The sequence below is a fragment of the Coturnix japonica genome, chromosome 6, assembly GCF_001577835.2.
Source record: "Coturnix japonica isolate 7356 chromosome 6, Coturnix japonica 2.1, whole genome shotgun sequence".
In the NCBI taxonomy this organism is placed as follows: domain Eukaryota; kingdom Metazoa; phylum Chordata; class Aves; order Galliformes; family Phasianidae; genus Coturnix; species Coturnix japonica.
In genome coordinates, this window is record NC_029521.1 from 10,906,127 (window position 1) to 11,050,305 (window position 144,179).

At 37.3% G+C, this 144,179-nt stretch overlaps 1 protein-coding gene and 1 long non-coding RNA gene across 4 annotated transcripts; both read left to right on the forward strand.

Annotated features, from left to right (window-relative positions):
• The first annotated feature begins 1,765 nt into the window (after positions 1–1,765).
• Positions 1,766–91,740, forward strand: DLG5 (discs large MAGUK scaffold protein 5). Of its 2 annotated transcripts, XM_015866802.2 has the most exons (34): positions 1,766–2,630; positions 34,951–35,019; positions 46,309–46,474; positions 49,947–50,090; positions 50,532–50,715; positions 54,232–54,491; positions 57,556–57,868; positions 61,537–61,767; positions 62,316–62,500; positions 63,108–63,233; positions 64,107–64,239; positions 66,042–66,169; positions 66,473–66,648; positions 67,105–67,208; positions 67,567–67,659; positions 68,535–69,554; positions 71,259–71,397; positions 72,169–72,313; positions 72,776–72,894; positions 73,930–74,019; positions 74,821–74,989; positions 78,134–78,211; positions 78,858–79,020; positions 79,821–79,954; positions 80,313–80,477; positions 81,420–81,603; positions 82,525–82,673; positions 82,834–83,004; positions 83,532–83,728; positions 84,456–84,599; positions 84,780–84,907; positions 85,650–85,759; positions 87,577–87,686; positions 89,908–91,740. In XM_015866802.2, exons 1-34 carry the CDS (start codon positions 2,327–2,329, stop codon positions 90,009–90,011), a joined length of 6,135 nt encoding a protein of 2,044 aa, XP_015722288.1. In that variant the 5' UTR covers positions 1,766–2,326; the 3' UTR covers positions 90,012–91,740. The 2 variants fall into 2 exon arrangements, with proteins under 2 accessions (XP_015722288.1, XP_015722291.1); XM_015866805.2 differs by lacking the exon at positions 78,134–78,211 and having other exon boundaries at positions 1,767–2,630.
• Positions 91,741–107,058: 15,318 nt separating this feature from the next.
• On the forward strand, positions 107,059–119,101 carry LOC107315926. Of its 2 annotated transcripts, none has more exons than XR_001556117.2 (3): positions 107,059–108,434; positions 115,464–115,581; positions 117,210–119,101. It is a non-coding gene; the product is annotated as an uncharacterized LOC107315926 (long non-coding RNA). The 2 variants fall into 2 exon arrangements; XR_001556116.2 differs by lacking the exon at positions 107,059–108,434 and adding an exon at positions 113,864–114,120.
• Positions 119,102–144,179: the final 25,078 nt, after the last annotated feature.

Genomic DNA, 144,179 nt, shown 5'->3' on the forward strand with positions numbered 1-144,179 from the left:
TTTAGCTGTATCCTTTGTGATAGGACAAGGGGAAATCTTTTTAATCTAAAAAGGGGGAGATTTAGAATGGAGATAACACGTTTTTTACAATAATCATAGAATGCCTAGGGCTGGAAGGGACCTCAGAGATAACCTAGTGCCAAGACCCGTGTGCTGCATGCAGGGTTGCTGACTGCTAGAATACAAGACCTGTGCCTGCACTGGCCTCAGCCACGCACTGCATTCACCTCCCCAGTGGCTCCATTCTGGATGGCTTCTGTTTCTTTCTGCAGAGCTGAAAACAAGCTGTGTACACCAGCATTAACTAGTATTTCTGGAATGTACTATTGCTTTCTTGACTAAAGTCTGCCCAGTTTCTTTGAGAGAAGTAGGCATGTTTTCAGATAAAATCAAATGGTCCCTGAATAATGAGGTTTGCAGGCATTACAACACCAACTGGTAGCCAGCGATCCGGATCTCTGCATGTGTTGCCCATAAAAGACTCACTAAGAAAACCATTGATGCAGAATTAGAAGAAAGCAATCCACAAAAGCATAAGCAACATGGGATAAAATGTGGAAAACAAAACAAAACAAAACAAACAAACAAAAAAACTTGTTTCAAACCCATAGCATACTAGCAAACATTGTTAGGCTTTTCTTTGAATAATGACCTCCTAAACAGGAAAAAATCCCCAACTGCCTTCACATTGTATTCCCACTAAGAATTGTGCTGGATTTGGTATCATGATTATGCACACAAACCAAGGCTGTTTACACATAAGAGAGAGATCATCATCACCTGTTGAACTTCATAATACAACAGGATATACAGCATGGAACTTCAGTGCTCCCAGTCAGCGAGCTCACAGAAAACAACAGCACCCAGGTGTTGGCCTAGAGCATCTTCAGGTCACCCAACTGCTACTGGATGTGATGGAGATGATACAACCACTGGTTGCACAGCTGCTACGTCGTGAGTACTGCTGTTATCTTTACATGCTTATCCAGTGAGGGTCTTTCAGATAAAATAAGAATCTCAGATTTAAGTGGCTGTGGTGACTCTACAGCCTGTGCCCTGGTTGTCTGGGATTTAGTTGCTGTTCAGGATGGGAATGTGGGCAGGCTGTTTGCAATTCAGCCACACATTGTTACTCTTTTTTATTTGCCAAACTATTACACCCTGCAGCTGCTGAGAACAGGGCCATTTGCGTTCCACTGGTAAGTTACTAGTTGTTCACTGACCAGCCAAAATCACATTTAGGAGAAGATGAGCCAGCACCCTTTTCTAATACGTATATCTTTAATTTGATACTTTCATTTCTGTAACTCCTACTGGACAAAACTGCCAGTGGTCTGCCCGTATTGAGGCGTTTCTATCAGATCAGACGAGTTTCGGTGTATCTATTGGCACACCGCCCCTCGGAACGGTGCCACCCCGGAGCCCGTCAGCCCTGCCCGATTCGTGCCGCGCCGCCTCCAGGCCCCGCTCCCAGGGCCGCGCCTCCGGGAGATGGCGGTGCTCCCCCCGCCGCCGAGCACCACGGCCCCGCGGGGCCTTTGTCTCGTCGCTGCCGCCGCTTAGGGGCCCGGGCTCGGTGCGGGACGAGCAGAGCTGGCGGGATGCCGGCCCCTAAAGCGATCTGATCTCCCCCACTCTTTGAACACTGTCCACGACGGGCCACCCCCACCGGCGCCCACCCCGTGCCGGGATTCGGGTCCTTCTCGGGGCCGCCCCGCCCGCGCCCCGCCTCCTTACAGCCCCCCCCGGCGGCAGGCGGGAGCCGCTGAGCGACGGGCGGAGCGCGGCCGGGGCAGAGGCCGTCGTGTTTCGCTGCCGGCGACGGGAGGCGCGGAGCGGGCGGGTCGGGCCATGCGCCGCCGCTGCACCGTCTGGGCGCGGGCAGCCGCCGTGTGCGACCAATATGGCTGCGCGCTGCCGCGAATGAAAGGAGGCGCCCGGAGCTGAGGCCGTCTCCCCCCACCCCTCCTCCTCGCCCCGCGGCCTGCAGTGAGCGCAGGAGAGAAGTTGGCTGAGCCGCCCCGCGGGGTGGGGGGCGCCGGCTGTCGGCGAAGGAGGCGGCGGTAGAGGAGGAGGAGGAGGAAGAGAAGTTGTTTGGCTGCCGGGAAGGCGGAGAGCGTGGCGCCGGCTGGAGGAGGACGAGGAGCAGCCCCGTAGCGGGCTTTCTCCCCCGAGCGCCCAAGGGGAGGAGGAAGAAGAAGGCGGCCCGGCCCCCGCTCGGTAGTCGCAGGGCGGCCGGCGGCGGCGCCTCCCCCTGGACCCGCGCCTCCCCGCGGGCGGCGGTCGAACGGTGGGGCCGGGGGCCGAAGTTTAGCCGTCGGCGACCATGGAGCCGAAGCACAAGGAGCTGCTCGCTCAGTGCCGGCAGAGCCTCGCGCAGGCCATGACCGAGGTGGACAAGGTGGTGGAGCTGCTGGAGGCCGCCGGAGCCCTCGGTCCCCGCGACCTGCGCGACCTGGAGGCGGCGGGCGACGGCAAGGCCGAGCTGCTGATCGCTCTGCTGCTGGCCAAGGAGCGGGACCACTTCCAGGACCTGCGGGTGGCCCTGGAGAAGACGCAGCCCCATCTGCTCTCCATCCTCTACCTGAACGGTGTGGCGGGGGCGCCGGCCGCGGCGGAGGAGACGGCCGGTGAGCGGAGCGGGGAGCGCGGGGCGGCGGCGGGGGAAGGGCGGAGGGGAGCGACTGCAGCCGCCCAACCCCTTCGGGCAGGGAGCGGCCGCGCGGCGCGGGCCCCCCGGGCCGCCTTCCTAGGAGCGGGGCGGAGCGGGACAAGCGTGGGGGTCCTGGCTGCGCCGCAGCCCGACGGCTTTTCCGGGGGAAACGAAGCCGCCGTGTTCACATTCGGTCTCTCGATGTTTGTTATCTGCTCCCTTCTTTTCTCTTCTGAGCAGCTCGCTGCTGCTTATTCCCCGAAATACGGCGGATGCTATTCTTCCAGCAGCTCTACCCGAGCAGCGTCTCGGTCCGCGCCAGACCGTGGTAGACGCCGCCGTTGGGACGGGCCGGAGCAGAGCATTGGCACCCGCCCGGGCTGCCGCTTCGCCGGCCCCGCGACCGTGCTCCTGCGGGAGAGCTCAGGGAGGCTCGTGCTTAGCCCTCGGATAAGTGTTTTAACTGCTTTTCTTCCCATGAATGTGGGCTTGTTTGGGGCCGCGGTGTTGTAGTAGTCGGCTGCAGTTAGAACAGAAAAACAATTGATGGAGCTGCAAGTCACGATGAGAATTGCAATGCAGACCTTCTGAAGTTTGTCTTTGGCCCAGAGGTGTTCCCTTCTCCCTCCTCTCTAAGTCAGAATTTACTTCAAAAAGAAATAAAAGGATTTAGTGGTAATCCTCGAGGCCTTGGAAGTGCAGCTGTGTTTCTAGATAAGAAATACTTCAGTTGGAATAAATGTAGGTAAAGAACATTCAGTTGTGAGATTGGTATGTAAGCATTCTCTTCTTGCCTACATCAAGCTGACTGATAAAGAATGTGTTGTTGTTATAGGGTTTGGGAAATGCAGGATAAGTACCTATTAAATAGCTTCCTGACTCTTATGCACTATACCTCTTTTTCAGGAGAATCATAGAATGGTTTAGTTTTGAAGGGACCTTAAAGATCATCTAGCTCCAACCCCCTTGTTGTGGGCAAGGCTGCCCGCTACTGGATCAGGCTGCCCAGGATTCTATCCAGCCTGGCCTTGAATGCCTCCAGAGGTAGGGCACTCACAGCCTCTCTTGGGGCGTCTTGTTCCAGTGCCTCACCACTCTAAGTAAAAAAAATGTCTTCCTAACATATAACCTAATGCTTTTAGCTTAAAGTCCTTTCCTTGTGTACTAACAGACCTTGTAAGCACCCTTCAAGTACTAGAGAGCCCCAGTGAGGCCTCCCCAGAGCATTCTTTTCTCCAAGCTAAGCACACCAAACTCCCTCAGTTTTTCTTCGTAGGAGAGGTCCTTTGATCATCCTTGTGGCCGTACTCTGGACCTGCTTCAACAACTGTGCATCCTTCTTGTGCTGGAGGCCCCAGGATTGGACATAGTACTTTGGATGGGGCAGAACAGAGGGAAGCAGTTCCCTTCCTCTCTCTGCTAGCACCCATCTTTTGTTACAGCCCAAGGATACTGTTGGCTTTCTGGGCTGCAAGAGCATGCTGCTGGCTTATGTCCAGCTTTTCATCCATCAGGACCCCAAGTTCTTCTCCGCAAGGCTATTCTTAATGAGTTCCTTTCCCAGTCTTGTATGTAGGATTTCATCAACCCATGTGCAATACCTTGCACTTGGCCTTGTTAAATCTCAATAGCTTCTTGCGTGCCCACTTTCTGAGCGTGTCCTGGTCCCTCTGGATTATATTCCTTCCTTTTTTTGCATCAACTACGCTCAGCTTAGTCTCATCAACAAACTTGCTGAGGGTACACTCAATCCCACTGACTATGTTACTGATAAAGGTGTTGAAAAGCACCAGTCTCAAGGTGGACCCCAGAGGGGAGACTATGTGTGGCCTGCCTTCACCTGGATATAGAGCCATAGAAAGCAACCTTCTGGGTAGGACCATCTAATCAATTATTTATCCACTTAATAGTCCAGCCTTCATATCATTCTCTCTCCTGTTTAGAGATAAGGATGTAGTATGGGACCATGTCAAAGGCCTTGCACAAGTCCAGGTAGATTACATTAGTTGCCCTTCCTTTGTCAGTTGATGTCATCACTCCACCATAGAAGGCCACTAGATTGTTTCTGGTACATGATCTGCCCTTGGTGAGGGCATGCAGGCTGTCTCTGATCACCACCTTGTCTCACTTGTGCCTTAATGTAGCTTTGAGGAAGATCTGCTTCCCAAGACCTGAGCTCACTGGCCTGCTGTTCCCTGTATCTTCCTTTCTCCCTTTCTTGAGTGTGGAAATGATATTTCCCTTTTTCCAGTCTTTGGGGATGACTTCTGACTGCTACAATTTTTATGGAATAAAAGAATTATGCTCTGAAGAGCTGCTTCTGCCTGGGAAGCAGTGCTTGCATATGCACTGTTTGCTTTGCTCTTGCTGGAGTGGTACTGCTGATGCTAATACTTTGTGAAACACCAAAATGTGTGTGTGAGGGGTCTTACATTTTGTTGCATATCCCTTTATTATGGTGTACAGTTGTTTCTAATGAGTATATGACAGGACTTCACAGGACAGGAGAAAATGGATGGAACGATAAATCTCAGCACTTCAAGCGTTATGTGGTCTGACATCAGTGGGCGTTGGGCATGGTGCTGGCTTTCAGAAATGGGATTAATGATGTTTCTGTATGATTAGATTAATACTTGGCCTTGTCTTGTTGGGAACATATACTAATGACACTGGACTACCAGTATTCCTCAGCCTTAAAAGCAAAGTTGTAAAACATGAATGGCATGAAAAATGCAACACATGTTGTGTGTAATAATGCTTAGTTCTAAAATGAAAGAATTACAGAATATCTCACAACTCTGAGTACACAAAAAAAATGTAAGTGGACTGTATCCTCTTTGTCTGAACCCAGTCTTGGGGATCATCTGTGTTCCATTAACATCCGTGTGGGGAAGGATGTTCCCCTGATGTGGTGGTTTTCATTACTACTGGTAGATGAAAGCAAAAAAAGCTGACTTGAAGTGTTAAGTTTTTGTTTGCCTTGTGATGGACATGTCTACAAATGAGTGTGTGAGAGGCTGCAAGTAGTGAACTGCCCCCACGTGTAGAGGTGGGGGACCTGAGCCCTCTGAGGCTCTTCTGAATGCTCCAGCTGGACTGTTCTGAGCAGGTCTCATGGTAACAGGTCACAGAAACTACTCATACCTGCTGAACGCCTCCAGAAAAACTCAGCTTTTGCTGAGTTTGTTCTGAGTGTGTTATGGAAAAGGTTAATGTGTGAGGGTAGCTGTGGTGGAAAGGTTCCTGTTGGAACCTGCATGCAGGTGTAACCTGACCTATCCTCCGTTTTCCAAGTCTGACTGCCGAGCTGCCTTTTGCTGACCACATGGGGTTTTCACTCCCTATCACTGTGGATGCTGAAGGTGGATGAGCCCAGCTGCTTTTTAGTTGTAGTAGCAAGCTGTTTGCATGGAAGCAGGGATTCTGTATCTAAAATACTTAAGAGAAATGATCTTCAGCATTGCATGTTACCTGTGAGGAGAGGGGAAAAAAAAAAAGGAAACCACCAAAGAAACCCTTCAGGTATCCCCTTTAATTTAACCTATCCAACTTTTAGAATTACTATTTGTATCTGAAAAATGCCAAGTTATAGGGGCACACCAAGGCAGGCTCATGTTCTCATACAAATGATGTCTCCTGAATGTTTGTTGTAGGTGAAAATTAGCAGTGATCAATAACTCATTGCACAGTTAATCGTCAATTTCTTCTTCCAGTCTAATGTTGGGAGGGAAGTGGGAAGGCAGTCAGCAGCGTCCTTTTTTTTGAGGTCCTAGAGTTCACAGACAGACAGACTGCTTATGATCATGGTGAAAGAGTGGTTCTCCCCCCTTTTCAGTATGCAGCTTCTTCACTTGTGTTTTCCCTGGATTTTTCATTTGCAGAGTAGCTTTGTATTTTCTTCTGTCTCATTTTAAATATAACCTTTTGAATTTCAGTGGTAATACGTAAGCTGTACTGGCAATGCAGGCTGTTGTTTACACCAGCAGTTCTTGTGGCTGACTGGACAATGTAGTACTGACACTTTTATAGGTATTTATCTGCACAACAGAGAGGAAGTCAGCAGCTGCTCAGATTGCTACAGGGGCAGAACTGGAGTCCTAGTAGCTGCTGTGAGCCTTCTAGCGTGGGTAACTGTGTTTATGCTTCAAGGAGCTTGGTAGAATTTTCCCTGGGATGGTCTCTGTTTAGATACATTTGTTCTTCAGAATAGTTCCTCTATGCTTCTGTTAAATGTATCTTTCCAAACTTGTTTTGTTTCTGATTCAAGAATACTCTACTTAGCAGTGTTTGTAAACAAAATGGATGAGGAAGCTGCCTTCTGTCAAAACAAAAAGAACAGAAGGCACCATTTGCTCTGTTCTCCTTAGTCATGTCTGGAGGTGGCATTCAGTCCTTCCTTGAGTGATACCTTTGGTTTTAACCATGCGTTCCTGCATAAATGTTTTGCTGAGAAATTGTCTCGATCTGTGTGTAAGTGAATGTTTTCCTGACTTAAAATCTCCAAATGCTTTGCATGGGGACTAGTTCTTTCTTTTATGTAGGGTGCCAATTGTTTTTTCTTGTTTATTTTGGTTTACTAGTGGATTATTATTAAATACCTGATTGGGTGAATTACCTCTATCCCATGTGGCAAGCCCTGTATTTTCATAGTCAAATATATCCTTCCTGATGAGGAGTTTAAAGACTTCCGTAAGTTGCTTGCATCGTAAATCTCGTACAAGACCAGTTTTCTTTGACACGGATGTGAAGAATGTTTTGTAACTTAAAACACATTTAAGGATATAGTGGAAGGTATTTCTTTATGATGAGTACTATTAAAAGGTCAAAACAAAAATCTGGTCAGGCTATGTGGACTTCATGCTACTAAAAATAATTGTCAGGGCTTTGCACTTGAATTTTTTGTGATATTAAAAAATTGAAAGAACAAGTTGTTTCAGTGACCAAGGTTATGCTTCCATCTTGAGATGAGCTTGAGGAGTGGCTGCAAAGTTGCTCCCAGCTACGTCTCAGCTGGGCACGTTGTTGAACTGAAAAAGCTTTGCTTTACCATTTTTCAGAGACATTTCAAAACTTGTAGATTTATCATCTCCTCTGTCACCCACTTTTCTGTAACCATCCAGTTGCAGTCATTGTACGTATCCATAAGTTTTATAAAAACAGCACATTCATTTTACTCTAAATGTTCAGCACTACTTTAGGTTTCAAAAGCAGACTGCACCAGTCTTTTGAGGTGCTTTATATATCTATTTCAATATAAGAATTTAAGGTGTAAAATTTCCAAATTTAAAATTCCAAGGGGATTGCTTTTTATTTTTATTTTATTTATTTTTTATTTTTAAGAAAGGTTCTGAATGTGACATAAAGGAAGAAAGGAAGATGATTGGAATTGAATAGTTTCCTTCTATTGTTTTATGATGGCTTTTATGTTTTTTTTCCTAACTCTGGTTGGGATTGAATGTTAATTTCTAGTCCAGAAAACAAATGTGTGGGCTTTTTATTAGAATAGGAAAAAGTAGGAGTAGGAAAAAGGCCAAGAACTGCTTCTCCTATGTGTTTTTTCTATATATTTTTTTTTTCTTTAGCGTATTGCTTCAGACAGAATTAATTTGAAGTCACAGATGACTTTTAAATATTGCAGTATTGCAGCAGTCCTTGAGTACATGTAAAAAGAAAAGGCTATCTGCCTCTGTCAGCAGTTAGGAGATGTAAGGGTGAGACCCAATTCTCGTAATGGCAGCTCGGAGGCAAGAAGTGAATAAGAAATGAGACTGTGCCCAAGATGCTGGGAGCAGGACAGCTGGTGGTTGGTTCTGGGCTCTCTGCATTTTGCCCCTTCCCTAATCCCACAAAATGTCGCCCTGTGACAGAGGACCCAGTGAGTGGCTGAGAGGCTGTGTGGAGGAAGGCTGTGAAGTATGGAGACAGGTGGTGTTGTACTGTAGGAGTGAGTGAGAAGAGGGAAGCTTGGAAGGGTAGGGGCTGGGGTAGAGGAGCATGATTGTAGAAGTGTTTGGAAAAGATGAAAAGTAGTGTTGGAAGTGTATGTTCTCTGGGAAAAGGGGAAATGAGAATGAGGAGAAATTGTAGAAGTGTAATTTTCTGATTCAAGGACTGAACAGGCAATTTTGCAATTAAGCTCAATTTATACTCTCTTCCAGTGCTGCAAATTGAAGAGTGGGAGAAGTAGAGCATACAGTATGCCTGGTTATGTCAGACCTGTTATTAGTTCTTATGGTTGCCTCTCAAGCCCTGTTACAGGACTTATTTGTTAAAAATGGTGCAGATAAAAAGCGGGTGGTGTTCAGAAGTCACTTACATTAGGAGAAGTACAGGTCTCTGACAGCGATAAGCAGTAATTAAACTTGCAGAAATATCCAGTGCTTGTTTCACAGTACATGTGTCTTCTGATGACCTCAATTACACAGTATCCCTTCCAAGTATCAGGCTAACAAATGCAAGAAGCTTCCAGTGAGTGTTCAGGGGGGTAATTCCCAGCGAAAAACAGTGGGCGGATGTGATTTTCTACTCCCAAAGAAGGAATTGTGTATTTAGTAGTTCACAACTCCCAAGAGTGATGGTTCTCAATTATATTTTTGCTGTTTTCAGAGGAGAAGGAAAACTAGTCACAGTAAACTCATGTGGCCACTGTTTTCAGCTATGTAAAATGAATAATAATTTGGGGGGTATCGATGCCTGCAGTAATTGAGCTGTTTGGGACATAAACAGGACTTACTGTTTTACTGTTGCTGTGAGGTTTATTTTAAACCTCTGGTCTAGATAGCGAAGACCACAGCCACCATATGGTAGTGACTGGGCTTCTCAAATTTAAACAGTCTGCAATTTGAGTTTTCTCTTTTCCCCTATTTTGTATGCTTTCACTACTTTCTATTTTTTCCCCTCTCTTCCTACTCCACCTTTATTTCCTTCAGTTTGCTTCTTCACTTTCCTTACTCCTGTTAACTCTTACTCCATTCAGTCCTGATTTCAATTTCCATTATTATTTGATAACACAATTATTCAAAAGTTTGGACATCTGAGTGTGAGGCAATCTGTTTTTTGTTTATTTTAATATATGTGCAATCTTGAAATGCTGTATATATAATAGAAGCAATCTAGATAACAAAACATGTCAGCGCAAATGGCTTTGTATGAATAGAGCTGTAATAGTAAAGTTGAGGCTTTACGTATATATGTAGGCTTCACTGACTTTCTGCATTATATTGTGTAATTGCTGCTGAAACATTATTTATGACCCTCAAGATACAGATCATTAGCTGTCTTTTACTAAGAAGTATTGATTTAGAATTGAATCATCCTGGAAACATCGTGCTGAGCTTCGTCTTGAGGTTATCCAACACATCTCTCATGGAAACTTAAAATGCTACTGTCCCATGGAGAGCCTGAAGCTTTTACTGCATCCTCTACTTTAGATCCCTGCTATACCACAAAGGACGTGCTTGGAGATTTCCAGTGTGTTTTCAACATACTACTAATTCTTGTCTGTGTGTGGCAGAGTTGATAGTCTGTTGAAGGAGGCCCACATCGCTACAGCTCAGAAACCAGTTCAAAATACCCAACGTCCAGTGTTTGCTGTGCTGTGGGTGTGTTTGTATACTTACCATGGGTTGTGTTGCATCAGCAGTTGTCCTGATGGTAACAGGTGGTACAGCAGCTTCTACTGTTGTAACTAACACGGAAGATAAAGTTTCAGATCTCCTTCTGTAAGCTGCTGTGCAAATGGAATTCAGTCTGTACAGGACAACATTTGCAGACTTGAGAAACATGCATATACGTAAGGATATTTTTCTTGATGATGAGTGGCTGTTGGGTAATAAAGAATAACTCACTGCAACTCAAAGACCCTTCTTACCCAGCTGATGTTGGAGGAAGTTAAGAGTTGGTAGTCACCTTCTCCATCAGCTTTTGAATTCTCCAGTTTCACAGTTTCTGGGCTGAATTGTTCACAGCATTAATTATCTTGTTCTGGATTGCTGCTGTTTGTATTTTAGAAGAATCCTTTTTTCTTTCCAGTTGTTGTCTGAAAAGTTAGTTTTAATTGTATGCATTATGACCTAGTTCAGGAGCTTTCCATGCACGCAGATGGGTTTGTAGCTGGACAAACAAGTCAGGAGGGAATGTGAAGCCTTATAAGTATTTTAGCTGGTGAAGCTGGGTGGGAGAAGGGTTGAGGAAAGGACAGATGATATAGGCTGGTATGACACAGGCGAAGGGTTGCTTTTTTGTAGACTTCTTGTATAAATGATAATGTGTGTGTTCAGAAATGTGCAGAAAAATATCTTGGTAATAAACACAAACTCTTCTAATGAATGTTCACAGTCATCATGATCACTTTCTTACCTCATTTCCCCTTTTGCCTTAGCTTTTTATTGTAATCGAAATTCTGGAGTTGCTCTGTGCAGACAAGCTACGTCCTGTTGATGTCAGTGCACCAAAACCTTGTCTTTGTGAGTGTATTCTTTCACTTTGAGGCTAGCAGGTGTGTGTGTACAGTTTTTTTCTAAAAGCTTTGGAACTTACGGAATGAGGGAAACAAAACTGATGCACTAAACATCAAACTTACCAAATAGAGCTGCTAAGTTGTTCATGTGTTATTCTAATAAGCATGAAGTTATATTTATTTCCTTTTTTTTTTTTTTTTTATGGGTAGCTTTCTCCTGTTGCATGCTTTCATGAAAAAATAAATTTGAGAAGAGATTTGAGGTTCTTTGAGATCTTGCTCTTTTCAAGCACTTAATTTTAGATCTTCCTTGTGATCCTCTTGATGAAGGCAGTGTTGCTTGAGATGTCAATAGCTCTTCAACCAAAAGTCAGCAGGAGATGGAGGTGGTTTTAGTGACTCCTTTCTTTGAGGAATGTTTTATTTGTGCAGTTTAAGTACTCTTTAATGATTCATAAATGATCTTGTGAGTGCTTGGAATGATTTTTAAGGTTGTCTTCCTATTCACAATAATCTGGCTTTCAAGTGGTATAGGAATAAGCACAGTGAAATCAGACTATCTAAAGGTTTTCTTTGAGTTTTTGTAACACCACAATGAATACATTTGGATACTGCCTTCATTTCTTAATATTTAAAATCATCATAAGTAATTTTGTGTTATTTGTTTTTTTTTTCCTCTTTTGAATGCATTTATAAGAAAGCAGTAGTATTTGAGAGCTTGTTTAAACTGTACTTGAAGATGGGGCCTTATCTGTTTTTAACAGAACTGCTTTTTCAGTTTCTTTTTAAGGACATTTGGCTTATGTATGTGTGCTTGAAAAAGAAAATAAAATGCTTAAGTGTTAACCAAAAATGAACAAGTCTTATTTGTAGGCTTCTACTTGTAATTGATTAACTGGCTTACTGTTGTCTTTTGCTTCATGAGCTGTTTCATCGCATAGTTCTTCCATTATGCTAGGCTCTCAGTGAGCACTGTAGGTGCAGCCTCTTTTGGAAATCGTTTTTTAATATAAAACTCTAAATCTACACTGAATTAAGGAAATTCTCTCATCAGAAGAAGTATTCTTAATTCTCAATGGCTTTACCTTAAAATGTTGTTTAGTAGGTTTTCTTTCTAACAGAAATCAGTATTAAAAAAACCAAAACAAACAAACAAACAAAAAAAACCCCAAAAACCATAATACTGATTTATTGTTCAGAACTTCATGCCCCTCTGGTAGTGGTCTTTGGGTTGCTCAGCCAGCCTGTTTTGTTCCTTGTTTGTTTAGATGTGCTGCAGCAGCTTTCCTTTGCTGCTTTGTCAGTGCACATGCAGATTTTGCATTTTTTTCTTTGCTGGAGGAATGTTTCAGAGGCTTCTGGTTGACGGTAGGAGAGCGTACTTTCTCTAAGGTGTGCTGACTACTTCTTTAGGTTAAAGGTCAGATTAGTCAGACTTAATGGGGAAAAAATCCACAAGCGTGTTGAGCATCACGAGGCTGGCTTAGGTATAGAGTGCAAAAAATGACCTTTGAGATACTTAGTGAGCTATTTTTCTAAAACACTGGTCTTGAAAAGTGTAGGCCAGCATTTTGGTATATGCAACATGTGCTCGCTATACAAATGTATTCATCTATTGTTATGGTGGGTTAACAGCCTCTTTTTTTTTCTGGTACTTTTACTGTGTAGTCTGGAGAAGGCAGTGGGCTGTGTGGCTGTATGTGGCAGAGCAGCAGTTTGGCTGAGTGGGATGCTCCTTGGTAACGCTGAGAAGTAGTTTCAGATGCTTTTAGAGATACTTCTTGCCTCCAGTTTTTGGATCCTGGTAGAATATCAAGAGTATTGGTATTAACATGAAAATGAGCCTGGCAAGTCTGACAGCCCTGTTAGGCCAAAACCTATGTGCAATTTGTACCAGAACTGGGAGAAAACCTTGTGTAAAGTTGAGGCCATTTTTCTGTCTCTGGCTGGGTTGACCTTTGGTTGTGCAAACATGACTTGTATTTCTCAGGGAGTGTTCCATCAGTACATTATAGGACAGGATCTCAGAAAGAAATTTGAAAACGGGTGATGTTTTTATTGGCCAAGCATAGGGGAGGCAGAAAGAATTTCTTTATGTATCCTGTCTGTATTTGCTTATACAAGAACACATACATTTTGTTTCCATTGTTTCTCTTGCGGACTTCTTAGTTCAGAATCAGAGATAATCATGTATCCTGTACATGTATCAGTATCCTGGCTTATGATGACATATTTCATAAACTCTTACATTCTTTTCAGCTGTGCATGTGGTAAGATTGTGTCATGTTCAACTGTTTTGCTTTGGTTGTTGATAGCTAGTTAACAAAAGAGAGCTCGAAGGAGGGGTTGGGCGAAATACTTATGTATGGATGAAGTTACTATTTGTGAGAGAATAAGCTTACCATGGTTAGGGCTTAATTTTGGGAAATAATTACCTACTCTTTACTTTAGTCAGAGAGAGGGTGACTTTGGATCACAAGTGCTTTAAGATTCCTAACTCTGTAGATAAGGTTTGTGGCCTTTAGATTTAATTTTTATTAATATCAAATGTTGAATAATATTAGCACTCAGTGTAAAACTATTGTTCTGAGCATTTGTAAATGTGAAAAATATGTGGCACTTTAGGAAGATAGAGCAAAACATTTGTCTTTTGCTGCTGAATTGCAAGATATGCTAGTGACCAGGCTTTCCTGGGAAGGATTTTTGAAAGTTTTTGTAAAAATGAACTTGTTCTGATTTTAATTATTATTATTTTATTATTAAATTTTGTTTTATTTATTTACTTTTGTTATGTGGGACAGAAATGATGTATGGAACTTAGTTTTTCTGCTCCAACACTTTCTTTCTTAGTATATGAGTATATATCTGCAGCCTTTGGGACATTAATACTCTGGCTTGCTGAAAAACCTGTTAGTAATACAGGTCTTCCTTTGGAAAACTTTTTTAGTTTTTTAAGCTCATTTCAAAGGAAGAGCTTTGTATGTTTTAATTTATTTGTTATTAATCTTTGTTCTATATCAGGTTGAAGAAATTTGCATGATTCTTTGTATGTAGGAATTATCCATGACTAGTTTTTGTTAAGCATGGATTAATCTGCATGATGACAGTAATTAAATACGTATATAATTTTTCTAATATTTTTCGCAGATCGAGAAGAGAGTTTAAATAAATTAACTTTGTGTCCTTGACTGTTTCATTCTTTTTCCATCATATGCAGTGGATATCTGCACTGTATGTGCAAAGGCAGTGCCTTCTGTTGTGCTCAGATGCTATTTGCAAACAAAGTGGAAATGTTAAAATTTTAAATGTTGTCTCTTTTCAAACACCAATCAGAAGGTGCACATGGTCTTGCAGTTAATGGAAAAAGTCAAATTCAGTGCCATGTCTCTTGCTATTAGATATTGCTGTTCAATGTTAGTACTGTAAGAAAATAGGAAATTGCATAATTCCAATTACAGTTGCTGTATTGTGTGTAGACATTAGATTACAAATATACTGCTTGAGATTGAGCATAACAATGTCATTTCACTTTCGTGAGAAAAGTTTATTCTTAGATCAAAACCAACAAAAATGTCCTTTACATATGCCTGCTTGAAAATCAGATTTTGGAGAGGATTTCTGTCATTCAGAGGATATTAATATTTGGATATGAAGCTCTGTGACAGAGCAGATCGTGCCTTAAAAAGACACCAATGAACTGTCAAGTTGCACTGTATTTTTCTTAGAATTGTATTTTTCAACACCTTATCTCAGTTCACAGGTTCAGATTTGTGGTAAAATGTGGTTTTATGGTTGAGGAGGCAGCAAAAGGAGGTCGACCCTGAAGGACATAAGCAAGGCTAGAAGATCTGCTCCAGTGCTCTATTAGAGGGTGCAGCCTGCAGAAATATGACTCTATTTTCAAAACTGCTGCCTTAAAATAAGTGTTGTAAACCAAAGCTGATATTTAAGTGCTGTGACTGTATCAAAGCATCTGAATCTTCCTAGTACATTTCCACAGAAACAGCCACCTCCCCAGTACAAAGAAGAAATAGAGGAAAGCCCGCAGCCTCTCCCACTGGCTTACTGCTGATGGACTTTGTAATTACATGAGTAACTTCATCTGCAGCCTGCTTTGCTAGAGTTTGGATTTAAGATTAATTGTGTGACGGAGGATCCTGGCTTACAGCTATATCTTAATTAGAATTCAGAATCCACTTTACATTAAAAAAAAAAAAAAACCTTAAAATTCTTTCCTGAAATAATGCTGATTATAGGGCAAATGAAAATGTTTTGATCTTTCTTTTCTCATAATTTGGGAATATCTTAAATAAATATATAAAAATATGTTTGCATGCCATCGGGTTATTTTTTTTTTATTTCTTTTGATCTTATTCTTTCCTACTATCATCTTGCTCGCTCTTCTTTGCCCGTATAATTGGAAGGAGAAAGCAAATAGAACTGACTGATTTGACTGTCTTCACAGTAACATTTCAAAGATTACTGAGTGCTATGAAAAAATACTGCTTTTCTTAGTTTTGAAATTAACTGCTGTTGAATATGATAGTGCTATTGATTTGAATATACTGGATGCCTTGGAATTGAGTGCAAAACAGATTGTTGGTAACCAACGCTTTTCTGGAAAGTATCCCATTTTTTCAGAAATAAGAAGTTTGAAGGCTTAGCTGTGATTGTAAGATTGCTCTTTCAAGTTTCAGATTCCGGTGGTGTCCTGGCTGAAATTAGTCAGTTTTTAAAAGCTAGGATTTAGAAGTATTTAGATAATGTGTGGGAATTATTACTTACTACATTGTGAGAACTCTTAGGGTACAGTCTTGCTAAGAATGAGAAGGGTGTGATAGAGAAATTCTGTCTGTTCTGATGATTTAATTAAGAGGAAAATAAAAGGGAAATACACTTTCTTTTTTTATTGTGTTTAGTTTAATCTGAAGTGCTACAATGCAACTTCCAAACTGTTTTGTTCTTTATGCTGGAATAAAGTAATTGGGACCCCAGAAGTTTTCTTCAGGAGAAGTACATTTGAGTAAGATAACCTTAAAAAGTAGGAGGGAGTAAGTCCTAAAGCCCTTCCTTAAATGTCAGCATATTAAAGGTTCAGTGTGGTACAAAGTGCATAAGCTCATAAGAAAGAGAGTGCTTTCCCTTTTGGGTTTTATAATGATTTTACTGCATACTTGAGTTAGCGTTGGGGTCCTACTTAATAATCTTGTCAAATCAGGGCCTGAGTTAATCATATGATGATTTGCAAATAAAATTTGCTTTCTTATGTTGTTGCTTTCATTCTGTTTTTTCTAGCAACATTTGGAAATGCCCTGATTTCATCACTCTATCTCATATAGGAGAATGCTTTTAATGTCAAAGCAAGTGCTGCACTAAAGGAAGAACACCAAAAAACCTTTTCAGATCTCTGTATGTTTATTTGAACCTTTGCATTAATTAAGTGAATCAGGGCATAATATGTCTTCCTAAAGCTCCCTGAAAAATTAAGTTTATTTTTATCCATGACAAAATATACATTTTTTAAAATGATGCAACTTATATATGGATTTAAACATTAACAGCTTTGTTTTCCAGTCTATTTTTTTTTTTGAATTTATTCATCACAACAAGATCTCATGCATTTATTCTCTTGGCAGTGATCTACCTGAAGTCTGTTGTCTTCCACAAAAGGAAAATAAAGACAAGTAATTCCATGTTTATGGAGCTGGCCAGAGGTAGTCTCTGGATCTTCCAGTACAGGATTGCCGGCCATAAAACTCTCTTGAATATATGACTGTTCAGAGTAGCTGACTTGAATTAACCTTCCCTTAGTGATTGATCTTCAGCTTTATTGGAGCCATGTGTCGTCAGTGAAGTAAGAAATTGGGGCTGTTTTACTACTGGATCATCTAAGAACTAAAACCTGTTTTTCCTCTATATTTGATTGAAAGACTGGTGTGGTATCGAGATGCCTTGATATATTGGTCATCCTTTTGTTTGTGTCTTTCTTTAGTATAGTTTCACACGTTACCTTAGGCAGAGATGATTAAAATGGTAAATCTTGTCTTTTGGAGTGTTGTTACTAAGAAAGTAAGTTATCCTCCTGGGCCTGCACCACGGGGGTCCAAGCTAATGAGGAGATCAGTGCTGTGTGGTAGGATAGATGGACGCTAACAGTGACTTGGATGGAGAAGAAGGCTCAGTTAGTGTTCATCCTAAGGAGGTGTACCTTGATTTGGTTTCTATAGTGTAGGTACAAAACTGAAAAGCTTTTCTCAAGTTGTCTCTCTTTTTTGTTGTTTTTTTTTTTTTTTTCTCCTCTTTGGAGAAGTTTGTGCTGATTAATGGTTCTGAAGGAAATACTGTTCTTTAATGTAACAGCTTTTGTGTCTTTGGCAGTAGGGTGCTTTTTTGTCTACTAGTTTCTCCATGGCTGCTTATCCTCTTCCTCATCAGTTTCTGAATTAACGTGTTGGATGGGATTTATAAGAGAAAGAAATTAAACTAAAATCAATATCTGCTTGCTAAAGCTACTTAGCTCATCAGTGGAATAGGGCTTGAATATTTTAGTATCATACAGAGAGCAGTGTAGTAGTTAGTTTTCTAGGTTTGGGAACAATCTTAAAGCTAGCTTTTGAAAGCAAACAAATGAACCAATAATGCTGCTTTTGAAAAGGGTTAGTAATTCTGCAGTAGTAAAATCTGCCAGCAAATGACCTCCCAGAACTGTGCAACTCTATACCAACACACACTAATTGTCTGTCAAGGTTGCAGCAAGTCCTACTGAGCCACAGCCCAGCACTTTACTGGGCCAACTGGTCAGGCTTCTGCTCCAGCGCTGGCTGACAACAAGCAGCCTTTGTTGAGGCCCTGTTGCCTCAGCAGCAGGTTGCTCAGCCTGCAGGCCACAGACCTGCCAGCCAGCCTAATGGTGGCTTGCGTGCTAGTAAATCATGCCAGTGGCAGCACAAAGTCCAGAGGCTATCAGAGTGTAGCTGGGTTCTGGCTGTGAGGAGTTGTTTTGCTTCATTTTGTGTTTCCTGTCTGTGCTGTAGCACAGCTTGCAGTGCCCTACATGTGATGAGATTTTCTGGGTGGGTTAGCAGTGTTGGCTTGGACTCTTCCATCTGCCTTTTCACAAGTAGTCTAGTTACAATTTAGCTCATAAAAAGTGAAGCTACTTCTAAAAGTGTACTAGGAGGGTGAGTTGTGTAGTGGGTTTATCTTCAACTGCTTTTTTCACTTTAGCAACTATGAGACAAAAACTTCTATTTATTTATTTAGTGTTAAAATTTACTTTAAATTGCTTTCTCTGGAGCTGTGTAGATAGATGCTCTGGTTTTGAAAGAGCTTTAAAAAGTTTGAGTGTTAATACATTGAAACTGGCTTAATTTGGAAACACAGTTAATCTGCTTTCTCTTCTCTCAGCATCCCTGAGTTGTTGCTTTATATGCTATCTGGCATGGCAGTTTTCCTGCAAGTTTTCCAAAAATGTTTCTAAACTGATTTGCATGTAGTTCTTATAAATTCGTGTCACATTTATTCAGGCATTGCTCCTAGGAGTGTTAGATCTGTTTTTTTCTATCTTCTTGCTATTTTAATGCAAACACATTCTGCAGCTTGACTAATGGAATACTGGTAATACATGGTTGTTGAATGTACACAACTATAATTTCTGCTGTTTCCCCCCCCCCAGCGTTATCTTACATTTTTTAATCACAAGGACTAAGCTGAATAGGGTTTTTTTCCTTCTTACCTCAAAACATGTGCGTACTTCCCTTATGCTTTTTTGTTCGTGTTTTATTCTGGTGGTTGTTTTTTGTTTTTTGTTTTTTTCCAAGCTTGCATTAACTCAGGTATCAATTTAATTTAAAATCTGTTAGTACATATTTGATGATCTCATTCATCCCAGGAGCAATGCTGAAGATTATAGCATGCTATGACATAGTAAAAATAATGAAAATAAAGTGTTACGTGGAGAGCATCTGAATCTAGGAGAGCATCTGAATCTAGGTGATAATTACTATGATTATTAAGCAACTTGCCTGGCTTTAATCAAAGACTTTTTGGGGAACACAGGCATGATGAGGAACTCAACAGTGAAGTGATAATAACAAAGCTTTGTAGTGTTGGGAGGACTTGAAGAGCAATATATGCTATCCCATCTGTTCCATTAACTTCAAATCTTAGGACTCGAGGTGGAGGGCGAGTTGGAAGAGAACAGAAGCCAAAATGTCTTACCATAAAGCTTCTCTAAAAGGTACTGGGAAATCAAGTAGTTATATCTGTGTATAGTGGCTGGGTGGGCTCTTTGTTGGCTACTGTTTCGCCTTTCTACTTTGTTTGGAAAGGAAATGAAGACAAGATACAAAGATTTCTGGGTTAAGGTTTCTATTCTCACTCTTTTGCTTCTCTTTTTTTTGTTGGATTTGATTATGGCACAGCTCTGCATCATGATCAGGGTATTTATCTGCTTTGGCTGTTCTTTGCGGTAGTATAGAATGTTGCCATTTACAAAAAAAAAAAAAAAAAAAAATTGCCAAAATTCCTTTATAGAAGGAAAAATGTTTTTATTGACAAACCAAGTAATCTGATGTTTGATGCAGACATTATTTTATGTGATTCTTAAAAGATCTACTATGTAAAGATGTGAAACATTCTGAGACTAAAATCAAACTTCTCATGTGGTTTAGTTTTGATAAGGACACAACCCACTTCCCTTCTACTGTGCTCAGTAGTATATGAAGTTCTTCAGCTGAAGTCCCAACTGCCTTCCTGTGGTTGTTTTGAGACTGATTAAAAACCGCACATGAGGGAAGATTATAGTTTTTTATTTTTTTTCCTCTTAAAATATTTTTACCCCCACATAGAATATTGCATGTGCTATTGCTGTATGTGCCCTGGAATTTCTTTGTGATCTGTATTACCCCTTTAGCTTTATACAGAGCCTGCAGCAAGTTCCTACATTGTCAGCTTTTTATGGATGAGCTGTTCAATGATTTCTAGATTGGCAAAGTGTCTTTTTGAAAAAATATCAATACTATTGGACCACCTACTACTGGTCTGCATGTATCTCTTTCTGAAAACATAGTTCAGTAGAAAGGAAATAATCCTATATATGATGTTGAAGTTGTGAACACTCAAATGCAATGCCTGAATTTATGCTTCACAACTAACCTTCCTCTGTCTCTTAACTATGTGTGGAGGAAATTGTCTCACTAGCAGCTGAGACTGTAAAACCAAGGCATTACAAACCTGGGTTTTGACAGCCAGGACTTTCTACAGTGAAAGTGTAGTGAGCATCAGACATAATTTCTGTAACTCTCCACCCCCTTGCACATGTTTTTGTTTTTCAGATCTCTCTGAGCAGAGCTTGTCCTGGAAATTCCGTGGGAGAGTTTGTATTGGCAGTGTTGTTTATAATGAAGTTGTGAGTTTGCAGCTGTAGTGCGCTTTTTAGCCCAAAGTGGGAAGTGAATGGAAACTGTGGAAATTGTTGTATGTTATGTATGCCACAGTCTATATTTTGGATGGAGGTAGGGACTTTAATGTGTAGCTTTTCTGCAAGAAGTTTATTAATTCTCATGTTAGTTTTGCACAGTGTGTGTTGAATGGGTCATGGATGAAAGTATTTCAGGTTTGGCAAAGGGAGCAGGAATGCGTTCCCATTGAAGCTGCTGCTTCATAAGTGAACACTCCATATCGTACCACTTAATTTTCTCCTGGCCTGTTGCTGTTGTTATTTAGCGTACTGTGTTGTAAATAGTCTGTTCCCTGTTCTTCTGTACCTACTTCTTCTATGCCTGCTTCATCGAGTAAGGCAGTATTTTGTAAATGTTTCTGGTCTTTCAAAGCTTTACTATTGGAGAACAGACTCCTAACCACTGTGAGTGGTATTACTCTGCTGGCAGCTTCCCAGAAAGCCTTCTGCTTCCCATTAACACTGAGGAAAATGCTCAGTAATCTAAAAATTCTGAAGGCTTATATTATTTTCATACTGAATATTTCTGTCTAAAAACATCAATTATCTTTATTTTCATTGTTTTTGGGAAGAACAATAGATGTATGGTGTGCATTCAGTGGATATATATTGTGTTCTAAAAGATACTTATTTTAAAAATCTAAATCTAAAATTTCAAAAATAGTAATAACACTTTCAGTTGTCAATAGACACATTCATCTTTTTCTTATAAATGCAGACTACTGCATTTGGCTTAAAATATTGTTGATCTCACCACCATGGAGGTTGGGAGTAGGGTGATAATTGTATGAGTTTAGATTTGGAGAAGTCAAAATGATCTTGCTTCTATATGCCAGCAGTGATGCTTGATTTTTATTTTTCTTTCAAAGAAGTGAGCTCATCCACTGCTACTGTTCTGTATGAAGATTTGCAACAGAAAAATATATTTTGAACAAATGCTATCTGTTGGTCTAATTATGACAGAAAATTCATCTCGTTAAATGAGATCAAAGTAGCAGCTCATTGTGTTGTCGTTTAAGTCTTCAGTTTTTCTACTTTGTGAACATACATTCTCTGGATACAGAATTATGCTTAAATAAAAACAACAACAAAACTAAAAATACACAAGATGTGTTTTCCCAGAGTATTTACTTAAGTGAGAAACCATCATTGGTTTAATAAAGAAGTAGACATTTTAAAGCAGAACAAGTGTTTTCAGGTTATTAACAAGTTGTTTTGTTGCTATTTAGTGAGACAGTTTTAGTGCTGCTTCAGGTTAAGATGTCTGTAACCTCTAGTTACTCCTGAACCTAATTAATTTTTTTCTTTCCTCCCTGATCCTCACCCCTCTTCCAACCTTTCTTGACAAGTGGAAGATACAGGTATGGTCTCTAGTTTTGGCAATGGAATATTAGCTTATGAGTAGGAGAAAAATTATGCAATGGTGCATGTTCTAAGAAATTGTCATGTATTTGTTTGGACTCAAACATCATGGTAAGGAGTTTTCAGTCCTATAAAAACTGAGCTGTTTTGCTTTCAGACAACAGCTTTTCTTCTTCAGAAATACTAGTCATAAGAATATCCCTTTCCCTGGGTGATAAATTCAATATCTTTTTCTGGCTAAGACAGACAAAAAGAAGGAAAAGTGAAGAGATTTACTGAAGTAAGAGGATAAGCAGTGTCTCAAAGCCAGGTAGAAGACTATGATAAAGAGCCAGTACTTCATCTCTTTCTACAGTGGGAATTAAGTAGGAGAAATGAGCCACCTCCACTTATGAGAAATAGAGCTGGAGTAATGCAGGGCTGTCCGATTTCCTCTTGTGAGGAAAAGGAGTATAATCACCATGATGGATTTCCTTATCCTGTTTCTACTAGTTATACTAGTTGGTTTTCTGCTGTATCTGATGGGAGGGAGATGATTAGTAAGATCCCCACTGTACTTTAGAAAACACAATGCAAATTTTACTGCCTGTCTTTTTGTTCCAGTAAAACTTGGTGAACTAGTTGTTTGATCTGGAGTTTTTGTTTGAGTATTAATCTTAAGTATTTCTTTAAATTACTGTGTCTTCAGTCCTCTTCAGCTGCCATGATCACTGATACCCTTCTGTTGAATGTTGCTTTTATTTTTATTTACTACTAATTCTGTGTAGGTGATAAAAATGCATGGAGGAAGAGAAATCTTCTTTCCAGGTCTGCTTCTGCCAGTATGTTCTTTTTGGTGGATTCTGGACCTTTCTGGCCAGAAGAAGCATATATACCACAAGTGCAGGTATTGGAAGCTGATTGGCTAATCTCTGGAAATATTCTTGGGTACAGTGAGCTGAGGAATCAGGGAGGTTACTTTTTAGAAGTATGTAAATTGTAACTACAAGCCTGTCATCTTGAGAAACAGGTCATCCGTGCTGTGTAATTGTCTCTGCAGAATTTAGTATAATTATGCATATCTACTGTGCCCAAACATGAGAGGATTAATAGCTGTGGCTAGTATTTGTACTTCCCAGAATGCTCACAAAGGCTCAGTGTAGACACAGATAGCAGGGGAGGTAAGTGCTGTAACCAGGCAATATGCATCTCTGTTTAATTAAAACATATTTGTCTAGTATGGATTTCCAGGAAAAGGATATTGCTCACCTATCTGAATCACTACAGTAGCTCATATACAGAGTTTAATTTTTCAGAGCTTTCCTGCTGGCTCCCCTTTCCATGCTGTAGTTGCTTCTGGACAGCGTCACCAAAAAGCACCCAAGGCAGTACTTTCTTTTTTTTTTCTTTTTTTTTTTTTCCCCTTAATATTGAAACTTCCAATGTTTTTTAAAACCAGTCAGGTCCAAATCTTGTGACTTGTCCTGGCTTTTGGATTGTAAAGCTTCTGCTGTATGCCTTGGAGAAGATGCTTCTGCTCAGTTGTGGAGATGGAACAATCAGCTCCTGTGTTTCATACATCAAGCTGGGGGCAAGTCATCAGCTTAGCTTTCTTGTCAAGTGTTTTGCATAGGTGGGACAGGTACTTCAGCATCTCTCCCTCTCCTTAAGCCCTTCTTTTCCATTTTTCTCATTTGAATTACATTTGTAAGTTGAGTCCCATAATACTGATTATTTGCCCAGGGAATAGAGAAAAACATGCTGTATGAAACTGAAAAATAAATGACTATGGCCAGCCCCCAAGCTCACATCTGTCAGGACTCATTACTAAATGCATTCAGAGGATGCTCTGAAAAACAAGAGTGCTTTCAGGTTAAATCTCACTGCTTTATCCCATTATCCTCATTGCGAGGATAGTAGCATGTAGGTTGTCTGACTTTGTCCTTGATTGGGGGGAAAAAAAAACACCCCGGACTCATCTGGAAGACTATAAAGATTTTAATTTTTCTCTGGCTGGGGACAAGTTTGGTTGTTTTGTTTTTTGTTTTTTTGCTTTTTGTTTTCTTTTTTTTTTGCCTTCAAAGATATGTACTTGGATTTTTTTTTTCCCCTCCTTCTTCCTCCCCCACCCTTCCATACTATGCCTTATATTGCTGATTTAAAAAATAAAATAAATTACATCTTTCTGGAAGGTTTTCTGAGTCTCGTTTGAAGTAGAACAGAATCAGAATAACCATCACTAAATATACATCAAGTTACTCCTTTCAAATGACAAATTTCAGTATTAGTTGTCTCTGTAGGAGAAGATGTAGCATGGGAAGGGATAACAATGATTTTTCATAAAGCTACTTACAATCAGCCTGTTCAGTGGAGGAATTTAAGTTGTTGCAAAGTTTTCTCTGGTTTTCCACTGATCTTAGCTTTGGAGAGAAAAAAAGATAGTTGTGTGTTTAATACATATTAAACACTTGAAATTGGTTTTGTTGTGGATTCTGAAATGTGACTGACTTCCTAATGGATCAGAGCTAATATTCACATTTGTATCTGACAAACACTACAGTGTACTTGAAATGCCATTTTATGGATGGTGTTATCCAGAAGAAAGGAGATTAGAGTATTTCTCTTGGGAAACTTCGGTTTTATTTATTTTAATGCCAGTACCATTAATGAAGTGTAACAGTTGATCTGAGATCAGTTCATCTGTTTCTTTTCCTATAGTTCACTTTCTAGAATTAAACTTTGAATTTTATTTTCTTTTTCAACCATGTACTCCTAATGTTAAATCCCTGAGCCAACATAAAAGCAGATGGCTGTAAAAGTATTGAATGTAACCTTGTTATCTGTAGTTTAAGCATCTTGAATATTCTTTGGTTTTGTAATGGAGACTATGACTGAAATAATTTCTATAACAACAGGAAATTATGCCATAATATGCAAGATTAAGATGTTTTAAGATGGTTTTTTTTGTGGTTTTTTTTGTTTGTTTGTTTTGTTTTCTTTTTTTTTCTTTTTTTTTTTTTCCTCCAAAGTGAAAATGCCTTACATGAAGGACCTGCTGTATGACAGCAGTAAATCTCAATGGGATAGAGTTTAATCCTGCACTTCTAAACAGTGATCCATCTCAACTAGTGTTTATATGGTAATTTCCTAAGCACCTTTTCACATTAGATTGGTTGAATTTGGTCTTCATCATTACGTGTTTCAAACATTTTTGTTATTTTGATGATTAGCATGTTAATGCATCTGTATTTGTTTTCTTCTGGAGAATAGCAGAGCCTTTTCTTACTGCATTAGGAAGATGTGTATTTCTGGTTATAATGTAATCAGAGCTTATGTGTTTCATACTGCAAGCACTTTGTACATGAGGAAAACAGTGGATGCAATGGATACTTTTTTTTTAATAATTTTTTTCTTTAAACCCACTGGCATTCTCTTCCTGCTGTTTCTGCTCCTCTATATGTTATGCCTCACTGCCGCTCTCACTGCTGTGGGGAAGTGGGACGCAAAATGTAACAACTGAGTCTGCTGGCAGCTGCTCTGACACAGTCTTTGTTAGAAACATCCCCAGGATCTGCAGGGTCTGTTAAGGGAGGTAGATGTAAAGAAAGCTGTCTTACTGGAGATTTAAAGTGGAGCAGAAATCGTTTCAAGTCTGCCTCTGGAGGCACAATTTTTAACGTCTTTTCTGTTGTTGGTATGGGAACTATAAAATGTATCCATGTATGTTTATATGGTTAAATGAAGGTGCAACAAAGTGTTATGTACAGTGTTACTCCAGACCACCTAGTGTGCTCATTTAAGACATATCTGCTGGCAACAGCAGTCCCAGCATGCCATAAACCTCAGCATGAATGTGAAAGCTGTCCTCAGTCAGCCTTCATGCCTGACAAGTGGTGCTGTGCTGATGGGGAGGCAGCATCTTCCTTTATTCCTCCACTGAGAGTGGTGCAGGTGAAATGAGGCTGAGGGCACCATAGCTGTGCTGCAGGGAGGCAGCTGACATTACAAGCAGGTTGGCTTCTGGCCCTCTGGCTGGCTAGGTGGGAGGCTACTCTTTCTGTCCTCAGCAGCTCTGACTTGTGCTGTCAGTATGCCATGTTCCACTTCATCAGTGTTGTGATCTCGTTTTCTTTTGTCATCTTGTGTGTTGCTGTCTTGGGGTTGGACTGAGGCCATGATTGTATATGCCTTTGGAGTTACATTCTGGTGAATGCAGTTCTGTAGCCTCTTCCAGGGAGGCCTGTTTCACTCCATTAAGCTCAGTGTGCTCCATCATGTGATGTTGACGGTGATTCTACTTCCTGCTCAGAGTGTAATTTCATCCTTTTGTAGATGTGTAGTTTACACACTAAGCTTTAAAACATTTTCTGGAATTGATGAAGTGGGTAGCACTTAACTGCCAGTATTGAAGACTTTTTTTTTTCTCCTTGTAATTGATCTAGTGGCAAATATTAGCCTCAAAAATCCTCCCATCACTGAAGTCTGTCACTGGTGTCTCAAGTTCTCAGTTATTCTTTGTATGTGTGCTGCAGGTGATTCCTTGGTTACCCAGATTTACTAGCTTAAAAAGCCAGTATTTTCAAGTTACCAACTACTCTCTTGCTTGATGGAGTTGTGACAGTTCTATCCACTTTTTCCCTCCAGAAATCTCAGGCTAATATGCCCAGCTGGTATGTTGATAGCCTTGCTACATATGAAAATTGCTCTCTAGACCCTACAACTGATTTAGTCTTTGAATAGAATCTGTCACTAAGGAATTACAGAAACTGTTGAGGCAGGAATAGGCAGCCCAGAGAAGCTGTGGATGCCCCATCCCTGGAGGTGTTTGAGACTAGGTTGGATGGGGCCTTGGGCAATGTGATATGGTGAGTGGCAACCATGCCCATGGCAGGAAGTTGGAACTAGATAAACTTTAAGGTCCCTTCCAACATAAGCTATTCTGTGAATCTGGATGAGGGAGCTCCTGTTATACTGATATTGAAGCCAGCAGACTCCCAGCCTAGCAGGAAGGGCCTGGGGCAGGCTGTGCTCTTTCCTCTGGGCTGGGCTCAGCCCTGGCAGCACCTAAGGACAGCATCTCAGCTGCCGTGACTATGATAGTTGGATCAGTAGGAGCACAGATATCCTGCAGAGAAGATCCTAGAAGAGGGAGAGGAACATGTGCCATAATTGCATTGTGTTTCCAGCATTCTCTGCTCATAGCTGCAGGTAGGAGAGAGTGAGCATTTCTGTTCTTGGGCACCATGGCAATATATTGCAAAGCTATGTGTATATCTGTGCAAACTAAATGAAGTTTGAATTTCTTAATTTTTAACATTGCCAATTTTGTAAACTTACTGTAATAGAGAGCACATTTCTGTAGGAATCTGGTATTTGCCACCTTTGTTTCACAACTATTTTCTTCCTTTTGACTGTGTAAGCATATGGGTAAGCATTTTGAGTATATGGATTTCCCATTTGTTCTGAATCTTTTAGGGTTGGTTGTGAAGGGAAGACTGCATCATCCTTAAGAAATCTTAGCCAGGTTACTTGTGGAGCTTTTGGAATATAACTTGATGTAAAATAAATAAATAAAAAACATTGCCTTCTGAGATGGAAATAACTGTGCATAATAAACTAGGCAAGCAACAAGTCTTCGAGACACAAGGTTTAGTTAGCATACTAAGAAAAGTAGGTGTGACTGTACTGCTGTCTGGATTTAAAGTGAGCAAGGAGATCTGAAGGTACTCAGAAATACTGTTTCTGCCAAAGCTTAATGACAGGAAAGGATGTTCTATGAGTTGTCTGTTCCCAGCCCAAAATAATGATGTGTTATGTGAGTTGATGCATCTTTCATCTGTCCCTTTTTTTCCTCCAAAATAAAAATGAATAAAAATGAATGTATCCTCTCCTTATTGTTTAAGAATTGTTGCCAGGTTCTCATCAGCTATACTACCACAGCATTTAGGACGTTGGGAAGAACAACTATGCAGTGCGAGTTGGAAGGTACTGTGAAGCAGTGACCAGGTGTTTTCTCCATGTCCAGTCTTTCTGTTTTCCAAGTGAAATTTGAGGGTGTATATATATATATATATAAACTGTTACACATTTGTTTTCCAGAGCCTCAGTTGCTGTGCTCATTAAAAAAAACTTAGTTTGTGGCACTGCACAGTAGGACAGATTGTGCTCACCGCTGCTACTACACTCATTTCCTTCTTTGATTTATTACTTCTTCTTCTTTATCATCTCTCACAGTTTTTGCTTTGTCTGTTTTTTCGTTTGAGCAGCTCTAATTATCATAGTCTGCTTCTTTTGTCAGACTGCTTGTTGCTACAGCAGTTATAAAATGTTTCAGGTTCTTGCAGAGCGTAAACTCTTTTTGGAAGTTCCTTAAACTTATTCCAAGGACAGAGGAGTCCCATGCTATGTTGTCCATAGGCAGTGCTGAACTTGGATATTTATAACAGTCATTTGGTCACTGCCATTGGGCTTAGAAGTTAACCTTGAATGAGGCAAGCCAAAATATTTATTTCCAAATCTATGAAGTAAAAATATGATAAAATAAACCTTTCATTACTTTATATGTGGGAAGTGTGCTCAGACTATGGTAGCTGAAGAGTTGATTTTGTTTTGATATATGTCAAGCTTCAGGTTGTAGGTGCTGCCTGGAGACTTGTTGCAGCTTGTGTGCATGCATGTGTTTTTTGTTTGTTTGGTTTTATATAAAGCATTTATACTACGTATAGGTTTGTTAGTCTTCAGAAGTGGTATTACCTGTGGATTTGTTGGCAGTCCTGTATTTACAATGCCCTATGTCCTCTGACCATAAGAAGCCAGTGAAAACTTTTGTAAAGAAATGTAGTTATTTATCCACTGAAAGTGACAGATCATTTGGATTTTCTCTTAGATTAACACCAAGTAACATAAAGATAAGGAAACTGACCATAGCTTAACGGCTAGCTTTACAATGTGCATGTGTTAAAATACGTACAATTTGTTTCACCTGCCTACATTGCAGTTTTACTAAGACTTTAAATGCAACTTTTTCCTGTCTGTACAGAGGATACAGAATTCTGTCTAGCACATGTTAAATAATTTGCAGTTAGTTGTTAATTCTTCCCCATTTTGCATGTGTAACTATAAAAATTGGTATTTCTTTTTTAAGAAGCTTTCTGTTGAAGGCTGTGCCTGCAGTTCTACAAATATGAAATTGTTCTTTTGCCAGGATCTCAATGTAATATAAATTTGCACATTTTATAGTAGCTAGATACGTAGCTGTTAGTCTTAAAAGAACTGCTAAAAAATTATCACCAATCTGATGCATTACCTAATGGGTATCTAGGACTGTAAGAGGGGCATAGTCCCTGGCTGTGTGCTGTTGAAGGTCATCTGATGCTGTGTTGGAGATGACCAACTTGTCAAGAAAAGATACACCAACTGAAGCAGAGTTAAAAGCCATCTCAGTCAAAAAGCAGAAGACAGAGGTCAAAGCTGTTGTTTCTCATTCAGGACCTGAATTGCTAGTGGACATTTTGAATAAGTAACAGCATTAAAAGATGTATCTGCCGGACCAAAGGTCCAATTACAGTATTACTGTTCTAGAATAGTGTTTTTAAAGTGCAAAAAATTAAATTAGTCATTCTTAAAATTATGAAGAAATAAATAGATGGTATCAAGGATCGTATTATTTCCAGTTCAGGTGATATACTTGGATGTCTTTTTTGTTGTTGCTGTGTCTAGTTTTAAAGCAGTCAAATTTTTGTATGCCTTTGCTTACAGTTACCAGTGATTAAAATATCATGGTAATTTGGCTCTTAAAAATTGTTTTTGTTGAAACTTTCTAAGGCATTATTAGTTTGTGGCAAAGCAGCTTGAATGCTGTCAGCAGAAGCACTGTATATTTTTGTGACAGAACTATGCAAATATAGGCTTGTAAAGCTGTTTAATCTTTTCTCTCTGTCTTTTTGTGTAAAGAGGATGGTTTGACCCAGTGTTCACAGTGGAGCACAGAAGAGCAAATAATGCTAATGGAGTGAGTGGATAGCAGCAAGTGTATACTCATGATAAAACTGTAACAGATAAAAGCAAATAATCTTAGCTCTGCCTTCATTTTGCCATTCACTTTTTTTTTTTTTTCTATTTTAAATTAAAAATGCAACTTTGGCTTTCTTCCATAATTCATATTGTTGTAGGATGCCCAACAATTGTTCAGTGATTTAGATTTCTTAAAGATACATTATGAATTCTTTTAGGTATAACTCACTGCACTGCTTGCTGGCTAGCAAGAAATTATCCATGGCAATGAATGTATTCATTACAAGGGAGGACATTTTTAAGAATGTGTATTTAGATAAACATGCATGGCTTTGATCTACTGTGGAGTGTTTTGAAAAGAATGCAGCTATGAAAATCGGAATTTTCCAGATACCAATGTCTAGTATTGTTTTTAACACCTGAAGATCAGATGTTGTACTTAATTATAAGACTGATAGCTTGGAACTTGAGCATCTGAACTCAGGACAGTTTTACTGATGTTTCTGGCCTGAGGCATGTTACTTAACCTTCCTGATTCTAAAGCTGCACAAAAATTGTCATATTACATTACAATCAGCCTGATCTGTTACTCTGTCACCAGTGATGATTTTTACTTGTCTGAACTGTTCTGTCCTCAAGAGGAGTTTATTCTTAATCTCTTCTAATTGAAGGGCGGCTTAAGCTCTGAAATGTGTCTTTTCCAAAACCATGCTTTTAATATTTATGTCATCTTAAATATGTTGTTTTAAAATGTCTTCTCAATTGTAAAAGGAAAATAAATATTTTAATCCTCATTGTCTTTATAAAATTCTGTGATGTATCTGGAAAATCAAAATAGGTTTTTGGATGCTTTTGGAAAGCATTGTTTCATGTTCATGCAGTTTTCACGTTGTCCTGACAACAAAAGAGCATTGTATGCTTCAGGGTATAATATTAAGGAACTGTAGGTATGGCAAATAAGTGATAAAACTGCTTCTGAAAGGAGGTGGGTGAAGAGAGCAAGGTTTTGCTGACATGACCTCTGCTACTGCTCCGATGCATCTGTTTTCAGTTGCTTGTATCCTTAAAGACAAATGATTGTCACATGTCAAAAATGAAGATGACATAGACAGGAGCAAATGTCCAATTGAACGTATTTTGCAAGGTCAGGATTAAAGGTCTGAATGTCATACATCTGGCAAGACATGACTGTGTTTTATGTTTTCTGACAAACCTGACTGTCCAGGCTTCTAAGAAAGGAATAGCCTTGGAGATGGAGCATGGCAGATCCATGTGGTCTTCAGCTCCTTGGGCATTTCTGGTTGTTGTGATGTGAAAGGCAATGGAAACACTGTAATCTGGGTCATTTCCGGTTTTAATCAAAGTTGTTTGCTCCCCCACGGCAAGTAGGAGTCCTGCCAAAGGCAATTTGGTTTGGTGTGCTCAGGCATGGATCAGCAACTGTTTGTCACACTGTTTGTCCAGTGCTCTGGGTCTCCCTCAGGATGGACCTCTGCTGTCCAGGAGCCAGATTGGCTGTGGCTGCAGCACAGGAAGGAGTTGGGAGTAGAAATCAGAGTTTAATTAACAGTGGAAATTCACAGCAGGGGAGCATGGTGAGTTGTTTAACGTCATATGTAAGCTGAGGTATAACAGAGGAAATTTGTGTGGGGAAAGCACTCTTCCTAGGCTCAGTCCTGCAGTGCTGTGTCCTAGTTAGGAAATGTGCTTAATTTAGTGTCAGCAGTACTGCAGATCTGAAATACAGCCCTTCATAAATGGGTGATGTGCCATAGGCTGTGTAGGCCAACATGCTCGCTGTCTTGTATGATGAAGCACTTTATATTCTGTAAATTGCACCCTGGTTCTTCACACACTGAGGTGCGTTTGGTAGACCAGTCACTTGTTCTTAAGGTATTTATTTGGAGGAGTGATTATTCTTATTCCTGCATAGTTATTTAGTTTAGCAAGTTTTGGAAAATAAAATAGCCTTCAGACTTGCCAAGTACTCTTTTGCAGCTGGATCACATTTTTAACTTTGTAAGTATTTGTGAGAAAAACACATGATCTGAGGAGGAAAAAAAAAAGTGTATTCAAAACACACAGATAATCAATTTTGAAAACCTGAGTCGCATATATCTTATTTTGCCACTGCATCCCCCCCTCTGTACAGTGTTCTTTTGGGTCATGAGCAGAGACGATGTTTTGTCTGTGTATCTTTCTGGAGATGTTCAGGTTATGTCATATAATGAAGTCTAAAGATACTTCTTATTTTCTTAGAATTCATGCAATAATTTAACATTTAGTGATGAAAGAAATTTTATTTGATCCTTAATACTGCTTTCTTCAAGAAGGCACAAATGCTATTTTATTTTATTTTATTTTATTTTATTTTATTTTATTTTATTTTATTTTATTTTATTTTATTTTATTTTATTTTATTTTTTGAAGCTCTATTTTGGGATAGTTGGTTTGTCTTTTTTAGATTCTCCTTAAAGTATAGATGATGCCGAGTCTTATGTGGTATTTCGTAGTTCACTGGTTAGGAAGGATGGAGAAATGTTCTCTTCTAGTTCAGAACTGGTAATTTAATCCCATCAACCTAGTAATCCCATCAGACTAGACTTGTCACCACTATTGAGGAATTGCTATGATTAGACAGCTCGTGTCTTCCCAGGATATGCAACGTATTTTCCTGCACCATTTTTATTATTTTTTTTTAAATGTGGTTAAAGGTATGTCACTGCATAAACCATGTGTTGAGAAATGATGAAGAAACAGGTTCCAATTTCCCTTGTCTTCAGAGGTCATTTGGACAGCTGAGCAAGTAATTCTTAGTTTTCTTCCTGAATTTGAAAGTTTCTAAGTGGCCTTCCTGCCATCAGACTAATAAGGACAGTAGTAACATGAGGGAAGTTGACTTGCCTTAATTGTTTAAATTCCTAAAATTCTGAAGTATAAATGGTAGCTGCTTCTAAATCTCTCAGTCCTGCCAAAGCTGTTTAGTATAGCATGGAACTGATCTGAAGTTTGAATTCAGATGAGCAAAGATGTGCCCCAAAGCAAATCTGCTGTGCAGAGAGAGCATGCTTATGTTTTTCTTCTTATCTCTACAAACGTGGGTCTGTGAATGTCAGGTCATCAGTCTGTGAATTAAAATAAGACTAGTCGAATGTAATTTATGACATATCTATTAAAATCTGGTCATCAGCTGAACATCACCTGAAAGCATACATGTGAAAAAGAATGTTGACATAAATTAAAACTGAGAAGAAAGTAGTATTATATTCTGGAAAAAATTATTGTCGACCCAAGAACTCTGGAAATTTAAATCTTGGTTTTATTAATATTGACAGCTATGAAATGTGACCTTGCTCATTTTTCCTTCAGCCTCTGTGTGTTTGTTTTTAAGTCTTTCATTCTGTGGTTGCTGTAAAGATTGCACAGAAAGACTGGAAGAACTTGAAGCAAGATACAGGTCATACAAGCTTGATATACTCTAATTAAAAGAGTGTCCTGTGTATCTATTTGGATACCTAAGGATACCCTGATCATTCTCAAAATAGTAAATTAGTTCTTTGTAAATTGGGATTCGCAAAGCTTCTATGTCTTCCATCATTATTATGATTGTTGCTATTGGATCTTTTTCAACAGTTCTGTGAAAGGGGGGGAAAAACTCATTCAGTGTTTCTGTGATGAAAACCTTTTAGTTTTCTGCTTAAAAAAAGAAACTGCAGCAGTTTAAGATCACCTAAACTTTGTTTCTGTGTGGGACTAGAATGTTAGCTTCTAGAAGAAGTGGGTGCTTTTACATTATTAAGTGTCACTTCTTGGCATGCAGATTTGGTTGAGCTGGAGTCTCATGCAGTTTGTCATCTTGATATAAATTGTCTGTCAAAAAGATATTCTAATTCGTTTAGCATATTGAACTGCTTTTTTCAACTTTTCATTTATTTCTAATCCGTATATTTCAGTCTGGCTGGAGATTGTGCCTTCTTATTATTTTCTTTCATTTCACTTCAGTGTTACTGCTTGTGTTGTCAGCCAAATTCTCTTACTTCGTCACGTCTTTCTTTCGTCTGGTACTACGATAACAGGTGTTACTCCTTTTCCTAAGGAAGAGCAGGAGATGAGCAAAAATTAGTATTTCTTTAATCCATTTGGAAAGTACATCTTTGCGTTTAATCTCGTACTTCTTAGCTTTCATTTCTTAATTTCAAAGAGCTTGGTAGAAACACTTAGCAAAATGTAGAGGGGAAGATCATAGGAGAAAGGCAGCTCCTGAGAATACTGAATTTATCTTTGAGCTCATGTTCTGGTTGCTGCTGAGAATGAATCAGTTTTCAAATCACTTGCCCACATAATCTCTCCCTTTCTTTGCTGTGGGATGCTGATCTTGTTTGTTGAGGGATGGTGGAGCTGATTAGTTCATAAGCTTTTGAATCAGGGCCTGTTTTTCTAGTTCTTCTGGTGCATTTCTAAATAAACTGAAATAAAAGGCTCCCCATCTGTTTATATGTATGGAAAAACCTACTGTCAGTACTGTCAGTGACAGCAAATAGCTCATTAAAAAGGTCAGATACTGAAAGTTGAAATGAATGCAAGCAAAATCTGTTTACTGGTAATATTATGTTTTGAAATCTGAAAAGTTTGAGGAAAGAAATACAAATCAGTAAAACAAATGGAGCAGAAGCTGGTACATCTAAGAAGACAAGAAACCAAAGTAGCTTCTGACAGATATTGCAGTCGTAACTCAGTCTTCATACTTGAAGAAGAAACTGAGTGTTTTCAATGCATCAGAATTAACAGTTGTATTTTTTCTGCATTCATTTTTTATCATTTAAGCGGGAATGATTTCGTACTCAGTGTGTAGTGTTACATTCATTTACATGTTATCCATTTCCTACTTGTTATTTAAGCTTTGATAATATTTGTGCACTTTAATAGCATTCAGTGGGTTTGGCTTTTGCAGAGTCAAGAAAACAAACTGTTAGCTTGATTTTTGTGAGGGGAAATAAAACAATACTGTCTTTTTTCTAATTCTAGGATCTACCTACAGTGTGCTGTCCATAATGCCTTCAGACTCTGAAAGCAGCAGTTCTTTGAGTAGCATTGGTGAGTAAACTTCATTTAAAAACTTGATGAATAAATCTTTTGTGTGCTGGGATAATGTGGTTTTGAAGTTGTCTTTGAGTCTTATGTATCTACATGTACACATATGTATACACAAATATATGTATATATTTATGTAAATATTAAAATTATAGTCAGTTTAAAGCACTGTGGAAATTAAAAGGCTGTGAACTTGGCTAATAATATTTTTAAAACTTTTGGAAGTTGGTGCAAGCTTTAGCTCTTTCCCCCACCCCTTCCCTGAGTGTAATTTTCTGTAGTTTTAAAGGTATGGGGAAACAAAATATCTGGTGAGGGGAAAAAAAGAAAAGACTAAAGGAAAAAAGAATGTGGACAGTAGCCCTGTAACATCAAGATGATCTCAGAATAGTTGTGATCACTTTTGGTTTTCCTTTTCTTACAGAAATACTTTTATTGTGAAATCCATATAAAAATAATCTGCTGTGGATAAGGAGTATAGGCTTTCACATAAAAAAAGCTCCAATTTTGTGTCAGGCATCACTCTCTACAGAGTTCCTTGACAGCATCAGACAAGTCAGTCATCTGTTTAAGGATGTGTGTAGACATCTGTTGGAGTCATCAAGATGAGATTTTTAACTCCAACATGCAGAAACAAGGTTTTAAGGGTTGACTGAATGTATAGGAAGCTGTGACATTTTAGTCATATTTTTATCCAGTTCAGGATTGTATGTTATTATGTGAAAGAAGGGTGGAATTTGTTTTGTTCTGAAGAAATGGGAGCTGAAGATAGGAAGGAGAAATTTTTGGATAACCAGAGTTGCAAGAAGACTTCCAAAGAAGGAGGTTCTTCTAATGTCACATGCAGTAATTTGGTGGAATAATTAGGTGAAGTGGTGCTTGAGATATGAGAGGGTGCAGATGGTTCTTTCTGGTCCCATATTCCTAATTTTAACAAAGTACACTTATTTGTTTGTTTTTTTTTTTCAACTTTTATAACTTTGTGAGTGCATGTACTTCATTCTTTGTAACTGATAAATTTACTTCCAAAATCATAAAATAACAAATGGTATTTAGCAGGGTTAGAAACTATTGTTTGCCATCACTGAGAGAACTTTTGCTTTAACAGTTACCACTTAGAGGCCGTACACATGTGGTGCATACACACACACCCCTATATATTTGTGTAATGGTCTCTTTTACAAGTGTGGGATTCCTTTTTCTGAACACTTATTTTGAATTTGGTATTTTGCTTCTGAGGCATCCTTTATTCCCATGTATCAGTCAGAACTGAACTCTTTTCAATCTGTTTTGTTTACCTGGTGTTTTAAAATATTAAAATTTATACTAAATACTGTACTGTATGATTTCCTTTAAGAGTTATCCTTAGAATATATATTGTGTATGCAATGATCCAAGTTATTTATAACCTAAAAATAAAATCACCATTATTAAATAAATTCTGTGTTCCTAGCATCCTCCGTAGTTGTGGGTGTGTTTTTCTTCTTTCTGTTTTGGTTTTATTTTTTTTTTATTTTATTTTTTTTTCAGATGGTCAAAATGAATTGAGTTTTTAACATTAACAGTCAAGAGAGTTCCTTGATTGAAGCTGATGTTTGCTTTACAGTCTGGTTACAGACTTGTAATTCATGAATATCTTTTCTTTTTTTTTTTTTCTTTTTTTTCCCTTCAAATCATTTTCTTTCTCACACATCTTGTTCTACAAGGTAAAATATTTTAAATGTGATCTAATATCAGTAGCAAATTCTCTCTACTTAATAGTTGGCATGTCCTAACAGACATGTTTGCAAGTCACTTCAAAGCCACCGTGAGGTTATTTTAATACTGTTGAGTGACAAGCCATCGTAACGGAAGGTGTTGCATGCCAATTCTCTGAAGGCTTCTTATGACTTACTTGAATGCAATCTCAACAAAACCTGATTTTCTTCAGTGTTTCACTATTTAGAAGCATCTTCCTTCCACCGCTGATCTCCACTACCAATGGCTCACTGGAGTTTATTTTTAAGGGTTGTGTAGGGCAGTGGAATACATTTTTTCCTGTGAAATGAATGCGTCACTGGAAAAAGGTGAATAGATCATAGTTTGGAGACAGTGTAAGCTTTGGAATATAATGTGCACAACTGTCAATGCTAAACATGAATATAAAGGAATATTTTATTTTCTCCAGTCACATGTATTTTCTTTATGGGGCAGAGAAGGACTATATTTTTATGTTTCCCGAGTTCAGAACAATTAACGTTAATATTAAATACGTTTTTGTTTCTGTTGTGCTTTGCTTCTGTTTGTCAAACATCATGGAGACACTTTCAGAGAAAAATGAAGAGGGAGACTAATTAAGCCCAGTTAAATGAGCTGTTAATACATCTTAGTGTCTTCCAACTAGGAGATATAATAAAAACTTCCATTCATTGTCTTTATATTCCACAGTTCATAAAGTAACTAGAGAAGAGGATGTCTCTGTGTTTTATCTTGTTTCCAATCTTAATCTTCCTAGCCATTGTTTGAGTTAGTTTCTGTTGCTAGCATTCTTAATTAAATTATCTTTTTCTGAAATAGTTCCAGGTAAGCCAGCATATTGTACAGTTGAGGTGATTGTATTAACAATTCATGCTAGAAAATATTCCAGGTATTTAAATTAGATACAGGCCTGACAAACAAGTGAACACATTCAAAGAAATTAAACCTCTGGCTCAGGTAACTTCCTGAGCTGACAGTCATGAGGTAATGGTAGACAGTTTGGGGCAATAGTTTTTGTTGTTGTTTTGTTAGAAGTCTTTTTTTAGTGATTGGTGGGAATCCTTGTAGGAAGTTTGTTCTGTAAAATTGTTACATCTACTTTATCGCTGATATCGTTGTTGGAATTTGTTTGCCCTCCACAAATTATCCGACAAGACTTGACCTTTTGTGTGTATTTACTAGAGTAAGTAGCTGGGAATCTTGATCCCTGGAAATTATGAATATTTATAATTAGTTATAGTAATGTGACATAAATGACCTGTTGTGTTTATACATGAACATGCTTGATTAGCAGATAGAATTTTGTGTGAGATTGGCAAACCTGATGCTGAACTACAAAATTATTTTTTGTAGTTTAATCTGTGAGCTTTGTGATCTGTTCTGGTGCCACAGGAGGCCTTTCTCCATTGTTTTATGAATGCAGGGGTAAATTGTTGCTGATTTTTTTAAAATTTTTTTTTATTATTATTAATTTTGTTTAATGGTACTTGAAAAAGAAAGTCATAATAAGATAAACACATTGTTTATCTGCACTTGCTTCATGTTAATTTAATTTTGTCTCAGATGCTTCCATATTGAATTTTTTTCTCCTGTAACTGTATTGTTTCTATTTTTTTTTTTTTAGTACTTTTTAGCTAGTTATCTATTATTTACTTGTATCTTTCAGTGAGGAGAAAGACTGTGTCTTGAGAGTTTTGTTAATGGAGGGCAACAGATGAATGTAGGAAGGGCATTCAGTGTGTGGTGTAATGCAGCACAGCAGATTCTTCACAGTTGTTTTCACCTGCTCCAGTTTGTGTGTTGGACTGTTTCTCTTTTTCCTGTTACACACTCTGTGTCTGTGGGTTCTTGGCAGCCAGGCAGGAACTTGGACCCTCTGTGGTAGGACAAGCCTATGATAACATTCATAGAGAAGTGACAGTTCCTAGAGAAATATAAGAAAATGACCTCATCTGTCCTTTGATACCCAAATGCAGAACTAGTCGTGAAAGAGGAAAAACATGTGTCTGGGGGACAAAGTCCCTCTATTAGAGAAAAACATGAGTGTCTGGCAGTTAGCTTCAAGGTGAGAAAGATGAATAGTAAAGATACAGCTGTAAATACACAGAGTGACTTTTCTAATTTTACCAAATAATTGTCTTGATCAATGAGCTTTTCTATTACCATAATAGCCTTGTTGTTGTGACCATGAAACGCGTATGTCCTATAGGTAGGCAGGGGAGTTCTGACACTTGTAAAATAAATCTTGTAAAAGGGCTTTCTAGTGTTTTGTTGTTTTTTTTTTTGGTTGTTTGTTTTTAAATAAATGGTTAACTCTTTTTATTCCTTTCTTTCTACAGTTAGTCAGGTGGCAATAATTAGTCCCTTTGCATTCATTTCCCTATGCAAAGCTAAGGTACAGAGTGACTTACATAACACTGATGTTACTGGGGTTTTTGTGTTTAGGGTGGGAGGAAATAAAATTTTCCTGTCACGGATGCCATACAGTAGCAATATGATTACATGATGAGGTAATAGGTAGGATTCTTGAAACTAAGGCTGTTTTCCTTTTGTTGACCAAAGCAATTATTTGTATGTTTCATGCACTTTTCACTGTCCAGAAATAGGTAACCACAGAGGTAGATAGGATTTGTCATCAGCTTGTGAAATTGCTCTCCTTTCATGTCTGTCCCATGCAGTCCCATGGGCCTGCAGGGAATGAGGGATGCAGGGAAGAATGAAATTCCAGCCACCTCTGGACGTACTGTATGTATGTGGTAGAAGAAGGCACTGAGTAGAAGTTAGGGTGGTGGTCCTGGAGAAGGAACTTCATAGATGGATCTGCCAAATTTTTTTTCTTTTGCCTGTGTATAAATAAAAATTCAGAGAAACAGTTCCTTATGCTATACAAGTTCTTCCTTATCTATCTTCCTTACCAGTCAAAACTTCTTTAGATGATTGTGTTTTCTTTGTTCCCTTAGATTTCCCTCCTTTTCTTTTTGCCTGTATGAATCAAGTTCATGCTGTTTTTTGAAATAGATAGTAGGGATAGGTAGAGTACTGAGGGGAGGAAAAAGAAATAAGCCTTGATTCACTAAAGAGATATAAACTTTCACAATCCCTGCATCCCACTGCTGTGCTTCAGCCCCACCTTCTTTCCCCCCAAACAATGAAAAATACTCATTAGCTTGTCATACTCTCTGTATTTTGTTTCTCATCTCTCTCTGTTAGTCACAAAGATATTTGTGTGTAAACAGAAGCATCCTTCATCTGCCCACTCTTTGTGCCTAGCATACTCTCTCAATGGAGCTACAATCCTGCATCTCTGACATCAGAATAATTATTTATGGAGTGCCTAATGTGCCAAGCACAAACCAAGCGTCACTTAGGAATGAGACAGAGCCCAGCAACAGCACTGTATGTGACAGGCACTGACTGATCTGCCATTTTACCAGTAATGGTAGTGTAGGAGAAAACAGCACAGAATAAAGGCTTTTTTTTTTTTTTTTAATAGTATGTTGATTTGTATAGTGCACTCAGTCACTTAACATTTATAATTTTTGGCAACAAATATTCACCGTGCACTATAGTGAACTTGTATAACAGAGTTCTGGACACTAAGTACCTAATGTCCTCTTGGAGCAGGGCAGCAGCCCAGATGTCCTCTCCTGGAGGAGGGGATGTACTACTCCATGACAGAGAAGAGCTGGGAGACACTGTCACTTTATGAAGCAGCAGTGAGTAAACTTCAGATTTGTTCCAGAGGAATTCTGGAGGGCTCATCCAAAAAAGGTAACCCTGTGTGTAGCCCACCTCAACACCAAGGAACATAAGCATGAGAAATAAGAAGGAAGAGTTAGAAGTTATTTTGCGATTAGAAAACTATGGCCTGATTGCTATCACAGAAACACGATGGGACAAATCACAAAGCTGGAAAACTATAATTAAAGGCAGGGCAGGAGGGGTAGGGAAGTTGCCTTTTATGTTAAGAAGTGGGTGGATTGCAAAGAGCTGCCTTTAAAAAAACAGCTGCGATCAGGTTGAGAGTTTGTGTATTGAAATTAGGGAACATCAGGTGGTTACCTGATCAGGAGGGCCATGAAGGCACTTAGGGATCTGGAGCACATCTCCTGAGGATTATGGAGGGGACTGGGCTTCTTCAGTCAGATTGGAGAAGAGAAGGCTCCAGGGACACCTCTTCGTGGTCTTTCAGTACTTAAATGGAGCTTACAGACAGTACAGAGATGGACTCTTTATGTGATCTGATAATTATAGGACAAGGGGAATGGTTTTAAATGAAAAGAGGGGAGATTTAGGTTAGATGTTCAAGGGAAATTTTTCCCTAAGAGTAAGGAACTGTAGCAGGTTACCTAGTGAAGTTGTGGATGCTCTGTCCTTGTAGGTGTTCCCAAGTTGGATGGGGACCTGAGCAGTCTGATTTGGTGAGTGGCAACCCTGCTTTCACAGCAGGGGTTAGAGCTCTGTGATCTTTGCAGTCACTTCCTAGCTTTAGATGTTGCCAGTCTGTGAGCTGCTCTTTCTCTAAGTTCCCGTATTGGAGGCTCCTTGACAGAAGAAAGTATACTGAAGTCTGTTCTAGTGCTGAACTAACACAAGGAGAATAATTATTTTTGTTGTATTTTTTCTGTTTCCCTCTCCCAACATCCCCCCTTAGTAGTGGGAATGCTACCAGTACATTACACTGGAATCCTTTTGTGTATCCCAGTGATTGGCTTTGATGATCAACCTCTATTCAAAAGTCACATTCCTGTAAAATTTCAACTCAACTGTCAGTTGACTTTTTTATAGATCTAAATCCTATGTAATTTTCTTGTCCTTTGATCTGAGTAATGTATGTTTTGTTTCCTGGAAACAAAAGTTACGAAATACTCACTCTCTTCTACGGTCTTAGAATAACTTCACATTTCTTTTTCACTCAGTTCGGTTTATGAATCATATAGGTAATCCTTAATCTCTTTGCCTAATTTTCAGTCTGTTTGCTATTAACCACCTCTTTTAAGTAGCAAGCACTTTGAATTGCTTTATTGTATTCTCACTGACTTTTATAGCATCCATTTCCTGGCAGCTATGGGCTTAAGTGTGGTGGTGCAGTTTTTTGTCACTTCAGAGCCACCCAAGAATTATTCAGTGAATGTGATGCCCTAAATTAAAATAAAATTAAAACAAAACAAAAAAACAGTAGCCACAAAGAAGTTGTTAACTTTGCCAACAAATAGTCTCAGAGAAGAGAGAGAGTTGTGGGTTTCCTATTTCTTTTTTCCTTCTGTTTGTTTTCTTTGCACTGCCTCCAAATATTCAGTTTGAATTCGTTCTTGGCTTCTTAATGATTCTGCATAAATTGGGCTTGAAAATCCCTAATCTGACTGCAGCATTTTACATGCCTTGATATCAGTGTTTGGCAGCAGACTGGTGGGATTCCTGAAGATTCAGCCCATAATAATCTGAATGGGAATGCAGCATGTGTGAATCCATACCTCCTGCCCTCTAGACAGCACGTCTGGAACACGGTGTCTTTCTCTACTCCCTGTGTCCCTTTATCAGTCTGTGCATTCAGGAAATCTTTTTGGTGTCAGCAGTTTTCTTTTTGGGCTATAAAACAGCATGATGAGTTGATGCTCAGAGCATCCTGTAGGAGAAGCTGTGGCTGTGAGCATAAGTGGTGCCTCAGCCTCAGCTTGGTGTGCAGCAGCTGCCCAACAGCTGTCTCTGTTTGGATGGGGTACCTGAGCCCAGTTTATGCTTCTGCTGTGCAGTTATAAACCTGACGAACGTTAGGTTTTATCCTGCCCACCAGGGAGCAGCTGGCTACTCAAATGCAGAAGCTTCAACTGTATTTTCTTACCCATGTACGGGTTTTAATCTCAATTGTGTTTTAGCTAAGAAAAGTTCTTTGAGCTGATACCAGTACTTTTTTCCTTTCCAGTACTTGATCTTTCCAGTACTGCTCAGCTCTCTCTAAAGTCTTAAGTTTATCTAAGTTGAAAGTTTGTTTTGTGTGCTGGCGGCTTTGTTTAGGGTATTATATTCTGTAGTAAAACAAATACCGAATTGTTGCACGTTCTTTTTCTTGCATGTTACACGATCCTCACTGCTTTCATAACCTATTAGGTTTTCTGTCTGTCAGATGGAGCTCTTCCACAGTTCAGTACTGTAGCTTTCAGTTTCCCTTCCTCCATGGACTGCTACTGTTTTTACTAATGTTTTATTTCACCAACAAGGCAGTTCTGTTCTGCTGTCTCTGTTATGTCAAGACCACTTCAAAAGATATATCTGAAGAAATGCATCAAATGATAGACTCTGTTATGTAATCCCATTCTAGACCTCATAAATTATTGAAGAAAAGTAAATATTTTAGCACAGATTTTCCTACAGCTGGAATAAGTGTTGGTCAGCTTGGGGAAGAAACCCTACTGGTCATACTTTCCAACATATCTTATGTCTTATTTTGCAAGTCTTTTTTAACATATTTTCTCGTGACTTACAGGGCCTTAAAAAACTGATACTCAGAACATTCATGTTGATTTCTTTTTAACTGGAAGCGGTAAGGAGGATCAGCTCTACGTAGCCTAGTCTGATTGTTTGCAAGCAACAATTGGCACACATTTATAAAATGACTTGAAAAAAATTGAAATGAAATTAAAAGCATTCTGTTAGCTGATGACAGATTTCCTTTTGAATTTATTAATGCTCATACAAGCGTATTTCTCAATAAGGAAAATAATGAGTGTGTTATAACTTTAGCTATTTTCATATTATTTCTGAAAAACAATTGTTTATCCATTGATACTCATTTTCCCACATGAGTGTTGTAATGATTCAGTGTTGTAGTACATCTTAGTCAGTTTAACAAGTTTCCCAGCTCTATTTCTCTTAAAATGTTATTTTTATTCCAAAAAGTGTACTGACCTATCCCCAGGTAATGGGAGTAACATGCAAATTAAGCTAACTGTGCAGTAGTGTCATTGTAGCTACATTATCTCTTCAAACATTGATTATTAGAGAAACCATAAAAAATTGTATTTTATAATTACTATGTCTGTGAATCTTTGTGATTTGCATGAAGTCCCATGTTTAAACTGTGGAAGATGTAATTGCTTCAGCTTATGTTGTAACTGCTTTTCTTTTATAGAGTGTATGAAATTTGGCAAAATCTTGTTTGTGATTCAGTTAATGTGTACTCAAAACTTCATGCATATACTGTGTGGACAAATGTTGTGTGTAGCCCCCCTACACTGTGGGGTTGTTGTTGGAGGCAGTGGAGTGCTGCCTACCCTGAGGCTGGCAGCATGTGGCTGGGTATTGCTGGATCCTCAACACCAAAGGGGAGCTGATATAGAAAAGGAGTTCTGGGACTTACTGAGCAGATGAGTGAGTTGCACTTGTCAAGACATGCTGTAGACCTATTTTAACAAATCCAGATTATCCACAGCAGCAAGTAAGTCTCTGTGAAGTGGCATCATTTGGATAATGGAAATTTAGCCTTTAGGCTTGTACATTTTAAGACCATTTTGAGCGGTTAAAATGCAGAAAGGAAGTACTGTTGTGTAAAATACCCAGTCAGATGGAAAAAGAATATGAAGCTGGAAGCACAGGTCAATTTCCTTACACTGCATCAGAATGTCAGATGCAGTAAAAAGCTTTTAGCATTCAGCTATAAAAACCCCTTTCAAGGAAATGGAGAGTATTGAGTTTTTCTGATAAAAAGAGAAGCTTACTGAAGATTTTGAAATGTTTGAAATTATTACTAAAAATGCGAAGTTGTTATTGAGCAAAGATACATTTTGGGGGGGGCTTGTCTTAAGAATAAGAGGGGATATTGTTTTATAGCTCTTAAATCTTGACTAGTATTGCATGCTGTCAGTATCGTCATTGCATTTTACATACAAAAATACTACTTTTATGTAAGTATAAATAGTGACATGTTAATGAAAAATAACTGTTTCTGATATTAAGGTTTATGACTTCACATTTGTCCAGGAACTTCTTTCCTATGGCTAGATAGCTTGACTTTATTTAAAGCAGTCTTGCCTTGCCTGGCATATCTTGGGGACTGAATCTACCCAAGACTAAGCACCCTGTCAGTTCCTGAATTAGAAACTTTTTCGCTCTTTTATGAAACTGCCTTCCTCATTAACATGTCCAATACTGTTCCAAATGGGCATGCATTTTGACTTTTCCATTTTAAACATTTCCTGTTTATTCATTACAACATGAGCCTTTCCAAAAGATCTTTCGTTAAATGTTATATCAAATAATTCTTATTTTAGGAAATAAAAGTAGCAAAAAGACAATACAATTGTGTTTTAGTAGTGTAAGATCTCTAGCCCTCATGGAAGAGGGTAGAGGGTACTCTTTCATTCAAGAGTAGTGGGAGAAAAAGCCAAATGTAGGCTCTGTTGGAAGTTTTTTAGAGTAGTGTGAGTCCATGTCTTGTATTTTCCTACAGAATGTGGGACATTCCTGCAATTTTTAACTGTCGAAGCATTTGCGTGCATTATTTGAACTATGCAATAGTTAGAATAAAAGAATAGTCTGTGCTCACAGATAGATTCTTGTTACGCAGTTATATTAACAGCTGAAGGGAATAAGAACAGGGATGCTATTATACTGAATGCTCTGTGTATATTAGCCCTGGCCCTGAAGTTAGTTTGCTGTGGTAACTTAAGAACAGGAAGTTCTACTTAAAAACTCAAAGGAGTTTTTGCATTCTGTGGACGGATCTCTTAGTAATGATATGAGATACCAAAAAGACAGTGGGGTGTTACTGTTATCTCTGATGAACATGATGATGATAGTGATGAGATGCTGCATGTACTGTCCAGTTGCAGTGATTGTAACGTGCTCTCTTTAACCAGTGTTGTTAATAGTGAAATTTGTCTCTCTTGATTTATTGCCAAGTCAAATCTTTATATGCATGACTGGTAAGTTGTGATGTGTGGAAACAGAAATTTCCTGAAACAAAAATATCAAGCTAGCAGTAGTGTATCTATGGAATAGTCTGTCTGTGAGGCTAAAGGAGCATAAGAGTCCCTCTGCTGAAACAGTTTGGCTGTTGTCACTGAGCTAAGTTGATGTATTTTTTCTAATTTATTTTTTTCTTAACGCACGGAACCTGATACTTCATCAGAAATGATCTTTTATCTATGACTTTTTTGTCACTGTTTGAAGTCTTTCCAGTTAAAAGTCCAAAGGTGCCTTGCCTTTTTTTTTTTTTTAGGAAAGCTGTATGGCTGATTCTTCTTACTTTGCCCATCAATTGTTACCTCTCGGATGGTAGTTTGTAAGTAGATGTGGAAGCAAGGGACCTACTCATGGAAATGCTACTTGCAACATGAATAAGGCTGTTCTGCTTATGTAAAGTCTGAGTGAATTGAGTTTTTCTTATGTTAACTATCTGATGAAAACTTGGAACAATTTGTTTTTGAACAAGAATCTGTTTAAAAAATATAAAGATATAGGGTTGTTTTTTTTTATTTAAAATTAGTATTATTTCAGTGATGTGACATTGTTCTTTTGAAGAGTTCTCTGACTGTCAGTTCACTGTCTCTTGGTCAGGTACAACTGGTAAAGCATCATCTCCACCACCTGCAGCAGACACGAGACAGATGAGTGAGAAGCTGGAGACAATATTATTTCAGCTCCGACAGGTAACTCGGGAGAGGGATGAGCTGCGCAAGCGACTTGCACTTTCATCACCTGGATCAACTTTTGATGACTGCAGGTAAAAAAGAAAGGAAAAAAAAAAGTGAAGTGGGCATTTCAACTTAGTCTTCATTAGCTTTCAAGTATCTTGTTTCTTGCTTGTAAAGTAGTAATAATATTGCAATGTATTTATGTTGCTTTTAAGGTACGTACATTGTGGTGACATATATGTAGGATGACAACATAAATTTTTCAGAGCTGTATGCGTGTGTTCTGCTTTTTGCAGCAATTTTGGTGTGGAATTGAGAATAGGACTTGAATCAATATTGAGAGTAGAAAACAAGGTAGTTGCTGTGGCTTCCTAGGTTAAGTTACGGGAGGAGGTGGAAGACAGTAGCTGAAGTGTTTGTTGTTTTGAAGTGGTGATTAATTGAAATTTTGTCCATAGGAGAGGTCTCAAGATTTGAGCCAGTGAAGTGAAGATGAGAGAATCTGTGTGCTTTATTATTCACTGTTTAGCTTCCTGTTCCAGCCTCCTCACCCTGGGGTTGTTGGAAGGGCTACTTCAGGGACTGGGGGAACTTTGTGTTCTGTCTTGAGCGTCTGTAAGTGTTGTGGTAATGAGAGAAAAAGGTTGTCGAATATCAACATCTTTGACAGAGCTTTGGTTTGTTTCTTGCTTGAACAGAGATTCTTCTTATCTGAAGCCACTAGAGCTTAGGCATTGAGGATTTTACAGCTTATGGTATTGTTCTCTATAATCCCGGATACTATTAATGAAGTTCTGATGAGCTGTGCTCTAGCCTGCCCTAGTTTTCTCTCTTTAACTGTCACATCAATCTTTTGCCAATGTTAGGATTTGTATATTGCAGAAAATATATAAGTTTACAGCTTAAAGAAAACTCATTAAATAAGCATCATGTTTGGACAGCATTTGAGTGGTTTATATAAGATGGAGGATGTTGCCTTCCAAAAAATTAAATATCTGATGGCTGGAAAATGGACAAATGTCTCTAGCTGACTCTTTTTTTTTTTTTTTTTTCCTTTATTAAAATATAAAACTATTACTCTCATATAAATATACTTCCTTGCTTCAGGAAAACTTGATGGTATTTTCTACTTTATTCTATAGTCTTTTCTCATACAAAAAAAAATCATTAGCTTTCCAGAAGTCAAGGCCAACTGCCTCTCTGAATTGTGAAATGTGAAAGATCACCATTTAGGTGGTGACTTTTGCAGCCCTGAAAGACACTGTACTATCACAGTGGTTCTTTCAAATACAGGTGCTGTAGAGGCAAATCTCAACAAATCATGGTGGCATGCTTAGAAATAGCTGCAGCTGGCAAAGTGTTTGTAGGCTGGATTATGCTGACTGTGAAGGCAGGTGGTTGCAAAAATGAGAGCTGTTTTTCAAATCTAGTGTTGACTAAGTCCTAGAGTAATGGAAGAGGAGCCACAGAAGTGGATTGTGATGAGCTAAATCAGAGTAGCACGTGTTACTCTGTTGGACGGGAGTAGGATTACTCATGCTGTGCTTGAGTCACATGAGAGTGACTGTATGCATACATGTGTTGTAGTACTAACGCAGAGCTTTGACCAAATTATTTATTGTGGTCAAGGTGCAATTTGTATGTGTAGTTCCCTCTGAAAGTAATGCCTATGTAGGTTCATGGAAACGACAGTGGGTATGGAACGCAATAAGATTATAAAACAAATTATTCTTTTTCAACACCACTAGCTATGCATTTTCACCATCAATGAACAAGAGCCTGCATGCTGCACTCATAAAAATTGTCACCATTGGAGATGATCTACTATTACTGTCACTACTGTTGAAATGTGCCACTCATGGCCTCACTGTGCTCACATCCATTGTTTGGTCTCCAAAAACATTCAGCAATTGTCAGTGAATGTCAACGGGTGCCATTTTTTCTGCACGGAGGAATTTAGTTACACACCTTTGCTTCATACACACTTCCACATCAAGCACCATTCTTCCAGACCATCCATCTGCTGCAATCTGTCACGCATGTAGTGGAATATTGATGGGAAGGTTTAGTCTCACACTGCATTTACTCCACTGTTGCAGAGATTGCCATGTCTCCCTTTCTTGCCATCATACTCTTTCCAAAATTGCTGTAAGTTCTGCTTTATAAGTAAACAGAACTCTCTTAGCTTCATACAACAACAGCAGTATGGATTCTGGAACTGTATTTCATCTGGCAACTGAACTGAAGTAAAATGGTTCTGCTTGGTTGCAGTGATGACAGTCATAAGAAAACACGTAGCAGTCGCATCTGACTCACAGGTGCTTGGCATACGTTTGCAAGGTGTGAAGTTACATTTAGAAACTCAGTTGTGTCTGTGATGCTGAGTAGTATGGTCTTAAATTGTAATTGCTCCTTTGCTCCTTACTCCAGGAAGAAGGGGAAAAAAAAAAAACAACAACAACCATCAATTCTTTCCTTAACTGACAGATTATGGTAACAATTAAAATGTAAATTGATATAAAGAAACTGAGCGTTCAAGTCTTCAGGGATGTCCTTTTTTCTATTACATTGTTGTTTTTTTTAATTCACTATCTGTTTCTGGGTATAAAATGAAACACTTCATTCATACAGTCTTACAAATGTATGGCTATAACTACTGTGGTGTTAATCTCCCTTTTAAAATATAATTCCAATTAGCAGTAGTAAAACTCTATTTGGGATGTTGGCACCTTTGACGGAATGACTAAAAATCCAAGTATTGGTTTAAATTAGACTTCAAAGTGACGTTATTGAAAGTCAGCACCATCTGTCCATCAGTCATTAAAATGAAAACATAAAGCGGAACACATTTAATTCTTAATTGCAGCTTTAAGCTTACTGAGTCCTAGTAGCACGTGCTCATACTAAGTTAATTACGTCCACTTTCTTGCAAAATATTTCATTGTAAGAAATTTCTCTAAGAAATAACTGTTGAGTCTCTTTCAAAGTTATGGTGGGAACTTGTTTGGCATCTCTAACATGAATTTCATTTATATTTCATATATTGTTGAACTAAAAAAATGAAAGAAAAATCCTATAAACAAGGATATCATGCAGGTAAATACACATATCAGCCTACAATGAGAAACTAATAACAATGCTGCCAGTAACTTCCTGCACTCTAGCTCATCTACAGGAAACAAAATGCCTGCACTGCCAAGGCAGTATGTTCTACTCTGCTGTTCCAAAGGCCTACATTTTAGCAAGAAAAAGATGCAACTGCTCTAATGGAACTGTATCACTGGTCTGAAGTCAACAAACTTAAAACAAAGCAGTCTATTCAAATCTATGTCATCGTTGACTTCTGTTTAAGTAAGATCATCACAGGTTAATGCTAAAATATATCGCAAAATCCAATGTGATTTCAGTCAAGAAGTGTCAGTTTTTGAAAACATTGGTTCAAACAGTATATGAGTTTTAAAATGCATCGAACATCCAACAGCCTCAGCTGTACGATAATGTTTATCTATTGAATAGCCAATATTTGACTTCAGGTTTTTTGTTTTTTTTTTTCCTTCCTAGGCCTAGTCCAAAACCTAATCATGACTATGAAAGACTCAAGATTCAGTGCATGAAAGCCATGTCAGACTTGCAGTCCTTGCAGAATCAGCATACTAAGACATTAAAAAGGTGTGAAGAAGCAGCAAAAGAGGCTGATTTTTATCAGTAAGTATTCGTAAAGCTGTAAGAAGCAATTTACTGATCAGTGTTAGATTGTAATATATTTAATCATGGTAAACAAATGATTTCTTGTTCTGTTATTCCACTCTAATTACAAGATAAATGTTTGCTTAAGATAAAATATAATTTGGGACTGTTAGAAATGATAAGAATATGGGCTACCTGTTTTATTTTGGAGAACTTGAGGTAGAAATCCACAACCTGAAATTTCAATTCAGTAGTTGGGTTTCAGAGCAGAAGGTAATTGGAGAGAACTTAGTTTGTTATTTTTATGTTCTTCTCTGTTTTTTCTATTCTTGCAATACTCAAATTTGAAGAATCGAGTTAGTTTGTTCTGCTTTCTAGGTTGCAAGCTCTTACTTGAAACTAGTTAAAACAGTCTGGGCAAATTTATCTCCCCAAGCGTATTTTTCTATGCCACAACAGCACGTTGCACAGTCGACTGCTGAGTGACCAGTCACAGTTAAAGGAGGACATGGATACCTTGAAGAGGAAAAACACACAGTTGGTGAGAGAACATAATCATCTTCAGCAGTCGTGTGAGGAAATGAAAAGGCTTCACGATGAGGATCAGAAAGAGATAACAGACCTACGCAGCCAGCAGCAGCAGGTAAGCTACAACTTACTTACAACATACATGCTGGAATACATTTTTTCTTTGAAAAATTAGTCAAGAAAGATGAATGTGTAGCATTGCTGCATTTTATGTCTCACCGAGTCAAAAAAAAAGAAAAAAAGCCTTACGTGTTACAGGACTAAGGATGAATGTGAATTCAAATGGATTTTTTTCTATATCCAGGTGGAGAAAGAACAGGGGATATAGAATAAGATATTTTAATGCAGAGAAGAAAGGAGTTTACATGATGATCATATGTATTATATTTTTAAGTTGATAGGGGAGGCATCAAAAACCTAGTTTGAAATTGCAAAGTAGTTGAAAAAAGGCTATGGTACTGGATTAATCTATGAGACAGGGCTAGCTTTAAACTTGGATGCTAAGTTTTATTTTAGTTTTGGTTTGATTTTTTGCCAGGTGTCACAAGGTGTTGCACAGCTGTATATAACGGTCTCAAGAGCAAAGTTGCTTGTGTATTCTGAAGAAGGAAAGGCAAGAGGATTAGTTGTTAGAGATTGATGCTGTCAGGTCCATGGTTTTCATCCAGAGCAGTTAAAATAGTTAGAGTAACATTCGAAACATCTAAGTAGAATATCCTATTTGAGTGTGTGTAGTCTGATTCACAAGACAAACTTGCAAGTCAAATATTAGACTTCAGAAGTAAAACCTATGTAAACAAAAATAATCATTTGCTAGGGTAGGAGGTGCAAAGGTCAAAACAAGCTCTCTGTGCTAAGCAGTGCCTTAGGAGATGTTTGAGGGCTAGTGCAGAAAGGAATGAAGATTTGCATTTCCTTGTGACCTGATCCTCTAAAGTTTTCATATTTAGAGCTCTGTTTTGATTTGGTAACTTGATTCAGAATATGGGGTATATTCAGCGCAGCAGAAATAGTTTGCTGTGTTAACACGGGGAGATGGCATAATTGTTCTGTGCATCTGCTTGTCAGGCTGCAAAGCAGAGGTGTGAAACCTCCAAGAAACCTCCATGTTGTGTTTTGAGATTGTCTAAATCTGAAACTGTCTGTCAGCACAAAGGAGGCTGAAGCGTCGTTTTAAACATTTATTTAAAGAAATTCAGTCTCGTGTCAACAACATCATGATTAAAACTTTAAAGTATGTGTGCTACTCTCAATGAGAAAGTTGTGTAGCTCCATTTCTCAGCATGTCAAAGTGAATCATGTTGTCTTGAAGGGGTGCCAAGATCCTTTGGATTCAAGATCCAAGTTTCATCTTCAGGCTGTGTGAAAACAGCATCTCATTGGCCCTAGAGAGCATAAACTTTTGATCAAATAATTCTTAGTTTGTCATTGATTTGCTATTTAGGAACTGCACAGCTTGCATTTCTGCTGCTCACACTGTTTCTTCTTGTTGTCTTCCTTGTCCAGTTGGTTCTATTTACTTTTTCTCACACTTGGATTTTGAATGAGAGACCTTCCTTTTTGCTCTGTTTCCTGCTTATGGCATTTCTTTCTGCCTTTGTGAAATCTCTTTTAGCAAGTTTATGCTTAATTCCATCAAACTTCTGGCATAGCATATTTAGTATGCTTTCAAAACAAACAAAACAAAACAAAAAAAACCAACAATGCATGTATGCTTTAGGCAGTGTGAAGTGGTTTGTGTATGTGTGGATTCTCAAGGACTCCATTCTCAAACTCATTTTGGGAACTAATCTTCAGGAAAAGAGTACTCATGAGTGCAATGTAAGTTAACATACATTAACACTTTAAGTATGCTTACATTTTATTATACAGAATAATAGTGTATTCTTGAATAAGAAGCATCATTGGCATGTTTATCTTCTCTAAAATGGTTCACTGACTCATGCTTGCTAACAACGCCTCCAGCTCTGTGCGTCTTGTGCTACTGAAACTGAGGAGAACATGACTGTGTGTGTGTGGAATTCGCCATGCGGATGAAATTCCCTGGAGCCCAACCTTGTTCCTGGACTGCTTTGTGAGCACTTAGTTAAAGGAGGCCAGCATCAGGCTAAAGGATGTTACCTCTTCTCTTGTCTGTGTGCAGAAGAATTTTTCTGACAGTAAAAATTGGTCTGTGGTATCTGTGGTCAGTGAGCAAGGCACACGAAGTGGGCAGGCTTGCATGGTAGCAACTCTTTTGTCTCTGCAGACATCCCATCTCCTGTGTCCTTGCTCTGAATTTAAGAAAAAGATGAAGAGCCAAAGGTACCTGAAGGTGTCAGTGATATGGTATCTATGTGCATGGTAGGGCAAATCTTTTCCAACTGTGTAGTGAAGCTGTGCTATCACAGCTCTGGAGCAGATGGCTAAAGAAAACAAGTCTGGTAGTTGAATGGTAGTTGAAATGTGTTTGATTTTGTGTACGAAGTAGTTGCTATGTGTTTTGAACTTTTGATAGAGCTGCTATTTTCAGACATTAAAGAACATAGATTTATGAGCAGATGTTAGAATTATGTGAAGTCCTGACACCTCTGTGTATTAGGCTTCTCTGTTTCTTCCCACTGCTTCATCAAATCTAAATTTCAATTTAAAATACAGAAAATCAGTATGGCATGCAAAAAAAAAACAACAACAAACAAACAAAAAAAAAAACCCAAAATCTTCATTTTGTGCACATTTTTTACCCTTTGATTTGAAAGGACTAGAGGTGCATTAAGAGTTTGTTGTTGCAAGTCATTTGTAATAAAAGTTGCCATTTATAGAACCATTCTTTTGTCAATTGAAATTAATTTAAAACTAGTTTTCTGGTCAGAATTCTGGTCAAAAAAGTGGATTTTCTCTCCCTGTTAGATTGTTTGAATATCTTTTTGAAACACGAATGTTTGTAGGTAGTTTTCAGATTAAGTATTGTATGAGTATTGGAATAAATGCCTGTGTGTATCCAAATTATATTTCCAACTCTTGAGTTATTTTAGGAGCATAGAGATCGTCTGCCACGAGTGCCACCTCTTGGTCATTTCCTAAATTGCAACCATTATCTCGGTCGTCAAATTGCAAATAACCTCTCGCTAAAACTTACAAAAATAGTTCAAATACAATGTGGGTTTAATATTCACTGATAGCAATTACCATTAGAGATACACTGTCTTCTGATAAAGCAGATTTTTTTTTTCCAGTAACATTAAGCAGATTATATAGTGATGGTTAGAGTAGCAGTAATGCTAAGTGGAGGCTCTATTCTTTCTTAATTACTGAAAAAACAAAAAAACAAAAAACAAACCAAAAAAAAGTTATTAAAATTGTGGAGTGTATTTTCTTTTTATTATTATTGGTAAAAGTATTGGGCTGATTAAAAATAAAGTTTATTTCTGATACTATCAGTTTTTAAGAGTCTGAAGTTAAGATTATTTTAATACAGAGATTTCATCACTACATGGGATAAGTGCTGCTTAAAGAAAGACTTCTTTTGCTGTGGAGACAGTTATTGTAAACAAAAAGTAAAAGCAGATCTTCAGGTAACTTGATGAGATGTGAAAGTGCATACATTTCTTCTACATGCAAGACTTAACAAAATTTCTCTTTTTTTTTTTAGGTTATGAAGCAAAATGGATCATCAGAGATATTGAATAAGCTCTACGATACAGCAATGGACAAGCTAGAGGGTGTGAAGAAGGATTATGATGCTTTAAGGAAGCGATACAATGAGAAGATAGCAAGTCACAATACAGATCTCAGTCGCCTTGAGCAGGCTGAAGAGGAGAACAGACGCCTTCAGAAACAGATTGACATGCTAATGAAGCAAAGGGACACAGCAATACATTTTCAACAACAGTATTCGTCCTCTCTCAGAAGGTATAGTTTGTTTTTATATTTGGATATGTTGTGGAGGCAGTAACAATCTTAACATTGCATCTTATTTTCACTGTGGAAGAAATCCTAGTATTTTCTCTTGGTGACATGTGTAAGCTTCTGTATTTCTCAAACAGCATAGAAGGTGTGAAGGGGTTGTTACTTGGAAAAAGTATGTATAATTTCCAAAAGATGTTTAGCTAGTGAAGATATTCTCCAGTTAACTTTTTATGACATAAGAGTTTCAAACCACTTCTAATAAGTTAGAATAGACAGTAAGATAGAAGAACTCATGTAACTTAGACTGGCATGGATTCTGGAAAGTGAGAAAAAGTCTTATATATGTACTACAGCAAACACCAGAACCATAATAGTACATGGTGGAGCTCAACATATTTGTGTTATGACTTGTGGTTTAGGTGTCTTTCTTGAGGAAAAAAAAAATTAGTTTTAGGAATTTAAGGTCTGATATCTTTATTCCTGTGAACCAGTGATTCAGTTGAGTTAATAAGGTTGGTCTTAAAGAATTTTTACCTTCTAGTTATCTTTGGATCTGGACTTCTTTTTACTGGTTTCCAGTTACAGAAAATCAGGCTTTATTTGTCTTATTTTTGCATAACCAAAACTGTATTTGTTTGGCTGTGCAAAATGTTTTTAAATGTGTTTCAGGTGTGTGTACTTCTCAGAATATAAGATTCAAGAAGCTTTCATTGTAAGGATGAATGGGTCATAAATTGCAGTTCTAACATTTTCTTTTATTAATAACAACTGTAAATCAATTTTGTTTGAAGAGAGAAGGAAGAGCTGGACTTAAATGTTTTCCCAAATCTCATTTTGAGTCTTTGGCCCTAAAGAATATCATGACAGTTCTAGTTTTTTATTTTTCTTGCATCTGTGAAATTGTAGCAATAATGGCATAGAAAGCTCTACCTGGTGAGTTTAGCTGATGAATGTTTTGCAGATGAAACTGCAGATGGAACCGTCTATCTAATTCTGATGTGCCAAACCTCACTTTCAGTGTCCCTTTTCATTTTGAAAGAGAGGTGTGGTACTCAGGTCTGCCCACAGTTTGCAGTTGGTTTTAAGAGGAAGCAGGTCACCTTGGCTGCTACTTAGAAATGTATGGTTACTGCTACAAAATCCTGATACTTAGAACCCATTCATGTTACAAAGTCCAGTTACATTTGGACTTTTCCTTACAGAAGGCACCTGTGAAAATTTGATCCAGCTGCCTATATTTCCTCCTTAGGAGGCTTTGCAAGTTCAAGTAGGGCAACAGGATTTCAACTACAACTTTCTTTTTGAGTTTTCTCAGTTACTTAACATAATTATATATATATATATTATATAAATATACTCAGAATCATTAAAGTTATTAAAATATAGTTATTAAAATTATTTAATATATAATATACTAAAATAGAACAGCATTCTGAGGCAGAGACTTTACTTCATCCCTCTGACCTCTTTCATAAAGGACATGTCAGTATGCTTATGTTTTTGTTTTTTTTCTTTCTTACAACATTTTCCTTGTTTGAAAAATGTTGCATTAAGTATTTTCCCTTCCCCTCTCCCCTGTGTATTCTCCGTGTTGTCCTTGATTTGACCCCAAATACTTTTCAAGTGTCATTGAATCATAAAATCATAGAACAGTTTGGGTTGGGAAAGACCTCAGGCTTCAGTCCCTCAGGATTCAGAATCAAGCTTCAGTCCCCCTGCTACAGGCAGGTCCAACAACCTCCACATTTAATACTAGACCAGGCTGCCTAGGGCCCCATCCAACATGGCCTTGAACACTTCAGGGATGGGGCATCCACGACCTCTCTGGGCAGCCTGATCCAGCAATAATGTGTGTTCTCAAATGGCAACGAGGTTGTTTGGCATAGTTTCTGTTTGAGATTTGTGCTATGTCCTTGTTGTATCCATTGTAGTATTGTGTATTCTTCTTTATCTTCATGTTCACTGTTCTGAAAAGAAAATAGAAGTATAGTTTGTAATACTAGGACTTATGTCCTGGTGATCTCTTTAAACAGGAGAATTTCACAAAAGTAGCAGGAAGATGGTTTTGAAATTACTGGCAGGTGCTTCTGTAATGCGGTGTCAATCCTTTGAATCCACTGAGGCTTTTGAGGAAATATTTGAAATTGAGTTTACAGCTCACTCTTGGGAAAGGTCAGGCAACATGCTGGAGCAGACACAAAATGGCGCATCAATAGTAGATACGTGTGTATGATAGAGAACCAAGTATTCTAAAAGTTTGTGGGCACTTCAGATTCAGATGACCCTGAAAGTTCCCTCAGATTGGGTACAGTGTTTCCACCAATGGCTTTTACTGGGAGTTTTCCATTAGAAGACATACGAGAAAACCCAAACGTCCTGTTATGGTAGAATGTTGCTCTTGAGAAAAGTTCAGTTTTTAAGCCTATTTGTGTACTGGTATGTGGAATTACTTTTTCACTTTTAGAACTGTTTTATGAGTATAAACAAAAAAGCTACTATATATACTATTACTGTGTAACTGATAAACTACATAAGCTTTCAACTTTTTTTTTTTTTTTCCGTCTTCTAACCTGTCCCATATTAACCAACCTTATGGCATTTCTGGACATGTAAAAGTTGTTCTGTTCTTTTCTTTTTTCTCCCATTTTCTACATTTGTTTCACTTCTTTCCACTTACCTAGAAATGTGTGTTGGAAAGAATTCCCTCTGAAGGTGATCAGAAATAAATGCAATAGATCCATGTTAAGCTTGTGCTATCAAATAGTGGTGATGTTTTGCATTGCTTTTTGAAAAAAATAAATAAATTGTGAATTGGTTTTAATAATAAAACTAATTCCAACTTCTAAAAATTTTTATTACAGTTCCTCATTCAGGTTCTCCCTTCCACGCTGATATTCCCAAGGCAATAATTAGTCTAAATTACATTTTGCAGCACTGTATATTGTCGAAGATGTCCACTGAAGTTGTTTTACCAATGGATACGTTTGATTATCTGACAAAATTTTTAATATATGAAAAGGGGAAAGTGAGGTATTAATATCTTACTGACATTTCTACTTGTTCCTAGATTTGAGTCAGTACAGCAGGAACTAAGCAACGCCACAGCACAAAACAAAGAATTGCAGAGAGAGATGGAGCGATTACAGTCAGAGGTGACAAGGTTCAAAACAATGCAGCTGAAAGCAGCAAAGGATTCAGAAAAATACAAGGAAGAAAGGGATTCAGTTTTCAATGAATACCGCCTCATAATGAGTGAGAGAGATCAAGTAATCAAAGAGGTAGATAAGCTTCAAACAGAGCTGGAGCTTGCGGAGTCCAAACTGAAGAACACTTCTTCTGAGAAACGAGTGGCTAATGAAGAGATGGAAGCTTTAAGACAGGTACTAAGCTACTGTTTTGATGGGGAAGGGAAATAAGTATACTTTACTGATGCTAGAATTAGAAATTTATAACCAATTGATGGAAAATAGAATTGCATTGCAAAGAGGAATTTCATACTGATGCTCCCCTACAACTGTTCTCTTATAGCAGTCCATTTTACTGTCAATTAACTAAGCTCCATGTTTTGAGTAGACTGTCAACTGAAATTTTTTCTTTACTTGGCTTAACTTTATTCTGCTCATCATAAAACTCTCCTGTATTAAGTTCACCTTACAAACCTTTACAAGTAACACTATCTATTAAGATTACATATACATATGTGTATATATATATCTTAATATATTGATTTTGTCGATATATATGTGTATGTATCAACATTCATTGTTTTAAACTTTTAACTTCCAGAAGAACCATTGGATACCCTTTTCTCTGACTAAAGAAATAATGTGATAAAATACCATCAGTATTTATACAAAGCCTTCACTGTTAGACATATTCTTACTTTCACTCCTGCTTTGCTTTAAAGGGATTAAAGGATATTTTGAAGATAGTAGTTTTCACTTGAACTGCTGCATACCTTGTGTATACTGTGCAAAGCCTGGACTTCTTCTCTTTCAGCAGTATGTTCTTGAAATGTTTATAACACAACCACATTGTAACAATGCTGCTAAAATTTCTGAAACACAGCTTGCTACTCTGTTTCATTTTGCCTGCCATGTAATCACTTCACTGTTTGTATTAGAAATATTTAATTTAGCATGAAATAGATTTGAGTGGTTGTATTCCATTACCTGTAGATCTCATTTTACCTTTATTTTTCTCCCGTAAAATTAGAGGGGAACAAAATGCTCTTTATAAAATTGAAGGCATGGAGCTTTTTTCTTAAATTACACTCTTCTTAAGGGGCTTAATGTGGATTATGACATCAGAGTTTTTAAAAATAACTAATTTCTGGGTTTAAGAATTCAGAATTACCTGGCTCTGCATTTTAACTTCTACAGTGAGTGAGGTTTTAATGCATGTTTTGTACCTGTTCTACTTTAATCAAAGCTAGTAAACCAATAGAAAATTCTCATATTAATTTCAGTGGAATCAGAGTAGCAAGTAAGGGATAGAAGCATAGAATCCTTAGAGTTGGAAGGGACCTCTAAGGGCCATCTAGTCCAACTCCTCTGTGATGAACAGGGATGCCCCAGCTAGATCAGATTGCCCAAGGCCTGACCCACCCTCACCTTGGAAGTTTTCATGGGGCATCAATCACATTACCAGGCAACCTGTCCCAGTGCCTCACCACCCTCACTGCCAGTGGTACTTCTCTTGCACACCTGCTCCAAATAGTCCTGGTATTTTGTCCTGGCACTGTGGGTAGTTTTCCAAAGTACTTCCATAAAAAGGAGAGGAAAATTTTAAATATATTTTCCCACCTAGTAAGATGGCTATCTTGAATGGGTGGTTGAAAAAGAACAGAAAGAGCTTAAGACTGGTGAATGAGATGCTGAGAGGGTGCAGACATGCATTTTTCTTCACTCTCCAGAACCAGCCCATAAGAAAGCAGAAATGACTCTTTCTGTAGTGTGTTAAATTGTATAAAATGCTGCTATTATGAGTTTACTTTTCATTATTGGTTTTTCTTTCCAGTACCTGTGACTCTTGTGCTTGATATCAGGTATTTTCCTGTATTGGTGCATTGTATTGGCTAGCTGCAGTTGCATTCGATGGATAAGAGATTTTCTAGCTCTGTCAAAGCAGGTGTTGAAAAAAGGGAAAAAAGAAAAAAAAAAAAAGGGGGGGGGGGGGAGGAAGATTTATCAATCAAGTCAATCAAGTGATAAATACACTTCAAGTAGTATCCCACAGGATGTTCCTTTGTAGGTGGGATTTTCCTATATATATGACTGATTGGTCTGGTTCTTGCCAAATTGTGCCTTTTTGTTCTGTCCACTCCTTCTGATTTATAGCAGCTTTACATGCCATTGTGTCATACTCATTAAATGGCTGTGGGAGCACATTTAGGTTTTAGATGTAGTTCTTTTTGTGAGGCTTGTGTATGCTAGTTTACCTTTTGTCCAGAAGAAATGCAGAAGCTGCTGAAACGGACAAGTTATTTTTAAGTTCTTCATTGTGAGCAGTTACTGGTTAGGTCAGTCAGTTTCCTAATTAGATGTCTAAATTCAAAATCATTGGCAGTAAGCCTTCCCTTATGTTTAATAGAGCTGTTGATTTTGTCCTGTATGAGGTTGTTGTATCATCTTCAAATGCAAGACCTTGCTTCAAACATAAGACTTATTTACCATTTTAGAACTTTATTGAAATCAAAGCACTATGATGTTTTGTAACAGTATCTGCTCTTATCAGTGCTAAATGGCAGATGATGTCTGCTGATGTGTTGTAGTTCTGTGCAGTTGTCACAGGAAAAGGCAGAAGTGAAATTTTACTACTGACCACTGGAGGCAACAGCTGCTCTTCTTCACTTTAGTTTATGCCAAGCATACTGGAATAAACTATGTCAGTATGTTCTGGGCTTTTTTTCCCAATCATTTTAGAGAAACTTAGATTCTTCTTCAGTCAAGTGTCTTCTGTCTTGATACTTTGGTGAATTTCCCCTCTGCTGCAGAAGAAGAGGGGAAGCAGCTTTCCATGCTGGAGAAGACAATATTTTTGTGAGAGTTTAACACACATACTTGATTGCTCAATAGTTAAACTGTGCAAAATGTTGCTTCCATTACTGAAATTTGTTTGCACAACCAAATGGGTTGGGAGTTTTTCTCTTCATTTACTGAGCAACTGAAGCTTTTGCTGATGTTAAGTCAAAAACATGCAAACAAACAAAACAAAACAACCCCCAAAACCCAAACTAGAGTATCTGTAAATTGAGATTCAGTGACATCTTCAAAGTTCACAAACTGAACCATTAATTCTACAACTTACCTGTTGCTTTAGCACAAAATTACCTGTTTTAAAACAATTACAGAACTGTTTTAACAACTTAAATAGCCTTAATTAGATGTTGCATCACAAAACCAATTATTTAATAATTGTCTTCTATGCTTTAAATACTCAATTTTATTCCATGCAAATCACAGAGTAAAGTAGAAGAGAACATGATGTCTTTCTTGCCTTTCTGTATTAGACCCTTTTCTGCCTTTGCTTTTCAGATGTCAGCTATCTTTTACAATTTTTGTTTTATATAAAAATATAAATGCTTTCCAGCACAGAAGAGTGTCTTTATGTAGCAGGGCTTCTTTCTAGCTCTTGCTGAGTGTTTCTTGAAAGCTGGACCACCTGAAAATCTTAAATTCATCTGTTTCAGTGCCTCACTATTTATAGAAACATTAAAATACCTACTTCTTCTTTCTAGTCCTCAACGGTTGAAACAAGTGCATGTACTACAAATCAGTCATGAGACACATACTACTTAATATATATCTTCTTTGTTCTGTAGTATCAATTTTCTAGACATGCTGGTGATGTGAAATCTGTAATGCCACACTTTGCTATTCTTTGCTAATACTTGTATGCAGTGTGAGTGTGGTCCTATTCTTCTCCCTTTTTCAGAATGTCTGTTGCAAACTCTCTAGGATTTTAAGGTGTTGGTGTAAATCCAGTTGAAAAGACGAACTGATATCTTCTGTACTTATCTTGCTGCAAACAATGGATCTTGTTTTAGGAGCTGAACTCAGCTTTAGTGGAAAGGGATCGAGCAATTTGTGAGAGGAATGAGTTGCTGGAAAAATACTGTCATGAAGTGAAGGACAAAGCTGAGGCCCAGAAGGAGCTCGATCAAGCTTGCAAGGATATAGAGACGGTGAAGGAAGAAAGAGATGTTGCCAGAAAAGAGAGAACGGAAGCTATAATCCAGAGAGACCATCTACTAAGGGAATACTATCAAGCCCGTCAGGTATTGCAGTTGTTTACTGATGACTTTTCCTTCTTAGCTATTAAAGATCAGTTATTTTCATGAAACTTGATAAAGATCAGGGCATACTGGATGTCTCTTCCCTTTGCCTGTCACTGTAGAACATCTTTGTATATGTGCATGTATCTTCTTTAAGAAATAGTGAAAATAATGGAACTTTGTATTTGCAAAAAAAAATTTTTTAAAAATATAGTCACACTTCATGTTGGCTTTTTTTTTGTTTTGTTTTTTTAAATTAAAAAAGAAAAACATACACAAAGCCAATAAAATGTAACACATAAGAACAGTGGGTTTATTAACAGCTTATTATCTGCAGGTAGGCTTGATGCCAACTGTCATGTATTTTACTGTATGGTGTTCGCACCTGTGACCTGCTCAGAATGTTAGCTGGTTTTAGCATTTAATAAACAAACATAAATGAAATATGATTGTAAATGTTTTAATCTATACACACTCTTAGTATAAAGGCTATATATCTATATCTCTCTGTGTTCTGCCTAAAGTCTTTACCAATGTTTCTTAATTCCTAGATACAAGATTCTGCTACCCTAGACATAGAAAGAGCAAACAAAGAAATCGAGATGCTTCGGAAACAGTATGAGGCTATGTCACAAGAACTGAAGGAGGCTGTCCAGGAAGCAGAAGTAGCCAAGTGCAGGAGAGACTGGGCTTTCCAGGAACGGGATAAGATTGTTGCAGAAAGGGAAAGTATACGGTAAATAAATGTTAGCTGCTACATAACTGATCTTTGTAATGCCATCTGTGCAGTTATTGAAATGCTAGAACTTAATGAATTTTGCTTGCAGTTTTTTCAACTTGTTGGAACTTTTGCAGTAACTATCAGCAGATTTGTTTGTTAGAAGTTGAAGGCATGCTACCAGACATTTTGTTTTGTCTGTTCCTCTATCACCATAACATGTCTCTAAGTAAATACCGGAGAGCCTGTCAGCACTGCTAGCCAACAACGACAAATAATGGCTTATTTTAGTACTAATATATTTTACTCTGCTGTACCTGTAGTCCTTCAAGTAATTATTTGCCTTTGGGGATATTTGACAAAAAGTAGCTACCTTGTTATTAGGCACATATAAGGAACTAAGGGAAAATCTTTTCACTGGGTTTTTTTTTCTTCTGAAGAAGATCAGTAGAAATCAAGTATCGTAAGAAGTGAAGAAAGCTTCAGTTATCCTGACAAGCTTTTCTGTAAAGCCTAGAGTGTGTAATTTTTTCTTCCTCATATATAAATAAATAAATAAATAAATAATATATTTACTTTTTTTTTCCCCCTGAGATCTTGTGAAACTACTTTTTTGCTTTTAAAGGACGCTGTGTGACAACTTACGGAGGGAGAGAGACCGGGCTGTCAGTGACTTGGCTGAAGCTCTTCGCAATCTGGATGACATGAGGAAGCAGAAAAATGATGCTGTGCGTGAACTGAAGGAACTGAAGTATGTTGTAGAATATATTAAACTCTGTGGAATCTTTGTGATAAAAATTTTGCTTCATTAACTGCATCTATGAGTGAGCAATATGTTACTAGAACTGCTCTTAGTTATGTGGAAATACAGGGTTCTGAGTCCTTCAATCTTAACTTAAGCTTTTTACCGTGGAGATACACTTTAACTTTCACTGAAGTTGGATTAATTGCAATTTAGTTCCTCTCAACTGTAATCTCATTAGTTTATGAATGCAAAACAAACAAACAAACAAACAACGTTATATGTTACCTCAATAATTTGTCGAGGAGATTTTGCTTTTGGTATTATGCGTACTTGTAAGCACACAGTTGCAGTTCATCTGATAGTAAATTAGATGCATTTTGGAGGAGTCAGGTAGGAATTCTAGTTGTACGTGACAGCTATACAAAAGCAATGCAAACAACATAAGAGTGGGTTCATATATAGAATATGAAATTATTCAGCAGTAGCCAAAGGATACTGGAAAAATGGGAGCAGAGGGCAGCTCTCTGGCACAGCTTGGATTTTTTTAGTTAGAAAACATCTCATAGTTATAATCACAGAATCACAGGATGACCCCTGGTTGGAAGGGACTTCAAGGATCATGAAGCTCCAACCCCCCTGCCTGGCAGGGCCACCAAACTTCCACATTTACTAGATCAGGTTGTCTAGAGCCCAATCCAACCTGGCCTTGAACACATCCAAGGACAGGGCATCCACAGCCTCCCTGGGCAGCCTGTTCAAGGACCTCACCACTCTCCTAGTAAAGGAAATATATGATGAAAGGAAAGTGAAGGAAAATAATGCTATGCATCAGTTTGTTTAAAAGGCTTGTCTATGTATATAAGTATTTTATTTCCTTAGAGAGAAGATGGAGAATCAGTTGGAAAAGGAGGCCAGATTCCGTCAATTGATGGCCCATAGTTCCCATGATTCAGCCATAGACACAGATTCTCTGGAGTGGGAAACAGAAGTAGTGGAATTTGAAAAAGACAGAGTAAGTAAAAAATGCTAACTGCATTATTTTGTATATTCATCAGTTGTGATGTCTGTTATAACAGCTTGATGCCAAATATGTCAAAAAAAATAATGTGGTGTTTTTTAATTCTCTGTAGTGATAGGAACCAGGCACATTTCTAATAACATCTAGATGAAACAATTTGACAAAAACATGTTGTTAACATATGAACTTTCTTTTTTTCATACTAAATATTAATGAAAATAGTTCTCCCTTTTGTGAAGATAAATACTGTATTCTTAAAATAGGTGATTTATCACAGAAATGGCTGTTATATTGTGTGAACATAAGATGTGATGGGAATGCTAGCATCTACTTTGAGGCAACATCATTTATTGTCTGTGCATAGAATAGTTAAGGACTAACATGAAACTGTTTCACCTCTTCCTGCTCAAATTCAGCTGTTAGAAATTTTAATACAAATATTTGTTTCTGATGAACATATATTTTAGTGCAGCATCACCCTTCAGTTTAGACATCTGGGTTGAAAGTATGTTAATTTCCTACACTGTAAAGAAAACTTCTACATCCTTTTATTATTCTAGTAGTATTTATTTTTATTTTTCCTCATTGTAGTCTGGAGCTTGCATTTCATTGTTCTTTATTCAAGTTGTGTATCCTTTTCTATTTAAAGATTTTGATAGATGCATCTCACTGTTTGCTAGTGGTCATTTTCTAACCCTGTAGAACATACGCACAGTCTTCCAGGCTGTGTTTCACTCAGAACAGCGTAATTATTATAGTAATGATATTGTGCCAACCTTGATAGGATACATGAGGAAATCCTTGCTGACCTACCAGCATATGAATAAATCTAAGTCATTTTATTTTTGCTTTAGCATGACCTGTCTGCTTATGCCAGTGTTCTACATAATCACTAAGCTCAAAAATGGGAGAAATAATATTGACTTAGCTCTGAGATCACAGTGCTGCTGTACTATCTTTATTTTCCAGCAGCCCTACTAATTTCTGTATGATCTCCTTATGTAGAACAGAGGAATCGTGAGTATTTTCGTATATTTTAGGCCCAGTTGATTTGAAATAGAATTTCCTAATTTTTAAGAGTATTATTTAACACTGCAAATAAGCAATTTATCAGTTGGATGCAGTGAATCTTATTTAACCAATCTTATTTTTTCCATTGACCTACTCATTTACCAAAGTAAACATTAAATTAACATTTTCCAGTTCAGTTCAGCAATTGATTTGTCAAAGTTAGTTACAACATTCCACATTTTAGATTCTCTTTTGGGCCAGAGGTGGTAGAATATAACATCTATGTTTAGATTCAGTTTCACATAATATTAAAAATTTTGATCCTACTTAGTTCTAGTCTCTACCCATATTTAAGCTTTTTTTTTTTTTTTTTTTTTCCTGAATATATTGCTGAGATAAAATGCTGTCTTTATTACCTCTATAACTGCTTTCTTCCTCAGTGATGCCTGTTCTAGGGAAACACATACTTGTCCTCTCAAGACACATCCAGCATCATGCATTAAAACAGGTTGTGCTTGTCTGAACTTGCTTTTGAGCAGAGTTCCTTTAACACATTATTTCAGTTTTAAACTGAGACAGAATGATTGTCATAATGCCTGACAGTCTTATGCCTGATGAAACTGTGAGCTTATGTATTTAAGTACAAAATACTAGAATTTACCTGTAGTAGACACCCTGTAAATATAATGACATAAGAGAAGCTTGAAGAAATGCCTCTTGTGAACAGGCAGAGGCACAGTATAATTGTGAGTACAGTTGAGTCTCTTGTTAATAACATTTATTAGGACGATATGGACTTGAAAGCACTTGGTTTTGATGTGGCAGAAGGTGTGAACGAACCATACTTTCCTGGAGACTGTGGGATCTTTGTTACCAAAGTAGACAAAGGAAGTATTGTGGATGGTCGATTAAGGTAGGGTCTTACTTTGGAAGGTATGTCTTTTATTAATCATAAACAAAATATTGAGCATATTGTGAAGTCTTCCATTTTTACTGTTCTTTAATGTTTTTTTTTTATCATTGGCCACGTCTACTTTATTAATATTGATGAAGAAATTGCACTGACAAGACAAAAACCTAAAATATTTAGATAATTGAGGATTAGCATTTTAAGATATAAATTCCATTGTATCCCTTTTCCTGAATATTATGCATACGCTATATCCAGCAAAGTATGCTTATAACTGTTGCCTTTCTATTTGTATTTATCTGCCAGAGTAAATGATTGGTTGCTGAAGATAAATGATGTGGATCTTACTAATAAGGATAAAAAGCAAGTTATAAAAGCAGTTCTAAATGGAGGAGGTGTTATTAACATGGTGGTTCGAAGAAGGAAGTCCTTGGGTGGGCGAGTGATAACACCACTTCATATCAATGTTTCTGGGCATAAAGGTAATGGATATAAAGGCTGGATGTAAATAGAACCCATTTGTCCATGTGACAATGTCTTGAAATTGTTGTAGATGTTCTGAGCTTCTATTTAAAACTCATTTCAGCTGTTACAACCCTAGATAGGGATTTTCTTGAATTGCTTTCATCAAGATAAAAATGATTGTATTGGTGATAGGTTTATTCCATAAATATAATGAGTTTTATTTTCATACTTAGTTCTGTTTAACTAAATCCACCAGTCAGTCCTAGTCTGTATGATCACATTAAGTTCTGGGATACTCCATGTCCCTATTTTCATGTTTTCTTCTTTCACTGAAATGGTTGTTAGAGATTGAGAAGCTTATTTGGTTTGGTAGTTGTATTTTTTTTTATCCTGCATGCACATCAGATTTGTACTTATTTTTGCTACTTATTTGAATTGCAGGAGTAAATTAACGTTTATTTTGTGAATTTCAGATAGCGGGGTTAGCCTAGAAAATGGAATATTTGTTGCTGCTGTTGTGCCTGGAAGCCCAGCTGCCAAAGAGGGTTCCCTTACTGTGGGAGATAGAATAATTGCTGTAAGTCTGAATACCTTCTTCTGATTTTTATTTATTTATTTGTGAGCTTCTGTGAAACTAAATGTGATTACTATGGAAGTACAAATGCATAAAGTCTTATGTAATCAAACGTGTTGCTAAACTGTATCTCTGCTAGGAATAAAAAATGTATAGGACTAAACTTCTAGTGGAGAACAGGTAAATGCGTGATATGGTCAACCTGACATCTGTTATAAGCATGACACACAAAACTATGTTTTCTCTCCCTCAGAGATTGATACCTTTAGGTGCTCCCTGTCTGCTGCTTTTGTTTTATGGATCTCAGTTGTGTTTTGTTTCTTGTTTATTTGTTTTTGTTTTGTTTTGTTTTTGTATGCAGATCAATGGCATTGCACTAGATAATAAGTCACTTAATGAATGTGAAGCTTTGCTACGAAACTGCAGGGATTCCCTTACCCTCTCATTGTTGAAGGTGGGTAGGAAAAGCTAAACTAATCTTCTAATTTTCTTTAGCAGATTTATTTCATTTGTTAAGGAAGGAGTATATTAAAACTGAACATATCACCATGGGAAAGTCTTTGCTAATAACAACATCATCTGGATGTATTTCACTGATGGTACACTAAATAGTTATTTCCAGAGTAAGGATATTGTGGCTTCTGTTAGGAAAGAAAAAATTTACTGCTTTTTTCTTTTTTTTTTTTTTCTCATTTGTTTACTGGTCACACAAAATGACTGTCAGCACAGTTCTTGCTTAATGCTTCCTGCTTCAGAGCTGCAGCAGTTATGTTCATGAAAGATGAATTGTTTCCTGACTACAATTTACTCCTGGCCAGGAGGTAGTTGTGCAGAAAACTGAACTCTGTCATCAGGGATAAGTACTAGTTCTTCTTCAGACTTAGTGTTATAAAAATATTGTTTGTGTTACTCTGGACCTGTCACAAAGGTTTAGTCAGTGATAACTCCAGCTTCTGAGAGCTTGAGTTTTTAAGAAACTAAAAAAGATGAAAAGTTTGTGAGGCAGTGGGCAATGAAGAATGATTACTAGTGTCATTGAACAGAGACAGAAGTAAAATGGAAGTCCTTTTGCTGTTTGTTCAGTGCTTCAGCCACCACATAGAGTTACCCTTTTGAAATTGTTGCAGAGAAAAATCCGTCTTTATTTTATGAATTTTTTCCCAAACATCCATGCATACACAGATCTCCATTCAGGTTGAGGTAAATAGAGGAGCCTAGAATATAGTTTGTGCTAAGTAGAAATTAAATAGAAATCAGACTTAATTAAGGTTGTTATGTGGTGGATTTTCATTGTTGTTATCTTTTTAATTTTTGTTGGTTCTTTTTTAGGTTTTTCCCCAGAGTTCCTCTTGGAGTGGTCAAAATATATTTGAAAATCTGAAGGATTCAGAAAAAATATCAAACTGTAGGGTTCATGCATCAGAGATACAAGCCCAAAACAAAAGAAATCTGAAACTCAACAGCTCAACACAGACTGATATTTTCAATCCAGATATCATGGATGTCAAGAAGGACCAGAGTGATCAGGGCAGTCATTCATTTTGTGATCACAAACCCTTCCCTAATAACACATTACGAGTAGACTCTCGTAGGAACACAGTGCACAGTTGCCACAGTAATTCAGAACATAGTCTCAGCTCCTTCAACCCAGAGACATATGGGGATCGAGGCTATGGAGTTGTTGACTTGGACAACAGGAGGCTGCCTTATGAACCTACAGAAAATGACTGTATGGTGGTTGAGACTGCATTTGATAAAGGACATGGTACTAAGCATAGTGGTGGTACCTGGCCAAAAGTCATGGTTAATATCTCAGCAACAGAAACAGAAAAGTTTTCTGTATACAAAAAGCCAAAACAAAGGAAATCTATCTTTGACCCTGACACTTTCAAAAGACCTCCAACTCCTCCTAAGCTAGAGTACCTTTCTCCAAATCAGGTGACAGGCCATTCACCTCAGCCATCAAAAGCTGAAGTGGCTTCAACTCCTCCAACTCCTCCTAAGAGAAGTGACTCCATCAAATTTAAGCATAAACAGCAGGCAAGCTCTGCATCAGAGTCTACAGTAACAACTGGATCACCACCTACCAGCCCAGCCACTGCCCAAGCTCCAGTTTCCTTGGCACTTAAACAAGACTCTGCTACTCTCAAGGGGCGCAGCAGGAATGCTGGAAATTATTATCGTGAGGAGGGAATTGACTGTACTCATCTCTCTTCAAGGAAATCCTGTGAAGATGACATTGGCTTTCAAAGAGTTGAAGAGCCAGAGATAAAAAGGCCAAGGCCAAAATCTGCTCCTGCTCTTAGACATAAAATGACCCCTATGCCCATTCCTAATCCTGCACTTCAGGTAGAATTTTGCTGCGAAAATCTGTGTTTATTTGTTGGTTTTTTTTGCTTTGATGTGAATATTTTCAAAAGTGTTTTTGTGTACCCAGTTACATATCCTAACAGGAGAAACTAAGTCTTCACAAAATTCAAGGCCCCAGAGGAGCTACTCCTGGCTGAGTTGTTGCATTATCACAAAATACAAAACCACCAAACAGAATGATAGGATTCTGTTTTGTACCTACCTTTTGATTTTCACTGTTTTCTGATGGATGATTAGGGCTCTTTCCTGTAAGTCAGAGCTCTATTAGGGCTTCTTTTCAGAAATCTCTTTGACTCAATCTACTGATTAGGGGAAAAAGGTTTACCATTCACAGTGACATTTTTTATTTTGTGCATCTACATAAGTGCTAACGTTATTTGAAATTGGCCAGGCATTAGACTCATTGCACTATAGAGATGGACTGTTTGTAAGAATGTGACTTAACAACATTGTTCAAAGTAGATATGGCATTCGTTTAAATAAATTTGACTGTGGAGATTTTGTGTAACAGCCTACCAGGGAAGGTGGACAAAAAAATTCTCTGTGATCTAGGATGACTAGCCAATTTAGCTGACCACATTAGATGAAGTGGCGTAGTCAATAATGTAGTTTCGAGTCCACCATCTCAGGCTTGTTCAGTTTGAAAAAAAGTGCTATATATATTTGCCATCTGAAATTTCAAGTTTTAAAGAGTTATTTTTCCTTGCACCTAATCAACATCAAAATGACTTAGAATATCATTTTCTTTATCTTTCCTGCTCTGTACCTTGTCATGCCAGAAAAATGGTATAGGGGTTAGTCTATGGAGAAAGATAAAATTATAATACAGACTTAAAAAAAATTTTTTTTTTTCTTCAGGGTTACCTGAGCTATTAGTGCATTTCCATCTCTAGGGTTAAATTAAGTCTAAGTTCTATGTTTATTTTTTTTTCCAGCTCCCCCAGATTCTCTCCAGTGTCTACAAAAATAATTAGGGCTTTAATTCTAAAATTGTTGACTGGGAACAGTGGTGGTTTTGTGCCTCTGAGTTGACACCATTCATTCTGAAAATGACTTCAACGGAATGATCTTTGTGTACCAAAACTACAATAGGTTTGGGTCTGGTCTTGCTCAACATTTGCTGATGGTACAAAGCTGGGGAGAGTAGCTGACACACCAGTGTCTGTTATGCACAGAACAGAAACTACAGTGTCTCCACAACCTGTATTGTTATGCCGAAGGTGTTGTTCCACATGTATCTCAAAATGCAGGCTTAGAGGAAAATACTTTGTGGCTTATTAGCTTACTCTCGTTTGGTAAAATTTGCAGTAGTGGCTAAAGTAACATGAGAGTACATGTGCTGAAGAATGAGATCTAGACTTTTAAGTGTTCAGTGAAAGCAGTATTTAGAAGGAGAAATGTAACTCAGGTGTACTGTGCTGATAGAAAGCATATCAGATAAGTTTCAAACTTTGGCCTAGAAAGCTTACAAAATAATAACAGGGTGGAGGAAGAAGGGGTAGAACTGAATAATATTCGTGGAAGATGAAGTAAAGATGCAACAAGGACTGTCATGTTAAATGGTGGCAAGCTTATTCTGGAATACATACTGAATAGTTTGAAGTTGACTCCTGCCTATGGAATTTGAGGGTTTTTAACCACTGTATCTCCAACTGCCTTTTATCAAATTTTCTGGTTTTGTAGGTACAGAAATATACACCAGCTAGTGAGGAACACTTGTCTCCAGAGCTGCAGGAATGGGCACCGTACTCACCAAAACGTTCTGCTAGGCATAGTGATGGCTTTGTGCCTTCCACCTTGTGTGCTGGAGGCATGTCATCAGGTGAGCAATACTGATGTGGATGGCAAGTGTCTCTTTTTGCTTAAGACACAGAGATGTCTAGCATGGACTTCTTTTTTGAGGTCCTGAATCCTAACTGTAAAATTTCACCCTGTTAATTACTGTATTCCAGAAATAAGCTCAGTAACAATCTTGTAATTCTAAATATATACCCTGGAATTAGGTAACTCATATTTACTTTCTCAGAATGCTGCAAGGAATCTGTCCATATCAGTCAGGATAAGTGCAAAACAAATATGAAATACAAAAAGTATTTTCCTGTTCTGGTATAATCTATATGTGATATTTTCAGTTTCTGGACTGTAAAGAAGTGTAGTCTATTTGAGAACCATCAAAAAAACTGAGCAATTCCCATCTGAAGGATTTGTTTCAGCTGATTCTGTGTTGCACAGGAATTTTGAATGTATTAGTGGTAAACAAGGTGTAGCCTGTGCATTAGGTAGACAAATAAGATTTCTATAGTTTTTGAACGTGAACAGTGAGTGGCTGCAGCCCACTTGTTACCTACAGTCAGCTTCTGAAGTACTTTAAAGCAAAAAGACTTGATATTCAGTAAGTGTCACACATTAATTTCTGCCTATTGGGAGTAACATTCTTGGAGTATATAAGATAGAATGGTTGTGATCTTAGTCTATCTAAATTAAAGATTAACAGTTGTTTGAGATTTTAAGCTGTTGAAGAGGAGTCTCAGAAGCAGCGCACCCAAAAATGCTAGCAATGCTGGTAAGAATGTATTTCTATCATCTTAAACAGGTACTGTACCAAGAAGCTTAGCACCATGCCCTGCTGTAACTGCGGTCATGCGAAATCCCATCTATACTGCATGGAGCCACAGAGTACATACCAACAATTGCCCATCTGTTGCCAGCCAAATATGCCATCAACATCTGCATCCCAGGTGTTTTGAACTTAAATCACCTTAAGTTTTTGTTCATGTTAGGATGAAATTCGTTCAAGTACTGGTTTGTTCAGTGTGGAGTGAAACAGTGTTGTACTGTTAGATTCAAACTTCTCAATACCGTGATTTGCCAGCTGTTTTCATGTCTTTCTGAAACTGATCATTTGTCTTTCCCTCCTTTTCTGCTGACTAAATGCCGAAGAAATTACTATTTTAATCTACTATTTTGTAACTTTTTTTTTTTTTTTTCAAGTCTTTCTGAATAAAATATTTGAAGTCTCTCCGCCTTTTCTAAAGCACTTGAGGCTCTCTTTCCTCTGAGGGCAATTACAAAATGAAAAGGAGAGGAGAATTCATTTTACTGAGGATAAGGATAATTAGAATTGTCCATTTGCCAGTTTACTGTTCGCTGAGATACTTTGCCCGGTTCTGACTGTTGCCCTCTTCTCTGCTTTGATGTAGTGCCCAGCATCAAGGTCGCTTGAGCTTGGACCTGAGTCACAAACACACCAATGAATACTCTGAAAATCCACGTACAAGAGCTCATGGCTCAAATTCATTACCATCCAGTGCAAGACTTGGTAACTTTTCTGATTTATTTCATGTGAGACTCTTGTATACGGGAGAATAACAATAAATGGAAAGTTCCTTATTTTTGTGATTTATGGAATTGCCTAAGCTTGCAAAGCCTAGAAGGTTTCCTGTGTTTCTTTGCTTCGTTTTTCTAGTTTTATGTCCAGTGTTGTTCCCTGGAAGTAAACTTGTTTAATTTACTCTCAATAGTCTCTTTGAAGTATTATTTGTGAGTGATGCAAAATTCTCCTTTTGATTTCTATTACTATTTGGAAATATTCTCATAAAGATGGAATGTCCAGCCAAATTATTTTTGAGGTTCACAGAGGCGGAGGTGAGAAAAGGAAAGAGCATGCAGAACAAAAAAATAATGACATACTTTAAATCATCTTCTTGGAAATAAGTTACTGTTATGTTTACTTGATAGACATTTAAGACATGGACATTTATGTGTATCTTAATAGTACCAAAGGAAACGTATGTTTTGTTTAAACATTTTACCATTGTACAAATTCTTGCAGTTTAAATTATGTACTACTTTTTTGTGCATGCATGTGTTCCTGAGTTCCGTCAATCATTTCACTTGTGTTTGAATAGAGCACAGCAGCTTTGTAGCTACAATAGCAACAAAAAGTCACAGCAGTTTGGAAACAGTGCCAGGGAATAATGTCTTCATCCTAGCAGAATATAGTAAAAATGTTTTAAATACCTTTTGTCAAGTCCCATGGATTCTTAATACCCTCAACTGTTAGTTTCTTGCTTAGGCTTCAGGTAAATTGCAGTTATATCCAAAATATTTAAAATATTTTTCAATGAAGAATGAACTGTACGTATGCACTGTATAGCTTGCACATTGCACCATGTAGCTACTTACCAGAAGTATATTAGGTGCATTGTATATTAGAATAATCATTAATGCTTCTGCAGAAATTCAGAGCCCATTTTTTTGCTTTTCCAATGAAAAGTAGAGTATAAACGTATATTTTGTTTCATGTTATTCCTTTAAAATTTGGCAAGTTTTAATTTTGTTGTTCTAAAAATAGGTTCTTCAAGTAACTTGCAATACAGAACAGAAAGGATTAAGATCCCTTTAACGCCAAGATATCCAAGGTCCGTCATGGGCTCTGACAGAGGTAATTTTATTTGTAGTATCTTCACTATTTCCAGCTCAAAGCTTTGTGAGTTACTGAATGAAGTTGCTCAAAAATCTAAACACATTTTGCTACAAGGTAAATTAAAAAAAAGTTTCTAACAAAGGGCAGTTCCTCTCAGTTGATTCTAGGACATGATGTGCTGGGAAAAATTAAACAAAGAAGTAACTATTGAGATGTGTTGCAGTTTTATTCTGGAATGAGGTCTTGAGTGTTTTGACAGGGAAATTACTTGCATTATTTTTAAAATTATTTAAGTGTGTTACTTTGCATGCTATTGTATTACTGGTTGAATGTTAAGATTTCTATTAGTGTAAATGGCAACTGTTAGTTGCCATTATTATTCAAATATTTCATAGTCCTAATGGATTGGCTGCAGTTTCTTCTCTAACCGAGCAAATATAATTCTTAGAAATGGTGTTTTTTTATTTCGTAATTAGCAATTTGAGATTTGTTTTTGTAGCTTTTTCAGAGGAAACAAACTACTCAATGTTTGTTCCATTTCTGTACCAGCTCTTTATGGTAAGAATGGCAATATGGGTATGCATGTTTATAAATTACATATTTAATATATAGACACTAAGCAGAGTGCATTTGCAAAGTCTGAGTTTGGTTACCTAAGGCAGAAAGCAGGTTTCTTAGCTCTAACAGATTGCTAGCAAATGTTTGGTCAGTTACATAGAGTATCATTCCATATATCTCTGTAGATCTCTGAATTATGACAAATGCAGGACACTAAAACCTAACCTGATTTTATGCTTTTCTTTTGATTTGATTTTGTAGGCTCATTGTCACACTCTGAATGTAGCAGTCCCAGCTTGATTACTCCTCCACAGTCACCTCTTAACTTGGAAACATCTTCCTTTGCCAGCAGCCAATCTCAGAACTCCCTTTCTACTTTACCTAGAATTTCCATTAGCCCAGTATCTGCTGGAGAGCGTAGAAAAGATAGGTAAGGTCCCCACATTATTTGTTTTTTATAGGAATGTGTCCAACAAGATATTGTGTATTTATTGCCCTAGAAGGAATGTGAACAGTTGATATAAATGGCAGATATGAAGGCACAGTGATGCATTTGAATTCCTTTTACTGAATGTTTTTCTTTTCTTTACGAAGTACATAGAGATGTTTGTCTTGAGTTCAGGAGCATAAGGAATTTCTTAAATATTTCCTTTTTTTTCATGTTAGATTAATGGCAATGCCAAATGCAGTCTAAATTGAGACATATTCACTTGAGCTACCTCAGATGCTTATTTATGGATAGGCTTGTTCTGTACTCAAGAAACTAAATAAAATACCTAATAATATTTGATAGTTAAATATTAACTGCCTTAGTATTGTACAATATGTGCTCTAACCACTGTGCCTTGATTCAGTTCAGCCAGATAAATAAAAATGAGATAGTAACTGTAAGAATATATCCATATGTACATAATCTATTTTATACTATAACTGTAATTCCCTTGGCTATACCTGGACCACTACTAGCAGTAGTATGAAGTCTGTGCATAGCTGCTTTCACAGTTTGAACCTATATTATCGTTTTCTTAAGATTATGAAATTTGTTAATGACTTTTAATCTCATTATGAATACATTCAAGATTTATTGTTTATGGTATCAATCTTGGTCATCACTATCTGGCTTGACTGAATATATGAAACAGTTTGTATGAACTCAAAGCATTGGACAGTAAGACACAAATCTGATGCAGACTTTTATTTACACTGAGACAACTTAATGTCTTCCAGGCAGTGAAAATTTATAATGTGCTAGAATAGATTACATTTATGTGGACTTCAGGACTCTTTTGTATTCCTCAACTTGTATAAAAGGACTGTCTACAAGAATGTGAATAAAGCAATAAGGATATGCTGTATTTAAGTTTGATGGTAGTAATAAAAAGCTATTCATAAAATGTTACATGAAATGTTTTTTGTGTAGTTTAAAGAATCAGTAACTAAGTTATTGCAGTGATGCTGTATACTGTGTACATTGTATGAATTTGAAAGGGAATGGAAGAGGTCTTTGTGGGTTTTCATTCTTTTATTCTTCTTTTTCACTTTTGTACTATGTTTGTTCTCTTATATGAATGTTCTTCTACTTGTCAATTGCACATTCCAAGTCACAATTTATTATCTTTTTCACATGACTAATGATTATTTATAGCGTTCAGTGGCAAAAGCTAGGTTGTTGGTGGTGTTTTTTTTATACACTTATAATGCTCTGTCAGTATAAAATGCACATTCTTGTCTCTGGGAATTAACAATTTTTATTAATATTGATCTGAAGATCAAAGTACAGTCAGACTCCAACCCTTTTATTCTTAGTGTACCATGTGTAAGTCTGGATGACTCCCTCAGTAAAGAATTGAATGCTATTTTGTTCAGGAAAAGAAACACACACACCACAAATACAAAAACTATTATTAAAATAGGTACATCTGAATTAAATGTATCCGAAACAAATGTGTGATGATGCCTAGATAGCATCTTTAAATGGTTGTTTTTTCTGTCACCTGTCCTCCCCACAAAATGTATGCAGTTTGCTCGGCCTTTCCCCATGTCATACAATACAGATTTTTTTTTTTTTAAGCTTTTGTTCTGCTGGGGTTTTTTTGGGAGGGGGGTGGGGGGTTATTTTTGTTTTTTGTTTGTTTGTTTTTAGGAAAGCCAGTGTAAATGAAATGTAAAGAAATGTGATTAATTACAACTTTTTTCTAAGCAGTATTTAGTGATTCTGGCAGGCAGTCTGAATACTGTACAAGAGTGCTTCATTTGTTTTTAAAAACACTGCTTACCAAGTAAGATACATTTTTAATGTTACCGTTCCATTTTACTTTTATTCTTGTTTCCCTACTTTATGCATTACTAGTTACCTTTCACTTTGTATGTACTAAAATCTTAAGATACAATCCTGTGCAAAGTGTGTGGGTATGATTCTTACTCACTCCAGTCCAAATGGAAAATGCATGTGGTAGATGGAAACATAAGGTAACAGAAATATAGTTCTAGTATTCAATCAGCTATTAGGCCTTGACAAATTTTATTTTGACCCATTAGTATATAATCACGTTGTGATAAAAACTTCACATTACTCCTTGACTTACATATTCATAATAAGTTTTAAAAGTAGTTTATATGTGCCAGTCTTCTGGGAGTTAGCATGATTCAAATAAGATAAACTATACGTATTTAAAAAAAGAAAAAGAGCAGAGGCAGCTTTGGTTCTAGTTTGCTCATAGTAAGAAAATTTTGGTATATAACACTGACAACATTAGTGATTTTGGTCCTGTGTGTTTTATAGCACACAGAATAACTCAAAACTGCTATATCTATGTGCACTGATAGGCAAGCTCCAGGGGTAGGTATTACCTCTAATAGTGATGTTGATGTGATAAGATTATGTCTCAAAGTTGCATTCTTTTTTGACAGTTTTTCTTTTGTATCGTAATAAGCTGACAAGTTGTTATGCCCTTGCTGCAGAAGGCTGCCAGATGCTTACCTTCAAAGGCTGAAACATTAAGCATAGTTTATGAATTTGTGTCCTCTTCCCTCCCCTCATATGTTCCCCAAATCCTGCTCTTTCCAAAAGCACCCTTCATTTGCTACATACATTAGTAGCAATTAATTTCCTTTAACTCATATGGTATCTGAACAGCAGCATTTAATTGGAACAGTCTGCACGGCATAGGGAATATCTATTTGATATAATCACATGTTAGGAAAGAAGACCTTCCTACTAATGCTTATGAAAAGTGTTATAATGCATTTAAAATTACGTACTAGAAGGGCTGCCAAGACCTGCAGTCACTGTGAGTGGGACCTAAATATACCACTGTTCCAAGCAGCTCCATTTTGAACACCTGCAGTATATTCTCTGTTGAGTATATCACAACATGAACCAGCACATTTTAGGATGCTCCTCCTTGTTTATACACACTGTAGAGGGACTAGCCCTGTTTGTATGAGGGGAGGAAAGGGGAACATATCAGAGATTTCTTTCAAAAGATCCATTCTCTTGTTATACTTACTGGTGTTGTATTACTGTGTGTCTTTCTAAGTGTTCTTTTCTTCTCAAATCTTCTCCATCTTTCAGATATCTGTTCCGTAATAGGTCTTTTCTGAGAATCCCTGTGGCTCCTAGGCCTAGGTTCTCATCACTAAGGAGTTTGAGGTTGGCCTGATATAAGGTTGTCCTTCGCAAGCAGTATTGCGCACTTTGTGCTATTTTACGTTTGGATAATTGCCCTGAGGAGAATTTGCATGGTAATTGTAATGATACCATGCAAACTGCTGTCTTAATGGCTTGAGTTTGCAACTGCTTAATTTTCATTACTAATTTATGTTTCCCTGCATATAAATATGAAATCTGATATTGTGCATTGTTTTTCTTTAATTTATCGTTTCATCATTTATGGTATTTATTTTCATGGCCAGTAAAGACTCCCAGCATTTGTAATAGTCACATAGCTTTCTGGAATATGGTTTGTAAATTACATATTATATACTGTTGCTAAATTACTTTTATATAATATGGATTTGGAAGTTTATTTCCTACCAACTTCCCCACCATACTATTTGTAATTCATATTTACCATAACGCTTTATAGCAGTTGTGTAATTGGTATACATTTAATTCTGCCACTGTACATTGCATGGTGTTAAAGGAATGCATTTACAGCAGTTGACAGTAATTTTTTTTTAAGTAACTTTTTTTTATTGCAACTTAGACAGCCATAAAGTGCTTTGTATAAATCTGACTTTATTATGGCTTTAAGTGTGATTTTGTCCAAATCAGTTTTAACCTTCTCCTCTAAAAGGCCCTACATGGAAGAACCACGTCATGTTAAAGTGCAGAAGGGTTCTGAGCCACTAGGAATTTCCATTGTGAGCGGAGAAAATGGTGGAATATTTGTCTCTAAAGTAACAGGTGGGAGCATTGCACATCAAGCTGGACTTGAGTACGGTGATCAGTTACTAGAGGTAATTGCTTACTATTCTTATGACTTTTAATCTGTTTGTGTGAGTCCAGAAATAACTACATTTTTCAAAAGAATACGTCATGAAAGCTTGTGTGTTGTGAGAAATAGCAGTTATTTTGTATTGTGATAGTCCAGTAAGTGTGAATGTTAGTGGCTGCTTGTGAACTAACTAGTTTAGGTACTTAATCAAAACAGTCCCAAAGTCACATTCTCCAGGATAAGTAAATACACAGTTAACTTGTAGAGTTTTGTGCTACAATTTTTTTGCTGTATCCATACCTGGGATTATTGGTTTAAAAAAAACTCAGTTAGATGAGCTGCATTAATATTCTGGCCTGAAGCACTAAATAAATATATGAAAGTCAGTTTTATAATGTGTAGAGTTGCTTTGTGAATGCAGTTGTGCATGTTTTTGTTGAAGCACAGTGTGTGAATGACTAAAAATGGACCTGAATGGATTATGGATATAAATTTATTTTTAAGTCCTGATTTTTTTCTGATCAATATTCTGAACCAACTTGCCTATAATCAGCTACAGCAAATCATAAGATTGTACAAAATAGTTACATCTTTCATTAGTAGAAGGATTTTAAAATCATGCTTGGGATACCAAATTATGAAATAAGCAATTCCTTGCAAGGAGTTCAGACACTTAAGAATCATTACAGCACATCTATCATCCTATTTACTCCCACTGAAATAAGTCAGCATTTAAATGTTGAACTGATTAGGAGACTGAAAGAATGATTTTGCTAGTTTCCATTTGGAAATTTGACATCATCTTGTTTGTTTGTTCTGTAGTTTAATGGAATAAATTTGAGAAATGCTACAGAGCAACAGGCTCGATTAATCATTGGACAACAGTGTGACACCATTACTATATTGGCTCAGTATAACCCACACATGTATCAGCTTGGCAATCATTCACGATCAAGGTAAGGATGGCTGGTCTTCAAAATAACACCTGTATGTTCTTTTCTATTTCAGTATAATTAATTAAATTGAAATTAAAAATGATTTTTTAGGATTAGGAGACTGTGGTACTTCAAACCATTTTTTTTAATAGTTGAGAAGTTTGGAAAGTATCCCAAAATTAGATAGACAAAGTATATGAGTTATTGAAATTCTTTATCCCATTTTGATACATGATCACATCTCAAGATTGAGCTTTATTTTTCTCTAAGACAAGGATAATGTAAGTTATTTGACATATTAAAAACTTTGTTTGCATCAAAAATATTTGACATTGGTGAAACATTAGCCATTAGCCTTCCATTCTTTTATTCCCATTAGTTCTCGCCTAGAACCTGTGAGTAATCATTCCACCCCTCAAGGCAGTGGAGCTGCAACTCCTGACAATCATTCCATAATTGATACTGTGAGTGAACAGGATGAAGGAACAATGACACCCCCATCCAAACAAACTACACCGACCACAAGTCCCCGAAATTCCTTAAGGTACAGAAGAATTTTTGCCTTAATGAAGAAAATATTGTCAGAATAGATGTAAAAAGTACTTTCGTACACATTGTGACCAGGTTGAAATAAGTTAGCAGTCAGACTAGCTGGGCTCAAGGTAAAACTGCATGATTTCGGTCTGTAAGTGAAGGATCAAGTCTGCAAGGAGTGAAGAAACTGTAAGATGAGACTGGTTTAGTTAAAAGGATCTGTAAGTAACATAAAGTTTGTCTCATATGACTATATCCATAGGTAATGTATTTTAAATTTTAATTATGTAAGTATGGATAGGTTGCTTTGAGAGTAATGCCATGTATTTATTTCAGTGGAGGCTACAACAAATACAAAGAGCACAATAACATTGTTGAGTGGAGCAAATTGTCTACTACAAAACTCTCTTTTTCAACGCAGTCACCAGCATTAGCTCTGCATTTTCACCAGTGACAAGCAAGAGCCTGCATGCCAGGCTTGTAAAACACTGCTGGCTGTCTGGAACATTGACTTGTCTTTCACATCACTGTCACCACTGCTGAAACACATGACCCAGCACCTCACTGTACTCACATCCACTGTTTCATCTCCATAAGTGTTCTCTATGCATCAGAGAATGTTAATGGATGATTTTTTTTTTTTTCTGTGTGGAGGAATTCAGCTCCACACCTTTGCTTCATATGTGTTTTCATGTCAGATGCCATTTTGTCAGACTGCTCCTCTGCTGCCATCTGTTGAACAACAACAGAATGTAACAGAATATTGTGAGAAGGTTCAACCTCTACTACCATACCACCAACATCTGTCTCTGTTGTTGTGGAACAACATAATAAAATAGGAGGCATTACTGTCAGAGTAGCCATCATATATTGTTCAGGTGGCTAGTTGATTGTACACTCTTCATGCAGGTTTTTAAATTGAACTATATGTGTTATTTCTTCCTATCAAAAGGGGCCCTGTGGACACAAACAAGAGAACCCCTGAACCAAGAACTGTTGTTGTTAAAAAATCCCAAGTGGATCTTGGGATCCAGATATGTGGTGGAAATCTGTATGGAATATTTGTATCAGATGTAGATGATGATAGTCCAGCTAAAGGACCTGATGGGCTAGTTTTGGGTGATATGATACTTGAGGTAAGTTAAGAAATCTTTACTGTCTGCAGACAAAATGTCTAGGATGGCACATAGAGGCAGTTGTACAAAGAATCATGCTGTCTTGCAATGGGAGATGTTTTGTGAGCCTGCCACGAGAACTGTGAGAATGATGCATAACCTTTATTCTGACTGCAGCATATGAAGATCTGATGATACAGACCTAGGGAACTACCACCAAGAGCATAGGTTGCTTGAGTTTGAAAGACTAATGTATTCTACTTGGAATTATAAACAGCTATTCTCATCTAAATGGAAAACCTTGAATACAATTGCTGTATGTACAACAAAGGCAGGAATATGGAACATACTGTGAAACAGAAGAATATTGAGCTTAACGCAGTGAAATTCAAATCAGACTTCGAGGGAGGTTATGAAATGTCTTTGACTCTACTGTCTTTATTTGACATGAGACTATTTCTCTACTTGACAGGACTGTTAAGATGCTGTGGTTTTGTTTTTTTTAATGAGCTTTTCAGATACAGGTGAACATTAATACTCTCTGAGTGGTGAGATTCTCCGACTGTGCTTCTGGTATCCAGCTGTAGATCTTTGCTTTGAAATTGTGTTTCTGACTTCCCTCAGGCAACCGTTTTCCCTTAAAAAATTATAGATTATTTCATGTTTGAATTCTGGAGTTCTCAGTTTATGCTTCCATAATACTAAAAAGAAGTGTGAACTGTCTCTCATGGTGTATGCCAGCTGCAATCAGTTTGGGCTTTGCTTTCTATTGCAACTCCTGATAGACATTCTAAGGTGCTAACTGCTATAGTTAAGCGGCAAGATTTGTTTCTATGTAGAGTGTTCCATTACAGAAAACAGACTCATTTTATGTGTTTTTAAAGCTCACCTAATTCTTTTGTCAAGATTTGTATCACACTTAAGGGTTTTGTGTTTCTGCAGTATGGATCCATTGATATGCGAACTAAAACAGCTGAGGAAGCTTACCTCGAAATGTTGAAACCTGGAGAAAATATCAAAATAAAAACTCAGTACAGAATTGAAGAATTTAATAGGATAAAAGACCTTCCTGGAGATGGATTCTTTATCAGGTATTTGTGCTTGACTGGTAATGACAGAGTAAACTTATTAAGACAATTACTGATTGTCACGAAAGAGATTGTACATCTGTTTTGCTGCATTTTAGAAATTCAAAATTACTAATTTATCCTAGAGGTGAGTTAAAGAACATATTTATGTCTTTGTTTCCAGAGCACTTTATGACCGTGTGGCAGAGGTGGAACAGGACCTAAGCTTTAAGAAGGATGATATTTTGTATGTTGATGATACTTTACCACAAGGAAACTTTGGTTGCTGGATGGCTTGGCAGCTAGATGAAAATGCTCAGAAGCTGGAAAGAGGACAGATTCCTAGTAAATATATGTGAGTGATAACTATACAAGTTACTTACCTCAGTCTTCAAAATTGTCTGACTAATGATACGTGATGTAAGACCTCTTAGCTTCTATCAGTTTTAGGTGATGTTGATTCTCAGACATCATTTTATGGGTGGCATATTTAAATACATTACCAACTCAATTTTAATGAAACTGAGTAATAAATGAAAAATGGATAACACTCAAAGTTGTTGTGATAGATAATTCAAGAACAAGAAGTGAGAGTAAGCACAGCAAAAATATGCTCTAGCCCAATGGCACGGCGTTTATTCTTGTAAAGTGCCAGTGTTTTTATTTTTCTGTGAACAATTATGTTAGTGTAAGACTACATCAACCACAACTGCATAATGCTTGGAACAGTTCAGGGACATGCAAGAATTAACATTTTTAAATAGTTACCGAAATCATATTAATTATGACTCAGTTGCATATTTTGTTTTTTAGTTCCTCTGCTTTCCTTTATTTTTTTTCTTCTAATAGTCTCTTCTTCATGTTGTAACTCTTCTACTATAGGATGGATCAGGAATTCTATAGGAGACACAGCATGTCTGAGACTAAAGATGAAAATAGCTCTTCCAAGACATTGTCAGCAGCAGCACGGAGGTCATTCTTCAGGAGAAAGCATAAACACAAACGAAGTGGTTCCAAAGATGGAAAGGATTTGCTGGCTCTTGATACAATCAGCACGGACTCAATCCCGTTCTTGGATGGCAAGTACATTTGTTATACTCAAGAGGGTATATTTTTGCATTCAAATATCTGCAGCAATATATTTAACAAATAACCTACCTTTCGGGATGGTATTCATATAAATGATAAATGTACACTTCTTGTAGGAGGAAAAAGATAAAAACTCTGGATTAAATAGTAAGTCAGATTGTCAAATTTACAAAAAAAAAAAAAAAAAAAGTGTTTTTTTGTAGTTTATTCCTAAAAATTGATACTAATGCTTCATTTGCAGAGTGATGGCTTTTGATGCATTGTTTCCATCTTCCTTTCCAAGTACTCAATTTCTGTCTATGTCACTTAATCTAGGCAGAAATCCTGGGTACACTCAAAAATCTTCAATTTGTTTATTGCTGTACAAAAGTGGTGCTGATTACAATTCTCCCTTCGATAACCTAACAAATTAAGTGACTAATGTGTCTTGTTCACAATTAATGCAAATCAGGAATGATTCATTTTTAAAAATAGAGGGGAGGAGCAAAGGAAGGAAGTGCAAGGTTCAGTTATTAAAAAAAAAAGAAAAAAAAAAGTCTGTCTTAAGCTGTCAGGTTGGGAAAACTGCAGTAATTGATATAGTGAGCATTTTTGTATTTCTCAAGGCCCTTCTCTCCTGGAAAGCAGATGTGAAGTTATTTTCTCAATTACCACACTATCTGAAGAATGTCAGGAGAATAATGTCTGCTTCTATAATTAAGTTTTTTGTATGTGTAGATTCTGCAAGTCTGGCATATCAGCGTGTACAGAAAGTGGACTGTACCTCTCCTAGACCCGTGCTTATTCTAGGACCATTACTTGATGCTGTGAAAGACATGTTGGTCAAAGAATCCCCAGGAAAATTTTGCAGATGTCCTCTCGGTAAGTATGGGAATATCACTAATTTCTTCTGCCTTAAAAGGTAACATCTGTATGTGAATTAAATGGTAGCACAAAGGCAGAAGAAAGCAAGAATCTTAATTTACAGGCTGTTCTGTTAGTCTTGTTCTGTGCCTAAAAAATAGGAATGAGCAGTGACTCTCTTCTGATTCCATGTAACAGAGGTTATGAAAGCTTCCCAACAAGCCATTGAAAGAGGTGTGAAGGATTGCCTATTTATAGACTATAAACGGAGGAGTGGACATTTTGATGTGACAACTGTTGCTTCAATAAAGGAGATAACAGAAAAGGTGAGTCACGGTAGTTCTTGGTAAAATTTGCATTATGTAGTCACTAAGGAGGAGGGAAAGTGGAAATTTTGTCTTGACGTTGTCCAGCAAATTGTTTCCCAGGACAATGAATAAAATATAATTAAGCAATTATGTATAACTGCTTAAAGATACTTTCATGTTAGCCCATCTTTGTAGAAACCAGGAATTTCAATGATCTTTTGCAGTATTATTATACGAAGTTAGAAATAAGTTTTTTCTTTTAGAGTCTCTATTGGTTTCACCTCCCTATAAAATGACAGTTGAGTTGCTTGTTCTGTTTTGTTTCTTAAACAGTTCAGCTTAATGCAGTCATACATATAATGTGAACATAATGATCCTGGTGAGAGGTTAATTAACAGATACTAATAAAAACATATTCATTGTTTATAGCTTTCTGCCAAACCATGCAGTCTTATTACTTCAGCACTTGTTTGTTTATGATTTCTGAAATAAGAAATGAATGAGTATTTAAATTTGGGGAGAAAAAAAAAAAAAGAAAAAAAAGAAAAAAAAGAAAAAAAAAAGCATTGCATTTATCTCAACCTGAGTTTTCATTTCATTAATTTTTCTTTTGGGTACAAATTGCTCAGTGGCTGCTAAATGTTAAACATTTAGTGTAACTTAGGTTGCTGTGATTTAAGTAGAGGAAGAAATGGAGGATTTGTGGGTGTGCTTGTGCTTTTTAACTGAATGACTATTTTTCATTTACGTTTAATCTTAGGATTGTCATTGTCTGCTTGACATTGCTCCTCATGCCATCGAACGACTCCACAGTGTTCATATCTACCCTATTGTAATTTTTATTCGCTACAAAAATGCTAAACAAATCAAGTAAGTCAGAGGGATGTTCTGTGATGTTTATTTTAAATTAAAATAAGATTGTGTCTTTGTTATTTCTTTCATCTTAGTAATTCTTAATGTATATCTTAATTCTTAAATGTATATCAAATGCAGAAGTTAATCCTCACAAAAGCTACCTGTGAAGCACATGATCTTGACTTATTTTGATTGTGTGACAATTCAGTGAATCATAGCAAACTGTGTGTACTCAAGGAGGTATTCAGATTCTCAGTCAAACTGCTGCAGTAAACTCTAAAATAGATATGGTTATGATTCATGATAATATTGGGGATTAAGTGAAGAGCTTCATCCTTTTCAGTGGGGCTAAGTGTGAGGATGCGCCGAGTTTCCTCTTCCGTATTTTTTTATTGATCCTTAACCTGAACACCTTTGTTCTCCAGTAAAAACAGCAATGGAAGTCACCCTTTTTCCTAAAGTGAGTGTACGGTGGTATAGTCAGGCAGTGCTCCTTAAGTAATTTCTTTCATCAATATAGCCAGTAACAGAATCTGGGAATTAGAAACCCCAGTCTTTCCCCTGATATTTTATTATATTTCTTTTGACATAAGTGAGAAAAGTGACATAATCTCCCTACATAAGTATTAAGAAGCGGTTTTGCTTTACGTCTGCTGTCTTTGTTTTGAAAGTTGAAGACTAATATTCTTGATCTTTAGGTAAATGTGAGGACTGTTTAATAAAGAAGATAAGTATCACCAATTTCAAATATGAGCAAGACATGAAGTTTTGTGGTGTATTTCATTATGATTGTAGGATGATGTGGAATGATAAATGGAACTGTCATATCATGATATCTTGAGCCTGTTTGAAAATGGAGAAGTGAGCATTGAAGCTGTTTTTTGTGGGTTTTTTTGTTTTTTATTGTAAGTGGCAGGAAGCAAAGCTTTCTAACAGCTTTCAACTAAGATGATTGGCACTTGCAAATGCCTGTTCCAGACAGCAAAGTTCTTTCTGAAAAGCCTTTTTTGTTTACAACTACTTCTATCAGCATTCTGTGTATGTTTGTGTTCATTTTTTTTTCTCAGTCTTCACTTTATATTTTATATAAATATAAAATATTTTTTAAAAATCTAAAATTTTAAATATATATAAATATATAATTTTTTTTTTTTTTTTTTTTTTAATAAAAATTTTACTTCATTTCTTACTTCTATAAGGAACAATGGTTATTTTGGGTCAGTATGTGTCTATATGACCTTTCTAGTTGATTATAAACTTTGCCTCCTCTTAAGCAAAATCCTCTACTAGGAAACCAAAGCCTGATTCAAAGAAGAGTACTACAAGTTTTTATCTAAATGAAGATTTTTTTGCCAATTCTTCGTATGTTTTTTTTTTCTTATTTTATTCACAACAGTTTATATAACACTGGCCTCATCAATGTGTCTTATATAAGGTGACGGAAAAATGGACACAAATGAAATGTATATTCTCTCACTTTCCATTAGCACAGTGCTTGGTATTTTTTAATGAGCAGTACCATGGTCTGATTCTGTGTAGGGAGCACTAGTGTTCTTTCTCCTTCAGCTTGTACCCAATTTCCAAGATGTAAGGAAGACTCTTGCTCTTACAGCAAATAAAAATCTGTAGAACAGAAATAATTCTCATGCCCATGTTGATACCGCTGAACCACAGTAGATGGCAGTCTGTTCACAGCATTATAGTTGTAAATTAATTGGTTTCTCACATTCACCAATCTAAAGGCAATTATGTGCTTCAAGTCAAATTTAAAAAAATAATAAATTTTCTTTTTCTTTCTGTTTCTTTTTTCCTTTATTTCTTTTTTTTTGCAGAGAGCAAAAAGATCCGATCTTCCTGAGGGACAAAGTCACACAAAAACATTCCAAAGAACAGTTTGAGACAGCTCAAAAAATAGAACAAGAGTATAGCAAGTACTTTACAGGTTAGTATTTAATCAATGTTTCACTAGTAACACTGTGGCAACTTATTCACTTTACACTGTAGTTTGAAATACCTTGTTTGATTCAAAGGGTGGGGTTTTGGTTTTTTTGTTCTACTTCCATATTTGGCAACCTCATGCTCTGATGTTTAATTTTACAGGGAGAGAAAATCTTGAGATATAAGTATTGTCCTTTGCTTTTATGTGTTTTGGTTATAGAAGATTACAGATTTTGTTTTTGAAGGAGAACCTGAGAATGTTTTATTACAAGTCCAGACTACCAGAAGTACAGTGAATATAATTTGATAACATTGAGGATTAATTTTTTTCTGTAGTTGTGTTTAAAGAAAAACAATCTAGGAACAAAAAGTTCATTTCAAGTAATTTGAAATAATTCAACTTCAGAGGCCTTTTTAACACTTCTATATTTAACTCAAGGCTTGGACTGAAGCTAATATTTTACCAGGAAAATGCTGCTGTGTTCATAGATTGCCTGTGCTTGTTTCAGAGTATATTTTCTTGTGGTTCAATATACATTCGAAAGAGTAAGGGTGAAATCCTATCCATCTTAATGAGAATGGCAACCCAATTTAAAAAGAAGAAAAAAAAATAAAGCAGCCCCCAAACCAAACAGAATCCCAATGTCACACCCTCAAAACAATGGGATTCTTACAGAAGTATTTTGAAATATACCTGCCAAGCACAGGGGAGTGGAAGGTGGGAGGATGCATTTAGTGTAGGCTATCATGGTGTATGAGAAGCTGCACATACTCAACAGTCAGTTGCCTTGATATATAATGGTAAGACTAATGTTAATCTGACTGATATCACACATTATCTTCTGCTAATTAAGGCAATTCATTATATTGTAATCTCACTCTGATAGTGAAAGTGGACTCACTTAAACAAGGTACTTCATGTGCCTTCTCACATGGCTTGTGGGAGGGACCTCCCTCTGCTAGTACCAAGCATAGCAGGCTCCAGCTGTCATCAGCTTTTCCAGATGATGGTAGTCAGATAGAATTGCTGTTGAAACTGCACTGATGTGTAAGCTTGTTGAAATCATAACTTGGTGTATAAGATAAGGCTGTAGTTAAAAATATTAGGTCTATTAGCTTCTTCATGAAGCTACATGGAATATTCTTCAACCTAAACTCTGTGGCTACTTTAAGTGATGTCTTTTTTTTCTTTACTTTTTTTTTTTTTAAACTAATGAATCACTTGAGCTGGCTTTGTTTCCTGCACCAAATTAAAAGCACAGTTTGTAACCTAAGTTGTTCCTAAGTGCCATTAATCACCTTTCATAGGCTTTGTTCTTTGCTGCATTCTGCATCCAAATTCATATGACATTGATACCTGCAGTGTATACTGCAGAGTTAATTTTTTTTTTACACAAGATTAAATTCTGTCTTCTCGAAACTGGAAATTACACCTCAAGCTCTGTAGACTTCTGTATGTTTCCAGAATTAATATTAGGCCAGACGCTTTACTCATGTATTTCTCAAGTCATGAAGTTCCTCACTAAAAAGGTAAAAGGTCTTTAGGTTTCCACATGTTCCCCTCCTGTGTCAGTGTTGGCATTTTACTTCTTAGAACTGGTATCTTCAGCAAGGGCAGAATGCAGGATGTTCTTTGTTTACCTCTTGAATCAGTCTTGAGGGAATTGCTTGCTGTTGGTCTTGTGTTCTTTGAATATAATTGCTAACAAGAGGTAGCAACCACAGCTGTTTTATGTAGCTGTACTTTCTGTAAGCTGCCTCATAATTTGTTTCTAATATTTGCAAATATTGCGTAGTTGCTACAGTTATAGTCTCTATGTGTATTACCACATAAATTCAAAACTTGTAGCACCGCGTGCTGAACAGAGAAGGGTTATTGTATAGTATGTTCTGACCATTTTTAGACTTAAACTGCCACCTGATGCCTCTGAAAATAGTACAGTTGTCTTGGTTGATTATAGCCATCAATTCTACTACTTCCCTGGGCTATTTCAACAGCTAGCAGAAGGGACTGTGTACTGACATTTGACCTCCTTGCTCTGTTTATTCTTATCCCTGTTATAATACTCATGCATCTGGAAAATATTGAATTGAGTAAATTAATTCTGATCTGTTGATAAACACCATAAAAATGCCCAAGACTGCTCTTTGTACTGAGTCATAACTGTTTGTTTCAGACTAATTCATTTATTTTGTTTTGGGTGGGGGGAAATCTTTTTCTGTAGGCATTGTCCAGGGAGGAGCCCTTTCAAGCATTTGCACTCAGATTATGACAACTGTCGATCAAGAACAAAACAAAGTCCTGTGGATCCCAGCTGGCCCACTGTAGATTTATTTTTGCTGTGAAACTGCTTTACAGGTGTAAATAACCAACTAACTTTCTATTCAATGGACTCTGTCCATTTCTGTCTTTATAAAGATGTGATTTCTATTTCATGAAGGGGAACGATAACACTGAAAACAAGAAGAACCAACGAGGCATTTGAGAAGGGTAGATCACTTCACTAAGCTTGTCTCTTCCGCTGTACGTGTACACATGACAGGTTGGCATGTGGGTACAACCTGTGTGGACTTGTCCATAAATAATGAATTTAGCAATGCTGCAAAACCCTGTAGAACAACAAGTTTACAAAAACCTTTTCAAAAGTATTTGGTTGTTGCTGTTTACTTGAATGTCTTTTTTTGTTGTTGTTTTTGTTTTGTTTTGTAACTCTGTGTCCTTTCACAAAATGAGGTAACTCTCCGAAACAGAGTGAAATTCTGAATATGAGTGAATGGTTTATGCATGTGACTCTTACCTGCAGTTTTTACCATTTTTAAGCACAGTGACTTGACAGCCAGGTAATACGGGATTTTAACGGTACGACTTGGGAGAAAGTTTAGATGGAAGTACACTCCTTTACAGGGCAGACCACTGTTTGCATTATGTTAACACTTGTCTGTCAAAGATATTGTTTCTTGTCTTATGCATGAATCTGATATTTAAGTGTCATAATATAACTGAACAATCCAAACTTATTGTGTACTGAGTAATAACAACTTTTGGTTGTTGGGCCTGGATAAATACAGGTGGGCAAGAGTCATAAGCTAGGCCTAGCATGCTGTGTTCTGTCACTTTCAGATAATGTAAATATGGAAAGCTTATGTTGGTGCAATTTTGCAGGGTAATTCTGAAGCTTTGTATTTCAGTGTGTAGCATTCACATAGGTGGTTTTTTTATTTAAGAGCAGCCACAGGTTTAGGGCTTTGGTGAAAAGCCTTTAGAAAGGTACTGAATTGTTAATGTTTTCACTGTAAAAGTAAGTGATCGTTTAGTTTTGATTGCAGTACTTACTTATTGTACCAAACTCCATTGTATCAGTTCCCTTTTTGGTTTTTTTGCACTTCTGACTCTGTGTTCCTAACACAGGTTTTGTACCTGTCTCTTCTGTCTCTTGTGCCATGTTTTTTGGGTACTGTATTTTAATTGTTTTTAAAATATAATTTGAGTAGAACTGCTTTTCAGTCGTTGTTCCTAACATTTCATTATGTAGGGGTTTCTGGTTTCACACTAAAACCTACAGTTTTGTTTGTTTGCAGCTTGTATAAGTAAAAAAGGGATTCTTCTTGCACAGGTCTTCAAAGAAAGATTTGGTCCTAAATTTAAATTCCATTTTGCAGATGCTATTTTATAGTTCAAAGTACTATATATAGTTACATACTATATAGAGAGAGTATTTTTGAACTGTAATACATACTATATATATATATATATACAGTATTATTTTATTTACTGTTATATTATATTGTTGTAATACTGTGTGTATATATATAAATTAAATAGAAGATGGTATGCATGTATTTGTCATGGTGAGGGACAGCAGTTATTTTTCATTTATTTCATTTTTGTTTCTTTGTTTTTTAAAGTTTGAGGTCAGAGTAGACTTCAGTGGTACAACTGAAACAGACAGGTACTGTTCTGACATGATTTTTCTGTACTAAAATAAAAATGTCACTTTGTATCAAAAAAAAAGTTAAAGAAACTGATTACTAAATAAAGGTCAATTTCTATAACTTGACTTAGTTGAGTCTCAAAATACATTTTTTGCTTTATTTTTTGCTTTATTTTTTTTTGCTTTAAGTTGTATATAAATTCAAGTGTCCATCTTGAGAGAAACCAATTTTGGTTTTGTGCTTTTGCCAACCTTGTGCACTTAAATGCCAAAGACTTCAAAAAGCTGCAAGGCAAGAAAAGAGATTTTATGTTAGTACATTTTTAACTTTCTCTGACCAAGTGGTATGTCAGGATTTCAAACAGAAGTTTTGTTTCCTGTTTGTTTCCTGCAAATGCAGGATTTAATGGGAGAATTAATCTATCACTGTCACTTTTAAGACTGTATCCGTGAGAGTTCCTACTCAAAGTTCAGGTAAAATCTGAAAGGTAAAACACTTATTTTTAGTTCAAAAGTATGTAGAATTCTGTGTCTCAGTCTTTATGCTTCAGATAGACCAACTTGTTCTGATAATTGAGTTATCTGAAAGTTCAAGAGGAGTTATTGTTGTACATAAATTTTTCTGCATCAGTTGCTTTATTCTCAAATGCTAAATGATCAACTTGAGCAGGACCCAGACTGGAAGATGGTCAGCCACCGGAATACCTACAAATGGCCTTCCATTTTGAGACAGGCCATGTACCTTATCTACATTTCTTCAAGAAACAAAATAAAAACACTCCCTCCAAAAAAAGCCACCAGCAAAACCACTGCAGCACCACCTTCTAACAGAGGACAAATTGAACGAGGATAGGCAGGTTTTGGCAGGTCAGTCAGTAAGAGCCATACCATGCATGCCTACTGATCACAAAGAAGTAGAGATGAAGGCTTAGTTAAGCATGAGTAAGATTCCTTTATCTCTCATTGAGTTGCCTGACGCACTATTTGATTTTATAATACTACATGATGGACCTAGATTTGATCATTGTTCAAAATAAGAACTTTATCCAGGTGTTTAAATAAGAATATAGCTCCATGACTGTTCTGACAATGCTTTAAAGGTAATGTAGTTAGGTGACAAAATCTGCAGTATGTCTCCTTCTGCTTGTAACTTTATTTCCCACGGCTAAACTGTGGCATAAAATGGCTGAAGACACAGCATCTCACCTATGTAATCTGTTGTTAGTATATCGACAAGTATATATCTACTTGCTTACAAACTTTTGCACTGCAAGCAGTGATCAGAATAGTAGGGCAAGGGTTTGCTAGACAGAGACTTCATCTGGCAGCTGCCAACCCTTCTACATCAGACATGGGTCCTTTTTCAGTGTCTGATGAATTTGTTTTGTGATCCTTTTCAGCAGATGCCAGTCGTTGTGCTCAGCAGTCTTGACCAGCTTTCCTAGATGCATCTCAGAGGGATGTTTCTGTGGCTGAAGTACAGTCTTCTGATCTTTTCCAGAATTATGTGTAAGGCTGCATGTAATCTCTTAAGATTTCACTTCCAGTTCACAATAGACAGTTTCTTTTGAAACACGCAGACACTGGAAAAAAAGACGTGCACTGGTTTGGAAATGAAAGAAATTGCTGTGAAATATAGAAATATCCAGCAGGGCAGACTTGGTGGTAGTGCTGAATGCATAGTGTAGTCCTTAGGTCTATGCCATTTTGCTTATGAAGACTGAGACGGACTGAGAGGGAAAGTGGCACAATGTGCATAGAAAGTATATTGCAAATTAAAAAAACCTATATCCTATTCTAAATACTGGAAGTTATTTTGTAGCCCTTTCAGTACTGAAAATGTTTTGATTTTTTTATATTTTATGTTCATTTCATATGGTAATAACAGCGAGAAAGATACTCTTAAAATTCTTTGATTTTAGTGGATCTCATTCATTATGAGTTTGTGATTAATTTTGCTCAGCAGCACATGCTTCTCGAAGGAGCAATAAGTTTTTTGTTGTGTTTTTTTTTTTCCTATGTGTAAAGTGTGAAATTATTTAATGTGAACAATTTTTTATTTTTTGTTTTTTAGGGGTAGATCTCTGCATATAGTTTTTTAAATCAAATCACCAATATCTTTATAGTTTGCAGCCTGGTCATTTCACGTTACTTTGAATTCTCAGTCATTGCTACATTTTAATACCAGAACATTATGTTCTGTGTGTGTTGACTCAGATATTTTCTGTGCCCAGCATCTTGAAATAACATCAGTTGTTGTGAACATTCTCAGAGATACTGTGTATTGATTTATGACTATTTCCTGCACTCGTTCACTGTATAGAGGGAATCTCTAAGGACTAGAATACTACTGCCAGTAAGCAAATAAAAAATGACGAAACACAAACAAAAAAAACCCACTTCCTAAATGTCAGCACTGGCCTTTCATAATATTTTGACTCCCTCTTGACTTCCAAAAGATCTCTTAAAAGTTCTGAAAACAAATACAATGAACTCTTAGCTTAATCAAGGTGCGAACTGCATTTTTAACAATAGCAACAACAACAACAAAAAACCATGAATTCTGTAAGATCAAAACCAAGTTGTTCAGTGCTGAACACTTTAAAATATATCTAATACTACTTCACTATGATAGGCAATGGCTTTTTTTTTTTCTTTTGAAGTCTTTTCAATGCAAATGTGAGTGACTTTTCTTACATAATCTTCCCCATGCTCTTGCTCTGAAGGCAGGGGACAGATAGATTTCTTGAAACAGTGACTTTGCTCTGCAGAGAAAGTAACCCATTTCCCCGAACTTTTGTTTCTTGCTTTGCTGTGCAGATTTGTCTACAAGTGGTAAAATTACTTTCCTCAGACCATCTCATTGGTTAACCCAGTTTAAAACAGTATAGTCAGCCTGTGACAAACCTCAGTGTTTCGGTTAGAAGTTTGCCTGATGTTAAGGTAATACAAGCAATAACAGACTGAAAATCTCGTTTCATTCTAATAAGGGCAAAGGCTCTAAGTATGATTTTAATCTTGTGGTTTTCTCAAAATGTTGAGAGGATGGCTTCAGTGGAATTGATGGTGTTAAATTACAGGTTTGCATGTGAGAGAAAAGTTTGTGTTCTACTTTGAAGATATGATTTGAAAGCTGTCAGTTGCTTACATTGTTTTAGTAACAGGTAGATTTGTGATGCAAACATAGGTAGTGCAATTTCTGAAAAACCCAAATACGTGGAGTGGAACTCCAGAATGGTGACATGTGCTGCAAGGCATCAGCAACTCTTAAGGTTGGTCCCATAGTTACAAATGTGTATTGTTTTTATCTGAGGTTGGCTGAACTGTGTGACCCTGCACAGCTTCTGGCTACAAATGTGAAGTGAATACCCCAGCTTTTATTTCCTGTCTTATGCTGCAGTAAAAAATGCGTCTTTAATAGCTGCAATTATGGTGTGATCTTTTGAGACCTGCTGTGACTGATTCACTTTTCAATTATTTAGAATTCATTTTTCAGGGAGGTACTTTGTAGTTTGAGCTAGAGTGAGTACTGTACAGCTAGAGAATAATTCAAGTGAAACTGTAAAATCTATTACATGTCTTTTCCCCTCTGCCCCCACCTAACATAGCAGAGTTTCCCGTAGAGCCACAGAATTTGGACTCCAGGAAACACTTGAATTTGGAAGCATGGATTGCTCTGGCTTCAATCCACAGTTGTATCTCCTCCATTTGATACTTCCTAATGCTTAAGTTTTTGCATGAGCTAACCCTTGCAAGATTATTTGAGTCTTGGCTTCAGTGTGCTTGGATGACTTATAGGACACAGCAGCAGTTCTGTGCCTTCCAGGGCTTCATGCTGTACCTTGGCTGTCTAAGCCCTTCTTGAGTCCACTTGGTACTTTAGAAGAGTGTGCAAATATTTTTTGTTCTAGGGGAAAACTTGGCACTTTGATGAGTTTTCTTCTTCCCAGGAGAGCACTGTGTAGAGCAGAATGCTGCTAAAATGAGATTTCTGACTAGTAATTACAGCTGTATTTATCCTTTCTGTTATTTCTTCACTTCTGCTTGCATATGTAGACAGACAGCTTTGGCAAGTGCTCCTTGAAATTTTTCTCAGAATAAGAATGAACTTCTGGTTTATTGGAGAACACTGGTATGGGTAAATCAAAAAACAGACCCTTCTTTTATGACTGGATGTGTATTCACTTTCCCTTTGCTTTAGTTTCACTGCTGATGGGTATGTGTGTCTCCATGCAGCACAGCTCTTCCATTTGCACCGTTTCCATGTTTCACGCCTTGCTTCTAGCAGTGCTCCCCTACTTATTTAAACTCAAAGATTTTTTTTTCCCCTGCTGATGTAACAATCTCTCTCTTCCTCACCCTGTTATCTAATGCTGAAGTATCTGAGAACATTATGTAAAGTCAGTTTGTTTCATAAAGCATGCTCTGTGGTTGTGTATTAATTACTGATTTGGTTCTAGGCACTTATTATGCTCACTGTTCATGATCTGATTCACTTCAGTATTTAGCAGCCTGCAGTATTGGATAATGTTTTAGCAAGGCTTCCAAGTCTGAAAACGATGCCTTCCCATGTTTCCAGCAGTGTCAGCACTACATTCGTAAGATAAACGACTTGGTAAGCAACAGAAGACAACTTGAGAAAGTCCACGCACCTGCTTTAGGATTTTGTCACCTCTGATGGCTTATAGAGGCTGCAAGTTTTGAATTAATTTGTACTTCCCTCTATACTGTTCTTGTTCTGTAGTAGCACAGTGCTATTAAGGTATGCAGAAGTATAGCTGAAATGACTTGCTACAAATTAGAGATTCACAAATGGTGCTTGACCTTCAGGAGAAATAAACTGTTGTTATTCTAGTTTTAACCTTTTTGGTATAACTTAAGTTGCTAATGAAGTTAAAAGGTCGGTTTGTAAGAAGAGGTTTGAAATGTTAGAATTCACTAAAATTCCACACATCTTGTTTCTTTCCCTACCTGTTCTTGCACTAAAGCCCGATTTTTATTGTGATCCCTCTGTATGATAATGCTTTTGAAGATTTAGTCAGTAGTATCCAATATGATGGAAAGAAAGTTTAACAAACCATTGCTGGACATTAAAAGTTGGGGACTCTTAAGATCCTTCTTAGTTCTCTTACCCGCGGTGAGATCCACTCCAAAACAGATGTCCCCTTTTGAGCAATTAAACCAGAGTCTGAAAGGCATTTTCTTTCTTCCTTTCAGTAGTTTGATAGTGAAACTTTCAAACTTAGCTTTAGAAATCTGTTGTCCAAACTAAATGCATCAGTGGCAACTCAGTACTTATTTGTCCTTGTTGTAGTTTAATTTCTCAGCCTGAGTGATGCCGAGAACTTTCAACTTTTGTTTATTAAGCTAGCCAAGCTTACAATGAAGTCTCTTGACGGTTCTTCATTCCTGCTGCTCTTCACTTCCCTTTTATAGGTTGAATGGAATAACAGGTTTACTACCACATGAACAAATGGAAATACTGTTTTACAGGCATTAAAGTTAACACTGGTAGAGGAGCAGAGCTGCTTTCTGGCACAAGGCGGTGAAATTTATGGGAGCAAGGAAAGCTTTGTTTACAGAAAATTTCTAGCTCTGCCATAGTCTCACCTTGAGCCTTTGAAACAGACTTACTTCACCACTGAATTCTTAAAGGAGGTCTTTAATCCATAGACAACTTTTCAAGGATACCAGATGCAAAACAAATCTGTTTAGAGGATTTATCTCGTCTTTCTTTTGCCTTCTGCTACTTGTCAGATGTGTTTGTTTAAATAAGGGATTGTTCTGACATTAACCCATTGAATTGGCCTGCTTGATGCTGTGAAATTGTAGTTCTGTAGTCATGGTTCTGTGTCCTTTTCCTCAGGAAAAGTAAAAGTTGAGTCAGCTAACTTGTCCCCTGTGGGATTTCCACTAGAATATGTGAAGGATGTTCTTTTGTTTGTTTTGTTTAACTCTGCAAATATGGTAGACAACAAGAATACTTTCTGGAAATCAGTGGTACTTCAAAGAGGTAAGTCGTTGATTTATAGTTTTGTGGTCAAAGTGAAACAGAAAACTGTCAGACTGTTTTGGATGAGGCTGATGGATTATGTACACATACGGCGTTCTGGTTCTCAGTATAGCCTTGTCTTTGATTTTTGCTACAACTACTTTAGAAAGCTGTTTTGAGTCTGAAAGTTTGATTTGGAAAATGTAAACGAAAATTTTGAAGGTGCTCAAAATTGAATGCTTGATTTGTTAGGCATTCAACTTCAGCAATGGGATGAATTCTGTTTCATCTATCTTGTGGTATTCTTTGCAGGAAAATATTCTTTCTTCACAGAAAAATTTTAAATTCTCATTTTCAGTTTTCTTGATCTTTTCACCCCCCAAAAATTCTTTCTCCCCTCCCCCCAGCTTAATGTACTGGATGGTGATTTGGGAGTGTCTGCACTTGCAACATCTGGAAGGGCCTTGCAGCTTTTCACTTTTGGCAGGGATAGAAGCCAGATACTTAATATAAAAGGTGTCTCAAGGCAGCTATTCAAAAATTGAGCCATACCACATAATTACTCATCATTAAAAGTTTTGTTTGGAGATATTTAGTCTGTGTAGTAGTCAGAATGTATTGATTATGAAAAAAATAAATCTGCTGTGTGTGAGACTAAGCCTTACTTTTCCCATTATGTTAATATAGCCAGCACCAAAAATACAGGAGCTAAAAAAAATGCTTCTAAAAGTATATCTTCAACAGAAATAATAATACATGGGAGGTGGCTTTCATTTTATCAAATTTTATTTTCAAATTTGAAAGTCTGTCCCTTTATACAGGCTGGCACATCAAGCAGGATATCTGACATTGTGTATTTTTATAGTTACAATGCTTCATTTTACAGCTATTTGTACTTTTTCTCCTAAGATGAGAGGCAGACTTTTAAACTGTCATCTGCAAGGTCACAAGCCTGACAACATTCTTCACTTGGTTATTCATTGTTGTTTGTTTGTTTGTTTTCAAACCATGAAGAATTTTAATGATCAGAATCTGAACCAGTCACCTTTAGATTTAATAAAATAAAAAATATGCCTTCTGTGAAAATGTCTTACTTAAGACGGAATGTGTTAGCAAGATTAGCAGTGAGAATCTGCAACCTTAGTGATGTCTCTACGTCAACAGCTTTCACACACAGCATGAAAAACAAAGCACCGGAATCTTAAAATAGTGTATGTGGCAGTCTGTAATACACAATTAATCAGAGTTACAATGATGAGGATTCTGAAGAGATTGAAAAACACTGCATATTTCTTATTTGTAAATACAGCATTTCTTGTGCGTTAATTCTTAACACCTAATATGGGCTACTTAGTAACAATCACTCTAAATGAACAAAGGCATACTAAACCTTGTATGGACATAAACCTTTAGTTGAGACAGGACAGTAATAATCTAGTCTCAAAAGTATGCAAAAAGCACGAGAGAATCAAGCTGACTGGCTCGGTGTCAAGTCATACTTATAAAAGGTATGACTTAAAATGGAAAGCCTTTGTGATGGTTTGTGCTGACTAGCTCGATGTGCTCAGCCTGCGCAGAGTTATTTTCCAGCTATTCAAAAGACACGAGCAAGAAAACTGGCTTTAAGCAGTGTGCTGCAGACAGTTCTTTTGTTTAGTTGTTAAATAAATATTTTCCGATGGGCATTTAACTGTAATTTATGGGCAACAGATGGCTTTTCTTGTTTCGTAATTGTTTTCCAGAATATAAGTAACTGAAGTAGGATCTGTGAGGGTTCATTGGCTCTTTTCTCATAGGTAAAGCTCTTTCTTGAAACCACTCTTTGTTTGTTTGTTAGTGTTTGTTTTTTTAATAATAATAGTTAATGAAACCAGCACTACAGTAACTCCTAAAAACTCCAATGGTTATTGCTCTATTCTATTCTATAGGGTTTTTTTTCTTTGTTTCCTTAAAGGCAAGGAGAGTTAAATGTGGAAGGAAATACCTTGAAATGTTCACAGAATTAAAACACATAATTAAGTTCTCTAAAACTGCCTTTTCTTTTGGCTCAGTAAAGCATGTTGGAATCAGGCAGAAGTCCTCACAAATCCACTTATGTTTAAAATGAAGCATTTGGAATTTCCTGAAAAATAATAGTTGTATTGTTTTGTTTTGTATCCCTGTTCTTTTCCCTCTACAGTAAGGTACTTTGCCCCTCACTGTAGGCACAGAACAGGAACCAAGGCTTCTCATGTTATGAACACTCCTGCCAGAAGCATATTGTTAAGTTCTATTTAAAGCATATTAAGTATTTTGAGTAATCAGAGCAGTACCAGGAAGCTTTAACCTTAATAACATATATGCTTGTTTGACAAGTCCTTTACAGCAGAAGTCACTGTTGTATAAGCTTTCACAGATTCAACGCATGTCTTGTTATGGAATCATATATGCAGCCTGAGTAGCATTTTCCTTTTAGGACTTATTCAAAGCTCTCTGCAATCCTCTAAGATACACTCAACACAAATATATGGAGAAAACTCTCTAAAACACAGGCATTTGAGAAATATGAATATCCTGTTACGTTAACTTTGAGCTTTAAATGTATAAAGGTCTGGAATTCAGTGATAACAGTATATTTTTTTCCCCTGACAGGTGCTCATTTTTGGGTACCAGGTTCCAAAATTATCAACTTGTTCCCTTTACTTGGAAAAAAAAATACAGATTTGCACCTTTTGTTTAGTTACCAATGTAAGCAGTGTAGTCATTAACTTGTCAGCTAACTGCTCTGCCATGTGTTGCTGTCTTGTATGTGACATATGCAGATTATCCTAGTGCCTAACTGGAAGTTGCTACATGGCTTTCCTTCTGCGCTCTATGCATTGAGCCATGACCTTTTGCTTCTAAATTTCTTTATTCAAGTTACAGACACCTCTGAGTACAGGTTTTGATGTGAACTGTGCCCTGTTTCCAATGCTAGCTCCTACCATCAAAGGGCACGAGGAACACAGCCCTGCTCTGGCACAGTGCGAAGCATGGCTGTGGTCCAGCACTGCCTGCAGTGTGTTTTCCCTGGATGTTTCAAGTTGCTGTTTTTCAGGGACTGAGACGCTGGCTGGGTTTCTTGCTTATCGCTCCTCACCCTGCTAGAGGCTTTGGATTCCCCTTTGCTAACTTTACCTCCCTCACATTTGCTTTGAGACCACAGAGAAACATTAAAACTGTTAGATAACCTGGATTTTACAGCTGTATCAAGCCTAGGAATATGGAAAGAGAACAGGACAGGAGAGGGTGAGTGATTAGCTGCTACTACCCAGGGGAAAACAGCAAAAACAAACCCTTGAGCAGTGATGTGATCTGCAAGAGGCCCCGCCAGGTTTGCTGGCTGGAATTGGCCACATGCTGGTTTTTCAATGCCTTTGGCTCCTGTGTTCTGTCCCAGAAGAGGAGTCCTTTTTATGCAGCTCAACATCTTTGTCCTCTTTTACAAGTAGGAAGATGAGATGCAATGAAATGAAGACTGTTTTTTAAGAAATTGGATGATTTTTAAAGAAATAGTGTGGTACTCTAAATTATGCCTTACAGCAGTGAGGTACGTCAGTGTAAGTATGTATCTTAACAGAAGTATACTATAGAATACTATGTAAGGAGTGCAAATTTCATTGTACTCACTGAGACAAATAATTAGTACAGGAAATAACATTTCAATATCTCAGAATCAGAATTTCTCCAGTTTTCTTCTTGCATCATTCTTTTCTCATTTCTTCTGGTCTTCCAGAAAGAACTTTGAGCTCTAGTGGCACTGCATTGAAGGCAGCCCAAAGGCAAAGCTTGCTGCTACTTGTTATTGTTGTTCAGACTGTTGAAAGATCAGTTTAGCCCTTTTTTGAAGTAAAGCTGAGTTTATAACAGTTCACATAATGAATATTGCTGTGGACTCCAGCCAGAGTTGGAGGAAGGGTCAGTCAGTATTAACCTGATGAAGGGCAGCGATGGACATAAATCCCTTCTCACAGTTGCTCAGTTTCTCAATTTGACTGCTTGCATTTCCTTCTGTAAGCTTGTAGAATAAAGAGGAATTTAAAGGATAAGAGTCTGGACGACATTAGTGTTTTTAGTTTAATGGAGTTTGTTCTAATCTTATACTGCTTCATACCAGAGGATTAGTCATTGTTATGCAGCCTCTTGGGTAGCCCTAGTTTTTCAGGAAGGCTGAATTACAGTGAAATTACAGCCTTCATTTCCCTCAAGTACTAAACAACAATATGCCACCCTTTTCATTAATGACAAAAGGGGGTCCTGAGCACCTCTGAAAAGCTGGCACTAAGGAAAATCTGTGCAGTAAAAATAATACAGTTTTATTTATTTATTTTATTCCTAGCTGTCATGGGTAACTCTACTTTCTGAAAGATCATGGCTGCTAAAATGTACTTCCACCAAGCCTTTTCCATGTTGTTTGGGCTTGAGCTTCTGGAAGACAAAACACTAATGGAGTTCTCTATTGTTTGTTTGTTTTGTTTATTAAGACTTGCATATGAGTGCCTACAAAGCATTTGCTCGCTCTTTTGGCAGTCTGATAAGCCAATCTGAAGTGGCCACTCTGTTTCCATTACAGATTTTCCTAGCTTTCTCAGGATATATTTTAGATGGTTTTCTCCATTGCATTCTATCCATCCTTCTAATCTGTCTGCAGCACTGTGTAGGATACGGAAAGGCAAGCCCCCCACTACAGAGCTGCCAGTTAAGTGCACTTTGCTAGCACAGCCTTCTGAAACAACATCTTCTGCACTCAGTTGGGCTAATAGTGCTCTGACACGAACAAACTGCAGGCCCTTTTCTAAAGTGAAAAAGGGAAGATTTACTTGGAAAAAGGTCAACATTACAGTGCCCTCTTCACTGCTTGAAAATGAGGTGTCCACATGGAACTACAGTGCAAAACTCTTTGCCTCTAGGAAAGAGGTACTGGCTGGCCAGGCTGCTGGTGTGTCATAGTCTTAAACGCAGTCTTGACTTGTGGAGCTCGTCAACACCAGGGATGTGAGAATGCCTACAGTTACTGACATTGCCTGCAAAGTCACTGCTCTCCTGATATGTGTGCATTGATTACAGCTAGAGAGAAACATATTGATTCGAAGGTCAAGATGAGAGCATGTAGTCTGGAGTTTCCATCACAACTGATTATGGTTATGCTTCGGCTATTGTAAGTTACATGGTTGCATTTCTTATATGGATGTTTGCTTCTAATTAAAAAAACAAAAAAATGTGTGTGCTTGAGGAACATTGCTGAAATAGATTCCAATTCTTTAACTCAGGTTCTTAATGTTTTCTTGTCTCACATGTATTTTAGCTTTTTTATGCAGATGTCATCTGTGCATTTGTTGAGTGAACTGAAGAATCGTCCTCTATTGCATTGGCTGAATTGATGTCTTTAGGGGCAGGCTTTGATTGTAGAAAAAAACATAAAATGATCTTTGTAGTCTTATCTTACTCTTTTTTTGTTGTTGTAATTTCTTTTCTGGTGCATCTTCTTTCTCGTTTTTCACTCTCTGCCTGTCTGTGTAGAGGCACCAAAGATGTTTGACCTAGTCATGTGAATTTAATATGGATTGCTCAAACCAAAATGGACTGTGGATACACTCATTCAAGAGCAGGCATTTTGAAGTGAGTTACACTGCAGAAACAAAAGCTCCTTGAATTTTGATGACCACATTCACACAATTTGAGATGTGCAATTACTTCCACTGAAAATAAATTCAGCTTATTTTTCCAGAGTGACTCTTTGCAAACAGCCTGTGTCTCAAGAAAGGAATGAAGCTATGCATTTAACCTTCACCCAGGTACTAATCTCTCTTGTAGCAGAAAGGTATTCACAATTCCCATAGAAGAAACTGCTCTCAATTTGTACCTGTAACCTTGCTGCTTTTTGTTTCAGTGATATCATTTGTACTCCCTGCTTGTCTTCCTTATTGCGCTGCTATTTATGTTTTCATTATTTACTAGGGTTTGTGTGCGCTGGTAGATGGAGTACTGTTTCTTGACGCAAGTCTTTTATGATGTTTATTGATGAGACACTTGTGAGAACAGTCTCTTTATATCCTGTTCAGATATCGTTCGTGTTTTGTGTTAATGCACTCCTTTTTCAAAAGCTTTGTGTAAGATGCATGAAATGAGACTCCCATCTAAGAGCAGTTCACAGGACATCTCCCTTTGGCATAGTGACTGCCTTTCTATTTTAACCAAGTGAGGTTCAGCAAATGCATTGAGGCACATATGAACAAGTAAATCTGAAGCTTCACTATAGTTTAAGATAAATGTCACATGATATGTCAGGAATCTGCTTCTAAAGAAATTCTTATGTATAGCTGTGCTTTTGTAGCCTGTTTATATAATGGGAGATTCTTCTGTCAGCAAGATGTTTTTTTAATAGTTTTTGAAGTTCTTTGATGTGTATCATGACTGTTGGAATGGCGGTACCATACCTTGGCTAGCAGGAAAGAGACTACTGTTTTCTCTCAGTATAACTGATACATTTCTAATCAAAACAGAGGCTGCATTCAGTCCATGGTGGTGCTGAAATTTGCAGAAGTAAGGAAGTGATGATGTAGCTATTATCTGAAATCTGGAGAAAATCATCTTCCATTTCTTGTAGAATCGTAGATAGGCCATGTAAATCTTAGCAGACTTGAAGGGAACAGAGGAAAGTATTACAGTCACTACAGAACTGGCATAAATTATACCAACTTTGTTATTTTTTTTCCCCAAGTTTTGTACATTATTTTCCTTAACGTATCTCTTTCCTAGGGTGTCTGTATCTTGTATGTGAATTCTAAAGTAGCTACTGTTCTTTCCTTCACTTGTTTATTATTCTTTGTCAGTCTAGTTAAATGCAGGTTGTATCTTTGATACATAATTTATGTAACACCTTTTAGGAAGAAGCTGTTACCTCATCCGAAACCTCTGTCCGGCCCAAACAAGCAGATATGTAGTGTGTACATGGAGGAAAAGTACATGTGATGACATCTAGATAGTGTATCTACCAAGTGAAAGGTAGTGGTCTGGAACTCCCGAAAGTGCAACATATAAAATAGGTGTTAATTGTTGGTCCTAGTTTTCAGTATACTTGTGTACCCCAACTGAGTCCCAGCAGTCAAGGAAACATGTGAGAAGCAACCCTTCCCTCTGCTCTCCTCCCTGCCCTGAGTTCAAGTTCTCTGGGAGCTTGTGAGAATGGTCAAGTGCATTTTTTTTTCATCACTTCTGAAAAAGCTTTGCTATCAATCTGCACTCACCATCTGTCATGAAATTTCAGAGAAGAGAAATACTGCATTTGACAAACAAGCTTTAAAAGCAGGGGTAAACAAAGAACGAAAGTGCCACAATGCAGTTTCAGCTTTATAGGGAATAAAAGTTTGCATCTTGTAGAAACTCATAACAGTTTCCAGTAGCTATGCTGCATAAAATTGGCAAAGAGATTATATATATAATGTATATAGTTTAAATTTTCAAGAACGTAGGGCAATTATCTGTCTGTTTGTCTACCCAGTGTTTTGCCTCTGAAGAGAGATGTATTGATTGCAGAGCATGTGTGAGTTGCTTTGGTCTTTCCCAGTAAAGAGAACAGCATTTTGTGATAGGGGAGAGAGTGGGAATTGATTTTTGAACAGTACCCAAAACAATGAAGACCGAGACTGAGCCATCAGAGCTAGGTTTTTCTGTCATCTGCTGTCAGCTGACTACAGTGACAGCTGTAACAGCCCTAGAATACACATATTTTGGTTGTTTCTGCCAGCATCATGACATCTCACAAAGATGGCTTATATCTGCAGAAAATGCAGGGATGTGCTGAAAAGAACCTGGGACTTTCACCTGCAGACAACACTGTTGTGCTGACACTTTGCCTACAGAATTATAGCAGACAGAGAGCTGTGATGCTAAGGAAGAAATCCATGTGATATCAAAGTGTATATTGCTGCTCATATTGAGAAAAAATGACAGTTAAGGAAGACAATCCATGCTATAAGAACTTGGTAAGACAAATTAAAGCAATTGCATTGTATGCTTTGGGCACCTTGTGTACAATTTTGGACAACAGAGGATTGTTTCAGGGGGTGCCCCATCAAAAGGAAACTCAGGGTGCTTCAGGAAGAAACACCAAAAACCTTGCAGATGGGTCACTCTGGCTGTCAGACTCTGGGTTAGACATGGGTGCAGATTTCTTTCTTTGGAGAGCTCCTCTTGCATATTTACTTACATTACTGGCAGCTCTTTTCTTCTGCAAGTATAGTATCCCGGCCAATTTCTAACTATAATCCTTACAGTCTTAACTGAAAATAGCACATTTATTAAAATATGTCATTTGTCTTCTCACTGATGGTGGTGTTTTTAAACAATTTCAGTTCTTCACCCCAAATATGGTTCTTTCAGCTTTGAATGTTTCACTATTTGTAGCTTGTTAAAGTAGTTGGAAGGCTTTATGCACTGCATGCATGAGAGAAGCTATTATAAATATTTAGCTAGTTAAAGCATTTGCCATTTTTTACTTTCAAAGTTAGAAGTAAATGGGGTACTTGTACAGACTCATGCATATTTTTACAGAAAGTTATCTTAGTAAATCTTTCACAATAATTTGGGACTTTTCATAGTGCGCCAAAGTACATCCTACCTTAGTACCATGGGGATTCAGAAACTAAACAAAGTGTCAGAGTAAAATAAAGAGTAGTGCTTGGAATAATCCTTAAATACACTGCCCGGATCAGCTCTCTGTCTAACTGCCATTGTAAATGCCTGTTTGTCCATTCCTTCCTACAAGACCCTTCCCAGCTGTGATCCTGCAGCCTTCCAGTGAATGGAGGTGTAGCTTTGTTCCCATCCTTCCACTGCCACCAACCCTCAGCATCTAGATTTCATAGAGCAGCTCCCTGCTCAATGCATGGGGAGTTTAACACCCCTTCTGAAGCATTTCCCTTTCCTAAAGCATTGTGCTTAGGTTTAGGTTTTGTTTTCTGTGCTGGGCAGAGGCCTACAACATCTTGCCTTCAGATTTCTGGAGCATCAGGAAAGCATTCCTTACTCTTCCTTTTGTTCCGTTCATGTATTTATATGTATATTGCATATATGCAACTATAGCCTGTGTTTAACAGACTTGACCCAACTTTAAGATATGGAGAGCAAAAATTTTGCATAAAAAACTGGAGGTTTTAGCCACTTCAATTTCGATGATTTTGACCTAAGATTTTAATCTTAGATTGGCCTCTGTTTAGTATTTGAATTGTGTGTTTCCAGTTAGCCTGTGATTTTTTTTTTTTTAAATATCATACCAGCCTGCTGGTAGTTTACTGTTGGTGTTCTATATGGTTACATTTTTTGACACACGCACAATGAAGGTAAGTGGTGTTTCTTGGCAAGGATCGGTCCATAAAATATTACTGTCCTTTCTTCTCAGGAAAAAAAAAAAAAAAAAAAAAAAAAAGCTTTTCTTGTGGAAATGATGCAGTGTAATTTGTGGTTCTGTTCTCTGACAAGCCAAAGCTCTGGGTCATCCTTGGGGGGCTGTATGGCCTCCTCAGTCCCTGCTCTCAGTACAATAGGAGCACTGGTGTATCTTTTCCCTGTGAAAACATTCCCTAGTTAGGATTTTGAGGCACTGGAATGCAGCAGGACTGGAGTCTTTACAAGTGACAAAAGACACTTTCAGGTGGAAGAAGAGGGAGAATCATTTTATCTGCAAATAGTACTTTTATCTTAGCAGAGTATTTTAGTAAATTGGTTTTAAAAAAAATCTGTAGTGAAGAAAGTTTATGTAACAACTAATCTTAGACAAATAAAAGTGAAGTGTTTAAAGGAGGCAAATGTTGAACTCTAAAATAAAACTATTTGTAAAAAGAACCTGGATTCAGTCAGTGTAATGGAAATAGCTCACATAAGTTATCTATCAAGAGCTTTGAAAAGCTAGGATTAAGGAAAAAGTAAACTGCACACAATCCCTACGCCAAAAACTGATTGCAGAAATTACTTAGAGTGCATGTGCAAATTGGAAAACATTAAATGGCAATTCATAATCAAAATATTTTTTCTACGTGTGTTTACCTCTTGGACTGTCAATGCAGTGTCTATTACTTTTTCCTTGCAGTCAAGTACAAAACAAGGGAGAACTGAATTCCAAAAAGGAAAGTGTTGGCAATTAATTTTGTGTTAACAGGAGAAAGTTTCGCTATGAGTCTTCTCTGGTCTTCAGGCCACAATTAGACCATTGCCAACATGTCCAGGATGAGCACTGCTCAGTCTCAGAGCCACCCTTGTCTGTGTTGCTGTTTGTGTTAAAGGCACCACAAACCACTGGAGAGATTATTACACAATGTTTTCATTATGTGGCTTTGTCTTAATTGGATTGGATGTCAGCAAAGAAGCTGTGGCTTTCATATTTTCTTTCACTGAGACTGACCAGAACTGGCAATTTATGGCTCACAGAGCTGATGATTTAGCACTTTCCAAGTTAGATATGAAGCCAAGTGCTGCAGTAATTATTCTGCAGCAATGTCTAATGGATCTTCAAAAGCTGAACTTGGGGCTGAGTGAGGCTTAGAGGCAGTGCAGCAGCAGAACCAACAAAATGGAGGAGGTAGTCACTTGCAGTCTGAATCACATTGTTGCTCTTCTTTTCCAAAGGCAGCTTCCAGACTTCAATTAAAGTGACTGAAGTTGCTCTGTTTTCTACAGAAATCAGAGCAAAACTGTCATACGTGTATATATGTATGTGTGCTCGCTCGAAAGTTGTGCTAAAATCACTTGTAATCCACCCCATCTTGCTGCCCTTTCCAACAACTGAAGACATTATTCAACAGCCTGAGGATATGTAAGTAAGCCTTTTTTTTTTTTTTCTTTGAAGTGTCATTTTGTGATCATTCTCTTTCAAATGGCAAACTGTAAAAATGTAGTTCAGAAAGGCATCAGAGTAAAAAGTATGTGGAATCAAGACTGTCCATGTATCAAACTCAGGTGGTGCATGGTAAATGTGTGTGGTGCAATTTTTTTCCATGTTGCAGTTTTCCCAGGGTCTCCATACAGTCCCTTTTCTGATTGTGAGAGGATGCAAAGAGGAAAAAGCTGTTTCTAACCCTATTCCGAATAAGATATAGTTCTCTGCCTTTCATCTTCTGCTGTTTGCATTGTAGGTAATAGTAGTTGAGCCCAGTTTATTTCTTCCCACAGGCCAGAATAAAAAATCCAAAGCTGCTCTCCCAAAACCCAACTCCTTTCTGCCATATCCAGCAGCTATTTTTCATTTCTCTGTCACCATTGCATCACTTCCCATCTGAACGCTGTGAAGCCTAGTTTCAGTATGCGTAGATTGGATAACTTGCTTAGAAGTGTCTTGGCATAGTCTCTCATCTGAAACAATGCAATTCATTCACAGACTCTCTGTTGGAGTAACAGCTGCTTTTCATTATTATTTTTCCCACTGAATTAAGTATATTGTTTCTTTGTTGTTTTTAAATCCATCCCTCCCACCTGAAGTGCTTGCTTCTGTTTCTTATATTCTGGAAGATATGCTGTCTCATTTATCTGCTATTACTGATTCGTATTTCCATCCCCCCGTGTTGAACATTGGCTTTACTATAATTCCTCTTTTCTTGAGTTTTCTGTAATTGTCGTCCTTATCTTCATCATGGGAATCTGCTATTTCATTAATCTTCACTCATATTCTTTTATGTACAGTGAGGGAACAATTTTCAGTCTGGGACAAATCTAAAAGGTCTTGGTGGATATTGCAGCAACCAGTGACTTTGTAGGGAGTGTAACCGCATCTCTTAGCACTACTCATTCCATAAATTTTGATTCTTTATTTGACTGAGGTCTCCCTGGACAGGGGTACAGTTTTGGAGAAGAGGACATGTCTCTTTGGCCACTTAGCTGATGTAAGTGACTGAAAGAGATGGATATGTTCTCCCCAAGTTTTCCTTTTATTTATACTTACTAGGTTGAAGTTCTACTGTGCTGGCCTTTATAATGGTGCTTCTTCATGCCAGCCACCTTTGCTGATTGATCTTATTTGTGCCTGCTCCAGTGTGGCCAGACTGAAAGCATGCTGCTTTGAGGGCAAACAAAAATTCAGTCAGGCACTGGGCCATGACAATGATATTCCCTTTCTCAGGTCTCTTTCTCATTTATCCTTGGATAGTTTCCCTCCAAAGCTACCTCTTTCTCTTTGACTGAACTTTGACTCTTGTTGGTTTAGGCTCACTGCATTTGATCCACATTTTGTGGACTGTTTCCTTGCTTCCTTTTGAGGCCATCTCTCTCCTCACGTGGCAGCTCTGGCAGCTTCTGTCTGTCAGTCTGAAATGACTGCAGCTCAGAGGTGGTCCCTCCAGCTGCTGTCTGTCCCCCATAACTGAAAGCTGTGAATGTGAGTGAAGGCACTGCTTTAGCTTGTTCTGGGCCATCACGCCCCATGCACGCAAACCCCCACATTTTTCTGCCTCTTAGCAAGGCTATCCCGAGCTCTCTGCAGACACTAGTTTTTTCCCCAGTACAAATCGAGACATTGTCTTCTACAGCTGTTCTCTGACAAACGTGGAAATACACTTGCACTCATTAGTGACCTGCCCATTATAGCTCTTTATGCCCTTTATTATGGCACCTTAATGACTTTCATCTATCAAAATATAGCTGAGAATTCCTATTCTTCCATATGCCCTTTGAGGAGACAGGAGGGGGAAGTATCACGCGCAGGCAATGAGCCTGCCTTGCTTAGTGAGCTGAGTAATTAGTAATTTACAAATTCAGTAAATGGTAAACTCACTCTTGACCTTCCACTTGCAGCAGCTGCCTGATGAGGCGCCCAGCTGACACGTCCAGCTGCCTGATGCCTCCTCCCTGTGCAAAACCCCCACCAAAGCTTCTGCTCGCTCTGGGCTGGTGTTTCAGAAGGCAGCAAGGTACTGCCTACTCTGCATTGTGCTTTCTGATTCACCCTAGTTCCCTCATCTTCCTGTGGAACATCAAACATAATCACGATATTGAAAATGGAGGCATTGCAGATTTAGAAGTGGGATCTGCTTAACTAAAAATAGCACTAAAGCAAACTATGTCCTTCTGTGCTGAAGGACCGGCTGGTATTTACAGTGCTGTACAGTCATTAAGCTTGAGCATAGGAGTAGGAAAGAATGCCAACCAAGAGGGACCAGGAGTTATACGCTGGTTTATTCCAAGCTTCTTTGCTCTGTGACCTTGAGCTTACCACGTGGTAAACTCAAACTTTTAAGTAGGTATAACGCTGGGTTCACAGGTCTGGTGTGTGAATTGTGGAATACATACTTACAGAGTGCTTGAAGATCCTTGGAACTGTAGTAATGATGAACAGGAGAACACAAGTGTATTTTACACTCATTTCTCTGAATTCTATAGAAAATCAATTTTTTTACAGTAGAAAAGTTCAAATAATTTCCTGGTAGTAACACATTTATGTCATGTCATGTCATACAAGACCAAGGATCCCTGATGTATCTTCTAGTCTCTGGTTTTAAATTGCCGTGATTTCTAGATTCACTTCAAACAATGCTGTGAATTATAACTAGCTTTTAAATACTTTGCTCAAAGGCAACTATACCAGAAGCAGTCAGATTAATAGGAAGGATTTTTTTTTTCTTTCTCAACTTATTCTATCTTACCCTTTAACTCTCCAGAATCTTACTGGTTCTCTATATGCTTCCACATGGCTCTGGCAGAAAAGTACTGATTCTCAAAAACAAAATCATATTTACATTAAGAAGGTTTTAGCTTTCAGTAGTTAAAATCTAAACATGACATACGTACTGAACTTTTCACTTATCTAAAGAGTTCAATATTCTTATTAAATTGATGTTTAAAGTAAGAACTACAAATCAAATGTGGAAATGTCCTTGTCAGGAGCTAGGAATGTTTTAATGTTTCATTAAATCACTCTCTCTTTAGTCCCTTAATTCTAAAAGCTGAAATTCAAAGGAAAACATCAACTGTCACAAGTCTTGCCAATCTGCTCATGCACTTCACCATATTGGTTTTCCTTCACTGTCTTGATTGACTCAGGCTTTTTTTCTAGGTCTGAAAGCCTATTTAAAACTCTACAGCTAACCTCCTACACTGTCCTCTCTATAGTAACACACAACTATGGTTTGCATTCAGATGTCCTGTAGTCTGCTGAAGGCTGAGGTCTGCAAGCAAAGTCTGAATACTGTACATATGTTTAGTATGACTGTATTGTCTAAACACCTTGAACTTTTGTATTGAAATCCAATGAGAGTGGGTTAGGTGCCATAGAAAGGGTGAGCCAATTATAGTCCTGTTCCAGTAGTTCTTTCCCACTTCCTTCCTTGCTCATTAACTGAGAGAGCTTAGAAAGGAGTTGTCTTTCTCTTTTATCAGAGCCGTGCAGTCTTTGGTTGTCATCTGTGTTTCTAGGGCTTTCAGAGTGTTGGAGGTAACAGCTCATTGCTTCAGCTTAGGTAAGTCTCATGATAAGTGGTATAATCTTGAGCCAGCAGAGTTCTTTACCCTTGCACATTTACTTGTCAGCTTCCAACTAAAACCTATAAATAACTTTTACCCTATGTAGATCCAAAAGGAGTTAAGGTCCAGGCTGAGCTTTTTGTTGTGACGTACTGGCTATTGTTTTGGGATGGTTGCCCAAACCTCAAGAGACAGTATTATAAACAAGACCATTCTTTACCCTTTTCATTATCAGTGTCCACATTTAGACATGGAATGACCTGTAGTGAACACATGAGTTTGGTTTCTCTCTGTGTATGAAGCTGTCATTTGCAGCTATTGTGTTTTTGTTGCTGTAAAATTAAGATTTTTGAGAGGTCATACTTAGACTTCTCTGCTCATATTTATTCTGGCCTAGGTAGTTTTTAGGCATCAATTACTGCCGTTCTGGCTATAAAGGAGTGAAGGATAAGCAGACTACAGAAAATGTTTTTCAGCTGAAGGGAATTAGTATTTTTCCATCTATCAGGCTGGGTCTACTCTCTTGGTAACATACCCGTAGTAATAAATCTGATTCTATATATAGTCATTGATGACAGCCAACTGAACTGCATATAGGCAGCACTGGGGACAGAATCCAGGATCTTGTGTTTAAAAAGCTACAGGGCTTGACCGCTTATATTAAAGAACAGTTCATGCAAGTTTATTGTCTAATATTCCTTCCCCTGTGAAAAGGAGACACAACCACATGGAGAAGCACATGCCTTAACCAATCTGATGCCATCTAGCTGATGTATGTATATACAAGTAGATATTTACCTAACAGAAGATGGTAGAACTGGTATAAAGATTGTGCTTTATGTCCAATACAGTCAAGCATACTCTTGGGTGTTTCTGGCTGAAACTCAGAATCTCTGCTTCTAATTAAAAGAGCATCTGTTTTCTATATCCTAGAAAAATGATTCCAGGCTAAGAGACAAACCCAGAAAATAGCTGCTCCTCTAATTAGTATACTGAATGCTAATTTGTTTTCCTTTTTCCGAGCAATAAACAGTTTCATTGTATTTGGTGTTCATCTATATCACAGGCTATTCAATAAATTAGATGAGGTGTCAATCTTCATTAAGTAATGGCTTGTCTTAGTCTTTAATAAAATAGAATATGTATCAAAATAATGCAGTATTAAATGCCATATCGTGACATTTTACTTAAACAGCATGACAGTCATAATGCAGGATATGACATTCCACATTATTCTCTGATTTATCACATTGAAGTGATGTACTGGTCTAAGATCTAGCAGCACTCCATAAAGAACAGTGTTTATTTTGAGGGGAAAGGGTGAAATAAATCCACTACATTTGTATTTTGTTTAGTTATTTTTAATTACCTTAAAAAGCCAATGTGATTTCACATCCATATACAGGAGGTAAAATAAATCTGTCAATGTAGAAATAATGTTCAGGCAAACCACTATGAATAAGCCTAGCCTTTTTCCAGTTGAAGGTGAAGATACACAGAAGCATCCTGCTAAAGATATGAAAGCTAGTAACAAAACAAGGTTTTATCACACCAGAAACTAGCAAGCCTTTCAGAGTGTTGTTTGGAACAAGCTGGTGAGCCACTGATGAAGGTGTCATGCATTGGGTGCATCACTACTGAAAGAAAAGGTCATCCAAGTTCTTTCGGTATAAATTATATTCCTTTTTCTTTTTTCTTTCTTTTTCTTTTTCTTTTTCTTTTTTTTTCTTTTTTTTTTCTTTCTTTAAAACAAAAATGGAAAAAAAAAAAACCCAAACCAAAAAAAAAAAAAAAAACAAAAACCAAACACAGGCATTAATCTGAGAACTAGTTCTAACTTGAAGATGTCATAAAGATATGTTTGTTTAGGTTTTTAGAGAAAAATGCTCATTTCAGTTGTAAAAATGATCTGAAATTATTTACCTTCATGTTGAAAAATGCATTAATAAATAGAATAGCTCATGCAATCATGCAGTAATGTTACCTGTTCCTCACAATGTGCAGGACTGGGATATCCATAGCCTGGATCCAGCGGTGACTGCTGATTGACTGTAAGTCTGACTTAGCAAATTAGTCCCATTTGTTAGAAAGAATAAAATTCATAGGTACACATGTCTGTGGAGACACTAGGGAAGAGGGAGTGAGTCTGTGTGGAGAAAAAGATGCCAACATCTCACAAGTCTGTGTTTGCAAACACAGTAATTTAGTTCTTTACCTTTTTTGTTCTGGGAATGAATTTGCATCTCCTTCACAACCTACTTCTCAAAGCTACATATTCTGATAGGAAAACTGCTTCTGTGATAAACATCTGGAGTTCTTTTCCTACTAATTCCTAACTCATACCTGTCAGGATACACTATGTCCATTCACATGGAAGTGCTGAACTCCACAAGTGGGCTTCCTGCATCACGTATCCTTGAGGCTTCTTCATCTACTGCCTCTCTAAGCAAGCTCAGTGCAGTTGGTAGGTTTTCTCACTTCTGCAGAAACTTTTAATGGGATACAAAGCAGAGTATGAAGTTTATCCCTTAATGAGAACAGAGCACTGTAAGTCCAGCCCTTTGTAAGCTGCATCCAACAAGTTAACATGCCACTCTGCATAGGTAATAAGGATGCTCATGAGAATTATACTTTGGCATCAAAAGGGAAAAGAAAAGGTATCATGTCAGAATTATGAGAGAGATATAGCCATCCAAAATAATTGCCTGCCTGCTTTATGTCAGCAGCCTTGTCAATTTGATAATAGCTTCAAGTCTTTATCCTGTTGCAATGTAAGAAGTCTTTGTGCAATGTGCATTGTGATTACAGACTTTATTGGTAAAGCTGTGAATGTCTTTGCTAACAGATTCTTTCTAAGGTAGCTAAAGTTTGCTGATATTGCTTGCTCTTTCTCATACTGAGTACATACCTTGTTAAAATAGAGCTATTAAGAATAATGAATGCATCTTATTTTACAGCTTTTTCTATTCCCCCTCACACATATATGCTTTGGCTCATGATGCCTCCATCATCTCTGCAGCTGGCATCATTATAAGTGATGACCCGTATCTGCAGATGGTACAGGCTGAAAAAGGACCAAACAGATTTATCCTTTATAATTCCAGTGTAATCATGGTCTCACTGTCCTCTCCAGCAGAGAAATGGAGGCTAAAGTGCAGGCAAAGGGCAAAACTTAGGTTATTTCCCATTGTACTTATTTATTGTACTGAAACTTTGGCATAGGAAACTTGGATTGATAGGAGGAATTTGACCTAATCAGTGTCTTCATGTGACAAAATTAACTAAATGAAAAAGTAGTGATCATTGTGAACAAAAGTTTGTAACTAATTCTCAGAGCCTGAAAAGTACTTAGCTTTTTTTTTTTTTTTTTCCTCACATCTTCCCATGCCTGCAGCCAGATCCTCACATCTTCCTTCAGAGCAATTAATACAGACCACAACTTGAAGCAGAGGGGTGTGCATCTCTATCCATCAGCTGGCAGATTGCATGAGTTCCCAAATGGCAGCTCCCTGGTAAATTTTTATTCTATCTTTTCATGTAGAAGTTGGGAAGCTTTTCAATTTAGGAGAATATCTCAAGGAGAGTAATTTTTAAGAATATATGCTATTTTGCTTGTAGCTGTGTGTGGTTACGTGGGCCATAATGCTGTGGGTACCTTATCTGAGTAAGAGGAAATGCTTAAACTTGTGGAAAGGAACTGATGGTGACAAATAGGAGGTTCTGGAGTTCAATATCTGCACATGAGCCAAGTCAAAAAACAATATCTCATTCATTGTAGCCACAGAAAGCAAAAATAATGAGGAATAACTGAAGAATCTTTATTTCAAAAAATGGCTAATGGCAAACAGTATTTGCAGTTCTTATCTGCACATAAGAAAATAATCATATGTCCTCCTTCAATGCCCTTGCACTATAACTAATTAAAACAGAACATTTGAATCAAATTACCAGAGTATGATTTTAAACAAACACTGTCTACTTGAAGCTGATGGTGACTTTATTATTTTGTGTTTCAGTAATTAATCTGGATTTACTGAATTGATCTAATACCCCAAATTTGGCGCATACATGGAGATTTACACCTAGATATCACTGTCACTCACACCTTTCATTTGAGTTGATACAGATCTGTGCTGAGGTTAGTTACCAGAACAGGGAAGGACAATGCACTGAGTGAGAGGTGTATGTTTCAGATGTGACCTCACAGAGTGGGCTGGCTGGGGACAGCAGCAGAGAGCCATGCACTTGATAAAAGGCTGAGCACTTGCTAGCAGCTGTTGATGTGGCAATGGAAAATACTGAGGGTTCCAGGCATTGCAGGACTTTCACTTGGCCTGAAGTAAAATGTAAGCAGAAATGCTCACTGAAGTGCTGAAATCAATGTTTTGCCAGTAGCTATAATGAGAAAAAAACTAATGTTAATGTCTTATTGTGTACATTGTTATTCCAATCAGATTTTAACATGAGCTTTCTGCCCATGGTAACATATGTCTTTAACAAGACACATTCATATCTGCTGAGCAAAATATCCTGTCAGGAGCTACAGCCATGTCTTAATTGTGTTTAGAATGTATCAGAATAAAGTATACATTAGAATGTAAGGGGAAAATATTATGTAGCTTATATTTAAACAACTTTAGAAATACAGGAATGCTGATTAAATGTTTAGATTCTGTTTTTAATTTCACATTCAAAGATAGCACTGTTTTACAGAGCATCTTTCATGCCTTATAAAACAGTATAACTATCAGGAATGCATTATTCCCAGTCAGTGTAATCCTGCTTGGCAGGGGGTAATCAGAAGCTGCTACTTGAAGGATCCAGAACAATGGTAGTTAGGATTTCTTTAGCCCTTCCTAACAACTCTCTCAAGTATTAGGTTACTAGCCTCTTTGTTGGGGCTGCAGTGTTAACTTGGTTAAATTAGTTCGAAAGTTAACTAAGCTAAGTGGAGCAAGTCTAATTCTTATCATACCTGGTACTGTTTTGTCTTTGCCTTGGTGGGGGTAGAGGAGAGTAAGAGAGAAAGAGGAATGTGATAATTAAAAATCATTGCTGTAGTATTTTTTGTGAACATCTTTACAGTCAAAATTACTGAGGGTAAAAAATCAGGTTTTTATTTGTTTTTGTTTTTGATCAGGAAACCCTTTTTGGAGTAAAGAAAGTTGAAGTTCTTTTAGTAGGTATGCACTCCTATTCATGGAAAATCCTCCAACAAGAGCATTGGATTCCATTAATAAAGAAAAAGTACCTCTTGACAATCAAAAGAGAACATCAACATCACATTTTTCATCTTCCAGCTCTGAGCCTCCAACTAGAGACTGTACCAGAAATAAAATGCTTTCTGCCACAGTAGGATCACCAGCAAGCATCAAATGAAATGAGACTGAAATGGAGAGGGAGTACTTTTATTTCTTGCTCTCCTCCGTGATCGTCATTGTGCTGCCATTTCAGATATTGAGATCATTCAACCCTGACATGAGCAAAACTTGTCTCTGAGGGCAATATGGCAAGTGAAAGAGCAGCTTTTAGACTGGAATTTCTGAAAACACATTATTGCAGGCAATTGTGAAAATTCAGCATCTGTCTTCTCCAAGTAAAAGTCGAACAGCATTTTCCCTCTTGCTTCCACTGTGTAAGTATGCAGTCTTCCACCTTTGAAATGCGAAACGAAAGAGAACCTTGCAGCCTGTTTAAGGATATCTGCATGACCCAGCTACAAGTAGTCAAGGAGCCAGAAGGGATAAAGCTTTAGAGGTAGTCAAATCGCCTGCATCAAACACAGTTCAATTTGATTCAAGGTGATTTGAAGAAGTAATTTACCCAAAATGTTCTGTTAGTATTTGCTCGCAACATCACACTAGTCTTTAGATATTGCGGATGATAATTTAGATATTATGGATGTAGTATTGTAGATGGGGAGACACTGCAAGTCTGGTCCGCTTTAAACAAGGCAAAAGGAGCAGCAACGGAATGCCTGGAGTGTGACAGACAGCATCTGTTCCCCTTTGTCTTACTTATATGTGTGCAGAGACTTCTCGATTATCCTTGCATTCAGCAGCAAACTTTGGGACAAAAGGAGTGTTGAGAAGAAGTAAACGACCACCCCCAAGGACTAACAATGGACCGACAGTTGGCCATTACGGTGCTAGAAGGCTAGATGATGGTGTTGGTCGCCAGATAGGGTTGTGTCTGTTGGGCAGTCATGGGGCTGGATAGGATAATGATTTTGGGAACGTAATGAATTTGTAATACATGTGAAAATATAACCTGCTCACGAACGATCTAATAACTGGTGGAGCGTTCTTGGAGAGTTACTTCGATGATGCCTCAGCGTTACCAATAAAGAATACCTTGCTTAACGGTAACAAAACTTTGCTGTTAAGTTTCTACTCATCGATTTCTTTAAACCAAAGGTAATTAACCTTTGCTGGCACTGCAAACTGTCCCTATGCAAATAAGGAAGAAGAATCTTGTACGTACAATAAGCTAAAAGCGTATCTTAAGTTTCATTTCCTCTGCTTTTTTAATGTTGCTATCAGGAGTCACTCAGACTGTAAACATGTGTAGCAAATAAGAGAAAAAAAATTACAAAATTTTGAAAAAGAGAAAAAAAATCTTGTTATGCAGTGAAGGTTTCATATGGCAGAAGGAAATGTAGAATGGAGCTCTTTCCTTCAGTCTGCCAGTTTTCTTAGGAGATTCAAGGTACAATCTTCAAATGCATTTTGCCTCTTAACCATCAATAAAATGGGGCAAATCATACTTTCTTTTGCTTTCACTGGCATCCTTTGAAGAACAGTGTGTCAGGCATTGCAATGGATGCTTTAGTAATGGGCAGCATAGAAGAATCAAAGACAGCAGTTTAGCCAAGTTCAGCCAAGGTAAATTCTTATCAAGTGAGCAGACAATGGTCAGGCTTACATCCGTGTGTGATATAAAGTATATCAACTTTAAGAAAAAAATAATTTAAAGTTTGGGAATTTTTTCCTGGCTTTGCAGATCATCTTTAAGTGCCTGTTGTCATTTTCCTCTCTGTACTCTGACTTTGTTCTGCTGAATGGGTCATGCTCTGGAGCAGTTTTCTCTTATAGCAGCAGTAGTGTGTGGCACTTAGCACCAGTACAAACTCAAACCTGCTTCCTGTGGCTGGCGGTCCCTTCTCTCGCTAGATCTGAAATGAAGACGAGCAAGTTTCAAGATCACTGCTGTTGTGCATTGTATGTCTGCCCTGCTGGCACAGAAGTGCTTTGTTATATCTGAGCTTTTACAGAGGTGAAGAAGAAAAAACATCAAGAGAAAGTGGAGGGAGATCCCATTTTACCTTGACAGATACAAGGTAGGGGCTTCCAAAGATAGAGGATTTTTATTTCATTTATTTATTTAATTTATTTTTCCTCTTGGGGAAAAATTTACAGAGACATTGAGTGATTTCTGTCAGGATGTTCTACTTCTATGTTATGTTTTATCTATCAGTTACCTCAGAAGTACTTTGAGAACATCAGCAAAGAAGAGATCAGTTTATGGGATTAAGAAAGGGCAAAAGTTCTGAAAAGAAGTCTTACTGAAAATTTTGAAATTCACACTGAAATACAGGAAATTCAGTCTATGACTACAGCTTTTTGGTTTTGGTTACAAAGCCCAGTTTATTTTTAAAGGCAAAGTTATCAGTAAGGAGACATTTACCCAGTCCTTCTTGTTGCTGCTGCAACTTGATTGATATCTTGTTGATGTGAGGTTGGATTTAACTGTTTATTTACTGTGTACATTTACTAGCTATTTCTGACTGCAGGAAGAAATTTCTTTGGTCTTGCTAAACTAGTACTGTGGCTGCTATCCATAAAGACGTTCTATGGTTCTGGGAAAGTTAAGACAAAGCTCACTTGAAATCTGGATCCAGGCTGAAATTCCTCCTTGGTTAGTAAATTTGTCTTTTGGTTAGTTCACTACTTTCTCCTCTGCCTCCAGCTGAGGTTAGGGTTACATGCTGGGTAGTCTGAAATGTTTTGGCTACCTGCTTGGCTTTCAGAGGATATTTCCAGTGTATTGTACTGAAACTAGTGATGGGAACAGGGGCAGCTCACACAGGCTAAGTGCTTTCCTTAAAGTTGCATATTGTCTAGGCAGTTGACAGTAGAAAAGTCTTTTAGCCTAACAGGAGAAGAAAGGCTATTAGACTTCATGTTAGGAGTCAAAGTCAGTAATTCTCAGTAAATGTTAATATTAATACGACAATTGCAGTAGTAATTGCTCTAAGCCAAGTGACAGCCTTGCAAGCACTCAGCTTTCTGCTGGGCTCAGTAAGGTGTGTGAGGATGATAGGGTAGATTTTTCCAACAATGAACTCCAGTGTGATAGAGTATTTTAGAGTTTTTCAAGGGTCCTATTCTTCTAAGTTTAATGTCATGTTCTGTGAATTAATATAGATTATATGTAGCTTGCTTGTAGATTTCTTGCTGCATGGTTCCTGGATGCTGCTTAAGGCTGAACTCCACCTGTAGTCTCAACAATGCCAAGCAAGGTGAAATACTGTAATGCATAATGGATCTAGTCATTTCATGCACTTAGCAGAGACCAGATCATAAAGTTCTGCTCTTGTTTTTACTCTGTTTTATTTCAGAGTTTAAAAACAAAATCTTCTTAAGCTCTGATTTATATTTCCATGGTGCTCATGTTGCCAAGACAACAGTAACAAATGTTCTCTTCTGGAAAAAACTCCTGTAGACATAAGAAGGTTTCCCAGATATACTGTGTAAGCTGAAGTGCATGCACAATTAAATACTTAGTGAGTTCACTAGCATACTTCCATAAGCTTTCAGTTTAATAGACATAGTGGGCTTATTCCTTAATTTGTATTTGCAGTTTATGTTGCTCATCATTGTCTTTTGAATAGTATATGTGAAAGAAATCCAGCACATTTTTGCTGATGTTTATTGAGTTAAAAAGGGCAGGAAGTATTTCTGCTCAAATATTTTAGGTAATAGGAATGCACATTCTCTGTGTTGCTCTGACATCAATTATTCATAGCTTCATGAGGAAAAGCAGAGTAGGCTTCATTTCTGGTAGAAATATGTTAGCTATTCAAGCAACTACAGAAATTAACAAGATTGTGGTTGGTTTTGTATTGATTTTTGGATTTTTTTTTTCATGATTTTATATTCCACTTTCTCAGCGCTGTATAACATAATGTCTCTAGGGGCAACAGTACTGACCCAGGTTCAATATTGCAAATCTGAAAGCACTAGATACAAGCTGTTCCTATAATTTTAACAGCTACATCAATTAGTCATGTGCTTTAATTCATTAACTATTATTAGTCATTGATCTTTATTTTGTTTAAAAGCTTTCATTTGTTTCTTAAACAAGTGTAACGTGAATTAGGTTATATATCACAACATTCATACCAAATAATTTAACCACATAACATTGCACTTGACATTCAAAGCGAGTCATTTCAACAGTGTGAAAATGTAGAGTGAGTATTGATGAAAGCCACAGAAAGTAACCCATATAATATATTTCCAGTGAAAACTGCTTTATTTCTCTATTGGAATGGATTGATACTGTTCTTGTAGAGCCTACATTGGATTAAAAAAATCTGTGGCTGTAAACCATGATCTCTTCCGGTCATGTATCTGTGCAGTGGTCAAGACTATAATTCAGTGAGGTATCCTAGGGAAGAAACAAAGACATTCAAATGAATATTAGAAATATTCCAGTTTCATGTAAAACAATCCATGCAAAATCAGCATTCTAAAATAACAAATACATAAAGTTGTGTAACTGAGTACCTAATATTTCCTGCACAAAATGGCTTCAGTTGACAAATTTCAGCCAATCCTCTGTTCTCAATGAAGGCAAGGTGAGGAGACCTAAGAAAACATGAAGTGAAAAATGGACAGAACTTATATTCGTGGGAACTATTTGGATGAGTAGTTTCCATGATAAGCTGTTATGTGCCTGGGTTAAGACACAACTGATAAATGCACAAAGGGCTACAGTTCTCTGCTTTTTCACAACAACTGGTTCAACAAGGTATAGGAGAAGCAGATTTCAGAAGCAGAAAGAGGAACTGAAGCGAGCAACCACAAATGTATGTAAGCCCTTCCTCCCACCAATTCTCTAGAAAATACAGAACACTGAGTAACTCATTTTAAAAACTCATTAGCCATGACTTTTTTTGAAAAAGTGTCTTTACACTTATAGCTGTTCTTGTTCTAAACGTGTTTCAGCCATCAGAATTTGGGAGAAAGGGACATCTGAAAAGCTGCCAAACATAAAAGCAGATTACAAATTGTACATCCCCTAGAGGAAAATGAGCACCACAAACAGAGAGAACCTTCTTTCTTTTGTGAAAACACTTTCCAGTCCAGCATTTATATAAAGAGATCATTTAAGAAAGGTAAAAACAGTTCTTGGCAATGACATACTGTTTGTGGAAGAATATGTTGCTTTATGTAGAATTCCACCAATGTATTCACATTTTCTTCCAAGAATCTTTTTTCAGAATTAGCATATTTTTTTATAACTCCTTCTCAGATACACTATGTCACTTGGTCTACACAGTTCCCATTTATAACTGATCTCACATGAGCTTCGGTAAGACTCAGAGCAATGTCTGAGATGTAACAGTACAGGATGACATATGCAAGCATAAACTTCCTTTGGTAAGTAGTTCAGATACTTCTCTTGTTTTTATTACTATTTTTTTGAAAGTATTTATGATAAGTATAGCTGCACTCAGAATTGAAATAAAAGGGGGTCCAGAGACTCTTTAAGGATTTCTTCTGTCCATATTATTTTGCAAGAGAGTTATAGACTGAAATAAAGGAAGCTGGACATCAAACTCAAATTTTGTTTGTGGTGACATCTACCTTCATCTGTAGGTAAGAACTTATTATTAATTTCAAATAATACCCTTCAATTGACTTGGGGAGGCCAGATTTACTGTAGTTATTTACCTCCTTTCTGCACAATTACGAATTGAAGTCACTTGGAAGTTTCATTTATGAAGTTCTAGATGCTGATTACCTTCAAGTCTCCTGTTCTGTTCCTGAGGCACATTATGGCTGAGGCTGTCTTTTCTACAGTACATTTATGGCAGTTTTCTTTGGCCTGTGACACATGTGTGCAGTAGATGTAATTCCTTTGAGCTAGACAGACAATAACCGCATAATTTCCCACAACTGGAGGTCCTGACTTGGTCAGGCACATGCTGCCTTACTGACCTATATTCCTATGTTCCATAGATCCTTGAGAATATTACCAGTAGAGACATGACTGCTTCTAATGCTGATGAAGAGATTATTCCTACACTAGATAAATCAAATATCACTAGCAACACAGCTGTAGCAGACTGAAGTTCATTGTGATAGGTAATTCCTCCTGTAAGGCTTTCTCCAGTAACTTGCTGTGTATACCACCTATATGAGTTGAAAGTTACAAAGGATAGCTTTCAGACAGAATAAAGGGGCTAAAGTAGTAGATCAGTGGAATGGTTTATGGTTATAAATGGAAATATTTATTTACTCTGATGACTCTAGCTCAGCAAATCTGCAGTTCTGCCATGTCACAGCTTATATCCCCATCAAAATACTCAGTGTGAACTAGACTAAATCTTGCAGCTTCAGGCAAAGTAGCTAGCTCCCAAACCAGCTGTTTTTCAAGGGAAGAAAGAAGAAAGTAATTCCCTACTGCTCTCACAAGTGTTAAAATTTATAATATTTAATGAAAAAGCAAAACAAAACAGCAAAAAACAACAAAAACAAAACAAAACACAACAGTGCATTCTAATAAAAAGAGGAGGGATAAGCCACAGAGATGTACAAATGGGCAACAGTTTGTAGATGATGGTAGGCTCCATAGGACTGCTATGTATCTCTATTACTGTTGTTGAATATATTTTACTACATATAATAGGCCTTCTAAGTTTGTCACCTAGATTTAGACACAGACATGGGAGCCACATTTGATGGTTCTTTTCTTTCAAAGCATAAATACTTTTCTTACTGACCAAGCTAATGAGGTGTCTCTATACAATGTCTGCTTTTTTCAGCTCCATTCGCTTAAGAAGGAATAAAAGTTTCTTTTTATTTCAATGGGAAATTTCCAAGATAAAAAACAAGAGCGAAATAGTGATAGGATACTAAAGATGCTCTTTGTGGGAACAGAAGATAGAGGAGAGGTCTTTTGCTGGTTGAACATCCTTGCCTGGTTCACTGTAGAGCCAGAGTGCAAGTACTGACAGCAGAAATGGTGAGAATGCATTGATAATGGGAAGCGGGCATGGGAAAAACTTCTTTTGATGGTAATGAGCTTCTATGTGAGTCTCCTGTTTCTAAATGAGCTGTCTATCCGGTGTAGGATTGGTAAAACTGCTGTTCTGTATCATTCTCTATTTTCTATTACATCCTATCTGTTACTTCTGAGACTTACGTTAATGCTGAGTTCAACTCAACCAGGCAAAAAATGCAGTGCTATGCTAAACTGCCTTTAATCTGAGGCTGAGTTCTGCAGGTTGCCAATTTGGTACGTCAAAAAGCAACCAAATATGAATAAGGGAATTCCTGTCATTGTCTGAATGACTCGTGCTTCCCTTGTCAACTCTGCAGAGTTAACCAGAGAACAGGTGGCCAAAGGAAGCCCTTTGCACTCCTTACAGTGAATACTGTCTCCTTCACAGCTCAGTATGGAATATCTTGTTCTGGTTACTGTTAATTTGGCAAGTTACAAATGTACCATATTTTTAACAAGGTGTAGTTGTTCAAGGAGAATATTGTTTCTTGTGCTCTGTTGCATCAGAGCTGCTAGAGTGGCAGATCATCTGGTTGATCCAGTAGATCATCTCTGAACAGCTGCCAAGTTTTCAAACAAGGCTTGATACATGCAGCCATTTGAGAACGAGTGCCAAGAGGAAGGGACACAGCAGCTCCTTGGGCAATACAGATCTCCTTTGAAATCTCCTTCTTCAGTGGTGGCTCCTAGTTCTCACTCTCTTCAAACTCAGGTAAGGAAAGAGTTCAATCAGGACCAGCATAAAAAATCTTCTCTGATGTCTCTTTATTTATTTTTTGATTTTAATATACCACACAATGTATACCATTGTTAATGATTAAGAAAATTTGTTGATACATACATCACTCTGATTTAACACTGCCTTTTTTTTTGGAACTTTTCTTTCCAGATATCCCAACAGAGAATGTTTTCACAGTATGAGTGGTCAGAATGCTAAAATAAACAGCATTCAACTAAATATGGAAAAACTTAGCTGAACTTAACCAGTGTGCATGTCTGTCTGACTGTATATTTACATATATACACATACATATATAAACAAAAAGAATGTGAAATGGAAACCAGAGAGATTAGCCGTGACATGACATGACATGAGCCGTGTTGCTAGTTCTCTACTTGGCTTCAGAAGCTATCGTCTTATTTGATTTTCAGTTTTTGTAGTACTTTGGTAATTCTCTGTGGTGTCTTTCTTGCTCAATTAATATTTTACAAGCTGGCTTTGGCTCACATAAATCTGTACCTGAATTTCTGTTTGAATTTATCACCCCATTTTCCCAGTTAGCAATTTGTTTTGGTGCTTTTATGTGCTGAATTCTCGGACACTTCAGCAGAATACAAAATTATACCTAGAAAAAGAGAAAAAGGTTTTTTGTTTGTTTGTTTGTTTTTCTTTTAAGGTACTACCTATACAGGTGGGCAGTTTGTGAATTTTCAAGGCCTTTATGGAGGGCTAGATTTTATATTTGGACTATAGGGCAGACTGAAGGTTTTGGATCATTTGCAGAAGGTAATATTGCAGTCTAAAGTAGTATTGCAGAAAGTAATGCTGGTAGATAGCACAGTGTCAATAGCTCCTTTGTTGTCATAATAATAGAATCCATTGGCAGGAAAATTCTTCATACAGCTTTTGCTAAAAAATCTGTCTATTATGGCTAAAAAATTAGAAGTTTTATTTTACTTTGAAAGATTATTGGTCTCTGTGTAGAGCTGGAGTTGAACAGGGAAGTGTCCTTTGGCAAAGAACAATTCTCCAGACTAAATAAGTTAGAAAGAAAATTATGCTACAAATCAAAGAGCATTTTCTTCATTAATCTTATCGTAGACTCACTTTCTAGCTCATGTGGAAGCTTGGGAGATACTACAACAGCTTTACCATTATTTTTCATAGAACCTTATAATCATTAAGATTGGAAAATACCTCTACGATCATCCACTCTGTCAACCCAATACCACCATGCCCACTAAACTGTGTCCCTAAGTCTCACACCTATTCTTTTATTGAACATCTCCAGGGACAGAGACCTCACCACCTCTCTGGGCAGCCCACTCCAATGCCTCACCACTTTTTCAGAGAATAATTTTTTCCTAGCATCCAGCATAAACCTCCTCTAGTGCAACTTGAAGTCATTCCCTTTTGTCCCATCACTAGTTACCTGGGAGAAGAGGCCAAACCCCACCTCACCACAACCTCCTTTCAGGTAGTTGTACAGAGTGATAAGGTCTCCCCTGAGCCTCCTCTTCTCCATAGTAAACAATCCCAGTTCCCTTAGCTGTTCTCAATTAGACTTGTGCTCCAGACCCTTCACAGCTTCTCTGGATATGCTCCAGAGCCTTTTTCTCTAATAGTGAGTGGCCCAAAACTGAACTTAGTACTTGAGGTGCTGCCTTAACAGTGCCAAGTGCAGAGTAATTAATTACCTAAATAGGTAATTCTACTTAATTTGGTGGCTCTTTGAATGACCTCCAACTAAACTGTTTGCAGTGTGAAAAGTAAGCCTTCTGGATCACCTGAGAGCTCTCAAAGACAACGTTCATTCCTTCTTGGTGCCTTAGGGAGAACACTAACTTTTTCTTCATTTGATCAGATTAAAATTCATGCAATACAGTTTGTCAGCAAGTCTTCAGAACTTTTCCGAGAGTGAGGCTAACAACCACCAGGTGGAAGTTATTTGGGTTGCTGGCTTCTTACATCTATTGTGGATAAGCTTTTAACCCTAGCACATATATATGTGCATTTTTTTTTCCACATGGATCTGCTGTCACACAGCAAAAAAATATAGCAGAATATTGACTGGAAGGTTCAACCTTTACTGTCACACCACCAACATCCACCTCTGACATTGTGGAGCAACATAATGAAATAGAAGGTATTAACTTTAGAGTTGCTTATGTATATTCAGTACACATTAAACATATTGGTATGATTGGGAAGAAAGCTCATTGAAATTTTGTCCAATATTTGACAGATCAAAGACTTCTAGCAGTACTGAGGTCTAATTACACAACAACTCCGTATGAATTATGTGGATTTTCATTACATAAGTTTAAAAATACACCAGCAGGCAGCTCTTCTCACGTGCTAATGCCTTTGTTATTCTTCTGCCATGTTTCAGTCGAATTATTCATGTATTTAGTAAATGAAACTATTTCTTTTCTTCTATTTTTTTGTTTTTGTTTTTTAACCACTTTGTAGGTAAGGGTATAGTTCCAGCTTACACTCCTGGGGCCTGGCTGTTTTACTCAAACTAGCTCCTTCTAAAACCTGTGTTTTCAGACCTCCTCCCTATCTTAAACAGCCACAGGTTACAGGGTGCTCTGCTTTTCAGCTTTCTTTTGTTAAATGTATGGCATCTCAGTAGAGGATTTCTTATCACCAAATAAGTGTCATAAGGTAAGCAATACCTTGCCAATGAAAACATGAAGAAAATAGCAAGGGAATTTTGTCATTTCCTTAAGATGCACCTTCCAAGCAGAAAGCCAGAGAAACCTGCTCTGGCCTAACCCAAAAAGAAACAAAAAAAAACCCTTTGTTTTTCTGTAATATGAAGTGAGATTTAGTCAAAGGGGCTAAAGAACAAATCTCTGTTTTATAATGATGCTTGTGGAAAAAAGAAAAGAACTAGAGTGCAGAGGGTAGAAAATATAATAAGAATGTTTTACCGGATTGGCAGAAATTCCCTACAGGTATTTACAAAGACCCATGCTGATTACTCTTATTCCTGGCTATTACTAAGTACATCTAGAGTGTGATTGCTGCTTGCATTATGCTTTTGAATTATTCATTGCTCTTATTTTTGAGTAAAATACCGATTTGTACAGTCTTTAGCCTTTTAGGTTAATTCTTTCACTAAAATATGGAAAGTTAAGGTGAATTCTAAAGTTCAGAGAAATGTAATTCTCAAAAACCTTGCCTACTTAAAAGGAAGTATGAAAGACAGCAAACAAAACACAAATCCTGAGGTACACCTGTTAAAATTAGCATTATGGTACTTTACAGGCTGTGTGGACAAGGAAGTTCAGGTGACAAATTACAAAAGCAAACTAACAAAAACATGAAAAGTGCCATCTGCTGAAGATCCTGCTGCAAGACAAGCAATGCCAAAAAGAACTCAGCCTTGAGCCAGTGCCACTGGCAGACTTACACGCGCATCCTCCATGATTCTGGCTACTGAATTGGTCCTGCTCAACTTAATGCTCCTGTCAGCAAGACAGAGTGTCAGAAAAATATGACCTCTTTCATAAAATTCTTCATGTGTATTTTGGAAAAAGTTTAATTAGCTGTCAAACTTTCCTTTGTGCATTTTCATTTCAAAGCTCCACATCTGAGCAGTGAGTGGTGGCTCACAGCCTTCTGATTTGTAGAAAGTGCACTTTCTACAAGGTTTGCCTGGTTTTACTCTAGCCTGATCTCCAAAAGAGGACTTTCTATACTGTCAGTATATGCTTCCTACAATTATTGTTTTACCGAAATACATTCTAAAGCAGTTGTCTGATTCCATCATCATTTGACAGAAATAAATTTAAAAAAAAAATAAATCATTTCTATATGAAATAAAATCATTTCTATAGAGCAAGTGAAAATATAGAGGAGAACCTGTGGTCTGGCTGCAGGATAAAGCTTTGCTATTCCTGCCACCCATGGAGCTACTCCCCTGTCTTCACTCTCCTCCTGTTAGTTTGTCCCTTCTGTTAACCACCTTTCAATTACTTGCTATTGAAAAAGGAAGTCCATTGTATTTTTCTCATGAGTGGTCACTGTAACTGCTACAGTCAGTGCTGGATTTCATATAAGTAGAGCTGCACAGGGTACACAATTTTTCTCAAAATTTTACTTTTATAAAGAAATTGTTTTCAGCTGCTATGAACTTAAACATTTTTGGCTAGTTATTTTTTAAAACTGCTTCATTCCTTTTTCCACATGCTTATTTTCTATTGGAGAAAAAGATTAAATAAATAGAAGAGGTAAGAAGCAGAAAGAAAAACTGAAATTAATGTCTTACTTTCTGCAGTTTTCATTGGAATGTTCCCAAAGAAAATAAATGTTCCAGTCACAACACAATCTGTCTCCTCTCAGGGTTCAACCCATTTAATCCTGTGAAGCCTGCTGGCCAATCAAGCTTCTTCATGATTATTATTAGGGAAGGTTACAATTTTTGCTTTTCCCCAGAGATATAAATCGGTATGCTTTCCAGTAGCCTCTTTTCACTACATTGATTTATGCTTCCAATTCAAAAACAGTTTTTGGTTAAAATATCTGTTTTGTTTCAAACAGAATATGCGGTAAAAGTCTCTACATTTTATTTCCTGCTCTGTTACTAATGACTAAGCATCCCCAATGTCTGAATTTTTTTCTAGCAGAAATGAAATCTAAATCTGTCATCTAATAATAGCTCTCTCAGGGATTTGAGACTTCCGAATCCCTTTACAGTCTTTCCTCATAGTATTCTGTTCTCTTCTCTTGGCAGGTGTTCTAGAGCTGAGATTTCACTTTTTAAGGTACTATGAGTAGCATCTGTAGAATCTGAATGGCTGCAGGTTGCACAGCTGAAAGGAAAGCTCAGGGCAGTGGGGTATCATGCCTTGTTTAAAGGTTTTATGTTTACTATGAGATGTAATTTTTTCAAGATGGATGAGATGTGACAGGGCATCCATTAAGGTTATCCTTTTTTAGCCTTCTTTATTGAATGAGAATGTCTAATGACTCTAACTGCTGTTTATGACAGAGGCCTAGAAATCAAATATTACATCTCAGACTATGCACACAGCCCTTCACAAAGGTATAAAATGAGTAATCAAATATGGCTCTGGAAAGAGACAACCATTAACTTATATTTTTTAGAGGAGGAATGTACTCATATGTCCTTGTAAAGATTAAGGGAGAAACTTTTTTTCAATTAGATCCATTACTTGAGGAGCAGATGTTCTCTGGTTTGAAAGTGCATGGTACAAAGTGCTCAGACAGGCTGTGCATGGCCCATCCCAATGGCAGCAGAATTCACATAGCAATCCAGTTGGGGTTTTTCAGCTCAAAATTTTAGACAGAAACCCTGAGAGGGAAAGTTTTGTTTTGCCTTACAGAGAGTATTCAGGCTCAGGGAGGGGGTGACTACTGATTGCAGATAACAGCATAATTATTCTTGCCAGAGAGCAGCTGGTTCCATGCAGTAACAGGATTAAAGCCTTCCTGTCTGACAGAGCAGACAGGGCTCAAGCACTGAGCCCTCCTGCATGTGAAAGTCATCAAAATGCAGGGCTGGACAAGACACTGGCCTTACAACTGCAGGTCAATACATGCTGTTACTCTGCCATCTCTCTTGCATGATCATGTCAGGTGTCTGAGCAGGCCAGGCATGGGGACTTCAGCACGTGGACTGTTGCAGGCCTTCAGACATTTGTGGTGGGAGGAGAGGGCAACCATGTGGATGAGCAGGCTTTCCTCTCATAGAAGGTAGATCAGGACACCAACTCATGTGGTCGCAGCTTGCAATGATTTGGTGATATATCCTATTTCTGAAGAGCTAGTGGCACTGCTGACTCAGTAGCTAAGAGCCGGAGGTACTCTTTGGGATGACACTGGGATTGATGTATATTTTCTTATGAAAGCTTAAAAAATGAGTCATTGCCTATACAGGGTCTTGAGAGAAACAGCCTTAATGGGCTGCTCTTTCTGTAGGGCATGTCCCTCCGGGACTACCAGTGCTGCATTTTTGTAGGAGACAAACAAAAACTCAATTACAAGTCACTTATGCAAGAAGTTAACTTGGAATTTCTGTCTCAGAAATTTTTTCTTATACTGTAGTAAAAGTTAAAATAATAAGAAAGGAAGAAATCAAATCATTTATACAAACAAACACTCCCAAGTTCTTTTAAAAATAACCTGTGTGGCTGGACAACATTAATGCTGCTGATAGAAGTTTGATGACTTTCTATATGTGAAATCACTTCATGCTTGTAAACTTGGGGTCTCTGTCTATTACTGGAAAGTGGCTGTCAGCCTCTGTGATTGTTTTGCCTTTATAACAACTGGTCCCTGGTTAGGAAGCTTGTAGTAGGATGTGGTTAACTATGATTCAGTTAAAATGCTGCTGTGTTTTATACTGTGGTATGTTAAGCTATGGGAGCTACACAGGTCAAGCTTGACTGCATTGCTGAGATTTTTAGAGCATCAAACTGTCAAATGTCTTCTGAGGAGCAGTAGTCTTTAAAACACATCTTTCTGTTTGCTGTCTCGTCATATTTTCTATCTTCTAGTTACAGTAGTATTTTCCTTCCATTACTAACTGAGAACATATTTTCTTTACAATTATTTGAGCAAATTAACCCACCAAATCCCATTTGTCTGCTTCAGACCCTGCTTCTAATACTGATTTCTGTAGAGATAGAGGTAAGGGAGGATTAATTCACAAATTCTCTTCAAGAAATAGGGAATGTTTTATAATAACAGCAGGGAGCTATTCTTTCTAGTCAGTGATTAAGATAAATACTCTCATTTTGTGATATAGGATGCCAATTAAATTACTTAGGAGCGTATTTTGAGTGAGTGCTGTGAGCTGATCTCTTTATCATGAACTCTAGACATGCTCTCTGGCTGTTATAGCTTTCAGTGTGAATGGAAGATTGAGCCTAAGCTTGAGACATAAATTTTCTGACACTATCCTGTTTTGAAGGCAATGCAGTCGATATCTAGGAGAAAGCTATGTGGCTGAAAAACAGTAATTGCCTTGTCTGTCAAAGAAATATTGCCTCCTCTTTGTTTGGAGGCATGCAGAATGGAGGAAGTGGACAGCAGGAGTTAGAGAATGCTGGCAGAGATAAAGCAGCCAGGGTCAAGACAGCTAGGGGCAACCCTGGCCAGCCAGGGCCCAAATGGGTCTGCTTTACCCACATCCTGCAGTTCGTGTGATTTCATGTGTAAATGGTTTAGCCAAGTTTGTCTTACATGCAGCAGCTGAAGGAAGGTGCTGCATGCATGTGAGGTGCTGCATGCAAGTTGGGGGCCTTTCTAATGGGGCCAGCTGTGTGTGGGGCAGTGGATCTCCCATTGTCTGCTGTGGACAAATCTGTCATCATAGCTCATGTTAACAGCACCTCTATCACCTGCTGCCTTACAAAAAGGTTGGCAGAGATATGACCCTAAACCTGGATGCATTCAATTTATGTTATGAACATTACACATATATATCATATATACATTTATATAAATACAGGTATCATTCATTAAACACTTGTTTTTGTCTTGATTGTGAAACTACACAGGTTAAATAAGCAGAGAAGAACAATTTTACAAAAGATCTGAGGTGTTATGCTAATGAAATCTGAATCCAAGAGGAAGAATCCAGAATGAGTTTTCCATTTCTATTGAGCAGTCAGCACTGGGCCATGAAATTAGTTGATGTCTAAAGATAATTAAATAAAAGGATCAAGATCTGAAATTTTTTAAAAATAAGTGAAAGTATCTTCTTTATGTGTAGGCTGGTAGTGAGCAGTGAGTATTTGGTCATGCCTTCTGCACACTGCAGACCTCGTTCAGCCTCCTGTTTGACACAATATAACATTTTAAGATAACCTATATTTATCATTGCATGTTATATATAATTAGCAGAAGGTTAGCACTTACTATTTTAAAAATTCAATTTCATAGCTTAATAGTTATAAACAGTTTTCATGTGGTAGTATATATTAACTCTTAACTACAAAAATTTATATTTTTTCTGTAATTTGATGCTCTCATTTTCCTGGTAAAACACATTGTCATTTCAGAGTCTTTGTTACTGTTGTAACACAATCTAATAAGACACATGACCATCTCTGTGCTTATTATTCCAAAATTTAATTCTGTACAGCTGAAGCAGACAGAAGATCTTGCTGGTAGGAAAAATGTGCTGAGGGCCCAGTGCGCGAACTGGATATTCTTTATAGTAGGATGTGTTGGCTTCACTTTACCTTAAGAGCTAATACACAAATCAATAACACTAGGAATAACAAAATGTAGAAAATATCAGTCATTGAGGCTGCTTTTTATTTTGGGTATTTAGTATGCAAATCCTTGATATAATTTTAGAGGCAGTGTGCTGATTTAATAGAGGAGCAGACCTCTCTAAATCTCAGATTTGGCCTCCTGAAGTGGAGACTATAGGAAGTCATTCAAGGAAGAGTTATTGTAAAGGTTAAATCTGTAGTTCATATTTTTGGAGACAAAACTCAATGTCGTGAAAAACATATATGTTGGATATGTTGCCCATCTGAATAACAGTATAATTCCAGCTGCATCTCCTTGAATTAGTACAGACTGTGTGCCAAATGCAGATCTTGAAGTTTCACAGCAGTTCCACGTCTTCAGCCACGCTGTAATGTAAACCTCTCGGTATTTCTGAAACAGCAGTTCCACATATCAAAATTACGCTTGTCTTGATTTGTTTTCAGATTTTGTCATCTGCTGCAACAGCTGCCTCCTAAGTAGCATAGAATAGACCCTGCAGACAAATCTCACCATGGGAATTCTCCTCCAAGGGAAATGTTGTGCTGTGGCAATTAACAGCTCACATGTTCTGAGTGGTGCATACCAGGCATGTCACGCTGCTGAGATGTTAGAGGAGCCCTAGCATGCAAAGTTGTCTTGTCTCAGTAATGAGTGTAGAACAGTGCGTGTGTACCTCTTAAATGCAGTAAGATATAGCAATGCAGCATGTAAAAAAAATTATCAAACAATACTTAAGAATGAAAATGTTTATTAGCATTCCTAAAGGCTCAGCTTGCAATTTGTTCTGTCCATCTGCATAGATTACCTAGCTGTTTCTTTTTCCTTTTCTTCCAGCTATGTGTAATATTTCTCATACTTTTGTACAGATGTTGGGAGGTCACAGTGAGGTTTGGGTTCACAAAAGCTCTGTTAGAAGCTAGTTGAAAGCTTTAGTGTAGGGGGACTAATTGAAAACTTTGTTGGAGAGGATCTAATTTCAGAATGACCTCAACGTCTGGTGTCATACTTTCCTACTGACAGGCTAGTGTGGTTTTTCTTTATAATTCTGTTCAGAAACTATTGTCATAGCAACTTTCCCTTGAGTCATCTTTAGGTGGTTGTTTTTCATCCTCAGGGCTATCTATGTTCCAGTTCTGATTTTACCTGATATGTTAAATGAAGGCTTCAAGACTTAGCCTCCAACTACATTTTCTTAGTTTTAGGGAATAAAAAGGACTCATTAACAAAGTAAAGATCAAATCCCTGCAAAATATTTGGTTAGCAGCTCTATGATGACAGTGTCCAAAAAAACTTTTAGAGCATCCGAAGTTAAATAACCAAGCATAACAGTCTTGCGTAGCAAGATGCTAGACTTAACAGAACATGATTAATAATTTTAAGTTTAGAATTTAGTTTTTCAGGAAGTGGAATATAATTGGAATGAATGCTTACATAGAAGTACATGAGAAAGTACAATACAAAAATCCCAAAAAAGGCCAAAAAGAGGAGCAGATTTAAAAATGGAAAAAATGTGATCACATTAGAACAGTTCTAAGTCTAAGGAGAGATGAAAAATCTAGTAAAATTCAAGAGTTTTCCTCTTGCCTCCTCAGTACTACTGCAGCTGTTACTGCAAAAGGTTCATTCTGCAGAAGTTAACATTAATACCAGTTGGAAAAGGAGACTAAAATATTTTTGCTGTGATCAGGCTAGATGAATTTCACACATCTCTGTAAAAGAACAAGCTGGGCCAACAGCAGTCAAGTCACACTTAATCCTTGTTTTGAGAATTTAAGGGAAACATAAACCCTGTTCTCTGCTTATGAATAAACAAAGGAAAAATTTTATCTCTACACTTCAGCTACTGGGATGCGTAGCAATAAATAACAGGTAGTCAAAGAAAAAGCAAGATACAGTAACTTGTAGATCACCAAGGCTGAATCAGGAAGGGCTCCCTCCATATCACAAGAAATTCAAGTTGCCATTGCTGTATGGTGTGTCCCTTCCTCATCTATTTCTGAGGACGGGAATTGTGCTGAGGATGTGGTGAGGATAGACAACAGTGGAGACTGTAACAACACATGGCTCTCTCATTTCAGCTAGTCTTACAAGGAGGGTTTTGGCTTGTCTGTTCAGGCTAATTGGCTTGACAGCTAATTAGAGCTAATGAGCCCAAAGCACAAAATAAAAATGACATCTATGCTCTGTCTTTTATACTTCTTGCATGTCTCTCATTCCGGTGAAGCCTATTTGTGTCACTTAGATTGAAATACCTTGTTGATCTTGTTACCTGTCTGACTGCCCCAAGCTTGTGGTAATGCTTTACTTAATGCTAAGAAGTGTACGAATAAGACAGTTTAATTCATTGTAATATTAATATGGAACATCCATGGTCTCTTTTGTTTACTCAGAAATGTGGCCTTTCTTGTTATTAAATGACAATTTTCTCCAATCAAAAATTGGACTGTTTCCTAATAGGTACTAAAAATTTTCAAACAACTAAAATCGAGAAAGAAATTCCTTAGTGATTTACGGGTAAGAAATTAAGTATTGAACTAACTCAGTGCTTATTATTAGTTGGAAAGAAACACGTGCAGAAGAATTGTCTTCAAATAAATTATAACAAACTGAAGTTTTGAGCTAGATGCGGTTGGGTATTTAAAGTAGCTGCTAAAACTATTGAATAAAATTATAACAATTTACTACACATAATATTATGAAAGCACGATCAACATACATAAACTGTGGAAAGGAGTGACCTTAATACATCTGAGATGGTTATGTTGCACCTTATGAAAATAAATGCCAGGTTTTACTCCGTGCTACTGAAAGATAACCTTCCTTTGAAGCATATGTTTACTGTTATTTGTGAGTAAACCCACCAAAATAAAATAATTTTTAAAATGGTTGCTTTTTAAAAATCTATTTATTCAAAACTTTTTTCTACTTTGTTGAAATCTAAACAGGATGTTTGAAAATGGATTGATTGAGCTAAGATCTCCAGATACAGTGCATTACTGCAGTAAATGTTGGGTAGAATTCAATTCTAGAAAGTTTTTATGTGAGCATACCCCTGCTACCTTTTTCTTGCTGCAGCTGATCTCCAGTTTCCAGACTCTGAAGAGGACTGAACAGGAACTGCAGTGTATGTAGGCTCATTTGTTTCTGTATTTAATTTTGCCTTACAAGTTGCCATCGGATATGCAAAATCATTTCTGAATTCTTGGTCTGCACAGTGCAGATGGTTATTCTTCCTTAAGCAATTATTTAGGAGCCTAGAGAAGGTAGTAGAGCTACCTTTTCAGGTGCCACTTTTATTACCATTAATGAAAATAATGCTACCGTATCAGGTTTATTTTGGAATAATTGTCATTGTATGAATGACTGCAAACAGCATAGACAAATTAGAGCCTTTACATTAACTGTCCATGGAAGACTCAGATACCACAATAAAAACATTGCAGTAAAAGTTACAAATTTGTATTGTTTTTTCTCTATTTTATTAAGCCCATCAAAAATTATTTGCAAGGTATACACTTAGTAAGTATATTGTAAAAATGAAAGGAGAAGCAAAACAGATATTTTTGAACAGATGGCAGTTACAAAACATTACAGAAACCTGTTCAATGTTACTGATCCTGATTCAGACAGCCAAGTCACATAATGACAAATATGGATAATAGATTTAATATAATGTAATATATATTTAATATTAATTATTTGAATATTTTTAACTGAGAAATAATCCTCACCTATACCTTTGTGCTTTAGGGATGCACACACAGAGAGAAGTCAATAAGGGAAGCATTAAATAAAACATTTAGGAAAAAAAAAATCTTGTTTTAAAGGAATTTACTTAAGTATGAAACAGCAGCTTCCGTGACATCAACTTACATCTATCTCATGTATTCACTTAGTGAGAAGTGTGAAATATTTGTTCTTGAAACCATAGTTAGAAGAGTGCAGTGTTCAGTATGGAAAGATTTCAGCCATGTAAAAAAAGAATATGGTTAATAGGAGATTTGGAAAGGAGGGGAAGTGAAGTAGATGACATTTCCTTGAGCAATTGTTCCATTCACAAGAAATGGAGATAAGAAGCTGATATAAGATCTGTAGGGATGAAGAATAGATAAACCATGATCCAGAAAACATTCTCTTTCATAAGAGATCTAAATAATTAAAATAAATGGATAGGTAAATAAAGGAAATAAATTATGCCATCTTACCTTGATTTTGTTGTAGCCAGGGGCTTTCAGAAGCTTATTTCATTCTATCACATGAATCACAATTGGAGCTATTAGAAAGCCATTTTTTTCATATGATGTTCAACAGGATGTATAGTTCATATTGCTGTCATAGGATCAGAATGGAGACTACTTGCCACACATCTACTGATAAGAGGATTTCAATGTTCTTGATGACATATCAGCTTTGATTTGCTCAACTAGTTCTTAAATAAATTTTAGTGTTTTCTTGTTTCCAGGTATCATATTAAAATGTTACCTACTAAAATAAAAACAGCATTTAATTTGACTAATTATACAATAATGTAAAGAACTCTTCCTACTGAACATCCCTTCTCAGAAGCTGTGGTTACATTTTTTAGTGTTTCATGTGATTCTTAGATTACAAGAGCTTTTAGACTACTTTTCGCAATCTGCATGATTTTCTCTTTGCAGTTTCATACTAATGATACAGAAAGGCTGCTATTAGGTCACCTCACAGACTTCACTTCTCCAGACTGAACAGCCCCAGCTTTCTCAGCCTGTCCTCACAGGAGAGGTATTCCATTCCACGAATGGAACTATACTATACTATTATATATTATATTGTATATAATGGTGTGTATATATATGTGTGTGTGTGTGCTATATTATAGGATATATTATATTATATTATATTATATTATATTATATTATATTATATTATATTATATTATATTATATTATATTATATTATAATTATATAAATAAATATAAATATTATATTATTAAATAATATAATATAATTAACCATAATGCAATCGAGAATATTATTCCAAGGAGTATATTTTCGGAGATATATGGTCAATATTAATTTTAAATGTCGTCACAAAGTAGTAATGAATGAGATTCAAGCTTGATTGCCACTCCAGAGATGATAATTACAATGCTAGATATTATAGTACTTCATAAAGCAAAAAGTGACAGACTTAGACTAGACTTCATGCAGAAGGATATTAAAGGACACTTTTTGGGTATGCCTACCTCGATTAGGAGGAATTATGCTCAGAGACATGCGTGTCGCTTATATACAGATTGCCCCTGTAATGCTGCCAATGTCAGCAAGACCTTGGGTGCATCTGTCATACAAGTGACTGTAAATTTAATACATTTTCTTGTGTCTATTTGTGCATGAACACAGAAAAACACACAAAAAACCAATAATAATAATTAAAAAATCCGTAAGTCATTTTTGTTTATTTCCTTTGTTTCTTTGATCACCAGACCGAAAGACTTTTTAAAACCAAGTTTATTAATAAAGTCTCTTTTCTTCCACCTACAGAAAACTTCTTTGATAATTGTATTAATATTGAAATTCAGGATTTTTCTTTTCTTCAGCAAGATTTCAGCTCCTTCTGGTATTGAATAAGGTAAATAACATATTTCTTTACATATGTTAGCCAATCTAAAAATGGTTTTGCAGTTGTGAAAATAATAATTGTGCAGATCATCATGACCTATTATGTACCTATCTCTTTATGCCTTTCAGATATTTTGTTAGACAAGCTTATTCAGGACAGGAGTGCCCCTGTGATAATGGTGATTGGTTGCACTGAATTTTTCAGTGATTCTCAAGGCAGTCAGTAACAGCTTTCTTGTCCCCACTGCACTGAATAGCACTTCAGCAAGCTGAAAAACTTAATTTTGTGCAAGAGTGATTCCACATTATGAGTGTTTACTCTGTCCAACAGATCTTGTGATCCTTCCTTTAATGGCCGCTATTGTCTTTTGCCATTTCCTATTTGTTTTTAATCTGCTTAATGTATGCCTTATCCTGCAGTGTTCCCAAAGCTAATAATTTATGAGACATCTTTTTGTAGTAGTGATACGGGACTACATGACTTGCATAAATCTACTACAGCAGTAGTCTATTGCAAATTGCCTTCAAAATCTCATAAGTATTCAACCTGGTTCCTCAGTCAACTGGCAGAACTTTGTGATATCATTCTGATTTTATTGTGAAATGCTGATGCAAATAAGTGATAACTAAATTGAGAAAACTGAGGGTAACTAAACTAAACTTTAGTGGATAATCAAAGATAACCAAACTGAAACAACCACACTAATAAAAATGAGATAAATAAATAATTTTATTCTTTGGTTCTTGAGGCTAAACAAAGGGTTATATGGAGAGGTGCAGAAACCATGCAGAAAATGAATGATGGCATCTATGAGGGTCTTCTGTTGTATTTGTACGCATTCACTTTCATTCTGACTACATGTCAGAAAAGGCTTGAGCATTGACAGTGTGCTGCTGGTCAGCACATTGACTACCACTTTTGAATTTGCCTGTCACCAGATTGCCAGCCTGCCCTGTTCATATCCCCAGGCTGCTGCTGGAAGCATTGCCATAAATTCAAGTCTTGCAGCTTGAACAGAGTCAGTATTGCTGCAGAGTGGTGCTATTCATAATGTTATTTTGCTGTGCTGAATCGGCAGAGGTGGAGAAAGAAAACGTACTCTCATTTTGTAATTAATTAAAAAAAAAAAAAAAAAGAAAAGATCTCATACAACCTTTTGAGTAATAGCTATCGTTTGTCCTTTTACTACAAAAGGAAAATTGTTGGAATTAATATCAGTTAGCGAAATTGTTCCTTGCTCTGTAATGGAAAAGTGATGTTGGAGTTGGCATTTGGTGAATGCAGTCTAAGTTTATCAAGTGCTTAACCAAATTGAATGCCTTTACTGGCACCATCTTTTAGAACAGTGATATTATCAGTCTTGGATAATGAAGGAGGGATTCAAAAGAAGAGTGTTCCAGCATTGCCATTGTGTTTGACAACATTGATCTGTAAACTAATGTCATCTATAGTTGGAAAAAGGGCAACCCCTTGATGTTAAGGAGATAAAGTTGTACCCTATTAGTTGTACCTTATCACAAAATAACTTTTTGAAAACTTCTGGCAGTCAGATGTACTCAAGGACAAGTTAGCTTGTTTTTATGTACACAAGGAGTGAAGAAATTAATACCTCTAATGGGAAGGAGTGAGCTATCAGAATAGGAAAGTGATGTAATTCATTTCTAAATCCCCCTCCAAGACCAAACCATTAGACACCTGCACAATTTCGTGCATCCAGATATGGGCAGAATCCACTGACTCCCAGTCTTAGCACTCTTTCTTTCCATTTTTCCTCTCACTCCATCTGTTCATATAGCACCTGCACTTCTATGCCTCACTGACTCTCCATCTGTTTCTATAATTTGTATCTTTCTCCTCTGCTCATGGCCCTTAAAATTTATAATAGAGGTGGGGAGACATTAGGATGAATGCCTCAACATGTTCATCCTACAAAGTCTTTGCACTAATGCTTTCAGTTCTTGTCTGCTGCAGTCTCTCTCAAGCCTGTTCCTGTTCCTCCAGGGCAGCTTTAGACTATTTCTAATAGCCCACCATCTGCTTCCAATAAGCAGCTAAATCTTCTTTCACCCAGCTGTTGCTGCTATGCAATTTGTACCTTTGTCCATGTATGTTCACTGTTAGAGAATACTACCCAGCAGTAGGATCCTTGTACAACACTGTGACCTGATTTCGAGCTGCCAGTGGCAGTCTGACTAGCTCGTAGCATACCAAATAATACATATCCTCTTCAACGGGATGTTAAAAAACGGCCTGGAAAAAAAAAAAAAAAAAAAAAGTATTTCCTTTTCTGTACTGATATCAGCCAGTTAGCAACTTTATACTCACTCTACAGCTTTCTTTCACAAAAGCCATCTTAGAGAAAAATGCAAAGCAAACAAAAGAAACCACAAAACATCTGCCACTCCTGTGAAATAAAATGCTGGAAATTAATTGTGCAAAATATTAAAATTACAAATAGTCTGACCAGTATAGCTGTTTCTATTAGTGTTTCTACTTGTTCCATGGACAAAATGCTGTTGTTAGACAGTGGCAGCATATGGCCATAAAGAATGTAAAGCCTTTCCTTACTGCAAATGCAGAAAATATAATGTGTAACAAAATTTTGAAATTGTAGTGGAGCTGTTAAGCTTCACAAAAACCTTATCTACTTTTTATATTTTAGGAAATCTTTCTACTATTTTTAGTATTAGTGTTACATCTCATTCTGTAGCACACAACATAAGCACCTGGTGCTATGAAATTGCTTTAATACTGTTCCTGCTGCAACATTGTCAGTTAAGGATCACTATAGCAATAGACCTTTTTGAAGTCCACTTATTTTTCTCAAACAAAACAACACAAGAAATTAACTGTATCTTGTATATTGACTTTTTTAAAATTATTTTTTATCATTCATTTTATTTTTGCTCAAAGGGCAGAGGTGAAGATTCAATTGAATTCATGTCTTTCATTTTAAAAACAACAAATAAAATATGTACACAGCTATATTAGAAGTTTATTACAGTGAGTGCAAATTGTCATGCTTAACAGTCCACTAGCATTACTTGTGCTAAATCAGTTAGATATATTGCTCAAATAAAATGACACATTATTGACAAACTGGTGCTTGCTTAACCTTGATTAGAGAAACACTTGAGATTATGGTTTGTGAATGTTTTTGTTTAAACAGGAAAACAGCCAAAAAACATAGAAAAATAACCTGCCTTAGAAACACTCTAGTTAAAAATTCAGTCAAGGGGTTTTTTTCGTTTGTTTTGTTTTGGCTTTTTTCCGTTTTAAAAGGTTATCTTTCTTTGGACAATATTGTTTTACATTTCTTTTCCTACTTCTGTTTTTCTACAGTCTGCCAATATCAGCCCTGCCTACTCTTGCATGTTTTCTATTTCTCTCCTTGCTTCATCTATATTAACAGCACCACTCTCCCTGATGCATGTTTATGTCAGTGCTATGAAAATAACTCACGCGCTCAAGTTTTGCATTAAGACACTGCAGGGGGAGAGGTGGGACAAATTAATGGAAGTTATTAAGGCCTTTAGAATGTCAAAATTCCAACTGTATTTTAACACACATGATCTTAAATCAAGTCACAGCAATAGTTAATTATAGGATTGCACTGTAAGTGTCCCGGCCAAATGAAAGGTAGCTCGTGTTCCTACATCACATATGATCTGGTATTATGAGTATTTGGTTACAGCTGCTGTTGTGCCACTGCTGGGAAAGTCAAGGATTAGATAATTTTTTTTAAAGATTGATTGGGGATTCGTAGAACCACAGATCATTACTCCATTGTAATGTTGAAACTATGTCAGATCACAAGGTGGGTTTTGTACGTTTCATTTTTTGTTACTAAAAATTACAGCTATTTTTATTGTAATTCCCCTGTCAATCAACTGATTATCAAAATGGAAAATCTTCAAGACTTATTATTCCAAAGGACTGAGTCTCTCTGCCATTTTTAGTTTATCATAATGCAATTCAATCTGTCACTGAATGTCACTTTGCTCATATACTCTTTGCTTGCCTTGCTTTCAGTGTAACAAAATATAGTCACTCCCACCATTTCTTAATCTTCTGCTGGTATTCAGGCCATTTTAAGAAGGTGACCTAGTATCATTCTCTAAGGCATTCAGTTAATCTGGTGCAAAAGAACTTTAAATAAGTAGCTGCCATACTCTGTTTTATTGGAGAAGGCCTTCAGTGTTGTAGAAATAAAAATCCCTGTGCTAGATACCTGAGACATAAACTGGAAAGATATAAATATAGATATTATTAATAAGAAGTGCTTTGAGCTTCTGCAGTGCCTTCCATGTGAAGCTCTAAAAGTGTTACAGAAACATTAACCCCCACAACACTCTTTGCAAGTAGTAAACATGAGACCCAGGGAGTGCATGTGACTTGCTCAAAGTCACAGAACCAAGGTTGCGCACATGTTCTGGCTTTAGGGCTTCTGCTCTAGCAAATAACCTAGAATCCCAAATACTCCAAAGATAAATAGATGGAAAAAAATCACTCTCAGTGGTGTGGTAGGACTGGCTGTAAATGACATACCAGTTGAAAAAAGATTATAAAATAATCTTGTGCAGGTGTGTACATTTGAAATTCATTTTAGCTTTGTGCAGAGCTGTAAAAGTAATGAAATGAGATTGAACTCAAATGAATAATGAGCTCTAAATTGAGAAATGGTGTGATAATGCTTTCCATAGTTCAATTAGTCAACCATCTGTAGTACTTTCTAGTAATAGTTACATTGCCTGGTTTAAATGAGGTTTAAACGCCTCTGTCTTGATTTCAGGAACATGTACACATGGCAGAACATGTACACATGGCACAAGAGACACAGAGCATCACGATGAAAACCCACTAGGAACTTTGTGTGTGTTGATCCACATCCAGTGCACCAGGTTTAATACAAGGTCAGTTTGAATATTCAAACCATTAACTGGGGAAAAAAAAAAAAAAAAAGGATCTGACTGAACCTGCACCATGTCTTTGCTTTACAAGCAACTACTTGAAAAAATTATCTCAGACTCGAATCTCTCTTCAGCCTCTGGTTCTACTACATAGCCTCTGAGTGACCCCTTGTATATTCTTACTCTGGTAGGCCAAGTCCAAAATTGCCTTCAGTCACTTTATAGAAGCACAGAAAAGCACATATTCTTAACAAACAGCTTATCCTCACTATGCAACAAATGTTATTCTCAGTATCTTGCATCCTTAAGCAACTCACCCTTTAT

What these genes read in the sequence shown, in the direction of transcription:
- DLG5 (XM_015866802.2), top strand. Translation starts at nt 2,327, where the DNA reads ATGGAGCCGAAGCACAAGGAGCTGCTCGCTCAGTGCCGGCAGAGCCTC. An exon ending in CAATGTTTCTGGGCATAAAG is followed by an intron (nt 66,649 to 67,104) that starts GTAATGGATATA and finishes TGTGAATTTCAG; the next exon opens with ATAGCGGGGTTAGCCTAGAA. An exon ending in ATTTTGCAGATGTCCTCTCG is followed by an intron (nt 84,600 to 84,779) that starts GTAAGTATGGGA and finishes TCCATGTAACAG; the next exon opens with AGGTTATGAAAGCTTCCCAA.